Source organism: Cucumis sativus, chromosome 7, assembly GCF_000004075.3.
Source record: "Cucumis sativus cultivar 9930 chromosome 7, Cucumber_9930_V3, whole genome shotgun sequence".
Classification (NCBI taxonomy): domain Eukaryota; kingdom Viridiplantae; phylum Streptophyta; class Magnoliopsida; order Cucurbitales; family Cucurbitaceae; genus Cucumis; species Cucumis sativus.
The window spans coordinates 10,802,518-10,922,902 of NC_026661.2; the positions used below are offsets into that span (position 1 = coordinate 10,802,518).

At 33.1% G+C, this 120,385-nt stretch overlaps 7 protein-coding genes, 2 long non-coding RNA genes and 2 other non-coding genes across 19 annotated transcripts; 5 read left to right on the forward strand and 6 right to left on the reverse strand.

The window, feature by feature from the left end:
• The first annotated feature begins 4,665 nt into the window (after positions 1-4,665).
• LOC101204529 (CCR4-NOT transcription complex subunit 9) lies at positions 4,666-12,401 on the forward strand. 4 transcript variants are annotated; one of them, XM_011660687.2, is made up of 10 exons: positions 4,666-4,997; positions 5,611-5,682; positions 5,835-5,924; positions 6,045-6,087; positions 7,311-7,417; positions 8,472-8,567; positions 9,087-9,277; positions 9,353-9,422; positions 10,317-10,436; positions 12,148-12,401. In XM_011660687.2, the coding sequence occupies exons 1-9, from the start codon at positions 4,818-4,820 to the stop codon at positions 10,425-10,427; spliced, it is 960 nt and encodes a 319-aa protein (XP_011658989.1). In that variant the 5' UTR covers positions 4,666-4,817; the 3' UTR covers positions 10,428-10,436; positions 12,148-12,401. The 4 variants fall into 4 exon arrangements, with proteins under 4 accessions (XP_011658989.1, XP_011658988.1, XP_031744919.1 ...); XM_011660686.2 differs by lacking the exon at positions 12,148-12,401 and adding an exon at positions 11,105-11,659; XM_031889059.1 differs by lacking the exon at positions 12,148-12,401 and adding an exon at positions 10,903-11,095.
• An 8,451-nt stretch (positions 12,402-20,852) lies between these two features.
• Positions 20,853-24,803, forward strand: LOC101204771 (prohibitin-1, mitochondrial). Its single transcript, XM_004139746.3, has 6 exons — positions 20,853-21,008; positions 21,938-22,125; positions 22,297-22,413; positions 23,657-23,827; positions 24,001-24,213; positions 24,343-24,803. Exons 2-6 carry the CDS (start codon positions 21,949-21,951, stop codon positions 24,535-24,537), a joined length of 873 nt encoding a protein of 290 aa, XP_004139794.1. The 5' UTR covers positions 20,853-21,008; positions 21,938-21,948; the 3' UTR covers positions 24,538-24,803.
• A 27,927-nt stretch (positions 24,804-52,730) lies between these two features.
• LOC101205337 (GDP-L-galactose phosphorylase 1) lies at positions 52,731-55,812 on the forward strand. The gene is made up of 7 exons (XM_004139749.3): positions 52,731-53,552; positions 53,785-53,909; positions 53,987-54,046; positions 54,148-54,390; positions 54,480-54,665; positions 54,771-55,019; positions 55,107-55,812. Exons 1-7 carry the CDS (start codon positions 53,435-53,437, stop codon positions 55,461-55,463), a joined length of 1,338 nt encoding a protein of 445 aa, XP_004139797.1. The 5' UTR covers positions 52,731-53,434; the 3' UTR covers positions 55,464-55,812.
• A 6,268-nt stretch (positions 55,813-62,080) lies between these two features.
• LOC116405056 lies at positions 62,081-63,522 on the reverse strand. The gene is made up of 2 exons (XR_004218110.1): positions 63,367-63,522; positions 62,081-62,605 (listed from the first exon to the last, which is right to left on the reverse strand). It is a non-coding gene; the product is annotated as an uncharacterized LOC116405056 (long non-coding RNA).
• Positions 63,523-65,252: 1,730 nt separating this feature from the next.
• On the reverse strand, positions 65,253-66,487 carry LOC101206369 (ribosomal RNA small subunit methyltransferase NEP1-like). The gene is made up of 6 exons (XM_031889216.1): positions 66,449-66,487; positions 66,010-66,157; positions 65,798-65,908; positions 65,641-65,723; positions 65,465-65,522; positions 65,253-65,332 (listed from the first exon to the last, which is right to left on the reverse strand). The coding sequence occupies exons 1-6, from the start codon at positions 66,485-66,487 to the stop codon at positions 65,253-65,255; spliced, it is 519 nt and encodes a 172-aa protein (XP_031745076.1).
• Positions 66,488-70,991: 4,504 nt separating this feature from the next.
• Positions 70,992-71,706, forward strand: LOC105436253. The gene is made up of 3 exons (XM_011661439.1): positions 70,992-71,007; positions 71,097-71,403; positions 71,502-71,706. Exons 1-3 carry the CDS (start codon positions 70,992-70,994, stop codon positions 71,704-71,706), a joined length of 528 nt encoding a protein of 175 aa, XP_011659741.1.
• Positions 71,707-76,862: 5,156 nt separating this feature from the next.
• On the forward strand, positions 76,863-94,851 carry LOC101205573 (PHD finger protein EHD3). Of its 5 annotated transcripts, XM_031888754.1 has the most exons (9): positions 76,863-77,035; positions 77,277-77,322; positions 77,428-77,679; positions 81,329-81,547; positions 81,652-81,839; positions 81,912-81,984; positions 82,651-82,740; positions 82,920-82,964; positions 93,431-94,851. In XM_031888754.1, exons 3-9 carry the CDS (start codon positions 77,545-77,547, stop codon positions 94,331-94,333), a joined length of 1,653 nt encoding a protein of 550 aa, XP_031744614.1. In that variant the 5' UTR covers positions 76,863-77,035; positions 77,277-77,322; positions 77,428-77,544; the 3' UTR covers positions 94,334-94,851. The 5 variants fall into 5 exon arrangements, with proteins under 5 accessions (XP_031744614.1, XP_011658995.1, XP_004139798.1 ...); XM_011660693.2 differs by having other exon boundaries at positions 81,652-81,984; XM_004139750.3 differs by having other exon boundaries at positions 77,431-77,679; positions 81,652-81,984.
• A 2,325-nt stretch (positions 94,852-97,176) lies between these two features.
• Positions 97,177-97,261, reverse strand: LOC116405331. The gene has a single exon (XR_004218534.1). It is a non-coding gene; the product is annotated as a small nucleolar RNA Z159/U59 (small nucleolar RNA).
• A 236-nt stretch (positions 97,262-97,497) lies between these two features.
• LOC116405329 lies at positions 97,498-97,583 on the reverse strand. The gene has a single exon (XR_004218532.1). It is a non-coding gene; the product is annotated as a small nucleolar RNA Z159/U59 (small nucleolar RNA).
• A 2,391-nt stretch (positions 97,584-99,974) lies between these two features.
• LOC101205806 (protein POLLEN DEFECTIVE IN GUIDANCE 1) lies at positions 99,975-110,122 on the reverse strand. Of its 2 annotated transcripts, none has more exons than XM_011660695.2 (11): positions 109,128-110,122; positions 105,918-106,054; positions 105,467-105,570; positions 104,716-104,804; positions 103,929-104,002; positions 103,197-103,347; positions 102,948-103,115; positions 102,652-102,749; positions 102,436-102,558; positions 102,242-102,310; positions 99,975-100,610 (listed from the first exon to the last, which is right to left on the reverse strand). In XM_011660695.2, the coding sequence occupies exons 1-11, from the start codon at positions 109,816-109,818 to the stop codon at positions 100,404-100,406; spliced, it is 1,911 nt and encodes a 636-aa protein (XP_011658997.1). In that variant the 5' UTR covers positions 109,819-110,122; the 3' UTR covers positions 99,975-100,403. The 2 variants fall into 2 exon arrangements, with proteins under 2 accessions (XP_011658997.1, XP_004139799.1); XM_004139751.3 differs by having other exon boundaries at positions 105,918-106,069; positions 109,128-110,121.
• A 6,275-nt stretch (positions 110,123-116,397) lies between these two features.
• Positions 116,398-119,305, reverse strand: LOC116405225. The gene is made up of 4 exons (XR_004218387.1): positions 118,987-119,305; positions 117,127-117,200; positions 116,683-116,799; positions 116,398-116,584 (listed from the first exon to the last, which is right to left on the reverse strand). It is a non-coding gene; the product is annotated as an uncharacterized LOC116405225 (long non-coding RNA).
• Between the last annotated feature and the right edge of the window lie 1,080 nt (positions 119,306-120,385).

The following is a 120,385-nucleotide window of genomic DNA, read 5'->3' on the forward strand; positions in this document are numbered from 1 at the left end:
TTTAAACTTTTAGGTGAAGTGATCTCAAAATTTAATAAAAAAAGTTACATTACAATTAAAAATAAAAAAAATTATGGTCTTTTTCAAATTCAATTTATTTAGAAATGAATATTCTAAAATTAAAGTTGAAAATTAAGAGAATTTGTAATTATAAAGATTAGCCGAAAAAGCATCAACATTGGTAGAAATTAGTGGCGAATCCATAAATTTTATATAGGGGCACTATATAACAAACATGCTAAAAAAATATTAATTAGCTTTAAAAATTAATTAATTTAATATGTATTACAATTGTTCTCTATGAGTTTTCATGTTTTGAAATCGATCCATGATAAGTTTATTATCTAATTTATCCAATAAATCTTTCTCAATATAAGCTATAAGACAATCATTCATCCATTGATCTCTCATTCGATTTCGTAGTCGAGTTTTCACAATATTCATAGCAGAAAATGTTTTCTCTATATTAGCTGTTGAAACCGGTAAAATCAATGCCAATGTGAGCAACTGATAAACTAATGGGTAGACCTTATCTCTTTTCGTAACGACTATTTCACTGCAAGATCACCAATGTTTTTTAGTTCGACAAAGTTTGAACGCATGTCAATAATGTAATTTTGAAGTTGATCCTCAAGCGTAGAGAGTTCAATAGCTGACAAGTCTCTTGGATAAAACTGAGCAAGTCGACTAAGTTTTTTTACTACCGAATGCAGCAAATGAATTACTCGGATTCAAATGGCCACATAGAGAAGCAATTCAGTACTTGTTTCAATAGATCGATTATTCATATCTTGAAGTTCCATATCAATGACAGCATAGAAGACTTCAACACGATAATGATGCAAATTTGTGATTTTTGACCTTTTCGTCCTTGAAGTAAAAGCATAGCATCTATTTTAAGAACTTCAATATCATGACTATTGCATAAATTAGAAACTCTTTCAATAATAAATCCCAACCAGATTCTCTCATTGATTACAGTCCAACTTTGCAAAAGTTGACTAAATTCACTGCATTCACAATATTCTAATATTTTCTTTGAAAGACTTGAGACAAGTTATTTATTATTCCCAATATATTTTTCATGAGATGCATATTGAAAACAAAGTCAAATGACAATATTGAATTCATTAGAATTCGTGCTTCATTTTTTTTGTTATGAATTTGATCCATTGTGCACAATTGTCTCAAACACATCAACTACTGAAGAGAACATTGTAACTAAACTCGCTAAAGTGTTCTAATGTGATCTCCATCGAGTATCTTCTGATCTCTTAATTATTATTTCTTGATTTAATCCTCGTCCACTGGATATTTCACCATTATTTAAAGCTTAAAAAAATTTCATGCTATGTTTCTCTCATAGAATATCTCAACGTTTCACTGATACTCCAATGACATTCACTACATTTGTAGCAATAAAGAAAATACCGACAATTTCCACATGAATTTTTTTCATTATTTATTAGAGCTAATTGAAGTTGATGAGCAAATCAATGAATGTAAGAAACACATTCATTTTCTTTCAAAACAAGCACAATTGTCTCACCTTGCATATTACTTGCTCCATCAAATCTTTGTCCTCTCAAATTAGCAACACTTTACCCATGTTGAGAAAAAAAATCATCAATAGCTTCCTTAAGTGATAAGACACTTGTATTATTGACATGGATGATTCCAACAAATCGTTCAATCACATGACCTTCATCCACATATCGTAGTACAACTGACATTTGCTCCTTTGAAGATACATATTTAAATTCGTCTATCAAGGTAGAAAATTGTTTGTCACTCACATCTCTTATAACAACTATATTAACAATTTTTGTTGCGATGCAGTTCCTATATCTCTTTGAATATTAGGTGCAATCAATTTCAAATTATTTGGAGCATTTTTCAAAGTCACGGCTTCAATATTCTTATTATAGTTGCATAACCATCGCAATAATTCAAGAAAGTTACCTTGATTCTTCGAATCATCAGTCTCGTCATGTCCACAGATTGCAATATAAGTATTATGATTTATCACATAGATTGAAAAGTATTAAAACTAAATATATTAAGAAGAATTTGAACTTACTAGTGAAATGATGCAATATTTATATTTTAACGATGAAAGAAAAAAAATTATCTTGTATCATTTAATTCTTAAATAAAATAAAATAAATATATACATAAGTAACGTAAATATTGAATTTAAAAATTACATAAAAAAAAACAATACATTCCTTATGGAATATTTTTTAGAGAGTGAAAGTTTGTTAGATAGCTTATGAGTGTTGAGAAATAAGGTGGAGTTTTATCTTATATATGTTTTTTTTTTCTTCTTTTAAAAAATTATTCATTTATTATATGGAGAAACAAAACTATAATTTAAGGGCAAGAGATAGGATTCGAGCTCGAGAGGTTAAAGTTATAGAAGGGGAATAGCACCGGAAATTAAATTTACTCTTAAAAAAGCATTATTTAATATATATTGTATTTTCGAACTTCAAAATTAAGATTAAAATATAAAAACCGAAAATGTGAGTGTGGCCCTGGTCCCCTTGATAAATCCGTCCTTGCTAGAAATTGAAAAGAAAAGCGAATTCTTTTTTTATTTTTTAATTTTTTTTCTTTCAAAATATCAAAATTTGGTTGAAATGGAAAAGAATAAAAGTAATGTAAATATAAAAAAAATTAAAACTATTTAGTAGCAAAAGAAACTTAAGCCTATGTGGAAGAAATAGGATTTAATCCCTCATTTTTCCTTCTCAATTCAGTCCTTCCTCTTCCTCTTCCTCTTCCTCTTCCTCTTTCCCTATGCCTCTTTTATTTATTTATTTATTTTGTTTTTTAAAATAATCATTTTGTTATTTACCTCTCAGTCACATTCACTTCTTATTTTGTTGGTTAGAATACAGTAAACTAGAGTTGATTAATTTATTTTTATTATTTTGTTTCTTAAAATACTATTTTTAGTTTTTGAGAATTGAATTTTAGTTCTTTATCCCATGAATTTCCAAAGTTTAGCCTTCCCTAAATTTAAGACTCAGTCAAATTATAAGATTTCAAATAAATTGATATCTAATTGTATCGTTAATTTAATACACACCGTACCTATATATATACACACATATATGTACGTATGTATATGCATGCTTAGTCGGTTAATATATGATTTTACATTAATTTTGTTTGGTTTAGTTTAATTCAATGAATTTAGGGACGTTTGGGGTCAAAATTTTAGTCAATTGAGAACTTTTGATTCATAAAAATATCATAATTTTATTTGGAGAATTTAATCTATAAAATATTTGTGGGTTGTTATATTAGAAATAGATAATTAATTTGAAATAAATATAAATTAATCCAACGTAAATCCTATCATGGAATTAAATTAAGAATTGCTAAATATATATATATATATATATATATATTATATATATATATATATATATATATATATATATAATATATATATATATATATATATATATATGCATGGTTGAGTTGATTGTAGATTGAAAATTCAAACGGTTAAAAATAACAATAATTGTACTTGTATAGTATAACTTGCTTAAGTTAATTTAGGGCCATTTAGAACAAGAAATGGGAAAGTGTTTGATAATTGTTTCTATTTCTGGTTTCTTGAGAAAAAGAAACATAAATAGAAAATGTGTTTGATAATTGTTTCTTGTTTCTTGATTTTCTTTGAAATTATTTTATTTTATTCACATTTAATTCAATTAAATGTCCAACAAACAAACAAAAATATATGTCTAGATAGAAAGGTTTTCTTGTAATCTTATAGAGAATGAGATGAAGATTGAGATCTGAAGAATAGAGCTAACGAAGAGGAGGAGGATCGAAACCTATGGTAAAGAGAAAGACAAAAACTCACAGATAAAATACAAATCGGACAAAAACCCACAAATTCGACGAAAACCCACAGCGAAAAAACAATTCACCCAAAGAGGAAGAGAAAAACACATATCCAGCCAAGAGGAAGACAATATGAAGCGAAGAGGAAGACAATGAGAGACGAAGAGGAAGACAACGAAGATGATGAGAGGAAGAGGAAGATTATTTGGGAAAGACGATATAGATAAGAGGAAGAAAAATCAAATCACAATAGCAAAATGAAATAGAAAAAGAAATGAAAAGAAGGAAAAGGAAACCAATAAAAAGAATTGAAAAGAAAGAAAAGGAAACCAATAAAAAAAATTGAGAAAAAGAAAAAGAAATCAGTAAAAATGAACCGAGAAAAAAGAAAATGAAACTAACAAAACCATGAGAAAAAGAAAAAAGAAACGAATCGAAACAATTGAAAAAAAGAAAACCGAAAGAAATATTTTTTTTGCTCCCAATAGAAACGTTTCTATCATCCAGTTTCTTAAAAAATGATAACAGAAACAAAAAACATAAAACGAGAACGTTACCAAACAAGCTGTTATCGATCTAATAAATAATCTTTTCTAAAGATTATCATAATCGGTCGTTCACAAAAAAAACATTATCATAATCTTTTCTTTTCCATATTCCTTTTCTTATTTGAAAAGGGTGGTTAGAAAAATTCATTCAAAATTTGAGATTAAATTTAATGAGAAGTTTTGGGATTTTGTTAAAAATATTAAACCATGAGTTTAACTTTAGTCTTTAGATTTAGATTAATATCTTTATATTACAAAACTACATCTTAAAAACTCACATTCACTACGAAGGTTGCCTGTGAAAAAGTTCGAAAAGAAAAAAAGAAAAGAAAAAACCTTGCATACTGCCCTTCGCCGGCGTGAAATCGGAGGAGTATTGGACTCGAAGGTTTTCGACTATCGAAAATGGCGAATCTCCCCCAGTCCCTTTCCATGAATGCTGCGTTTGGAGGTCCTGGTCCATCCATCCCTGGTGCCACCGGAGCTCCACCGAACAAGGAGCGAAAAATGGCTTCTTCAGAGCAATTGGTGCTCGATCTCAGCAATCCCGATCTCCGGGAGAACGCTCTTCTTGAACTGTCGAAGGTAAGATTCCTTTAACGGAGGAGGAGGAGGAGAGTAGTTGGGGTTTGGTGTTGGCGTTGGTTTTCTTTTTTCTTTTTTCTTCTTCTTGTATTGGTGTGATGGTGGTGATAAATAGGGATTGCTGAGGAAACGAATACTGTTGGTGTTGGAGAATTTGTAGCTTTTGTTTGGAACGTGAGAAATTTATAACTTGGCTGCGGCCGAAAGAAGAAGAAAAATTCTTGCCCGTATTAGTGCTACTTTTGTAAATTATTCTGTATGGAGTTAACTGATATGTAGCGTAATGAAACTTAACCCAACCGGTTAAAAGAAAGAAATAGAAACTCCGATTATTTGATTTCAAGATAACGGACTAGTCTTCTTCTTTCTCTTTTGGCTTTAATTCTTGCTGCAAATTTTGTTGGTATCGAAGTACTAACAACGGTTGGATGGGAAATGAAACTACAAACTAAACAGTATGCTGTGTGTCTAGCGAAAAAAAAAGTTTTGGCTGACCCTTTGTTAGTGTTTGGGGAAGGTTTAGCCCATCATGTGGGATAGTTTTTTTTTTTATTATATGTGCGGTTAAACAAGTATAGTTGATGCTCTAATTTGTTTCTGTTTTTATTTTCAGAAGAGGGAGTTGTTTCAAGATTTGGCTCCATTGTTGTGGAACTCTTTTGGAACGATTGCTGCATTACTGCAAGTATGCTGCTTTACTTGTCAAACTTTCTATGAATCATCTAATCATTGACGTGATACAAAATCTTATGTTTATTTATTTATTTATTTCATTGGCCATATTTCATTCCCTAATGTTGTTACATTGTTTTTAATTATCCTTTTTGGCTCTAACAGGAGATTGTATCGATATATCCCGTTCTTTCACCCCCTAATCTAACCCCTGCGCAATCAAATAGAGTTTGCAATGCTCTTGCTCTTCTTCAGGTGCACTGTTAAACTTGTCACATAAGGGGAATCAAATTATAGATGGTTTTGTTGTCGCTAGTCACTCCTGGACATTTTTATCTGGAACTACAACTTATGCTCTCTGCATGTTTTTTGCAGTGTGTAGCCTCTCACTCAGATACAAGGATGTTGTTTCTCAATGGTAATGTTTTTCATCTTGTTTATGTTTGTACACTTTTGCTTAAGAATTCGTACATCCGATACATCTCCTCCATCACACGATCAGCATACAAAATAAAGTGTCCTTCAAAATCTTACACTAATCTGTGAGGAGGGAGGGACTAAGGGGGTAGGCCATGTGGATCCGGAGCAGTTTTAAAAAGGTTCTCCCCCATATACTGATGGAGAAGGGACATAATAGAAATATATCTTTTGCGTGAGTCACACTCACCTTGTATTGGTTGGAGATCTGATGAATTCTTCTTTTCAGGACCAAGGGATAGTGTTTGTTTGCTGGCTTGTTTTGTGATATCGTGGGGAATGTGGATTTAACGGAGTGGTAGGAATTTAAAGGGGTCGAGCGATATTCAAGGAGCTACGAGAAGGAGTGAGGTCTAATGCATCTTTAAAGTGTCTGATAATTGGAATTTTTTTTGTAATTATTAGCTTGGTTTCAATCTTTTTCACTGGAGAGATTTCCTGTGGTCTAGGTCTCCTTTTTTCTTTTAATTTATTTTTTAATGCTCTTGTGTATTCTTTCATGTGTCTCAAGAAAGCTTTCTAACTTCTGCATAAGCCATAATGTTGCTTCTCGGTTGAATATCTAGCAAAAGTATTAAGTACATATACATATATGACTTGGGTGCTTATTTTTCGTCGAGAATGTTTTAAAGCTCAAAGCAACAATAGTCTTCTGGGGCTTAAGCACATGGTGCCAAAAGAAAAAAAGTGGGAATTTTTCGTGAGGCGCACTACATATATAAGTACTATATTAAGAAGAGAAAACATAGTTGAAGGTGAAATACCAAAAAAAAAAAAAGGATACCCCTAAACACAAAATTTTATATTTAGACTTGGTAAATTTTATTTTTTAAGTTAATGAAGAAGGAAAACCCCCTGATTATTTCTATGTTTAAAAATAATGAAAAAGCCCTGAGGTGCAGGGTTTTGAGGCTGGGGGCTTCACAAAAGGGAAGCTCTAGAGGGGCGCTTTATTTTAGTGAGCCTCACCTTGTCAAGGACAGGCCCCACACCTGCCCCTTGAGCCTCGACGCTTGTGTACGGGAGGGCTTTTTAAAACCCTGGTCAGCGGTCATAGGAATTTTGTGATTTCCTTAAGACGATTGCATGCTCATAATATTTCCTAGTATTCTAATTAGTGTCATTTCCAAGAATTGACCAGCAACTAAATTTTATTCTTTGCAGCTCACATACCGCTGTATTTGTATCCTTTTCTTAACACAACTAGCAAGTCAAGACCCTTTGAGTACTTGCGCCTTACTAGCTTAGGTGTCATTGGTGCATTAGTGAAGGTATTTCACTTTAAAGCATAGGCTTTCTCTTCTTTGTTCGTTCTTATTTCTTTACGTGCACTCTCAATATTTTGATTCCACTTATAACTTTGATACAACAGTATGGAAGTACGATGTGGACTGGAAAATATGGCAGGCATTCAGAATAAAATGAAACTTCAATTGCATGAATTTCTGTAGCTTTTGCTTTTGATACCTTATAAATCATAAGATCTAAACCTTCTAAATGTGAAGTATGCTTTTTTTTGTTTGAGATAAAGTATTAAGTATGGTTTGTTATCGAGTGAAGCTCTTTTATTTAACTGAAGAAGCTATCAGATGAAGTAGCACCATTTAGGTTTTTTTTAAATTCATTTTGGTGCGTCAATCACATTCTTTTTGTAACTTTATCCCGTTCTTTAGAAAAAAGATAGTTTATGTGACTGCTTCAATATGTGCAAGTATATGCACCTTTGGTACTTTCTTGTAGTAATTTTATGGGAGGCGTTTTTGTTTTATTTTGTTCTTTTTCCTGGTGATATTTATATTCCTTTGATTATTAAAGATTCAAACTTTTTTTATAGTAATTATTGGTAGCTCTTATTTTGTGATGGCCAGGAAAGAAAAAAAGGAAGAAAGGGGAAAAAAAAAAAAAGAATGAAAACTGTGCACCAAGGTCTAGATAATTTAGTTTGGTATTTAAGCACTGATTTGTATTAGACTTTAGCTTAATCTGCTTGAATAAAACTACTTCCATATGGCAGGAAAAAAGACAATACTACGACATTAAACTTTTTTGGTCTTTAGACATGATATTCGTTGGTGCTTTATTGTTTAAATGAAAATTGCTAGTACTGAGATGGTAGTCTATGTATGCCTTCAGAAAATTGCTAAGTCTGTGCACCTAAATATTAGATTATACTCCATACCTTCCACTACATAATCTCAGGTACATACAGGCACTAGTAAGAGGTGGCCTTTTAATTTCACTGTTACATGGGGCGAAGGCTATGTTTCAATAAATCTTGTTGATTTTTTGAAAATGTGAGTTCTGTTTTCCTTCTTGTTTTACCAGGTAGATGATACAGAAGTAATAAGTTTTCTTCTGTCAACTGAAATAATTCCTCTATGCTTGCGTACCATGGAAATGGGAAGTGAGTTGTCAAAAACAGTTGAGTTTCCTGATGCTACTCCTATTTCTCTCTCTATATTTTTTTGTTCTATTTGTTTCTGCAATTTTACAATAGCACGTTTTGGGAGTTAACATCTATATTGTAATTGTCATGGCATGTTTTGATTGTTTTCTTAACGGGATGAAAATGAAGAAATGTCAACATTCCTCCTCCATTTCTTTTCCCGTTTTTATCAAAATCAAGGGATGGGGACTAACTCTCAATTAGTGGACTCTTTCTTGAACTCTGAACAACTGATCCTTTCCTTTCGAGAGAGTAGGAACATGCCCTCTTCTCCATTTGTTGGCCCCCAAAATTTGTACTTTTTAAAAAAAGATTTCCAAGACTTTTTCTCTCAACCTTTCCATGGTTCATACGTATGAAAATAGCAGTGAACAATTTATTGATACCTGTTTTCCATCTCTAATTCAGATGTTATTTTAGTGAACAAAGTATTAGAGAGTTTTGACTATGCGCTCGTTAACTAAACTACTATGGCCAACAATTTTATGCTGCAGGTTGCAACATTTATTGTGCAGAAGATTTTGCTGGATGATGTGGGGTTGGATTATATTTGTACTACAGCTGAGCGATTTTTCGCTGTTGGTCGGGTTCTGGGGAATATGGTAGCAGCTCTTGCTGAACAGCCCTCCTCTCGGCTATTGAAACACATAATTCGTTGTTATCTTCGATTGTCTGATAACCCAAAGTTGGTAAACGTAGATTTGCATCTCATTTGAGGTAATTAGCCTTTACTGCTTGTTTAACTTGTTTCATTGTTCAGGGCTTGTGATGCCTTGAGGAGCTGTCTTCCAGACATGTTGAGGGATGCTACTTTCAATAGCTGCCTTCGGGTAAGTGTCTTTTCTAAATGGACTGCGTTACTATTTGGTAGGGCTTCTGATGAGGAAAAATGTTTACGATTCATGGAATATTATCTAAGAGGGGAAGTTTGGCATGTCATTTAAGTTTTAGCATTGGCAGAAAAAAGTTTTCATTGTTTGGTTACAAAATTATTTATTATTATTAGTATTATTGTTGTTATTATTATTATTGCATAAGAAAGCATTTCATTGATAAATGAAATATCCAAGTACAAACAAAACCCTAGTTAGATGAACCAACATGACAAACCACAACAATAGATGAAAAGTGCGTACAATGAAATCAATGGGGTAGGGTGGATGAAAAAAATGACGATAAAGAAACAAAAAGATGTAAAAAGAATTGTTGTAGCAGCCCGCAACTATAAAGAGACCAAACAAATGATCAATCGAAGGAACATCAAACTGAAGCAGGACCCTCAATTGAATCAACATGCAAGCCAAAGTAACCACTGACGACCAGAAAATAACTGTGACAATAATGAGGAGAGAGAGCCAAAAGAGGATCGAAGAGCTAGTATCAAGCGGACAAAGAACCCTCCGAAGGATGATTAAACTTTTTTCTCATTAGAGATCTAGCACTCCTAGTTCCAGATGTCTCTGATACTCATCGTTTGTTGTTACATAATAAAACACGGTTTAATATTAAAAAAAGGTTCTGGAAAATTAGTGCTCCACTAAGAAAAATACTATTCTCACCATTTTCCCGAATTCATGTTCAGTTGGAGCTCCTACTTCCAGCTACTGCTTATAAGTATATATATATACATGTGTGTGTACATGTTTTGTTCTCAAAAAACTTCTCTGACTTATTTGCATTGTTTTTGGTTCCTTTCCAATTTTTTTTTCTTTTAATGTTGGCAGGAGGATCCAACCACTAGGAGGTGGCTGCAACAGTTGCTACACAATGTAGGAATGAGTAGGGTTCCAGCACTTCAGGCTGGAGCTGGATTTGATCACATGATGGTGAACTAAACCTGAATCGTATGTTTCAAATTTTCAGTATTTTTCATATAGTTTTAGAGTTTGCAGCGTTGCTAAAACATTTATTTTCTCAGCTGCATTTATTTATTTGTAAGCATGATTTGTTTTTGTAATTAGGGATGTTATCTGGAAAAAAGAAAGAAAGAAAGAAAATTCATTTAACTTGAACAATGTCGCTTCTAGTGAAAGAATTATACATGTTCATAGTTGCCAATAGAAATGCTTTTAGCTGTGTAACATAATAAGTCCTATCTATCAAATATTTTTTTCAATTAAGGGAAAAAAATCTGTTACTTAGACATATTTTAGAATGTCCATAAATTTATTTTTATTTGGTCCAAGATCTCAAACTATGACACTTTTAGTCCTCAAGTTTTAATTTCAATTTAGTCTTAAGGTTTTAAAATGTCAGAATTTTACTGTTGAGGTTTGAGAAGCTTTTCTTTTTTCAATTTTCAATTTACAGTTTGGTCCATAGGTTTCAATATTTACACACCTTTAGCCATTTTTCTGGAAGAAGATTGAATAGATAGAACGATAAAGCACAAACAAAGAAGGGAAGATCAGATTTGTTTGACACTTTTTATGTGATTTAGTTTCTGATATTTGATTGTCTTTTTCTTGTCGAGCAGAATTTCACTAAGTTACTGTTTTTGTTTTTGATGCAGCCAAGTCTTTGTAGTACTTTAGGAGATTTCTTTTATGATAGGTCTTAGCCATGAAACCTCCCTCGTATCAATTCAAGTGCGTGACTTACCAAACATCTTGAGAACATCAAGCATTTGTTCGAATCTTTGGTGGGTTCTAAGTAGCTCTTTGGTTTCCTACGACCCTCCGAATATTAGTTTTTCCATATTCGCCTCAACATTTGTTCCCTCTCAACAATCCATTCTCATAATCGTTGGGATTTGTCTCTTCTTACAATGCCAACTGAAGGAAATGGTAGAGACATGAATGGAATTTCAAAGACGAGATCGAACCCCCCACCTCGAGGAATAGATGTCATGAGATTCATTTCTCTTAACCAATGCATTCGTCGTGTATTTTTTAGTGTAATGAAAGCATAAATAGCTTTGATTGGAATAGGGTTCGTAGGTTTTTCTTTCCATTAGTTCACTTGGGTTGGGTAGAGTCTACCTGGTTGATCGTCCAACGACATGGTGGTTTCAGTGAATTGATGCCTATGAATTTTTTAAATCATTGAAATTCTCTTTCCATCAGTCTATCGTTAGAATTAGTCACTAAATTTATAGTTGAAGACTTGTTTTAAAATTTCTGAACCAAATTAAAACATTTCAATTTTTTCAAATAGGATGATATATTCTAATCTACATATCTAAGAAAGAAAACTACAGTTTTTAACATTTTTTTCCTTTTTTTTTATATTAGTCGTCCATAAAAATTGTCATGTTAATAGGACATACTACATAAGGTTTAGATTTATCATTCAAGTGCCCTGATTGTTTATATTTACCTGAATTTACCTAAATATAACACCTCATATGCAGATTGAGTCTCTCCCTCTTGCTCTCCTTTCTCACTGACACTTGCTCTCTTTTTTCGTTCTCGTTTAGACCACTTTTATTCCAACAAAAACTTAAATGTAATGATACCACTTCTTCACAAAAGCTACCGCCCTTTGGAAACAAACTCACATTTTGGTAAAAATTCACATACAATGCGGCAATGACCTCTCTCTAATTCTTTTTAGGTGAGTCTACAACAACCTCTTCGGTGAAAACATAGCTATTGGTGAAAGGAAGGAGATGAGGAAGAGGGAAAAAAGGGCCTTTGATGTTGATTGGTGATAATATAAGCTAAAAGCATAATTCTTAAGTTTCAAAAGATAAGGCAAAATTTCATGTTAATATGGACGAGAGATGTTGATCTTTTTTTCTTTCTTTCTTTCTTTTCTGAATGACCCTTTTTATTGAAACTTCAATGAAGATGTTAATCAAATAAGAATTTTACGTTTTTAGATGAGTACAAGTCTAATTAGTATTCATTCACATTATTTATTTTCATTGCTAATTTTTTAAGAAATTCACATCGCATGTAATTATTAGTTGATTTCTTGAGGTCTTCAAGTTTTGTTTTAGAAAAATTCCAATTTCATTGATCTGAATTAGTGTTACGATTCTTTCATCTCAATAGGCTTCCATTTTCGAGTTTGTCTCAAAAAAGAAACTTGTGGATGCAAAAAATCTCATTATGTGATTGGATTTGGAATTTTTTTCTTCTTTTTTTTCGAAATTTGTGAGTTCTTAAGATTCTTCAGTTGTCAATGAGTCTTATTGAAATTAGTAAATGCTAATGTTTGTGATATTTTCTATATTTAATTGAGAGGAATACATGGATAATGTATACATACACGACTGCCAAAAATTATATACGGAATCTAAACCATATTAAAACAACCTAAATAACGAAATAGCAATATCAAAATAACCTTGGTAACACTAACAATTAACAATATTAAATACAGTAACATATACCCTCTCAAATTCAAAGCAGTAGAGTAAGAGACCATCTTTAGTTTACAATGCAACTAATTGAAGCAAGTAGAGAAGAGTGCCTTGGTGTGATCAATGTTTGGTTGTTCGAAAGTAAATATAGATTGAAAATGAAGAGTGGAACTTTGGAGATGGTGGTGAATAAAGTGACACTCATTCTCAGACACCATTTTATGAGCAATTTGAATAGCATTACGACTATCACAACGAAGAATAGTAGTAGAGTCTTGGGAAAACTCATGTTTTGCATACAACCTCATAAGTAGCATCAATAGGGTACAATATTTGAACTCTGGGTTGGAACAAGAGACAATAGTTTGTTTCTTACTATGCAAGGAGATGAGAGAATCACTCAAACAAAAACAACGATGCCGCCAAGGTGATAGGAAAGTGGCAGATTAGCCACGTTACCGGCCGCTATTTCAATGACTTTTAAAGCTGAAATGAAGCTGGAAAAAAGGCAGAAAAACAGTGGCATCGAGAAGAACGAATGGGATAAGGCATTCACTCCATACCAACGAAAGAATTATGACAATGCCAAGCAAGTTCAAAGCTCAGATACATCAAAGGCGAAAGAAGACCAACCTTCCAAAACAAACCAAAGCACAAGAACTCAAAAACTCTCTAACAAGAAGAATGGTTCAACCAACTACCCAAGACCGAATTTAGGATTTTGCTACCGGTGCAATCAAAAGGGATACTTATCTAATCAATGCAAAAAATGGAAAACAATATATAGCATATGTTGAGAAAGAAGGGAGCCAAGACCACGAGGCGAAACCTAATTTCGAAGAAGAAATAAATGAGTTGGAACCGATTGAAGGGGAACAACTATCTTGTGTGATACAACAAATTCTCCTAACACCAAAAATGGGGACTCACCTTCAAAGACACTCATTATTTCGTACATGTTGCATAATTAACGGTAAAGTTTGTAATGTCATAATTGATAATAGGAGTAGCGAGAACATTGTCTCCTCAAAACTTGTTCAAGTGCTCAACCTCAAACTTGACCCACATCCACATCCATACAAAGTGAGTTGGATAAAAAAAAGTGGCGAAGCACATATAAGTTCAACTTGCACCATTCTTCTTTTTATTGGTAATTTTTATAAAGATCAAATTATTTGTAATGTTCTTAACATGGATGTTTGTCATGTATTATTAGGACGTCCTTGGCAATACGATCTACAAGCACTACATCAAGGAAGATAGAATACTTATGAATTCACTTGGATGGTAAAAAGTGACACTCTTACCTTCTACGAGCCCAACGAAAAGATTAGCTACCAAGAGCAAGAAAAAAGTCAAGAAGCAACTTTTTTTTCATACAAGAAAGTGGAAGAATCATTGATAAGAAGATAATGAGGTGTGAGGTTTGATAGTTAAAGATCTATCCTCAAGTCCATCCTTGCAAGAAGACAATCAAGACAATAGAAGATTGCTAGAAGAATTCCTTCAAGTGATGGAAAATCCAAATGACTTGCCTCCACTTTGGGATATCCAACACAATATCGATCTCATTCCGGGTTCTACTCTTTCAAATCTGCCTTATTATAAAGTGAACCCAAAAGAGTGAGATTCTTTAAGAACAAGTTAGTGAGCTCCTAGAAAAAGGATACATAAAACCAAGTTTGGGTTCTTGTGTCATTCTTGTCCTTTAAGCACCTAAAAAAGACGGTTCATGGAGGATGTGCGTGGATAGCTGCACCATCAACAAGATTACAATTAAATACCATTTCACCATGCCAGGAATGTTTGATCTCTTTGATCAACTTGGAGGAGCAAAATTTTTCTCTAAGATCGACTTAAAGAGCGGATATCATAAAATTTGAATCCGACCCGGAGATGAGTGGAAAACGACATTCAAGACCAATAGTGGCCTCTTTGAATGGTTGGTAATGCCATTCAAACTATCTAATGCACCTAGCACGTTCACGAGGTTAATGATTCTGGTTCTACGTCCTTACCTTAATAAATTCCTAGTAGTTTATTTTTATGACATTTTAGTATATAGCAACACTTATGATGAACACTTATCTCATTTGCATAAACTCTTTAAAATACTCCAAGAAAATAAGCTTAGCATTAATTTCAAAAAATGTTCTTTTTCTGTTAAAGAAATATACTTCCTAGGCTTTCTCATAAATGAGTTTGAAATTTTCGTAGATCCTAACCAGATAAAAGCAATAAAAGATTGGCCACAACCAAGAATAGTAAAAAAATTACAAAGTTTTCTTGGGCTTACTTCTTTCTATAGAAAAATTATTACAAATTTAATCACTATAGCATCTTCATTAACAAAATGTTTAAAGAAGCGAAAATTTGCTTGGACTAACTCTCAAACTTAAAGTTGTGTTCTTAAAAGATAAACTATCCAACACACCCCTACCAGATTTCACACAACCATTTGAAGTTGCTTTTGATGCACGTGGAAATGGAATAGGTGTAGTTTTATCCCAACACACTCACCCAATTGAGTACTTTAGTGAAAAGTTAAGTGAGGCAAGACAAAAATGGAGCACCTACAAACAAGAACTATACTCTTTGGTAAAAGCTTTAAAGGTTTGAAAACACTATCTCTTAGGACAAGAATTTATTCAATTCTTCGATAATTTATCCCTCGAGTATTTGCAAACACAAAAAAACATTAGTAGAATGCATGCTAGGTGGATTTCTTTTATTTAACGTTTTAACTTTGTGATAAAACATAGGGCTAGTACTAATGTAGTAGTGGATGCCCTTAGTAGGAAAGCCAACCTACTTACTATTCTAAAAACTCAAGTAGTTGCATTTGATTCTTTGCCTACTCTTTATAAAGACGACCCCGATTTTGGTCAAATTTGGTTTTTTTGTGTTGATCATGTCAATTGTGATGACTTTCATGTAACTAACGATTTTATTTTTAAGAATAATCTTCTTTGCATCCCTAGAACATCTCTTCGTGAAGCCTTAATTAAAGAGCTTCATAGCAATGGTCTTGCAGGACATTTCGGCATAGACAAAACTTACCAATTATTGAGTGATAGGTTTTATATGACTCAACTTCGCCGAGACGTTACAAAGACTCTTAAGCATTGTTTTACGTGCCAAACTGCCAAAGGATAGCAGTAGAATACCAAATTGTATACACCTTTACTTATTCTCAAAGGCATTTGGGAAGACTTGTCCATGAATTTTATTCTAGGCCTTCCAAAAACACAAAGGGGGAATGATTTGTTCTTGTTATAGTTGATCATTTTAGCAAAATGTCTCACTTCTTACCTTGTAGGAAAACATCGGATGTCATTTATATATTGCTATTTTTTTAAAAAGAAGTTGTACGTTTGCATGAAATTCCTAAGTCCATAGTTTTCAACCGTGATGTCAAGTTCCTAAGTCATATTTGGAAGACACTTTGGAAAAAACTCAGCACAACTCTCAAGTTTAGCACGACTAGTCACCCCAAATCGATGGACAAACCGAGGTTACTAACAGGAAGCTTGTCAACCTAATAAGGTGCATTGGAGGAGATAATTAGCCTAAGCAATGGGACCTTGTCCTAGCCCAAGCAAAATTTGCCTATAATTATATGAAAAACCGAACAACAAGGAAGTCACCATTTGAAATTGTGTATACTAAGTTACCTAAACTAACGGTTGATCTTACTAACGTACCTTCCAATGTTGATCTAAGCCCCAAAGTTGAAAATATGGCCAAAAGAATAACAAAGCTCCATAAAGACATAACCACCCAAATTGAGAAGATGAACCAAACATACAAAAGTCAAGCCGATAAACACCAAAGATTTAAAGAATTCAAAGAAGGAGATCTAGTAATGATACACCTTCGAAAGGTGAGACTACCAGCTGGAAAATACAGCAAACTACAACCAAAGAAGATAGGACGTTATCAAATAATCAAGAAATTTGGAGATAATGCGTTCAAGATTGATCTCCCTGATCACATACACGTCAACCCTAACTTCAATGTGGCTGATATATTCAAGTATTTCCCTCTCGACCAGCTACATCTTTCAACCTAAAACTCGAGGACGAGTTTGTTCTTCTTAAGGGGGAGACATTTGATGTACTATGCTGTTACCTAACTCATGACTACTAATATTTTATATTTTTTTCTAATATTTTAGAAGCTTTACAATTAGGCTATTGTAATTAGCTTACCGTTGGGTTTTAGTATAAAAGCCCCTAGTTTGTCATTTTGTTTTTTTAATAGAAAAATTTTCATAAGAAGATTTTAGTCTATTTACGTGTTTTCTGTCCAAGAACACAGACATACACCAAACACATCAATTAGTGTCATCAAATATGGTGCTAATTGGGCGAAATATGTTAAGTTTTTCCATTGCAAAATCAAACAACCCTAAAAAGAAAGGATAGTCCCGGTTCTTGGTTCATGATGGATCGAAATTTCAGCTGCAATTGGATCTTTGTTCATGGCAAGGAACGGTGTGTTGCCAAGTGCTCGAGATGACTCGGAGCAGATGACATCCTAAAAATGGGTAATTTTAAAGAACAATAAAAAGGAGACTACCAACTTTTTTACCGTGTGATTGGTCACCAAAATAAAGTAAATAATATTTTAATAAAAAGAAAAAAAATGGTATGCAAAAATTAGAGTTTAGTTTGGGAGTCATTTGTGTACGAGAAAGGTGTTACAGTTTGTAAAAATCTCACCATTTTTCTTTCTATGTTTGTTTCTTTTTTTTGTGGCTGTGTAAAAAGATTTATAGGGTTTCTTTACGTTCTTTTTATTTGTATGAAATTTTGTGTGTTTTTTTCCAAAACTCCAAATGATCATATTTACATACTAACAAATGTATCACGTATTAGAAACAAAATCAACCAAAAATAAAGTGAAGGAGATTTTATGTGATTTTTTGCCAATAATCAATTTGATTTTTTTTTAGAAATAAAAGATATGCTCCTTTAAATGGATATTTCAGTTATAAATGAATATTTAAAATCAAAGGGGATTCACAAGGCAAAGTTGAAAGATATAAAGTTCGTTTTATTGAAAAGAGTGTTATTCAAAATTGGAAGACATTGATTACAAAGAGACTTTTCTTCAGTTTCATCGAGACTACTTTAGGGTAATCATAACATTGTTAGCTCACTTTGATTTGGAGCTACACGAGATGGATGCAAAAACTGTGTTTTTGAATGAAAATATTGACGAAAAGATTTATATGGTGAAACTAGAAAGTTTTATGTCTCGTAATTCAAAATTTATTGTGTACAAATTGAAGAAATTCATCTATAGCCTCAAGCAAGCCTCTCGTCAATGGTATCACAAATTTTATGAAGTAAATACCTCATTTTGTTTTGAAGTGATTATAGTGGAAGATTGTATATATCACAAGTTTAGTGGGAGTAAAAGAATTTTGAGATGAAGGATCTTGGTGATGCTTCTTTTGCACTAGAAATTGAAATACTGTAGGATTGTTTAAAAGTATTTTGAGATTGTCACAAAAGAACTATATAGAAAAGATTTTGAGTAGGTTTGACATGAAAGATTGTGTACCAGAAGATATTTCTATCGCTCAAGATAATAAATTTCATTTAGGTTAGTGCTCGAAGACCATACTTGAGACTAAGGAGATGTATAAGGTTCCCTATGAATCGATTATTGGGAGCCATTAGTATGATCAAGTATGTATGCATCCAAATAGTGTGTTCATAATTATATGTCCATTTATCGAAGATCAAAATTTTTGGAGATCTTTTTGTATTTTGATTATGATTATGTTGGATGTTAATATGCTTTACGATCAACTTTAGGCTATATCTTCATGTTGGTTGGAGGAACTGTATCCTGAAAAAGCGTTAAACAAACACTTATGGTTTCTTTTATCATGGTTGCAAAGTTTATAGTATATCATGAGGTGTCCAATCATGAAATATGGTGCAATAGAAAGAGTTTAAAAGGGTCAATTTTTGATAGAACACGTAAGAAACAAACTCTATGGTGGAACATTTATTGGCTAAAGATTTACCACCTAAAGTTTTCCATAAGCATGTTGCTCATATGGGTTTCAGTTACTTTCCTGATTCCATGGTTCAATGGAAATTTGTTATTGAAGGTGTTCTTTGACGTTAATGTATTTATTTTCTATATAAAATAAAGTGATGGTTTATGATTTATTAGTTGAACTTGTTTTCATGCGTGTAGATTTTGCAAATGCGACTCAACATAAAGTTTTAAGAATGATATCACTAAAGACTTTGGACCAGCTGACAAGAGACATGATCTAGATCACTTTACATGTAGTTTTCATCCTTTGATCTATGTTACTGAATGTGTTGGAACTAGTGATCTAGGAAGGTTTAGTTACAAGTGTAATGACAAAAGTCACATTGATTCTGTGCTGATACAGAAGATAGACCAAATTGAACTAAATGAGACTCTATTATTGAAATAACTTGTTTATGCACACCTAATGTTTATGTTATTTTATAATATCAGATACACAGACATAGCTCAAGTGAAAGATTGTTAGATGTATTTAAACATTAATACGTATAATTAAACTATGAGATATGTATATGGATTAATAATTTAACACATTAGATTATTTATTAAAGTGGACCCTATACCATGTGATCTATTTAATTAAGACCCTTAGAATTTTTAATAGAGTATGAACCAAATAGGTAGAAGCTCATTCACACATTGATTAGGTTTAACGGAAACCTTAATTAAAATAGCATACAAAGAGACCATAAGGCTATGGTCCTTAATATACCCAAACAATAAGAAATCAATCTTTCTTGAATTGAGGCATTTAGAGTTTAGTTGAGGAAGACAATAGTCACCCACCCTATCATCAATCTTTCAACAATATTTATCTACTCTTAACAATTTGACCTGAATGATTCTATGGTTAATCTATTCAATTTAGATTAAAGTAATTACGCTAACATGTGCAACTTCCGAACCTTCATGCCACTATGTTGAGCAGCGCTGAGACACTCACCTCCAACCGATTTTGGTCCTTTTTCATTCATTTGATCTAGTTTCTTTTCTAAGGCTTCAAACTAATTCACTTTTAGTTTCATTTTCTCCCTTACGCTTGATTCTACTTTTTGACTACCCAACAATGATAAACTAAGCAATTAAACACGTTAAATATCATAACCATATCAAATTAAGCATAACTAGATAACACATTTCTAGTGTTATCAACTAAGATAAAAAAATATGTTTGAATTCAATACTTAAATTTAGATTATATAAATGAATAATTTGATAGATAATTATTTCATTCTACTAGAAATTTGAGTAATTTCCTTTTAAATTCACATTCTTCGTGTAAAAATATGAGCGAAAAATTTTACTATTTAATTAACTCTTTTTTATAAGAAAAACAAAACAGAAAAAAGAAAATTTGTACTGCTCAAAATTAAATGAGAAATTTTGCGAGGATTAGAAATGAAACGAGGAGCGAGGAGGAGGATAGAAAAGTCATCCCAACCTAACTTCAACTTGCAAACATATCTAATCGCACGTATTAAAGATCCAACGAAGTGAGTCATGTTGAGCCTTCTCACCATTATTATATATGAGGATATTTTCATAAGATAAATTTTTATCAAAGTTTTCAAATGTTAAATTACAAACTTGATTGATTTCTATAGTTTTGTTAAAGTTATAATTTAGTCCATATTATTTAATAAAACTCATTATTCTTACCATGTAAGAATATTTTTGTCAAGTTATAAGAACTATTAATGAGATTTTATGGAATTAAATTGTAACCTTTAAAACCAAAATCTAGAATTTAAATTTGTTTTAAAACTATAGGGATGAAATATGTATAATTTAGTACCTAAATTTGTAACTAAAACAAGATATTACCATTTCTTGAAGCTTATTTTCAGACATGGCATTGATTGGTAATAAAATGGGCCATTGATAGATAGGAAAGCCCAGAATTGAACACCTCCTTCAATGGGTTAGCCATATAAAACCCTAAACCCTTTCCATTTCTTCTTCTTCAACCCTTCAACTTCGTAAACCCTAAACCCTCGTTCGACGTCTGTGCATTCAAGATCTTGAGGTAAATTCTAAGTTTTCTGCTCATTTTTTCATGCTTATTCAATCCTATTTCTATACGTTGTGCTATGAAACTTTTCGAACAAGAATTTCATTTCTAATCTCTCTTAACGCTTACCCTCGCCCATTCTCCACTCTCACTTGATGCTCGGTCTGGTGGGTACAAGAATTGAGATCGCATGCAACGTTCTTCTTATGTAATCTTGTGCTTCCGGATGCGTGCATCTGTTTTTTTATGAAGTTTTCATTTCTCCTTCTGAATCTCGTGGACCGTAACTGGCATAGTATATGAGCATTTTATACTTTTGGTTTATTTGTTTTATTTCTGATTTTGATTGGAGTGTTCCAATGAAATGAGTTCTGTTCAGCAAGGATTTCTTTTTGAGTAATTGATGTTTTTTTCATAGCTCCTTTCATATGCGCTGCTTTTTGGTTGTCCAATTTTTTTGCAACATATTTTTGTTGGTAACCCGTCAAAATTGTGCGCATGTCTGCACCGAACTATTACTAAAATACGATCACTAGGGATTTTCCAATAGGTGCAATCATTTCTCACCAGACGAAGAAAATTTGGCCAAATTTAAACTAAAATGTCGGGAACAAGAGACTAAATTCAAACGTCTCCTCATCATTTTTCAGACAATTCATTTGCTAGTGTAGAGGCCATTAAATTGTTAGTTTATTTGAGCTAGACCTGCCTCTGTCTCGACATCAACTTTGCTGTAGATGAACTGAACATGTTTATAGTCTGGGAAAGCATTGATGGGAACTGTTGTGCTATTATTTAATCGATCTCAAACATTTCATTAACCCTTTCTGTTAGTTTATAAATGCACTTTACCACAGGAAGCTTCAGTGATGATTCTTGAATTGATTTTCCATCTTAATTCATTGGTGATTCTTTTAATAACGTTTCTTTTTTTGAAATCTCAGAATCTAGAAATATGAATTTGAACAATGTTAAGGTTCCGAAGTTGCCTGGTGGTGGTGCTGCTTCTGCTTTGTTGAAAATTGGGATTATTGGTGGGCTAGGGTTATATGCAGCTTCCAATAGTCTCTACAATGTTGAAGGAGGGCATCGGGCTATTGTGTTTAACCGTCTGGTTGGAATTAAAGATAAGGTTAAATGATGTGGTCCATTCTTGAAACGCTGTTATAATTCTATATCCATTGGTGATTTGGCTAGAAAATTTACTTGGTTCTTGGATGATATCAGCATATAAGTGCCTAAGCTTCGTGGTTGGTGTAAGCAATATAATTTGAACGAACTTTCTGCTTGTCATAACTTTCAGGTTTATCCTGAAGGAACACATCTCATAATCCCTTGGTTTGAGAGGCCAATCATATATGATGTCCGTGCACGACCAAATCTAGTGGAGAGTAGTTCTGGGAGCCGAGATCTCCAGATGGTATGTTATTTCTTTTATTTGAAGATACCAAACTTTTTTCTTTAATCTTTGATTTTATTCTTGTTGAATGTGGGCTTAGACCTGCTTAGATTACTTTCAATACTCAACGCCTGAGGGATTGCCACAAAACATGGCGTTCGTTTATGTTTTACATGTGGGCAGGCAGATTTTAGTGTTTTTTCATGGGGTAATACTGATGCACCGATCTTTGTGCATCCCTTCTCACCACATCAAAAAAATATTAAAATATTTCAAAGAAAGGAAAATGAAATTTTTGCCGTATGGCAAGTTATGATTGGACATTTTGGTAGAGTGCACAAAGATAGGTGCTTCTTGGGATGCATCTAAGTTGTGTTTTGTTGTACAACATTTGGAATCTTAATCTTAATGACTGGCTATTATCTGTATTTACATCCTTTTTTCAAAAGAATCCATGTAATCTCGATGGGTACTCAAGTCACAAGGGAAACACATACAGTACAGGTTAAATCTTCTACTTAGTTTCAACAGTTTCATTAAATTTATTCCAAGTATTTGGAGTGAGGGTGATGAATTTTATTGATAGTTTAAATTCTTAGTAATACTCTAAGAAGCATGAACACTTTAGTTGGCTAACGTGTCCGTTTTTGACACATGGATGTTCCATTATTGTTGGGCACATATTGTACATTAGTTAGTGGAATAGATGTATTAGATACCAGTCATACTTGTAGTTGTATACAGTCAAAGTAGCTACAACATTTGTTAGACATGCATTTAGCACTTGTTAAGTATGCTATTACTAGACACGAAAATGGCGAATATAATAAATTTTGAAATTGAAATACATCAAACTATTTTTTTAAGCATGTAATGTATGAACTCGTTGACTTTGAATTGTATATTTTTATAAGCGTGGCCTTGCCGTGATTGTATCCTAGATTTATAAAATTGATGTGTCGCAGGTCTGTTATCTTAGGTGACATCTTTTACTTTTTTCTTTTATAACACCTTGTTGTGATGGGGGTATCTTGTTTCTTCCTTACAGTATCAATTCTTATTATCAGCATCTTCTCATTTCTTATAAAAACAAATTTATGTACTGCTTAAATATCGAAAATTAAACTTGTTCTCTCTCCAAAATTATTGATTTGATGAATTCATTCAGTGGTACAGATGGTTTCTGTCATTAATTTTTGGTCTGTAGAAAATTCTTTTGGTGTTTCAATTATTCAATAATTATAGATATTTGTTTTGTGTGCAGGTTAAAATTGGTCTTCGAGTTCTCACACGTCCATTACCAAATGAGTTACCTACATTGTATAGAACACTCGGTGAAAATTATAATGAAAGGGTTCTGCCTTCAATCATTCATGAAACTCTAAAATCTGTAGTCGCTCAGTATAATGCCAGCCAACTTCTTACGCAACGAGAGGTAAAATGAGAACTGTTCTCCGTTATTTAGGTTCCAATGTATTTCTGCCTTGTTTATCACATTGATTCAATTTGTTTTCTGTTCATAGGCAAACTGAATATGATTCCCTCTGTTGTACTTCATGTAACTGCCTCTCTAGGATCGTCGTATGCTGATCTACTGTTAATTTTCAGGCTGTAAGTAGAGAAATCCGAAAGACTTTGACTGAGAGAGCAGCCCAGTTCAATATTGCTCTTGATGATGTGTCCATAACAAGTTTAACTTTTGGAAAGGAGTTTACAGCTGCAATCGAAGCCAAACAAGTGGCTGCCCAAGAAGCCGAAAGAGCCAAATTTGTTGTGGAGAAGGCTGAACAGGACAAGAGAAGTGCTATAATTAGAGCACAGGTGAGTTGGATGGGGGATGATACGTTGAAAGAAAGAATACTACTAACTTCGTTCTTGATGTTCTGTAAAATCATAATAATTTGTTTAATCAGTTGAAAATTTATGACTTTCTGTGATCATAATTACTAGGGAGAAGCCAAGAGTGGGCAGCTGATAGGGCAAGCTGTTGCCAATAACCCTGCATTTATGACATTGAGGAAGATTGAAGCAGCAAGAGAAATTGCACATACTATTGCAAACTCAGCGAACAAAGTGTTCCTGAATTCAGATGATCTGTTGCTGAACCTTCAAGAGATGAGTTTGGAGCCCAGTGGAAAGAAGTAAGATTATTTCAACTCTTCAAAACTTAGAAAAGCCATTTTGTCTGGTTTCTTTGATTAATTAGTGAATGTTGGGGCATTTACTTACGTGGAAGACTGGTTAGTGTTTGTAAACAAAAAATTGAATGGTTTACTATCCATCTCTTATCCAACAACTTGAACCTGAGCCTGAGCCTGAGCCTGAGCCTGGCTGCCAATTCTCATCTACTACCCGAGGAGATAGTTTTTTGCGTTATAATAATAATAATTTTAGTACATTCTTATATGCCATTTTAAATGATTAAATGTGTGGGCAGATGGAATGGTGATGAGAGTTGATTTTGAAGAAAATTTAGAGTGTTTGATACCATTCAACATAATTTTTGAAATGTATTTAAAACCTTTTTTTTTTTTTTTTTTTTTTTATAAAAATAAACTTTTGAAATGTATAACACGTTTTTCTTAATGCCATCGAAATGGGTCCTAAATTAGATAGAACGTACTCCTATTTACTCCTATGATATAAATAGACTTGTACAAAAAAGAGTAGTACTTGAATATTGTCAGACTGCAGTTATTTGTATGTATCCTCTTCTAATATAGTAGAAGGGGAAAAATAGAAAAATTGTGATGATTTTGCTCTCAAGTTTTGAATCTTGAAATCTTGCATTAAAAATCAATACAGGGTTTTAGAGATGAATATTTAACAATTAAAATTCATAATAAACTCTACCACAAAACTTGAAAATGATCGTTGAAAACGTTTCTATATCCATCTCTTATTATTCCTTTTAACATATTTCATTCCGATGAAATTATATCAAATAAAGTCGATGCATCAAAGTGAATATAATTACATATAAAAACTATTCCAAAGGTGTAACATGTTTATTTTCTAATTTGGTCAAATGTTTATTTATATAAGATTTGGACCTCCACATTTCCATTGACAAACTAAATCAAGTCATTTAGGTCTCTAGCCTTTTCTTAAAAAATGCAATGCAAAGCTTCCCACATATAAATATTAAATTTGAACAAATATTTTGGATAAGACATCAACTCTAAGTTTTCAAGGTTTTATTTTCCATTGTTAGTTATCAAAACATGCTGCTTTCACTATTATAAGACAGGCTCACAATTGCAAACATGAGATGATGGATGTCAATTCATAATTTAACAAATTGTCCTTAATTTGAAAGGAAATGGATATGTGTTATGAAACTATTTAGGATTGTTCGTGTGGAGGTGTCCAATATTCTAAGATTGAGAAAATCCATCATGTTTATCATTTTCTTGTTGGTTTGAACTCCATGTTTGATATAATGTGAGGTTGTAATGGGATAAATGCTTATACCTTCTCTTATGGAAGTGTGTTCTGAGTTGCATTAGAGAAAGACAAAGTCAATGTTATGAATCAAGACAAAGTCAATTCTACTACTTTCGCTACAAAATTATTTGGTTTTGATATTGACAAGAAAAATTGAAAACATATCTAATGCATGAACATTGCAAGAAATCTAGACATACAAAAGAACAATGCTGGAAGTTACATGGTAGACCATCAAATGACAGAAGATGTCCTTCAAATGCAAGTCAAACCCTAGTCGAGCTCTTATAAGTGAATTGACAAGTGCCCTCCAGTCACTACCTTAGGTGAATTGCCAATGTGACCTTGGTGTATCTTCTCTTGGGGTCGTTGGTCAATCAAGTATTTCTCAATCCTAAAGTCTCCTTAGCATAAATGATAAGAAAATCATATCTTCTAAATGCTAGGAATGAAAAGATTCAAATTGCAAATGAGTCTTTTGCTCATATTGCGGGTAAGGGTCATATTTGTCCTATTGATGGTTTAACTTTACAAAATGTCTTATGACGTACTATCTATTAGTAAGATAACTAGATATTTAAATTGTCAAGTTGTCTTTTCACTAGATAATGTTTTCTCTCAAAACTTGAGCTCGAGGAAAACGATTGGCACTGCTCGGCACAATAGAGGACTCTATTCCTTGACGATGATGGTCTCTCTAAGAACTGTTATAGGGCTAGTTTGTTTTCTTCTTATTTTTCAACTTTAGAAAAAGATTGTATGTTGTGGCATTTCTGCCCTGGCCATCCAAATTTTCAATATATTACATATTTATTTCCTAATTTATTTAATAAAGTTGATGCATCTTCTATGTTTTGTGATGTGTGCATTTTATAAAACAACATAGGGCTACCTTTTTGTCTCAACTTTATAAACCTTCTTAGCCCTTCTCTATTATTCATAGTGATGTTTGGGGTCCTTCGACTGCTACCATCTCTTCAATGAAACATTAGTTTGTGACCTTTATTGATGATCATATCCGTCTCACATGAGTTTTTCTTCTCGTTGATAAATTTGAGGTTTCATTGATATTTAAGCAATTTTACACTACCATTGGACTCAATTTAACACCAAAATTACTATTCTTCATAGTGATAATGATCATGAGTTTCTTAATAATGCCCTTCATGACTTTCTGTCTTCTAAAGGCATTGTCCACCAAAGTTTGTGTTCTTATAACCTCCAATAGAATGCAGTGGTTGCCATTATACCTATTGGGGAGGGAGGAATGCAATTCTCACTGCAACTTATGTTATTAATCGAACACCTTCCGGTGTCCTCCAACTCCAAACCCCTCTTGAATGTCTCAAGGAGCCATACCCTACCATGCCAACTTATTCTTTATGTCTCTCTTCGAGTTTTTGGGTACATTGTCATTGTTCATAGTCATGGTCCTAACCAAACCAAGTTTATCCTTCGTGCTCATAAATGTATCTTCGTTGGGTATACCTTCACTAGCGATGTTATAAATGCTTCCACCATTCTTCCAAATAATACTTCATCTCCATGGATTTAACATTCCTTAAGAATCAACTTTTCTTCCCCGTTAGTCCTCTTGAGTAGGAAAGTACAAGTGAAGAGGCTAACTACTTGATATCTTCTATCTCGAATGACCTTCCTAAACCCATTCTGAGTGTCCATGATGTTATTCTACCCTCTAAACAAGCCCTTTGGATAACTTACTATATAAAGAATCTTAGAAAGAAAATGGTGTTCCCTACTGCTCCATCGATTACAGTCCAAGGATTTGGACCAACATAAGATTGAGATACTACTGACCCTGATAAGACTAACTTGTGTGTTGAGGATGATATAGTTGATTTGGTTGAGAATGACAGGATTAATATGCTAGTTCTAGAGAATAACAAAGTGGCAAGAATTGATGAGACTTCAACAAAAACCCAAGAGGGCACGAATTTTCCTTTAGCTGAAAAAAGTAATCAAAATCCCATTACATACGAAGAATTAGACAAATCAAAGGATTATGATATCTTTCTTAACGTGCTCATTGCATTAAGAAAGGACACCGGGTCCTGCACCAAGTACACCACGTATAGCTTTCTAGCTTACAATAATTTTTCATCTGAGTTCGATGTGTTTACTGCTAGCCTTGATACAGTAACAATATCGAAAAACATACATATGACTATGAAAATTCCTACGTGGAAGGCTAGCGTCATGGAAGGAATTGGAGCTCTTGAAATTAATAATACGTGAGATCTTTGTGCTCTTCCTAAAGGGAATAAAACAAATGGGTGCAAGTGGGTGTTCACTCTAGAGTACACATCAGACTGAACTCTAAACAAGTATAGGCTAGTCTTGTAGCAAAAGAGTTTACTGAACTTATAAGATAAATTATTCTAAGATTTTATCCCCTGTAGTGAAGACATTAAACACAATCTGGATTTTTCTTTCAGTTACAGTTAATAAAGATTGATCTCTCCATAAACTTGATGTGAAAAATGCATTTCTGAATGGTGAATTAAAAGCGGAAGTTTATATAAGCCCTTCCCCCTGGTATGTAAATTTAAGAAGTCTTTGTGTGGTTTTATACAATTTCCAATAATGTGGTTTGATAGGTTTACTACATTTGTTAACTCCTAAGGTTTCACTCAGAAACACTCTTATCACATGTTGTTTACAAAAAGGTTAGTTTTCGAGAAAATTGTTATTCTAATTATGTATATAGATGATAATGTTTTGTAAAAAGATGATATGGTTGAGATCACCAAGCTGAAAAAGAAAATAGCTGACGAATTTGAGATTAAAGATCTAGGAAATCTAAAGTGTTTCCTTGGAATGGAGGTGGAAAAAACAAGGGAAAGATTCGACATGCTAAAAGAAACATGTATAACTGGATGTAGGCTCACAGACACTTTTATTGAATTTAATGCAAGACTTAGAGATTATGTTGGCAAAGTTCATATTGGTAAAGAGAGGTATGAAGGTCTAGTAGGATATTTGTCTCACACGAGACCATATATTTCCTATCTGTTAATGTTGTTAGTCAATTTATGCAAGCACTCTACGAAGAATCTAGGAAGTTATGAGTTGAATTCTGAGATATTTGAAAAGTACTCCCGATAAAGGTTTAAGGTTTGGAAAATTGATAGAAAATGCATTGAGGCTTATACGGAGTTTGATTGGGCATGATTATTATTGACAGAAAATCTACCTTTTGGTATTGCATCTTTGTGTGGGGTAACCTAGTTACTTGGAGAAGTAAGAAGCAAAGTATTACTTCTACAAGCAGTGCTGAAGTTGAATACAAAGCTATGAGTTTGGAAATATGTAAAGTAATCTGGTTGAAGAAAGTTTTATCTAATCTTCATTAAGATAGTGTTTTACCATGAAGTTCTATTGTGATAATAAAGCAGCTATAAGAGAGAGTGTTGGAAATAAAGAACTTTGTTGATTGTTTATAGCCTCGAGGGTATTTTTGTATTTTACTTTACCTTAAGTTCCTTTCCTTTTTTGTATTAGGACTTGCTAGAGCCTATAAATTAAGGTTGTTTCCTTTTGTAACTCTCATTGTGTGTGATAATAATAAAAAATGACTGTCTATCGTGGTTATTCTAGGGTTTTCTACGTAAACATGATGTTCTCTTTTTCTAGCTATCATTTAACATTTATCAATGATCTTAGAGGGGCATTTTTAAATATACTAAAATGAACCAAAATATATATAAAATATATAAGTGATATTATTAGAAATTGATAGAAATCTATTAGGATTTTTTTTTTAAAAAAAAATAGAATAAAACACAAAAGTACTTACATCGTATAGAACAATTTTGAAAAAGAAAAAAGCCGACAACGTGAAATAACAAAAATACCCTGTGATTAATAGGCCACACATGCATGCAAAAAGTTTCTTTTTAAACGATTATTGCATAACATAGTTTAAAAGACCGTTTAGATATTGGTACATGATTGTTTAGATCATTGTAAACGATCGTTCGAATGTATCACTTATCTATCTGGCATAGAAAATGACAGTTTATCACTGCCTATCTGAGATAGAAGACTGATCGTTTAGGTATTAGTATATGATCTTACACCAAATCTAAACAATCTTGGTACACGATTTTGTACCAAATCTAAATGATCTTGGTTCTTGTACCAAATCGTTTAGATATCGATACATGATCGTTTAGATCTATCTCTTATCCATCTAGGATAGATATTGATATATCTCTGTCTATTCGTGATAGATGATTGATGGTTTAGATTTTTGTACAAAATCGTGTAGTGAAGAAAAAAGAAGAAGATGAGAGATGAAGAAGAAGAAAAAATGAAGAAATCGCGAATAAAAAAAAGTGAAAATATGAAGAAAGATAAGTAATAATATGAAGAAGATGCATAAGAATTCAATACTCGTCTTGAAAAATTCAAAACCAATAAAGCGGAATTTATGAAAAAAGAATGTTGGCTTCATGAGTTTTTTTCTTTTTTTTGTTATACAAGCAGCAAATATTTTTGCATTTTGCTTTATATATTATGTAATCAAATTAACTAATCATTCAATACTTATCATTAATAGAATTCAAAATTTTGGTAAATATTTTCAAACAATTATGACATTTACATCATTTTTCTATTATATGTTTTTTTCTTAAAAAAAAAATATATTAATCTCATTTATGATTTATATACCAAAGAATATTATATGTTATATCACATTACCACCTAACCACAATCCCACCGAACCACATTCCCACGTCAATTTGAAAACTTGGAAGCGATAAAATAATATTCAAATCACACAATTTCTTCGATCTAAACTATTGAATTAATTTGAAGATGTGCTTCATTAATTTAAATTAAAACCCATATACTATATTGAATAAATTGAATAATAAAAAGAAAAGGATGATTTAGATATTAAATATAGAATGTATTTAATTAATTTGGTGATGATTATGAACTCCACGTCTCAAACTTCCCTCTATCAAAGGCAACACTACTTTCATTATTGCATCAAACACCACCAAAAAGACAATATAGAAGTAGAAAAAAGAATGAACTTTGCTAACACCATATGTATCCTCACTAGAATCACAACCAGCTTGAATCCATATTATTAAAATGGTAGAGATTTTGAGGAATGAATTTATACTTATATTAATTATATTGTAAAAAAGAAACCACATTATATAAAAATGAGCAACAAAACGCCACTAAATAATATAAATATAACAGGCATGTAAGTAACTTGTTTAAACAATCTTCAAATGCTTATTTGCTGTTAGTATCAGTAGATAACTGATCAGTTGTATTGTTAAAAGGATAGTCAATTTTCTATTACTATTGGAGCAGTTTTGTAGTTAAAACTTGATCTATAAATTACTTTGTATTATTCTCCATCAATCAGTAAGAAAACTTTTTCACTCTCTATGAAAGACTATTTACAAGGTATCAAAATTTTTCTTACTAACGTCCAAAGATCCTTTGTTCTTCTACTGTTGCTCCAAAATCTTTCTAAGATCTGCCGTACGTCGAATCTTCCAGCAAACATCAACCTCTGCAGTACTCTCCAATCTTTTGTACTCTCCAACATCTGCAATACAATATGCTTGAAATTTCTATAAACAAACTAGGATAGATTTGATTAATGCATAAACAAGACAATTTGCATAATATATGTTGTCTTATAAACCGAATGATATATACAATATATATTTACATTTTTCATTGCATTTGTAAATACATGGAAAAGTAAACGAGGGAATATACAAGGTATATTTACATTTTTCAATATATTCAACATATACTTACGATCTTAGGGGACGTTTGGGAGAAGGGTTGGGTTAAGGTTATGATGTTTTCTTACAACATGTTAAACCCACGACCATACATAGAATGGAATTCCATTATCATTCAGATTCGACTGTGGATTCTCTCGTACTCGCTAGGCACGTTCAAACCGACGTCACAAAGGTCTCCACACGTCCTCCTGTTGCCCTGTCTTTCCAAACACAAACGACAATTCATCGTAATAGGGGAACAACTTGTTGAGGAGGCCATTTGCTGCTGGATGAGTTTGCGTAAGAAAAAAAAACAAACATGAGTTAGTTACTACGTCAAGTTGAATAAAATCAATAACATTTATGTCACAGTTAAAACTTCTACATACCCTGATTCGATTCAATTGTCGAACAATTCCTTTTCAGCAACTATACATTTTGCATCATCGTTCCATTTGACTCCACTGCATGAGGTGTCCCGCATTTTGGCTATTGCTTGGAATGCTCGCTTCAACATCTTTATACCACAATCGATCACATTAGTAGCCTAGATATTGCAGCTCTGCAACTTCACAACCATCGTCTGGACCAACTATGCCAAATAACTTGGTTTGAACGTCCCATTGTCTGATTTCCATCCACTAGCAAACACTCCACGAGCGTGGCCTCCTCCTCCTTTATCCATACATGTTTCGGTGCGTTTGACGAATTTGTCATTCTGACAATTTACATGGCCCCAAACAAATTGTAACTAAATTATGTACAATGACAAAAGGAAGCACAAATGACAAAATTTGCACCGTGTATTATGTAAAAGGGATAGTTTTCTACGTTGATGCACGCGTACATGCAATATATAAGATAACAAATACGGTACTACAATACTATAAATTTTACTAATCTAAAGCGACAAAATGAGATATATTGATTACACAATTGCCATTAATTGAACATCTCCGCAGCTAGGTACACCCTCCACTGAGTCCGAGTTCTCAATGTAATGAATTTCATCAACTCCTATCATCGCATACACTGAGTCTCCCTTGTCCACATCGTCCAAAACATCGACATTTGTCATCTCCCGGTTTATGAGATTCTGTTACAGTCAACATGCCAAAATCGTATGTCACTGAACCTGCACAGAATAGTAGGACTTGTCGCTTAGTATTGCCAAATGACCCTTTAACAGACTGAATGCTCATTCAATAACATTCCATGTCGAGGAATATTTGATGTTGAAGTACTCTTTCGCATTCATTGGTGCATTTCCAGCTTCACGCCACTCTCGCAAGTGGTATCTTTGTCCTCTATATGGAGTAAGAAATCATTCCACGTTGGCGTACCCGATGTCGCATAGATAGTAAAATCATATCACAACAGCAACCGATTTAAGATAACTCCATATACAAATCACTTAGTTTTGATGCCGGAGAAGTACAAATACCACTTACCCTTCAGAACCTGCAGTCCATTGGGTCGTGAAATAGCATTGCGAAGTATACGGGAATCAGCTGCGGATCCTTCCCAACCAGCCAAGACGAATACGAAGTCACATTTCATGTCACAGAAGTCAAGGACGTTTGTGAAAATTTTTCTCTTACGTGTTCTATACCTAGGATGATTTAACACATACACATTCATCTTATGTAAGTTTTGTCCAATGCCCCAAGAAAATTATGCAGAATTGAACAAACTGCAGATAAGTACTATGACCTTGGGATACCTTTAAAGTACGGATTGCAAGAATAGTCGAATCTCGAAGCACCTCCATCGTGAATCGGTGCATGTGTTTGTTACCGACAGTGGTTTCTTCAGCAACTCACCGTGAAGTCATATCACAACTAACAACACAATGTTGAAATGATGGGAAACAGTCTCCCCCAACCGCACAAAGTCTCGCTGGATGACTCTATTCTTCATATCGTGCACCAATACATGCAGGAACATTGCGACCATCTCCTCCACATCGATGATTTCTGTCGACGTCAGACCATCACTTATCATTAGTAAATGACATAGAATGGCAAAAGTTCTTCTGTCCATTCTAGTACATTGACGACAAACGAGGTCGGAGGTGTGGATCATACGAAAGTACGCAAGTTGTCTAATTTGATGCATAGTGTCGTACGGTATATATGTGTCACTCACTTATTGTCCTTCATTAGTGCCTCCAAAATTAGGAGTAACTGACGTTGGATTACTATGAAGAAGGTTAGTATTGTTTGAATGTTTTCTGACATGTACTTTTCTAATTGTAATGCTATTACACCTTTAATGCACGTGTTAGAAAATAATAAAATATGTGTTTAAATTTAAAAAATGTTATGACTTTGTATCTCGGGTACACCCTATTGCAAATTGGGAATAAAGGCCTATACATGTCGAATAGGTACCAATCTTTGATTGGAAATTGTAATTGAGTAAAACAAACTTATGAGATTGATCAATCCATTTTTTTTAAACTGAAAACAGAGATCCGTACTCGTTATGCAACAAAAGTCGATAAAGTACCTTTTTTCCCCTTGAAATCGTTTTATAATGTGTTTAGGAAACTAAACCCTATATATATCTTTTTAAAATTATTGGTGTACTCTTTGTAAAGGGTATGTAATGTTTGTGACCAAAACTTTTTTTTAAATTCATGGTGTAGTGTTTCAAAATGGTTGCTAATATCTAGAAAAGTCCTTGTCATTTTTTTTAAATGCATGATCATGTGTTTTAAAAAGATTCATAATGTATGTGAAAATGAACCCGTATGTTATTAAAAAATCATGGTCCACTTGCTTTCAATTCCATACTACGTCGGATTGTTAAAATATTTTGAGTTCGTACATTTAATGAAATATCTGAGCACAAAATGGTTACAATCTAGTGATAGGCATTGTACTTCAAAATTGAACGTTGGCGGACTTGAACAAAAAGAAACGTATGAAAACGAAAGATAGAGTTCGTAGAAAAAAGTAAATGAAATAAGGAAATGAGTCGCCCGGGCAAAGAAAAATAACACTAAAAAGACTAGGGAAAAAATGTAAGCATTACGTCATGAACTTTGGATGAATGCTCGATGTTGAAATGAAAAAACAACACTTGTTCAAATAAATAAGAAAATGTCACTGTTTTATTTTAAAAAATATTGTGCCTCAGAGAATTTATGGGTAAAACGGGAAGTATGGAAACCCTAAAACTAGAGTTTTCAATACTTGGACATCAAACGTGAGTTAGAGTTATTATAACCCAAACCCACTGTGATTATATGGGGCCCAAACAACTCCCTTAGATTTTCAATTATGGATATTGAAAAAAAAAACAAAAATCAAGAAGGAAATATTGGTTCAAAATATTTTGCATTAAATTACTGTCAACGAAAATTAATAAAATTAATAAAATATTTTGGTTTAATTCTTGTGTTTTATGCATTAGATTTAACTACCCAATATCCCAACTATTTTTTTTCATAATATTTTATATTTGGCACACAATCTTATACAACCAAATAAGATTTTGAATTTTTTGTTAAAAAAAATTGATTTTTTTAAATTTGGTACATGATCTTGAACCAAGTAATAGTTTTAAAAAATTGCAGAACAAGAGAAAAAGACGATGGAAAGGAAGGGCATGGAAAGGAAGGGCATGGAAAGGAAGGGAAAACTGAAATATTTTAAAAATTGCAGAGAAGAGAGCAAGACGATGGAAAAAATAGTAGAAGAGAAAGAGAAGAAAAACGATGAAATGGGAGAGAAAACTTGAAATATTTAAAAAGTAAATATTTTTTCGGTTTGTTATATTTATGAATATTAATCGCCATGATATACATATTTTCAAATTTCAATTTTTGAGTAAATTTATTGGTAAAATAGATTTCATAAACCTATTTGTAAGGGGAAGAAACAATAACAACAAAAAATATATATAGGGGTGAGCATGGTAAACCAAAAAACGAAACCGAACAAACCAAAGTCGATCGGTCGAAGAAATGGCAGAGCCGGTTATAATCAATTTTTAAAATTTAAAAACGTCTAACGTATGGTCAGTTTGAATGGTAGGATCGGTCAGTATACAAAACATACGGAACCAAAAAAAATATTAGGGTCCTCCTTCAATGGTTGAATCGTTCCTTATTTAACCTATAATAAATTCCCTTCTATTGTTTGATTTGATTCTCTCTCTCTCGAAGCATCACATTAGTTTGATTCATTCTCTACTTCTCTCTCATTCAGTCAATTCATAGTTTAGAGAGAGAAACGAAAGCTTTTCACTGTTGGTTTCTTGTTTTGATCTTTTTTGCTTGTGGAGGATGTTGGGGAAGGTAGGGATATTGTTGTTTCTTTCGGATCTATGGATTAACGACTTTAATTTCATTTTAATTTGAATGATTTGTTGAAAATCATTATAATTTTGTTTTCATTAAGTTTTGAATGAGTACTTTGTTAAACGATCATATGAAAGTTAGTCGATCATGTAAGAAGTAAACAATTGTTTGAAGGTAGAAAGTTAAACGATCGTGAAGAGGGTAAACGATCATATAGAAAGTTAAATGATCGGGTAAGAGAGTGAACAATCATATAGAAAGCTAAGCGATCAAGTAAGAGGGTAAATGATTGTTTGAAGGTAGAAAGCTAAACGATCGCTAAATGATCATGTAAGAGGTTGAACGATCATATAGAAATTAAAGCAAATACAGATTTCATTTTGGTAGTACACTTTGATTTTTATGTTTTTATTTTACTGATTTTTGTAATAACTAACTTAAAAGTTAAAAGTATTGAAATTTGTAGAACTAAACTTTATACAAATATATTATTTTTTAAACAATACAGATATTGTCGACTTTTCTACCGAAATTAAAAGAGAATTTAAACTAAATTATGCAATTCTAATAAAAAAAAAACCAACAAAAAATGGTAAGAAGAATTTATAAAAATCATTCAACAAAGGAAATTTTAGTCCAACAAAAAAAACTACAATCTATTTATTTATTTGGTAGATATAGATTGATATTAATTTTAAAGAAGATTTAAAGATGAGTAATAATGTAATATGTTATTAAAATATAATAGAAAGAACCAATCGAAGATTGAAGGTGTTAAAGTGGAGTGAAGTTACAATGACACTCGAGGTCATTTTCATTTTTTTTAAAAATTTTAAATATTCAATTATTAAAAAAAGTGAAGAACCTGACCAAAAATCAATCGATCGACCACTCAAGCAGTCGGTCACTTTTGTTAGAAATGATCGTCGGAATCCGTTCGACCATTTCCATACCCAACTTGTGGTCGAAAACCATCTCCGACCGACTGGTGATCATTCTATATAAATATTTAAAGAACTCAAAGAAACAACAATAATATTAATATCAAACACAGTTGGAAAAATCAATTAATGTTGAAGTGAATCTTTCTTTTTCTTTTCCCTTTTCTTTACTTTTTAAAACAATGACTAATTTACGACTAAGTCGTCTCGATGAATTTTCTTCCACATATATATATATTAGTTTTGGAGATGTCCATTTCAATTTTTTTATATTAAAAGGGAAAAAAATGTTTTGAAAATTAGAAATTGAAATTTGGATGAAAATATAAAAAATTCATATAAATTTTGAATTTTTTTTTTAAAAAAATGTTAGAGAAAATAAAAAAGATCAAAATTTGAACAATAATTGTACCTCCCTTTTCTTCGTCCACAAATTTTATTTAATTTAATTTTTGGAAAAGTCTGTCACTATCATATAGTACATGAATATGCATGATTCCTTTTGGTAGATTCCAAATCTCTTTAACTTTTCTTTGAATATTTGTGTTTGATGACATATTTATTACAATTTATCACCCAATTGCATTATTTTAGTGGTGGTAGGTAATATTGGATAAGTTTTAAAAGGGGGAATTTAGATGGTGAGGTTTGTGGTTATTTGATTCTTCTCCTTTCAAAAGCTTTTAATTTAATTGGTTATTCATAAATTCAAAATATTTAAGAATAATATTTTATGCTCATTACACTAAAATCTAACCCTACAAATCAACGTAAATCTTTTCAACCAAATCATCTTTTCTTATAATTCATCGTTGAATCATCGAAATGAAACTCCCCAAACGTGTATCTTGTCAACATAAATAACAACTTTAAATTTTTTTAAGCTTTTTTTAACCAAACTTCTTATTGTCATGTTCCTTCTCATTCGAGGCATTACATTAGGGCTCTACTACTACAAAATTGGAATACAATAACGTTTGAAATAAAAAAAAAAAAGTGATATGGAAGAAGTAAGATATGTCGATAAATTTTTTTTAAAAAAAGCAAAATTTTGATGAAAAACAATACTACTTTTGGATTTGCATATTTCTTGGCACAATTTATGTGTTGTTAATTAACGACGACACCTACTCTTAGTATCATTAAAAAAAATTCATAAATGAAAAACCCTCATTCCAATTTTTTAGGCATTCCTTCGTATGAAAACATAAATCTCCATCAACCTCTCGAAAAAACGCTTGCAAATTCTCTATCCACCTCTATACCCTCCTCCGTCTGCCGTCATCTCGCACTGCCATCCTCCTCCGTCTGGTGTTTCTCGTTGTACCCTCTTTTGTTCAGTTTTTTTCACAGTGAACACTCCTTCGTCTGGTGCTTCTCGCGGTGAACGCTCCTCTATTTAGTGCTTCCTCTGTCCGATGCTTTGTCGTCTCATTTCCTCCTCTGTTCTGCCCTCTGTAAATGTTCGTTTGGTGCTCAATTGTGCTCCATCTGGTGTTGCGTCCTTCCCTCGTACCAATTTTAACAACTGCAAGTGTTTAGGGTTTTGGCTTTCATTGGTCTCTAATTAACATATTTTTTTAATTCAGTTATTTATTGATATGAATTTCGTCAACTAGGATCTATAGAGTTTGTTTCTCTATTTTCATTATTTTATAGATTTTTGGAGTTGTTTCTCCTTATTCCTTATTTGTAGATACTTGATTTTTCCTAGTGTGTGAAATAAAAACCAATTTCAAGAAAAAGTTAAACTCTCCCATCATCTTGAATAATACTATACAATAGTTTATGTGTTTGATGGATTAGTTAATTGGGTGTTGGATGAGAGGCAAAGGGAAAGTAGTGAATGGTCTATTTGATGTGGGGGTTGGGGTCCAAGAATGGATGCTACTCCTTGAATATGGGAACAAATTAAAAAGGGTTATACAATAATGTCACATGCACATCCATACTGAGTACACAATCTCACATGGATCTCCAAAAATAAAAAAGAAATGAAGCAAAAAAAGTTAAAAAAGAAGGCATAAGGTATCACCTCGAGAAGGGTGCATATCCACCATAATGTGGCCAACAATTATCTAGTCCCTTGAGAGTACTTTACATATACACTTAGGAGAATTATTAGATAGTTAGTCTATTTTATTTAGTTTATTAATTATTAATTTAGATTATTTAGTATTTAATTTTACACACTTCTCTAACACATATGCTAGTAAGTTTGTTTGATTGTTTTCTTCAAGTTCATCCTTTATCGTTAAACAAACTAGTAGGGGATTTCCTAAATTAAATTTGTATTTTTCATTATTTGATCGTCAATTGCATTTCAACAAAAACTTTATTGTTTGTTAAGGGGTATGAAATGAAAGTAGAGTAAAGATGTAAACAAATAGACTAAAAAATGTGCGTAAACATATAGGAATTATAAGGTTTTTATTATATTGTAGAGAGTGTGTGAATTATTTAAGAGAAGTGACAGAATTGGATATGTTTTGATGGTTCGAGCTACGTGTGAATGATGAGGAAAATAAGTTACATCATGAGAAAGAGAAATGAGGAGGATGGCGTAGTACAGTAGAAATTCTATGGCTACTTTTGCTAAAGTATATCACTATTCCCTTCACATAGTAAATAAGTTGTAATTTTGTTGGCGCATACAAAAGTAAATAAGTTGTGAATACTGTTCAATAGATAACCTAAGTATCTTGTGTGTTTAGTTAGAAGTTCTTGATTACCAATATAGTCGTCATTGTTTCTGCTACAAAACAAGTTTGGCTAAGGGTTAACTTTTAAGATACTGAATTCTGATATTGTCTAATGGACAAATTATGGATGGTGGAGAATCGGATGCCTAGGAAGTACGAAGGATTTGAGGGGTGAAATTGTCGAACCCCACCTCACATGCGTCTTAAGTTACCATGTAAGACGCGACATGACTTTGAGTACTCCTAACGCATTAAATACAAAAAATGTTAAGTTTTGAGATCTTTAAGCTTTGCTTAATCACCTAGCTTCTTAAACTTAACTTAGAAAACATCTTTTAGGCGATAAACAAACTCATTACTATAGAAGTAATCAAAACTTAAACTTTTATTACTCAAACATGCGATATACAATCTGCTTATAACACAACTCTTAAGAAAAATACAAAAGCAACACTTAAGCTTAAACTAAACGCCTCAACAACCCTTCTCGCCTAGCAAGCTTCTCACTATTTCCTTACTTGGCCTTAACCCCTGAAACCTGGTAGATAAAACTTAAAAACGTAAGTCAAAGGACCCTGTGAGATTTTAAGAAAAACCTTTTCAAGAAATACCTTGTAACATCTTTTGTTCACATCAAATCTCGAAGTAGAGCTATTGAACGAAATCTCGAAGTCATTTACTCTAAATACCTGAGCTTTGAACCAATCAATAAATGCTCGTGGTGTCTTTTAAACAGTTCAGAAAAGCTTTCCACCACGACGACGTATCAAAACCATATGTTTCCTAAAGTACAATTGTGAGTTTGTGAGTTAGCAAGGTGTAAATACTTAAAATATGTATACTGTCAAATGGATGTGTGAATTGATCAAGGTATAGAAATGCGTAGTTCTGGTACTCCGCTATTTCATCCACGTTGTTGAAGATGTACCAATGAAAAAGTCATTTCTATTCTTGTGATATACTTCATAAACGTGACGCTCCCAATGGTTATACCTACTAGACGAATACTTCAAACTCACCAATGACCTCATCTTCTTCAATGTTATCATCATTTCGATCATCTCTGGTGAATTGGGTCTCAATCTTCTTAAGATACCGTGAACAGAAAGTACTTGATTCGTTCATAAGATATTCTTATGCAATATATTTATCGTTATGGCATCGCATGTTTGCCAAACTTTCTTGCGATACAAACAAATCACTATAATTTTGGCACCAATTGAGAGTAACGCAATACCTTTTGCGGAATTTTCTTTCCTGATTTGCTAGAATTAATCTTGTATCGAGACTCACCACAAGTCAAACATTGTTGCAAGTCCTCGAACTCCTTTCAAAACAATATACAGTCATACTTACAAGCATGAATAGTCTTGTACCCTAGGCCCAAATCACGCAAATTTCGTTTGGCTTCATATAATGAACTTGGAATGTTAGTACCACACATTGGAAATGCACGTTTTATTAACTCTAACATCATATCGAAGAACTTGTTGCTCCAACCATTGAGAACATTCACGTGTATCATCTTAACCAAAAAGTTTAGTGACAAAAAGTTTAGCTCACAACTTGCTTGATTTAGTAACTCCTTAAATACGTTGTTTGTTCTATCTTCTTCTAAATCTAAACATTTCTTCATCTCTTTTAATTGTTGAATACCAGCTTATAAATTATGCAACGTATCCAACATTTCATTTTCTTCAGTAATTGGATTATTGTTTGTTCCTTCATCAACTATTAGGAGCTCTCCATGATACATTCAGTTTATATAGAAGATTATTCCAGTGGTTAATAGATGTCACCTAACACCCTCTAAGGAGTCACAATTTGAGTTCATACATTTCTTGCGTTGACACCTTATTTTTTCGTAATTATTTATGTGATGTTTTGTGACCTCTAAAAACTTAAAAAAAAACTTGTTATGTACACTCAACAAAAAAACCTAACCCTAATTTTCATCCAACTCTTGTCAATCTCGTTAAAAGACTTAACAAATAAATATTTTATATTAGTTTTATACATCTTCTCTCAAATATTCCAACTATTCAAACTTATTTTATGAATAATTTATGTCAAATCTCCCATTTTAGTTAGACTATTTAATATTTTTAAAAATTCAAGTGCAAATTGAATGTGAAATTCATATTCAACATCGAACTCGATAAAAAGACCATTCAATCTCAAATTTACTAAACTATAATGTATTCAAATTTAATCTAAACTCTAAACCATTGTTTAATATAATGTATTTCAAACTTAATCTAAACTCATGCATTTTCCTAAATTCATACATTATTTAAATTTTATATATTTTTTAATTAAAATAAAAAAATATACATATATATAACTAAACTATACATACATATACATATACATTAAACATACATATACATACACATTAAGTGCATATATATATACATACATACACCCTAAACTATACATATATATACATATACATTAAACATATATATACATACACATTAAACTAAAAATACATATACATACACTCTAAACATATACATATACATACACGTTAAACATACACGTTAAACATACGCATTAAACATATATATATACATACACATTAAATTATACCTACATATACATATACATTGAACATATATATACATTCACATTACATATACATACACCTAAAACAAAATTCAAAAAAAAAAAAAAAAAGAACCTAGAGGGTTTCGATGGCGACGATGGACGGTGGCGGTGGCAACGACAACAGAAACAGTGACAAAAATCTTCTTCTCTCCCTCTCGATCTTTCTTCCATGTGTTTACATTTGTGAATAGATTATGTATTAAAATAGACTCTACACTTTCCCCGACGTATTCGAAAATGTCAGGAGATAGTCAAGCTTTCAGATTACGATCTCTTCTTGAAAAGTGGAAATCATTTGGAAATGGTGAGCTATATAGCCCAATGAGTGACAATTTTTATAAAACATACATTTAAAATAAGCTGGAGCTTTTTCATAAATGATTCATAAAACATGACATAAAGCGTAGAATCTTTAAAACCTCTTCCAAAATAAACTTTTTTTTGTCTTTAGATAACTTTTTCTATCTTTCAATAGCTCTTTTGATTTCTGAAATAAATCTCTGCTTACTTATCTTGGTTAGTTCTATACCCTGAAAACTCGGTCACGATAGTAATTAGCTTGATCTACCATGTCTAGTAACTTAGTCATGACTATATCATGCTCGATCTCGGTCAATATAGCAGAACTCTCTTCATACTATCATACCTAAGTTTGGTGGTAGGTGCTAAGTTGTCAGCATAGCCCTATACTCTTGAAACTAAACTTTGTGCACATTTGACCATCGAGAACTTGGTATATAGAACAAACATGGTTTTCTTACTTAAAACCTTTTTCATCAAACTCATACTTTTGGAAGCATCTTTCTAGAACAGTAAACAATTCTATTTCAAAAACTTTAAGCATACTCATAAATAATTGCTTGCAAATCTTCATCAGTAAACTTATCAATGAGCATATACTTTGTCAAGACATTTCTAAACCCATGCTTTGGGAACACTTTCTAAATAAGTATACTTAAATACTTTTCACAAAGATACTTGTAAATCAAAGTATAATGATCAGTACAGTTCAATAATTATTTCAAAGCATACTTAAACAATAGCTTGTAAAATATATTTAGAAACTTCATTTAGAAATCATTTTGTCACTTACAAAAGGTAACTTAGATCATCGGCTTGTAAACTCGTTCAATCTCATCTGGGCCTAAAAAGGGAAAATAAATTCATTTAATCCACTTTGATTAAGAAAAACCAAAACTTTATTTACAACTTTCCAAAAATCACCAAAACAGCCCAAAACATCGAATTGAAGCTTGACGCCCTCTTGCTTTGGCTTCCACTCTTGCATGCAACTCAAATTCAACTCTTGCATGCAACTCAACTTCTCTCTTGTCTTCTCTCTACCTTTTCGTTGGAGTGAAATAGTGAGAAATGAAGGTATGCTGCCTTTAAAAACACCCTTTGCGTTCGAAAAATGCTAACCTTGTGCATTAGAAATTTTCGTAAAAATGTCCATCATGCGTCCATTAAGTGATCTCGACTAAGATTGGCCCGAGATCCATAGAGATTTACTCTTTTCTTGGTGGGACAAGTACCGAGATCATGCACGAGAACCCTAAATTTCCCTTTTTTTGTTTTCAGTCCCGATCGAACACAACTCCGAGATGGCCCGAGTTCTCTTTACCTTTCGCTTCGAGCTTTCAATCTCGATCAGACACAACTTCAAGATTGCCTGACTTCCCAACTTCTCAAGCTTTGTCTTTCATCTCAGTCGAACGAGCACCAAGATGGCTTTGAGATTTCACTTATGAACCCTTTTTGTTTTTCATCTTGGTTTGTCACAGCCTCGAGAGCACCGAGATTTTCTCTTTACCTTTTCTCTCGGATGAACAAGACTGAGTTTGAACACTTCTATCTCAAGATCAACCTTCAATGATCGCTTAACTTTCAATTTCTTAACACTTAGTCAAAATTTCCTCTTTTCCAAACTAAACATCAAACTCACCTTAGCAACCTTAACTTAATTTTTTTTCTTTCCAACAACCATAACATACTTAAAAAGACACTACTTGAGTTTTAATTTTCCATCTTAACTTTACTTACAATCTAACCTTTCAAACTCTTTAGAAGACCTAAGTTTCTTTAGGGTTTGAGAGTCGTCGAAGGGGAGTTCATATACCTGTGTTTGAGGATGTAATATTGCTTTGTCTTAGTTCATATATTTGTAGTTTTGGGGATGCATGGTTGAGTTCATATATCAATTACATCTTATGATATTTTTTGAATTCTTCATAATCTGTTTATGTGATTGCAATTTTCTTTTGATATTTTTTCAACGGTTCTACCAATTTTTCTTCGAATAAAATATGGATATATATATAGCCATTTTTTTAAAAGTTCATGTCTCTAAACTTTTTGTTTTTGGTAATGAACAACAATATCAATTAACCAACTACATTTTTTCTAGGAAAATATATTTAAATAAAATGGGAAACCAAGTAGAAATAAAACATTTTATTCCAAATCTTTCTTAATGAGTTTGTTGATCATATTCTTTCTATTGTTTCTCTATATATTTTATTTGTCATTAATTTTTTTAATGGGAGTTCCCCCTCATCTTAGTAGCCAATGCGGTATCACTACTTTTTCTTTAAACAATTCACTTTCAATTCCTCCAAATTTGAAGGACTATCAAAGAATAAATCTCCATTTTCATAATTTTTTTCCTAGAAAATTTTGTAGATAAGATAAATCTCTATTTTGTGACGTTTAATTTTGTTATTTGTTTTTTCTTAACCAAAATGCACCATTCTAATACACATATTTTTCCAAATTCATACAAAATACAATTATTTATATATATCAACTAACCCTATAACAAACTTTAAATAAGTTGAACATCCACAGAAAAATAAAGACCAAAATTGGTTCATAGAGTTAATTGCACAAAGTTGGTCATTAAAGCTTAAAATTGGTTGTCAAAGTTGATCATCGAAGTTGTCAACGAAGATGAATGTCAATGTTAATAATTGATCGTTGAAATTGGCTACTCAAAGTTGGTCGTCGGAGTTGTCATCAGAGTGATTGTTAAAGTCTAGAATTGGTCATTGGAGTTAATTGCCAAAGTTTACATTGGAGTGACTATTGGAGCCCAGAATTGGTCCTCGAAGTTGTCGTCAGAGTCCGAAGTTGGTCAAAAGAGTTAGGAGTGTGAAAATGACAATGAATGAAGCATTTGAAAAACATGATGCTCCGAGTTTAGGAGGAGAATATGAATTAACCAATATCATACTTGAATTAGAGGGATCCTTAAGGACGTGAAAGCAAAGTTAAAAAAGCTTAAAACAATTGAAAGCCAACAAGGTGCACATTTTTTTTCGATGACTCAATCATAGAAACTCCAAAATTAAGTGTGCTTAAGCTTGAAACAATTCTATGTTGGGTGATCTCCTGACCTCCTGAGAATCTTCGTAGGATGCATGTGAGTGAGAAAAAAACCATGTTGAAAGGGCTCATGGTGGTTTGTAGAGACAACTTTCACTCTAAGAAAGGATGAAAGTTGTCAAGCTATAGGGGATGCAGAGAAATGTTAGAGTCGTCGGTTTTTAAATCTCTAACCGACGAGGATGTTTTTTTAACTTTTTTGTTTTTGTTTTTTTTTTTTCGTCGACCTTTTAAAGTTTAAAGTATTTTTTAAACTTTTAAAACAAAATACAAAGTTCAGAGGGTATTTGGTATAATTTAGCATTTTAAACTAATTAATAATTAAAACCAAAATTGAACGTGAGTATTTAGTAAAAAAAAATCGAGGTTAAAAGTGTAAACTTCAAATTTAGGTACCAAAATAAAGCAAATTAACTAAAAACTCAAGGACTAAAAGTGTACCATTCATGAACTTAGAGACCAAATAAAAATTTGACCTAAACCCTAGTGGACAAAAGGCTTTTATCCCCAAAAAAAAAAAAAATTGAGACCAAATCGACCAAGAATGGTGAATTAAAAAAGACACTATCTTGAATGAACATATTAAAGATCTAACGTTAGAAAGATGAAGAAACCTCGTAATGTTTATCATTTACATAAACGAGAACAAAATCTCGTGTTTGTCTACCAAAGGAGATCTAGCTAGTTTGAAATGTCTCAAATTTAAGAGAGAGATATGAATGAACCAATATCACATCTTAATAAGAAAGGTTTGAAGATACAAAAGTACAGTTAAAAAGACTTAAAAAAACTGAAAGTTACTACCTATACTAACAATGTTTAATATCTTTTTCACCGCTTAATAATAAGAACTTTAGTAGTTAAGCATGCTTAGCTTGAAAAAATAATCCTATGTTTGGTGACTTTCTAGAAATTTTCGTAGGATACACGTGAGTGAGAACAAAGCATATCCTAAAACAACCTCATGTTGATTTACGGTGTTAGTAGAGTCGTCTTCACTCTTAGAAGCAATTCAAGATAAAAAATGTCGTTAAGTTGTAAGAAAAATTACGTACCAAATTTAGATTTCAAATCCTAGGCATGAGGTGTGAACATAGTTATTGAAAAGACCTAAATACTTATCAAACTGAATCATTTAAAAACTGTATAAGATGTAGACCTAAATCATTTCACATTGTATAGACATATTTTAAATTCCAATTATGGTTTTGTGTCCTTAGGAAAAAGTTTTACATGTTCATGAGAAAGAAGCTAAGCAATAATCACATTTTGACAATGGCCTTAAGGAAGAGAAGTTACAAAGAAACAGCTTGGCCTTTAACATTTGGCTTCTTGGACCATTACAGTGACATTTTGATTAACTTTTCCCTATAGAACAGAGACATGAGGTGTGAAATATGAGAGATATTTGCATACAAAAACGATGAAGAAAAGGATCGATTGATTTTCACAATTGTTAGAATTACTTGAGTTTGATATTATAATATAAATCCAAAATCTTCTATCCAACATACGTTTTGAATTACATTATATTATAGTCCAACAAAACAACCTTTCAAACCGTAATTAACTATAATTTATATAACATTTTACTACTAAAAAATGGTTATTTTTTTAATATTTACTGTAAATAAAATTGAGATGAAATATTAGTTTAATCTATTAGGTATTTGTATGGTCGTATACTAATATTATTTGTCTTTCTAAATGTTCACACCCAAATTGAGTTTGGTTTTAATGCATATGTACACTTTTTCAATACTAAAAATAACATATAAATCTTATTTTGGCCTTAATAGTTGACCTTTGGTTTTAAATTTTTTTATAATACTTGTAAAAGTCGGAGGATTGAATTTCTCATCTCTAGAGAATGAAGGGGTGATGTCAAGTATTGCTAAGCTAATCTCACTTTGATGATTTTGATATTAATATTATTTTATCTAAAACTTAGAATATGGTTAGTAGAGAATCGGAAAAGGTGAAATTCGAAAGCAAGATATTAAGTAAAACAACGATGCATTCTATGTCTATGAAAATATGTGTTCTGTGCAGCGGAATTCAGAAATTGAATTCTAATTCAAACCCTATGAAATTAGTTGTAATTACCTACTAAATATAAGATGAAAAAAAATTATTATTTATACTATTTATGAATGTGTTTTATTTTTAAAAGAAATTACATAATTATTGCTTTGTAATATTATATAATTTATAGAAAAATTAAAATTTTGGTCCTTCCTAATTTTGAATATTTAAAATGAAGGTCTCATAATTTATAATTAGAATTTACTTTTATAGTTGATAAAACCCTCTACACGAAATTATACCAAACTATAATAACTAAATTCTAAATCTTAAAATCATACTATATATATACACGAACTTATATGAAACCATAATAACTAATTATGAATCTTAAAATCATATAGATTACTTTTAACTTATTATTTAACCTAGTTTAATTTATAAAACATTACATAATACATCTTTTAATTAAAAAAATTGAATTGGATTTACAATATGATATTTAGTATATTTCTAAATGCTTTAATATAATTCTATATTTAAAATTTGTATAGAAAGAAGACAAAAAATAATTGTTATTTTCAAAATTCCCACTTTCAATCGTAGAATTCAAAAATCATATTTAGAAACAACTTCAATAAATTTGAAAACAATAGAAGATAACTAAATAAAATATTACAAGTAGAAAGGCATATAAATGAATGAGTAGTTTTCATAGTTAAAACTTATTTGTTTCTTCAGTAGGATCATTAGAGACTCTTACAACTAAGTTGACATATAAAGTTTGATTAAGTTAAATAAAAATCACAAGGTTGATTTCATTCAATTAATTAACAAACCAAACATCAAAGCATAAATGCAACTACAAAAATAACATTATTATTATGATATTAATAATTTGTTAGTACAATAATTATAAATATGAAACTTTCCACTTCAACACACACTCTTTAATAACATATCTTAATTGTTGTTGAACTAAATATAATTCGTTTTAGGATTAGTACTATTAAAAAGTATTTTTTTAACCCTTGAATTTTGAGGAGCTAGTAATTGTGTTAGTTCTAGGAAATTAGCAGTGGATGTTTGTATGGAACTGAGGGGACATTGACAATGGATGGATGAGAAAGAGTGAGAAAATGAACTTTCTTATCACTATTTTATATTAAAAAATTAAAATGTTTTCAAATAATTTAAAAAAAAAAAATACATACAAACATCTTTCAAACCAAAACCTCAAGACTAAAAATGATTTTTTCAATCCCTTATTATTATCATGCAATGGTGTGATAATGTTCTTTCTAAAAGAAAGTGGTAGGAAATTTTGCTATAAAAATGGTTCTCATTGTATTTTTGGTACAAGGATGAATAAGAGTTTTAACTCAATCATATAGAAATAGGTGGTTTCAAATTCTTCTACCCCAATTTGTTTTAAAAAATGGTAGATACAGTGTCTACCTAATTAAACATCATTTAGTTAAGTACAACGATGTTTGTTGCATAAAAAGTTGAAGAAGACGAAAAAATTGTATACGTAGACAAATAAATAATGAGCAACCAACTTGAGGGATTGGAGGATGAGATTTATGTTTTTGGGTAGGAAGGAGTAGGAATATGACTTGTGGGGACGTTGTTGGTCCTAGTTTAAGCATGAAAGAGATGAGTAATTAAGGAATAAACTGGCGTAGGGAGAATTCAATAATTATGTATCCTCGTGGGAAGCTTTTTATATATCTTTGCAATTTTAAAAATAATAATTAGGTATAATGATAATTGAATCAAACGGAGAAGTTGAAGAGATGGAGAAGTTATTTGGACACAACTCTAATTATGAATTTATTATTATTTAATGTTATCATGGTAGTTGAAAAAATATAAAATTAAGGTTAATTTATATAAATCTAATTAAGGATAAGTTATTAGAAAATCTTATAAAATCATAGTTTAAATTTTGGAGAAAATTTTGTAAATGATTTAAGAAAAAAAAAGTCGAAATTTAAATGAGAAGGATTTTAAAATATTGAAAATTTTAATGAGAAAGATTTATAAATTTTAAGCAGAAATCAAAAGGATACTTGATAAGAAAATTAGATGCGTAAAATCAGGATATAAAATATTATAACAAATTAAGTAAACATAGAATAGCATATTAAAATTTTAATAAAAACGTACTGATGATTGATCTTAGACTTTCAAATAATTAATTTTCTCACCTAAGAAATTCTAGAAAATCGGATTCTCAAATTTTCTAGTTTCTATCGACGAAAATTTTAATAGAAAAATATGCTCGATAAATAAGAATTACCAAAGATATAACTTAAAGAAGTTTTAAATGCCTGAAAAGAAATATTAAATTAAACGTCAATGCAATAATTAATTCAAAGACATCATATAAACAATCAATACCGTTTAAAGAAGCCTAAGGATAGATGAATGAATATTAAAAAAATTAACATTTTAGAGAAAAACTATTTAAGATATATCACTTCTCTTCTTTCTTATTCTTTTTCGCGCTATATTCATCTACGTTTTTAGATTTCTTCATTTCCTCTTTTAGATTTTTAAAAAATATTAACACTCAGTGTCCCTGTCACGAAAAGATTGTTTTTATTTTTCAAAATGAAAGGGTATTACTTGTCATTTTTTATTTTCTTTTCTTTTAAAACCTAACAACAAACAAATATTAACAACAATTTAAAATTTATTAAATGTAGCTGGACTAAATTTAGATAATTTAAACTCAAGAACAAAGATGGAAAGTAATCAAAAGAATAGAGACCAAAATGGTATTTGAACAAAAAAAAAAAAGGAAGACGACCGAAGCAAACAAATAAAGAAAATGGTTGGTCACATTAGGCAAAGAAAAAAAAATTAAAGGAGAATGAAAAAGACTATGAAACATATGAGTTTACCATTAAAACTTCATAACTAAAAAAAAAAAAGAAATTCACTGTGTGAAAAATTGTTACAATCAAACAAAATCACTTTCTATTTGGTTCCAATTACCAGAAACCCGCTCTAAAAACTTTTGCGTTGCTCTCACCCTTTAATTTTATCTCGAACTAGAGCCCAAAAAATAGAAAAGTTAACTAGAGTTGACAGTAAAGTTAGCTAGAGATAGGACACTCAAGTTTAAAATGTTTCTAACTAGGAGGATTTGAAACGTCAAACTGATACACTTTTTTTTTATAGTCTTTGGAGTTCCGTCACTTTCTGATTAACTTTTTCAATGTTCGACAATTACACTTTTAATATTTTGCCAAAACTCAACAAAGTCCACATTTACAAGATACTTGAAGAATCTATCATTTTTGCCACATCTATTGTATTCATTAACAATCACGATTCTCAACTCGAAGAATTAGGACTCGTGGTATCATAAAAAAGTAAACCACTTGAAACACCACCTTCCAAGATTTTTCTTTTTCGTCACATGTCGATAAACTTTGTTGAAATCGCTAACATAACTTCCATTCCATACTTTATACCAAACGATCGTGTAGTCATATCTAAAAAAAACTAATTATCAAAGATTGACTTCAAAATTGAAATGCATATGGATTAGACAAAGATTGGATTAGCTTTTTAACATAGAATTTAAGAAAATAACTAAGAGAAGAACAAAACTTTATATAAAGAAATAAAGGGAAAAAGAGGAACTTTCCTTCTACTTTGTGTCTCATCAAAATAAGATAAGAAAGGGTCCCTTTTGGTCTCAAAAGGAGGCTGTATAGGGGAATCAATATTTTAGTACTATCTTTGATTTTCTTCTTTGAATGCATCACTTTTGGGGTGGTTGTTGCTAAATGGTATATGTTTAATTAACTTCTTTCACAAATAAAGGAAAAAAAATGTTTGTATAGTGTTAAATGTTTTTCTATAAGAAAACAAAAGAAAGTGTGCTAACTTTTCTATTCAAAAATTTGCTTTTGTTCAAAATTAAACTTCTATAATTTAATTAAATAGAAGAATAAACGTATATCTTTTTTGTTTCTTCTTGATATGAATTCAAAAGTTTTTTATTTCTTTTAAAAAATACTTATAAATACTTTAATCCATGATCATGCTATCATATTCAATTTCTTGCTTTTATATTATATATTGTATGTTTTGCAACATTTGCTTTCTCTACTTGTAAGCCTACATTTTAGAAGTGCTTTTAAAACCAAGCTAAATAAAACCTAAAGAAAGTCGTTTTTATGTTTTGTCATTTGGCTAAGATTTCAAATTCATATAAAAGTATAAAAGACAAAATATATTTAGTTTTAGAAAGAAAAAAAATAGAAGAATATTCTTGGAATTATGTCTAATTTTTAAGTCTTTTTTCCAATTTTCAACGATTTTTGTCAAGTTCTTTTATATTTGTACATTATCTTAAACAACTAAATAACAGTTTGAAAAAAAATAGTAGGTATTTTATATTTGGTAAAAAGAATAGAAAAGAAAAATAAAAAATTGAAGAAGAACTAGGATGAAAAAGAAGGACAAAGGTAGAATATTTAAAAGAATAATCGACTTCGTGGAGTTTTTGATTTGGTTACCCAAACAGTAAATATTAAGGGTGTTTTGTTATATTTATAAAAAGAATCAAACATACATGTAAATTTATTAAAAAAAGCAAAGATATTGTGCATGCATGCATACTATATATGTACCTACCATTGAAAGCAATAGAAGATTCAAGCATATATTGAGATTTGTGCTAATAACATCTGATTTTGAAGCTATTTCATGGATAAACATGAACAAACAAGTGTAATCTTCAACATCCTTAACAAATATATTGAAAAATAAGGATGCTAGAAATGACATACTTTTTATGGATCTACCATTTCAACCCTAGAAGATTCGAAGTATTGGGATTCTTAAACAAAAACCCAAACAAATTGCCTTGTTTAGATAAAATGGAATTAGAATTAGGGGCCTTTGTAAATGAATAAACTTTGTTTGAAATTGTTATTGATTTTTTTCAAAATCTCCATTCTTGGTTAGTAAATGAGTGTGTCCTTAATTGAAAAAGATGAAGAAATGAAGGATGAATATGAAAGTTTTGAAAAGAATATGGACGAGATTGGAAAAGACCTAATTTTATAAATTAAGCAGAATCTAAAAAAAATGGGAGATGAAGAGAGGCCATTCATGTAATGTAATTGGCCGTACAGATTCATGGTTTAACAATAGCCACAACCACCGCCATTCTTCCACCACACGAATTTCTTCTCCTCCCAAATTCACTTATCCCTTTCTATATAATTGCTTCATTCCCCACCTTTCCATGTTCGTGCAGCCCATTCAATCCCCTCATTTTAACCCACTTCCTCTTTTTCTTTTTCTCCTTCCTCTTCCAGTTCCCTTTTCCCCATCTGGGTTCTCTTGATTTCTCTTAAAATCCAACAACCCATGTTCGACTTTGAGGAATTGGTGCGTTGGAATTGAGTTTTCGGAGAAGATTTTTCGTTTTTTATCACAACCCATCTACTCCAGGTAAGGGGTAAAACCCGGGTTCGTCAGGCTGTAGACATCACGGCTATACACGTAGTTTCCCGGTCGTTCTTTCATGTCAGGGCTGTACGACGGAAGGGTTGTATAACTCCGACAAACCCTTCGCCGCACGGCGGACGTGGTGCTTTGCCTTCCGAAGGTGGTAGTCCTTCTGATCTTCTTTTTCTCGCCGGCGGTGGTTTCTCTTGCTTCTTCTCTTCTTCGTATTAGCTTTCCGTTTGTGTTTTAGCTCTACCGGTTTAGGATTTGACATCAGCAAGTTTCTGTTTCGCGTTTATTTCTTTTGGGTGGGGGAGATTTTGGTGTTCGGTTTGGTTTGAATTAGAAGCAGACGATATGTTGAGGATTAAGCGTGTTCCTACCGTGGTTTCTAATTACCAAGAGGACGAGACAGAGAATGTCTCTCGCAGCACAGGGTGCGGCCGGAACTGTCTCAATAAGTGTTGCATTGAAGGTATTTGTTAGAATGGCTACATACTGATGACTCTTGATTAGCTGTTTCTCTTTGTTGAATTCTTGATTCTTTTTTGTTTTGTCTGAAATGCTTTCATTCCTAGTGGATATTGGATCTGTTTGGAGGTCTTATTGAACAACATGTTTGATGATGTTTGTGGATTGCTGATTTAATTTTTCTATCTTTTGATTATGGATGTTGTGAAAATTTGGGTTATTTCTTTTTGTTTTAGGAGCCAAGATTCCATTATATGCTTTCAAGAAGCTGAACAAGATATCTGGCTCAAAAGGCTTATGCTGCGAATATGAGAACAGTGTTCCTCCTGTTGCTTTTCTTGACTCGCTGCTTCTTGGCGAGGTATGTTCGATGATATGCTTTGGTTATCAACTATGCCTATCTTTCAATGTCTATAATGGATTTTCCTCTTGTTGTAGTGGGAGGACCGGATGCAGCGGGGGCTTTTTCGCTATGATGTCACTGCTTGTGAAACTAAGGTTATAATCTTGTAGTAACTTGTGAAACATATTTTCCCGGTAATGTAATCTGCTAACTGAATTTGTATGTAGTCTCAATATCTATGGTAAATATTTTGTAGGTGATTCCTGGAAAATATGGTTTCATTGCCCAGCTGAACGAGGGGCGTCACCTAAAGAAGAGGCCAACCGAGTTTCGAGTTGATAAGGTTCTCCAGCCCTTTGATGGTAACAAATTCAACTTCACCAAGGTTGGGCAAGAAGAGGTCCTCTTCCGGTTTGAAGCAAATGAAAATGGGAATACACAATTTATTCCAAATGACGCTATTGATCTTGAGAATTCTCCAAGCGTGGTTGCCATTAATGTGTGTTTTCGTACCTGTTTTTTATGTTTTGTAGATTAGTTGTTGTGGATGGATGTTAGTGTTGATATCATTTTTATGTGTATCAACAGGTCAGCCCTATTGAATATGGGCATGTGCTCTTGATCCCACGTATTCTCGATTGCTTGCCACAAAGGATCGATAGAGAAAGTTTTTTGCTTGCTCTTCACATGGCAACGGAGGCTGGAAATACATACTTCAGACTCGGGTACAACAGCTTGGGCGCATTTGCTACCATCAATCACCTTCACTTTCAGGTATCTATCCTTCTGATATGCATTTTGGATTAGAGAAAAGTGTGCTTGATGAAGCAAGTTTCGACATTAGAATCTGTGAATTGAAACAACTAAATAATGAGTCAGGCATATTACTTGGGGGTCCCTTTCCCTATTGAGAAGGCACCAACGAAGAAAATAATGACATTGAAAGATGGAGTGATCATCTCTGAGCTACTAAAATATCCTGTTCGAGGGCTCGTCTTCGAGGGTGGAAATACTCTGCAATCTCTATCCAACTCGGTGTCAGATGCCTGCATATGCCTTCAAGAAAACAACATTCCATACAATATCTTAATTGCTGATTGTGGGCAACGGATCTTTCTTCTCCCACAGGCAAGCTGAGTTTATCTGATTGTAACATTCACTCTTAATTTCTAGTATTATCGTTATAACACTGACTTTGCCAATCATAATGACCAGTGTTATGCTGAGAAACAAGCACTTGGGGAAGTGAGTGCGGAGCTACTCGACACCCAAGTCAACCCTGCTGTTTGGGAGATAAGTGGTCACATGGTGTTGAAGAGGAAGAAGGATTATGAAGAGGCGTCAGAGGAAAACGCATGGAGGCTACTTGCTGTGGTATCCCTATCAGAAGAGAGGTTTCAAGAAGTGTGTGCTCTCATCTTCGAAGTTATCGACACAGTTGATGCTGAAAATACTGAGGGTAGCTCGAGCATGCCTGAGGAGCATGATGATGGTTGTCTGAAGGAAGTGGAAGCTAGAAACAACACCACCCGCCCACTCCCAATGACTGGGACGAAGGAATGCTTAGTTTAGTTCTACAGTGACTACAAAGGTTCATGCTTAATATAAAAGCTTTTTAAGTATGCATGGTGGAAAATCTGTATGTGGAGTAGAAGTGGTGTTCTGAATAAGACTTCGGTTGGAAGTTTGGGTATGCTGTTTAGTTAGGACCCTATGTTTCATGTGTGCACTTTTATTATATCATGTGAAATAATAGTTTCTAAATGATGCCTTTGTACTTTTGATTCTATTGCTGTGTTCATCCGTAAGTTTAAGGGGACGTGTAGGGATGGAATTTGATCAACCACTTTTAGTTATTTTTACTTATGTATTAGTTTAAGTTAATTGGAGAAGTAATCGATTACCATCAAGTTATTTTTAATGTGTAGATAATGAAACAAAAAGATTATGGATGTAACTAGTGTTTGCTAGATGAATCACAATACTATAAGATCATTCATATATTTATTTGTTTTAGGGTTTCTTTTCTTTAATGTTTATAGTTTTTAATGCATTTAGGGTAGGTTTTAATCAAATTTGTAGTTTGAGAACCTTTTTAACAATGTAATTGAGATGGCACATGAAGGCTAATATAACATATGCATAAATGCATTTGTTACCTATCACTAATGGTCCTATAACCCATTATATGTGAGTTGGGTCAACTTATTCACACATCAATTAGTCTCATAGGATGATCCAACTAACCTTACAACATTTAGGTGTTCAAAAAACTCGTGAATTCATGGTGATTATCACTTCTAAAATTGAAAGGTCACAAATGTTTTAAGGTCACGGAATGTTTCTTCACCAATGTTGAATGATAAGAAGTAGGAGATGGAGGGTTCTTTTGATTTGGTTAAAAAAACACAAATTTCAATTTTGCATTTGGTCTTTTATTTTTGAAATTTTTATTTAAAGGGTCCAAACATAAAAGCAACTCTTTATGATTCTAACTTGTCACTGTTAATGTTGAAAAGACCTTTGTGTGGTAAAGTCTGTCAAATTACTTTCAAAGAAAACGACTATTCAACCAAAGCATGACCTAAGACATGACCTAATGTTATCTCTAGAAGGCATGATTTAAATCATTATTGTATGAACAATGAATTTCCACCAAAGTAAATAAATAAATAAAAATCATCCTATGTATATATTTAAAAAGTATTCTCTTTAATTTCAAATAACTTTTTAGATTAAGATTATGTTTTACTCGTTAAATTTAGTTAGTTGTATTTTGTAATCATACATTTATTGATATTGTTAGAGAGAATTATGAAAGTACCATACTTACAATAATCGTCATCGAGACTAAATAATCCTAGATGATAATGGTATAAAGAAACAAATTACGTTTATAAAATATTTAAATAAATATAATAAAAAAATCAATTAGATTTATGATTGTAACGACATAAAAAAGAAAATTTAGTATTTGAAAAATAAAAATGAAAATGAATCGAACCGAATCGATCGAACCGTGTTTTTGAGTTAAAAGTATTAAGTGATGTGATAAAAATGGAGAATTTTTGGTCAATGAATGATTTCTCTTGTACGTCATCTCATTATCATCGGAACTTAAATTTGACCCTCAACCTCAACTGTCCATTTAATTATAATTAATAATGAAAAACAAAAATATGCATTTTGATTTGGTTTGTGAAAATGAAAGTTATCAATCAATTCTTACCTTAATGCATAATGCTTAACTCATTATACTTCTATATATATATATATATACAAATTAATTAGGAATCTTTTTTAAAAAATATATAACAAAATGTCAAAATAAAAATTTTAAAAATGTTCAAGTCAAGACATAATAATCGGTCATGCGCTCGTGTGTAATTCTTCTTTTAAATGATCACGGTACATTATCGTGTAAGTAGTATCAACACCAGCCACATAGACGCATGTAATTCTTCTTCTAAACGATTATGATACGAGGTTGTGTAAGAAATTATATACAATTGCATAGTTCGTGATGCACAATTGTTAGTTCATGATAAACTATGGTTTTGAAAAAGATCTAGTAAACGATCCTGTAGATTGTGATACATGATTGTGTGTAGTTTATAGTACACGATCGTGTAGTTCATGATATCCGATCAAATAGTTCATAATAAACGATGGTTTTGAAAAGCCCTAGTAAACAATCGTGTAATTCATGATACTTGTGATAAACGATGGTTTTGAAAAGCTATGGTAAACAATCATGTAATTCATCTCTATCTATGACATATTGAACAAAAAGCAAGGTTGATGATTAATTGAAAACAAAGATAATAATAGCAAAAATATAATGAAAAATAATAATAATAATTTCATAACAACGGTCATGATTTAAAAAAATATAAAAAAATTGCATAAGAAAAAGAAAATAAAGAAATCAGAGCCACACAAAATTCAAAAACGACAAAGACAAATCTAAAATATTTATTAAAAAATGGTTTACTTCATGAGTTATACGAGTCGTAAATGTTTTGATATTTTGTTATATTTATGAAAATTAACCAATTAATTAATAATTAATAGATATTAATCCTAAATATGTGAAAAAGATAGTATTTTGGGTTGTAACATTCAAAACATGGAAAAAAAAACCATCTTCTCTGTCACATTTTTTTTAAAGTTGGTATTTAGTTCAGATTCTAAAGTGTTTAATTTTGTCCAAAAAAACTATTTTGAAAAAATGGTAGTGTTTGGCCAATTAAAATAATATATTTTTTAAAAAATTTATTTATAAAATAATCTATCGGAAGAAATCTTTAAAAATCAAACTCCTTGTAAAAAAGTTTTAAATTTTAAATTCATTTTTAAAAAATGTTTAAGAGGAAATGTATTATTGAATTCATTCTGTTCTTAATTCAATCCAAACGGATCTTTCATTTTTAGAATTTTAAGTGTACTTTTTTGTTATTCTATGATAAAATATTGGTCTTTTTGAATTTGTTTATTTTTAAATATATATCGAATAATTCGAATTAACATAAATAACAATTTGACTCATATAAATTTTAAAATAATCATTTTGTAATAAATCATAAATTAAGTTGGACACTATTATTATTGATAGACTTTAGTTGATATTTATCAATGTATCTAATAATCAAGTAAAGGAACGGATCGATTTAATGATAAAATTTAAATTTTGGTTAATTTTGTTATTTTCGAGAATTCTTCTTTTAAATTATAATTTAGATATATTTAAAATAGTTTTGGTATATTAACACGACAACTTATTTTTGACGTTCAAATTTGAAATTTATGAATCACTAATTGAATTGAATTGAAGCATGAACATCTATTTTAGTTGTTACACCAATCTTATGAGTCCTTCCAATTTGAGAGGGGAATAAAATTAATGGGTATCGCCATGTCATTAAATAATTGCAACAATGTCTCGATCAATTTTCAAACTTTAAAAATAGAACAAAGCGCGAAAATATTTACATCATATAGAATAATTTTAAGAATGAAAAAAGCGAGTAAGCCCACAACGTGAAATAACAAAAATACCTAGTGATTAATCGGTCACACGTGCATGAAAAATTGATTTTGTACCCAGTCTAAACAATCTCGTTGCAAGTTTAAACGATCTCATACCAAGTCTAAACGATCTTGTACTCAGTATAAACGATCTTGTACCCAATCTGAACGATCTTGTACTAAGTAAATGTTCAAATCGATCTCAATCATTAAGAAGTACAAACTGGTTGTTGGTCAGTCGATCGGTTGATTGGTTTAAGCCTTTGAAGTTGTTTAGTTTGAGAAGAATTCACCCAAGTGCTTCCTTGTCTTTAACAGATTACCTTCAATTCAGTCGATTTTGATAGGTTGATTTGGTTTCTTGATCTATCATGCTTACTCCGAAAATAAGGTATCTTCGGAAGGGAAAAAAAGTTTAATTATCCTTCTTTTGAATTTTGAAAATTTTGTAGAATATCTTTTTACACAAGTAACCTAAATACAAAAAAAAAAAAAAAAAAGTGTTAATTTCTCGAAGACTAAATTGAAGTTTGTTTCAGTGTGTTTTATTTTAAAGTTGTATTAAACGATTATATCTATATTTATTTATATAGGTTTCAGAAATATATATTTATAATTTGTTAATATCTTTTTTAGTTAGATTTTGAAAAAATGTATTTTTAATAACTTTTCAAAAATATGTATTTTTAATAAGATTTCAAAATATCTATATTTATCTTACTCGTTTTTATTATTTTCATGTTGTATTAAAATTTTTAGACTATATCTTATTTGTTTAACACATGATTTGTATGTTAATTAAATTTTATGTCATACATCTTTTAGCATTTTAAAAAGTTGTGTATGTTAAACAACTAAAAGACAACAGTAGAACTGTGACCAATAAGTTTTTTGTTATGACTTTACAACGAGTTAAGACTATTTTTTACGGTACATGGATCGAAACTTTCACGTACCACGATTATCGCGTTGTTGAGGTTTATGTTCTGTTTGCATCTTTGTTTCAACAATTTGTTGAATGTATTCAAGGTAAACTTTTTTTGTCATCCAACCTATCTGTATTTCGTTTGACAGTTTACTGAGATTGCCTCAACAATTTGAAACTCTATAGTATGACGTTTCAGCTTTTTCATATGCAAGCCTACTAGAGATGAAAAAGTTCAAAATGTACTCTAAGGGAGGCATAGTAGTTGAATCCCCACCCAAGTCTTGTCGCGCTCTTTGCAATCTAAGCTTTTCGTTGCAATTGACAGTCTTTCAATGTTTGATTTAACAACAATTTCAATAAATTTATTTCTCTTTGACGTTTTCTAAAATATTTTTCAAGAACGTGATGAGAGGTTGAATCATATCGTGAGTTTGTTCGTGGATTTCGATCGGTTGACTTGTTGACTGAGTCAAACAAGTGCCGCACAATCGCTCGTCTTGAGTTTGAAAGGTTGCGATTGTAACAAGTGGAATCAGAGCCAAATTAGTTAGTTGATAGTTAAAGACAGACAGATATCAATTGTGAAACATACAAACAAAGCCCATAATGAACGATTAGTAGAACTCGAAGAACATATGCTTTACTTGGTGGAAGTTCCTAATTCCATATGTTTCTTAGAAAAGTTGCTCGAGGAAATTTCCAAGAAAGTCTGTAACGAGTCAACTTTTTGAACTAAGCTGAGGTCATTACTTTAATACAAGGACACTCCTTTAAAACATAAAAGCTCGTAAAAATCTATTAAAAATCAAATAGACATCAAAGAATCTTTATTCGGGCCCTATTTTAAACAAATAAAATTTCAAAAGCATCGTTTATAAATTACTTAGAACCAAACTATATTCTAAACATGAAGCTCATTTTAAATCCTCAAAACTGGAAAACAGTAAAAACATTAAGTGGAAGCAATTTTGAACGAAAGTTTTCCCCATCGCGATCACGTGTCCTTTTTGTCCCTCGTCGGTCTACCTCTCGTATTACCTTTACCTGAAAAAAATTAAACATGAAAGGGGTAAGTATAATTATACCCAATAAGAGACCCACTACTGGTCTTGCTAGGGATAAAAACTGTTAACTTTCTAATGGGAGTTACCCTGCATTATAACAATCTCGTGAACCCGTAGGATGCATATATCAGTCTAGTGCTCTCGAAGGATGCACTCATCAGTCTAGTGCTCCCGAAGGATGCACAACAAGTGGTGATCCTATGGCACACCTGCAAGACACACTATCCCATAGATAAAGCTAACAATTTCTCTTCAATCATTCTAACAATTCATAACAATCACATCAAATCACAATTAAAACTATCGACATTTCTCCTTTACTACATATCATTAGTAAAAAACAAACACTAGTACACATCACAGTTCAGTCAACCATACTAAACATCGGTCATCATATTTATATCTACTTATCAGTCAATCCCCATCTCAGTTCTATTAAACATCTTAAACAGTCAACTCCAAATGCAGTCCAAGCTACCATCATCATATAATCATTTTAGTCCAACACATATACAATCAATTTACTCATATCAGTACATAAATCATTCATTAGCATAACGGTTTCCTTGAATAGATAAACTTATACATAAGCATCATCCACCTCAGTTCAGTCAATTCAGTCAATTCAGTCAACAATACACTACCTATACTTTAACATAACAATCAACCATCCTCAAATTCAGTGAGTTCAACATTCTCAATTCAGTATAATCCATCAAGGTAAAATTATTTTTGACAGAAAAAAATGTCAAATTATTTGAATTCGTGGCATTTTATAACTATCGTCAATATTGCAACAATGACATTTAATTTTATAAAAACTGTCATAATATTTACATATTCTTGATAGAAAAAAATGTCATATTATACGAATTCGTGACATTTTATAACCGTCATCAATATGCAAAAGGATGACAGATAATTGCTCTAATATGCATGGGTTAATGACAGTTATTTGTTGTCATAAAATATTAAATAATGACAGTTATTTTCTGTCATAAAACACTTATTGTGACAATTTTTTAAAACTGTCATAGATAGTCTTTCCTTTACAGGCAATTCTATGACTGTAAAAAACTGTCATGGATTTTATTTATGGCAAAAATAACTGTCGTCGTAGACCATTTTTCTTGCAGTGACAATTTTCTTGGTATTAAAAACACATTTCATTACTAGTAAGTTAGTCAAACATATTGAATATGAAAAGCAACCGAAATTTTGGGGAATGGAAGAAGAAATGCATTGCTCTTAATAAAATAACCTTTGGCCTCTTGGCCATGAGGTACATCTTATAAAACAATACAATAAAAATACAAAATGAAATACAGAAGAAGGTGTTACGCCTCAAAATATGATTTCTCATCCTCTTTGGCTCTGATTTTTTGCCTATGCGGTGAGAGGAAAGATGGATGGGATGAACTCTCTCTCTCTTGTGTTCTAAACTCTCAACTAAAACTCAGGAAAGGGAGAAGATGGGCGAGGAGTGATGTTGACATAACATCCCACGCATAATTAATGTTCTGAAAAGTTGTATCAATGTTGCGCAGACGTCCTTTTATCTGACTTTCGCGCCAACCAAATTTGTCTGTTAGTGCCTCATATTCCCTAGCTTGCTTGCTTGTCGCAACATTGGTTGAACTTGTCTCCTCGTGTAAACATTAAATCATCAAGCTTCACTTCTTTTGCCTAAAATCCTGCAATAAAAGCATTAAAACGCAATAAAACAGGGATGGGGTTCTTTTGTATAATGTTATTCATAGATTAATCAAATCGCCTATTTTTTTTCCTTGTGTTCTTCTTTTCTCATGCGATTAGACTTCATTATTTTACATAAAAAGATATAAACTTGTATTTCTACAAGTTATCACGCGTGTATGGCCAATTTATTGTGTGTTGATCGAGGTAGTTTTATATTGAAGACTTTTTTTGTTTTCAAAATTGTTCTATAGGATGTAAATATATTTCCACCATTAAACCCTTAAACAAATTAGAGGTCAAGCAAGTAGCGTGAATAGCTTCTTTACGAATGAGGCGTGAATAGCTTCTTCACGAATGAGGATTGTCCCTGGTCTTCTACCTCAACCAACTGCTACACCAATTCCTCAAGGATGTCCATATATATATATGAGTGAAAACCCTAAGATTGAACTTAAAAACCTTAAAAAAATTCCAGTTCTTTGCTTCCTATCATACTCCACTACCCTACTCAATGACCATTGCAACTTCAGTTTTGATGCTCACAAGATCTCACAACCCCTAGTTTTCCTTGACATTCGCTTCACTTTTCTTTCTTTTCTTGACGTGCTTCTTAGGGATATTGGCATTTTGATTTCAAGTGATGTTTAGCAAATCTGATAACACAAAAGAGATTCTTCATCTTGTTCCTTTCAATATAGAACATGTAGTAATTTTTGTTGCTAGTATCCTTATTGTAAGAAAGGGAGAGAGAACATACCTATAATTATCAATAATCACTTCCCTCTATCCTTCAATCAAAGCAACTCAATAGCAAGAATAAACAAAATATCAATAGAAAAATCAAAAGTACTAAAATTCACTTGGAAAATGCATAGACAAACAAAAAGACCCTACACACCATCAAAGTTTAAAATCTCACATTTCATTTTTCATTATCTTTTTCTCAAAGCTTCAGCCCATAGCCATGACATCTCCCTTGGCCTTGATTTCCTAATTCGAACGAACAAATATCAATCAAAAATCAACCAAATGTTTCACTGAGGCATTTCATCAAACACATTGTAAGCTACCCAAATGCATCATTGAGGCATTTCATCAAACACATTGTAAGCTACCAAAATGTTTCATCACATAGCCAACCATAAAGAAAAAATGTAGATTCAAATTAGAAAAATGATTGTAAACAACAATATTGAATAGGATGGTAGATAAAACAAACACATATCTCATATAAAAGCAAAACTATGGTTGAAGGAGAGAAAGAGAGGGATTTCGCGCGTTGTTGACCGAAAGTCTAGTCTTATCCGGCGTACGTGAGAGAGGGAGAGAGATGGTTAGCAGAAGGGAGGACAAATCGAAGAGGGGCGACGTGTGGATCTTCCACATAGAAGAAGAAGAAGAGAAGAAGAAGAGGAGGAGGAGGTAGAGAAAGAGTTTTGGAGATGTTTTATTTTAATAAATAAATTATTTAATGTTTTTAGAATTAGGAAATAAAAAAGGAAAAAATCTGATTTTAATAAATTTTTTATTTAAAATAAATTAAATAAAATATTGTTTGTATCTTTTATGACACCAAATAATCACGGAAAGTAAAATCCAAAAAATTCCGTCTTTTCCCGCCAAAAACGCGGTTTTTTAGCTTTTGTGACAGTTTTTTCTTTTCTCCTTTCAATTTGGGATGTATACAACTGTCATAGTAGACCACTTTTCTACTAGTGTAACCAAAGAGTATCAAATATGCAAACCATTTGCTCAAACTAAAATAATAATACAAAACATTTACTCCCAGCCAAAATTAAAAATTATTTTAACTCATGTGTTTGCTAAACTCAAAATAAATAAATAAATGGAAAAAACAAAACATAAGACAATATTTATCCCTTAAATACTTTGAATTTGTATCTCTCTTAAAAAAAACGTACTACTTCATTCTTGTCGAAACTATATTAGAAGAGTCGTCTTTTCAGTGCTTGAGTTTATACCATGAGATAGTGTATTTTTAAATGTTTTTATCTTTATTTTATATAATTTTACAATAAAAAATTCAAAATTTAGATACAATAAAAGCATCAAATTGTTAACATAACTCAAAATCAAAATTCAAGTCTCAATCAAATTTAAAACATAAGATATGATATGATTTTAATGGCTAACAACACCTGCCTTAAGAGTAAGAACTGTGGGTGAGAAAACTCGAACCGAACTGAAGAACCAAACCGGACCGATTCAAATGATGAGTACGATTTTAAAGTAAGAGAACACAACTAGAGACCAATCTTAAAAGATAGAAGCATAAAAATGGAAGCCCAACTAGAAACCAACATCAAACCTAAAATGTAGAAGCCAACTTGAGTATAACTCACAAGTTAAAAGCAAATATTATCAACCAATAAAATAAATTACATGTTTGAATTCTCTAACCCCGAGTAAATTGATGATACAATTTTTTTCTGAAAATAAAATGAAACTGAGCATTGAAATGGAAATTTGACTAGTACAAGTATACAAAAATGATCCATAAACTAATACGACAAGAACCAACCTAAATATACATGAATAAACGATAACTATACAATTAGAGGCATTCCCTAATTGATGATGTTGCATAGCTTAGTATGGGCGGCTATACAAGGATGTGAGAAGTCACCAGATTCCATATTTCGTACCCAAGCTCTCGTATATCATGCGTAGACAAACTCTAGCGCTTAAGTGATATCCAGAAACTGCATGCAAACCAGTGAAAACAATCAGTGTTTGAAGATCATTTTCAACAAATTTAAACTACTTTTGTTATTTTTGTTATAGGCTAATTTAAAGGGATAAACAATCATCTAAAGAACTTACAAAAGGCTAACCTGATATCAATTCATCTATGTTTTCATTGTCAATTTTGCCATGAGCCATTGCTCCAATCTGAATACATAATAATCATTTAGTTTTCTCTCCAAATGATGAGAATGGAAAGAGTGCTTGATAGTTGATGCATAATATGAGAAATTGGAGAGTTTTACGGTGTCTGATGAGTAATTACCACAAATACTAGATTGACGTCGTTGCTAAACGTTTTGAGGTAATCTCGTGGTTCAACAACTTTTTTGGAACTTGAGGAAAGACCTGGATTATTGTCATTATTCAAGGTTACAAAAACTTCTATAAATTAATCAATCTTTCAAAATATATTAGCTCACCGATCTTCAAGCAATTGACAGGTAAGTATTGGATCACAGGATTTTTTACCACTTGCAATAGTTTTCCACAGTTGCCTTTGGCTTTAGTGCTAAGCTTTTGCAACAATTGAGCTACAATAATCATATGTAAGAAATTTAAATAGAAGCATCATAAGAACTAGTTTCATTCACGTAACTAGCTACTAGTATTCTGCTAAGCAAGAACAACTAACACACCATATCACAAAACAGCTCGTCCAATGATTCTGGTATTCGAGTACGAGGGTCAACTTTGATGAGAATTCCTTCATCAGTTCTTATGAATACTGCCTGAACTAATCCAGCCATACGAATTCGAGAATACATGATATGGACAAGAGCCTGTCATAAGAAAAATTAAAGATTATATTTTGTTCAAAAGAGAACATCACAAAACTACGAAGTGTTTGCTTAGGATAGTTCTATTAAAGGTCAAAGGAAAACATGATTCAATAATAGATTGTGAAACTTTGAGGAAAAGTTTTAGATTAGGTGGAAAGATGGAATTTCAGAATTCATAAAAAACCAAGTCCATTCTGTTGGTTTTTTTTCAACATTACTATTCTAAAGTGTGGTATCAATATTAGAGGATTTTCATCTTTTGCTCTTTTGAAGATAATTTTTTATACTCACCCCATGAACTATATCAGGTCTATACTTGTATGGATCCATTCTCTTCCGCCGCAAGAAGTCAGCATGTTTTTCTTGATTCAAAATGTGATAGTTCTCAAGAAACATGCACATAACAATAACAGAAAAACAAACACCATTAGTTCCGAGCAGAAGAACAATTGATTTTAATCTATAAATTCTAGCTAAGATTAAAGGTCAAACTTAAAAAAGAAAAAGAATTGAACAAAAAAAAGCTAATGCACGTACGTATACACAGTGTCTCTAGATTACACGTTCAGATTTGAAAGCATGGAGACAGAAAAAATGGGTATTGACAACGTATATATACTTGTATATGGACCCACATTCATGTATGAAGACGATAGATAATCTCTTAATCATAATATCGCTACAAGGATAATGGGTATTGACAATGCGGTAGTGCGTCAGAAAAAATGAAAAAAAAAACCCCATAAGCCAGAACGTCGAAAGTAAGACGTCAAGAGAACTTTGGTCGATGCGCTAAAGGAACGACGTCGGACGTGTATTATCCTCAACGTCGTTGATGCTGACGTGAAGATTACGTCGACAATGGGGTAAGCCAGACATCACCTCCTCACGTCGGACAATTATGTCGCATCGGGAAAAGGTTACCTCGATGTCATGGAAAAAACTTTGAGGGAAAACCCTTACATCGGCGTATTATATGCTTTAAGATGAATTTTTATATATTTTTTAAATTATTTTATTATTATATTATTATTTTTTTTTATTGTGAGTAATACGTTTCGAATCCACTTCAAAATGCAACCATTAAAATTGATAACAAATTATTATAATAAAAATTTATAACTTATATAATAAAAGTTATAATTACGAAATTTGATTGGTTGATGCCAGGTAGTAGATTATCGTTTGGTTGATGTCAGGTAGTAGATTATTGTTTGCATGTCTAAGTTGTCGAGTTGTTGTGGAAAATCGTTTCCAATGTCCATATTTGAAGAAGTATCAACAGATCACCAATTTTACGAACATCTCACTTCGATGCTTTGCATAAAAATTTAATTTCTCTTCAAATCTAAAAGTCTCATCTTTATGATTTTTTTTATAGTTATATATATATCTAATTTTTAAACTTGGCTTAATATTAGAGTCTCGTTCTAGTATTTTATATGTTTTTTATCCACAAGAACATACAAGTGCGAGTTGAGTTAAACTCTTGTTGGCAAAAACTAAATTTTTTTCCAACTATAATACATCTCAAACTACAATATTTAAATAACTAAATATTTCTTTTCTCTCATCGATGTAATTTGTTGGTTAAAAAATATTTTAATTTTCGATTAATTTTTTTATTACATGTCTTTATTAATAATTAAAATAATACATCATATTTTTAATAATTATAAATTTACATAAATTTTCATACAATTATAAATTTAGAAAATAACGAAATTGGTGAGAGAATGAAACATCTTGGATTTAGCCCAAGACAAAGGAGAGAGAAAACAAAATATTTTAAAATTATTAAAAACTACAATATTATAATTAATATTTTTAAAAGTATAATAAATCTCTAAATATTTTTTTTCATTTACAATAACCTTGAACTACTTGTTGACTCTCAATAATATAGTTGTCTTTCTAAGCTTTAAATACTTCATGAAACTTCATAGTTAGTTTCACCATATATATAATTTTTGAAGCAAAAACGACCCCTACAACAAAATGCAAAAATGAAAGGGGTTCTAAACATCCCCAAATCAGAAGGTACTCTACAAACAAAAGGATAAAAAAATATCACAAAAAAATTTGAAAGAATTCAAGAATCAAATCTAAATCGAAGCTTGAGTACTACAGTGAAAGAATCCACTTTCCAACTACAATGTAAGACATTTCAAGTTTCCCTAGCAATTAGAATTGGCTGGGAAATGGTTCATCCCCAGTAAGCACCCTTACACATGGGAAGAATGAATTTTGTAACAAGAACTAGTTAATACATCTACCAATCATGTTCCAAAACAAATATCTACGCTGCTATACTTGATGTGATAATGGATGATCAGTAGATTTTGTCTCAGCTAGGTGGTATGAGTTGATATTACTATTATATAATCATTTCAAAAGCCGAGCTGTGTTGTGCAAAATCATGTACTGTAAACTTAAAGAAGGAAAAAAAAGTAACAAAGTTAGAAGAATATAGAGATAGCATTTTAAGAACCATTGGAATCTACAGCTAAATGGGTGTAGTGTAGGGGGGAGGTCATAACAATTTAAAGCCAATCTCATAGAATCCAAACCAACGCAGAACTTCAGCATTTGGGATCGACCTTAACCATAATATGATCAGTACATATATCAGTACATATATATATCAGTACCTTTAACTTTTAATCAACTACATGAGTAGAAATACAAATATTGTAACTAAAATTTAGGGCAGCTCATTTTCCTTTATTTCTTTAGAATTTAATTGTTGGATGATAATATATATAGGAAGTATATTATGTTATACCTATTAATCTTAGTATTTTCAGGAAAACCATCAAACAAAGAGTGTAAATTTGATCTAACAACAATAATAAGTTATAAAAGAAAAAAAATAAGTATAATAATAATAACAATATTAAGTTTTTTTTAATATAATAACAATAAAAAAATTTCTATTCCTCGTTCTTTCTCCTTATGTTTTAGAGGAAAAAAGTGTTCAATAGTTGGGATTTAAAAAAGTAATGATAATGAAATAACGATAAATAAAAAACGAACATTTTCCTTATATCTCATTATTTCTCCCTATTTCTTAGAGAGAAGAAAAAAAAAATAATGATTCAAATCCCAAAGAAAATTAACGGTTGTATGTGGTACAGATCCTTGGAAGTAAATTCCTACCAAATGCAACCTCTAGCTAAGTTTTATTTCATTGTGGGATTAGGTTGATTTGGATAAAAAGAAAAAAAAACAAATAAAGAAGTAACGAATCGAAATAAGTAAAAAAACCACCTTTTGTAGAGATTTTCTTCAAAGAATTTTTTTCCTGGTAGAGATTCTCTCTAAATAATTTTTTTCCTCTCCTAGAGTCTCTCAAGAATTTTCTTCTTTTGAATACTTTCTCTAAAGAAAATTTATTTTATGAAGAATTTGGTGTTTGAATAAATCCACATAAATGATTAAGCGATAAGAAGAGAAAAAGTCTTCGCGTAAGTTAACAAGTGAAAGTTTTGAGTGTTAGAATAGGAGTTTTGGGTGGTCTTCGCGAGAAGAACTATGTGTTTCGCGAAAAAGTCTGCAAGAAAGCCTTGGAGTTTAAGTTCGCGATAAGAGTTCTATGCAAGTAAAAGTTGGTTAGTTCACGTGGAAGGTTTCTTATAGTAAAAATATAACCATGAGATAAGGTTATTTGCGAGAAATGTTAAGTGGTTGAAGTTATTCGCGATTTGGGCTGGGCAAAAAGTAAGGTCTGGAGATGAAATTGTTAAATCTGATTTGACAAAGGTTAACGTGTAAGATTAAGAATTTAAGCATGAATATGTTGAATATTAAATTTACACGTGTGAAGTTTTATCCAGGTAAGCTAAGAACACTTTATGCACGACTAAGTTAGTTTAAGGGCTCTATAAATAAGAAGATTTGGTAACTAAGGAGGGGATGATGAGAGTTTTGTTGAAATGTTGAAGTGCTACTGGTTTAGCCACACGAAAAGATGCTTGCGAGAAGAAGAATAATAACTTCTTTAGTAAAGTTTGGTGAGTGTTTTTCTCTCAAATGAATTTATGTTAAATTTTTTTATTATGATTTCTCTTTACTGATTTGAAAGATTAATTCAAATTAGAATGTTTCAAAGAGATTTCTATTAAAAGTTATGTTTTCAAGCATAATTTATAATGTTAAAGTTTGATTTAAATACTATGTTTCTTTGAGATGATGCTAACTTTTATGTGTACATAAAGAGTCAAGGCCACCATAGTGTGTACGGGTTACATGATTATAAGAAGTTGACTTATGTGTTAAAAGGAGCGTATAAGGCTTAGCAGTCTTAGCAACAAGGACGAATTTGTATGTTCTTGGATGTTATTAATACAGTAGTCTAAACGCAAGGTAATGAGACCAAGCGTAGAGAATGATTTGAGATCCTTGGCAAAATAAAATGATTTTTTAAGCATAAAGAAAGATTGATGCGATATGATATTTTGGCGGATAGGCTCCATGTGTGGCTTCCTTCTTTTTTTAGTGGTAATCAGTTTGCCTTTATTCCTAGGAGAAGTATTATTCATAATATACTTCTTTGTCAAGAGCTAGTTGGGAGTTATCATACTAACTCTGGTAAGCCTCGGTATACTATGAAAGTTGATCTTAAAAAATCTTATGATTCTGTTAACTAGGACTTTCTTTTTGGCTTGTTAACGATTATTGGCACCCCCTTGAGGTTTGTGAGTTGGCTTAGAGCTTGTGTTACATCCCCGATGTTCTCCATTATGATTAATGGCTCTTTGGAGGGGTTTTTTTCTATGGGAGGAAAGGTTTGCGACAGGGTGATCCTTTATCTCCTTTCATTTTTGTGATGGTTATGGAGGTTCTCTCTTGTATGTTGAATTGGCCTCCTCAGAGTTTCCAGTTTCACCAACATTGTGAGAATGTACTTTCACACATGATCTTACGATATTTTGTACAGCTCATGAGTCCCCTCTGAGTTTTATCAACAAGACTCTTTGGAAGTTTGGTGAGCTTTCAGAGTTGTTTGCAAATCTTGGAAAAAGTTCTATTTTTGTTGCAGGGGTTAATAGTGAGGAAGCTTCCCGTTTAGCTGCCAAATTGGGTTTTGTCCTTGGGCATCTGGTTCATTATCTTAGGCTTGCTTTACTTCATGGGCGGTTACGACCTGCTGATTGTGCTCCTCTTATTCAACGGATTATAAGCCAAATTTGTTCTTGGTTTGCTAGATATTATAGTTTGCTAGTAGACTTCAGCTTATTCGTTCTGTGCTTCGTAGTCTTTAGGTTTACTGAGCTAGTGTGTTTGTGCTGCCTGTGAGTGTGCATTATGAGATCTATAAAATCCTAAGGTCTTATCTTTGAAGAGGTAAGGAGGAAGGTAGAGGAGGTGCTAAGGTGGCGTGGGCTGAGGTGTGTCTTCCTTTTGAGGAGGGTGGGCTTGCTATCCGTGATGGGCCTTCTTGGAATATTGCGAGTATGATGAAGATTTTTTGGTTGCTTCTGGCGAATTTGGTTTCTCTGTGGGTTGCTTGGGTGAAGGCTTATATTCTTAAGGGGAGGTCGTTGTAGGCGGTCAATGCTGAGATTGGTCGGTCTTGGTGTCTTCAGGCTATCTTGCATAAGTGAGATAATCTGAAAGAGCATGTTAGGATGAAGGTGGAGGATGGTAGGGCGTTGTAGAGTGTGGTTGGATCTATGGTTGCAGGCTGATCATATCCTTCAATAGTTTGGTTTATAATGTGGCGAGTCCACAGGAGGCTAGGCTCGCTGAGTTCATTGGTTTGGAAGGGGAATGGAGGTGGCTGCATGTTTCTATGGAATTCTTTAATTTATAGGATAAAGTTTAGTGTGTAGTCCGTGTTGTAGTGTTGGGATAGGTGAGTTTGGGTTCCTGGTCGTCATGATGATTTTTTTTATTGTTAGTGCATGGGATACTATTCGTCCTCGTAGTGTTAGGGTTTGTTGGTCGGGTTTACTGTGGGGTAAGAGAATGTTCCCAAGCATCCCTTTTGCACTTGGTTGGCCATTAGAGACAAATTGGATACTTGAGATAGGTTAATTCGGTGGGATAGGTCGATTCTTTTGTCTTACATTCTTTGTGGGGGGATGGGGGAGGTTGTGAGTCTTGTGATCATTTGTTTTTTTTCATGTCCTTTTGGGTGTGAAATTTGGTTTAGAGTCCTTTAGGTTATGACTTCCTCTCACAGAATTGGGTATTGAGGGGTTGAGTTGTCTTGCATTTGTCATCGGGGTATTGGAAAGGGTTTGAGGAGGAAGTTGTGGCGTGTTCTCTGGTGTGCTACGATTTACTTTATCTGGAAGGAGTACAATTATCGTCTTTATGGTGGTTAGACTCGTGAGCCCATTGCTGTTTTAGCTCATTCGATCTTGTATCCATGCTCATGTTACTTCTTGGTGTGAATGCTCAGGATCTTATTTAGCTTGTTTTCTTTTTTTTTCGTCTTTCCTCTCTCTACTTGTCCCCGGGCTGTGGGGTTGTTTATTCCTTCTATTTGGTTCCTTTCTCTGTTTTGTGGGGTTGTTTTGCCATTTTTGTACTTTTGTTGGTTTTAATTTTGTTGCTTTTGTTGTTGTTCTTAATTTTGTTGCTTTTGTTGTTGTTCTTTCTTTTGGTTCTTTGATTTCTTCCTCTGTGTGTGAGTGTTACGTTCTCCACTCTTGTGCCTTGGCCTTATTGTTATATAATAATATTACCTTTTAATATATATATATATATAAAGAACTAAAACTTACTTGCACCTTGAGACTCATGCACAAGGGAATAAATTATGGCAAGATGGAAGATTGGACGGACTAACTTGTATGCAAGAGAAAGGTGAAAGAAGGTCTACACATTATTAGACAATTAAGCAATGCGAGACCCTCGATGCGATATAACTTGCATAATCAGTCCATGATTAAGGTGACCTTCTCTCGAACTGTTTAGACGTCACACTTGCTCACCTTTCGGGATGCAAATGACTACGCTTGATTATGCGAGATGTATCTAGAAGATTTCACTTATAACACTTATAAAATTTATCGTTTAAGGACAGCAAACTCTCAACGTCTAATGTTCACACTTGTTTGTCATTTGGGATACAAATGTTGGAAGTTATCTCGCTAAGGTGGAGTTTTTGCCAAACTCTTCCTTGTACGCATTAGCCTTATTCTTACTACTTGCTCTCTCAGGTAGTTGGCGATTGACACTGGCCAAGCGATGAATATAGCTCAAATAATTATAATACGATAATACTTATAAGATAGACTCCTTATCGGGAACTTATCACAACCCTAATTACTAATAACACATTGACAGATGAGAAATCAAAAAATGATGGATTGAAAAGATATAAACATGTAGTATATGTATAAAGAATGTAGGCCTTTGGCCAGTGTACAATATGAACAACATATATTACACAAAAATGCAAAAATAAGAAAGAAGAATGGAAAAATATTACAAGTCAGAGGAAAACGAGGGATGGACTCTTTTCCTCTCAAACTCTCAACTCTCACTTTACAATATGATTGGAGAAGATGAAAAAATGTTGTATACACGGTGGTAAGGCTAGTCCTTGCCATCATCTCTCTAGGTTTTGGCCTATATAAGGATCTTCACCTATTGGAGCGCCTTCACCCATTCGGGCGCCTTCACCTATTCAGGCGTCTTCTTTTCTTAATGAAGGAGAAGACTTTATATAGGAAACTTTTGGGCGGAAAACTTCTATTCCTCTTAGATTGTCAATGCTGACTTCGATCCTGTAAGGTCACATCACTCAACTACCATTCTTGTCCTCTAGTGAGCCTTCCTCGTGTGATAACGTGGTTCCTCGCATGGAGACGTTAATCACCAAATGTGTTTCCATCGCATAGTTCTTTCGTGGAATGTTTTTCGCGGTTCATTATCTTGCATTTATACATGTCGGTCGTGTAAAATAGGCATGATACTTATGTAAAGTGTATTTCTAATACTTGTGTATTTACAACGTAAGTTACACGTTCTGATCATCTTCTTATGTGTTTTGACCTCATTATGCCTATAAAAGAAGTTGTAATAACGGGCATTTATACACGTTATCACAGCTCTTGCGCAAGATGTTTTCTTTTCTTCACTAGTTTCTTCCTTTTTATTCATCTTGCGTTTAGACATGAAAGCCACGTAAAACATGCATAATACTTATGTAAGATGTATTTATAAATATTTATGTATTTACAATGTAATTTACACGTTCCAAGCATCTTCTTATGCGTTTTGACCTTATTATTGTAATTAAAGAGGTAATAACGATTATTTATACACGTTATCACACATGACAACTTAAAGTCCTTTCCAGACTTAAAAGCGAAATGGACATCTCTATTAGAAATAATCGATACGGGTACTCCATGCAGCTTCACTATCTCAGTCATGTACAACCGTATCCACTTATTGGTAGTATAAGTGGATTTCCATTGGATGAAGTGTGCTGACTTCGTGAGTTTGTCAACAACCCAAATCACGGTATAACCCTTTAGGGTCCTAAGCAACCTTGTACTGAAGTCCATAGACACATTCTCACACTTCCACTCTAGCACACTCAAAGGTTGCAACAAACCTGCTGGTTTCTGTCTTGGTGCCATCACCTGCTGGCAAACCAAACATTTACTAATAAAGTGTGTCACTTCTCTCTTCATATTTCGCTACTAGTAAACTTATTCCATATCCTGATACATCTTTGTACTACCTGGATGAATAGAAAATGGAAAGCTATGAGCCTCAGTCAATAACTCTGTCTTAACTACACTGTTTGCTGGCACACATAATCGTCTCTCAAACATAAGTCCTTCATTAAAGATATGAAGGACTCCTTAACTTGCCCTACTTGTGTTAAGCGGCGCTTCTCAACCAAATATTCGCTAGCTTTACACCATCTTCTTTAACTAGAGGTGTTCTAGGGAAGGGGTGTGACAATTTGTCTAATTGCGTACAAGTTTTCCTTTATCATGTCCAATTGCAAGCATCAATAAATGTTTTCTAGGTAAGTTAGGGTCGAACACAGGGTCTTAGTGGTTTCTCAAAACCAATGTAATGTTATGTCTTTTGCGATGAACTATACAATATAAGGGCATGCACACTATGCGACTAAATTAACTATGCCTATTATGTACATGTAAGTGGAATGCATTGAGTGTGCTGGAATGTGGGTGAGTATGAATATGGTTGAACTAATAATTACTTAGCACATTCTTTATGAAAATGGTGAAGGAATGTTCGTTTAAGCAAGACAATTATGAACTAAAAAGACTTAAGACTTTCTTAAAATGATAATAAGCATCACACTTAACTTCTTTTTAAGACAAGCAACTTCTCACACACATTCACATCTCTAGATACATATGTTGAAGTTAAAGTCTATCTTTTATCTAAGTAAATACAAATAATGTGTTCATGTTTCAACCTTTAGTTAAGACAAACTACCACTCAACGCCTTAATGTCACAAGCATTCCCATCTTTAGATAGGTATGATAAGGTCCAAAACAAATACTTAAAACTTTATTTTTAAAGCCAACTCTTTACTTATTTAACGTGATCTAAGTCACTTGCTATCTTGAGTAGTTGACTGTTAATACTTAACTCAATCTCTTGATTGGATTAAGTGTTGAATATAGCACAAATTAAACAAGATGAATGTATTATTCATATGCACTCTTTGAAGAAACCTCTTATCTTTTTACTTCATTTTAAAACTTTAATAACTCATAATATAGATAGTATAGAGATGAAAGATGGATCATGAAGAGTGTTTATATTGATCCTATGACAAATTTTTACTCTTTTGACTGTTGAGTTCAAAATACAAATATAAATGAAACCAAAATACAAGTGAATAAAAAGGAAGTTACATCGAGCTACAAGGTGCAATCTCTTACATTCTTTGGCACCAATGTAGTATTTTCTAAGTGATATTATGTGCATGGAATAGATAGACTTCATCTCCATTTTCAGAAGATAAACTAAGCGCTCACCTAAAATTTCAATGAAACCAAAGAGGAAGGGGATGGAGCGACAAAGTGGCAAAGCTTCAATAACTTAAGAAAAGTTTCTTTAATCTAAGATCTGTGTATAACATTGAGCTCTTGTGGGCGCTATTTATAGATGTTAAATTGACATACCCCCAACATCTTCGTCTAATTTTGTCTAACACCAAGCTTAAATTTCATGCTTTGCCATGTCACTCATCACATCACAAATCCATTGGATCTGGCATAATCTAAACTTTGGTGTCTACCAACTTGCCGATTGGACGTTTACTAACCACAGTTGTCGTCTTGTGGTTTCATCTCATTGTTTGTTCATTCCGTGGTCTTTTGGTTCGTCGCTTGATGTGTTGACCAAATGAAAGTATTGATTCACCGCTTTTCTTCATATTTTCTTTGACGTTTCTGATCTCTTCTTTAATCATAATCGTGCGTTGAAAACATTAAAACTCATAATAAACAAACATTGTAATGTTTTGTACACTTGTGTTGGCATAGTAAAATTTTCATATAAATTCATCACATTTCAATGCCTTAGATCTGAATTTAGGTTAATTGGTTAACTTGTACTTTTACAAGTTATGATGTGGTGTATAGTTTTTCTTGTGTAGATCATAAGCAACCAGCATATCCGAACCGCTTAAAACGGTCTGATCCGAAGAATAAACCGCGTCGTCGGCACAAAAGGGCTGAAAAAACTCAGATTTTTTTTGGAAAAAATGGGACCAATTTAGACCGCTGGTGTAGAAAAAAAAAGAAAAGAAAAGAAAAAGAAAAAGAAAAGAAACCTTCTTCTACTGCCCTCCCGCCTCTTGGATTTTGGAGTTTCCATTCCAGTTGCATTTTCTCTACACCACATTTTCTTTCTTTGCTCAAGTATGTCTCTCTCTCTCTCTCTCTCTCTCTCTCTCTTAATCTCTTGTTTCTCTTCATTCTGTTTATTCTCTTTTAAATTCATTTTTCTTTGATATCTGTTTGGTTCCTGAGAAAACTGTGCTGGGAAACGAAGAAGCATCGAGTGTTTTCGATTTCTGTAGCTCATTATTCAGCATTTTGTTTAGGAACTACTGGATTAGTTTAAGTTAACTGTTTATTTGTTTAATACGTTGAACTCAAGGTATTTTCAGACACCGGTAGTTGAAGAGAGGATTTTACTGCCAGTGGTATGTATATTTTTGGTTTTTTTTTTTTTATAAAAAAATAATTTTTCTTATCAAATGGAACATATGTCTCCAAGTGAACTAACTGTGCTTTTCGGTTCCTATCAGTAGTTTTGCGAAGCTTGGGTGTGTGGATTTGACGGGAATTTGCAGAATCTAGTAACACATGCCACCATCGGAACCCTAATTATATCCGGAATTTAGGGTTTTTATCGTGCCGCGCAGATGGTTATTGAAGATGGGAAAAGCAATGGCGATGGCTTTCGAACTTACAAGAGGCGGAAGCAGACTAGGTTGACTTCTGGGAGTGAATGCGATGAAGATATAAAGACTCACGTTGAAGCTGCTGGTCAACTTGTGGTTCGGGTTTCTCTCTCTCCATTTCAATTAATTATGTGCACCTATTCCGCTCCAAATTAGTTTTTCCTTGTGTTTCTTTCTACTTTTTTTTTGGATTTAAACTTGGCCTCGTACTTGTACTAAATAGACTGTAAGTTCTATGAGATGTAGCTAAACATGAAACCTGTTAAATTTTTAGAAGTATCAAGGAGAAGTCAGAACTTGAAATTTTGGGTTCTGCACACAGAATTTAACCTTTGAACTTTATAAAACTTAAGGACGTCTGCATCTACTTTAAGTGCATTTGTTCTCAAGGTATGAGGGTGGTTAGGGAAAGCTGTTCATCCACTTTCAAATTTTTCATTGTCATACTACCTCATACTAGGTATAGAACTGTTAGAAACCAGGGTAGTTATGAGATGTCTTTGTTCCACATTGGATATAATGGGCTGACCAGCGTGGTACTTAAGTGGCTTGGCTCTCCCACCCCAATAGCTGACTTTTGGGATGTGGTTTTCCAAGGTGCTTAAGTACCTAACAATGGTATTAAAGTTGATTGTTGACGTTTCAGAGTGGAACCGTCGAAGTGTTCTGACTGGGCATGGTTCCGAGTGAAGGACCACTGGAGTAGCCAATGGGACGTCGACTTTCCGTGGATGGGATATTGTTAGGAACCAAGGTAGTTATGGTATGATATTTGCCCACATTGGTTGGAATGTGATGACCAATGTGGTACTTAAGTGACTTTTTCTTCCATCCCAATAGCTTTTGGGGTGTGGTTCTCCAAGGTGCTTAAGTACCTAACAAAATATTGTCGGATGGTAGGATACTTGGAATGTAGAGTTGCTGAAACCATATTCAATGTGATGAAATCCTTCAAGATTTACAACATTCTTTTCCTTTAGGAATTTGTAAGAAAAAATTAATGCGTTAATTGTTTTTTGAGTGGAATGAGTGGTTTAGTTGTCATATAGTTTTCAAGTATACTAGGGATTGTACATGTGTTGAGCCCTTGCCCTTGCGTTTTGGTAGGACTTTGGTGGATTTTTTTATCCAATTCCTTATTATAATTTGTATTTTATATATGTGTTTTGTTAGATGGTATATAATTAAATTCACCTTCACCCACTAGCTTAAGCTTTTGGGTTTATTGGTCAATAAAAATGATATCAGAGCAGGTGGTCCAGATTGGTCCTATGCTCAAGCCCCTATATTGTTGTTTCATCTACATTTAATATTGATTTCCACTTGTTGGACATTCTTCGTATTTCAAGTTCACAAGTGAGGGTGAGTGTTAGATGATATATAATTAAATTTACCTTTACCCACTTGCTTAAGCTTTAGGGTTTTTTTTTTTTTTTTTTTTGTGGTGATTTAAGATATATATATATATATTCCAAAATAGAAAATAAAAATAAAGAAACTGTATGTTCAACAATAAAATACAGTTGTGATGAGTTAAGCACTAATTATTTGTTTCTAATTGCAATTTACGAAGTGATTATGGAAATTGAATTTTGAGACAGGATCATGTTGTTTGCCAATAGAATAGGCATGTCAAGATTTTTGTGGTTTTTTCTTTAGAATTTTATTTTGCTGAAATTCTTCCGCAAGTTTCTTTCTTCAGATTTTCCAACAAAGTGAAAAGTTCACATATGTGACGGTTGACACATGGATTTTCTTTTGTAACATTTGATAAATAATTTCTCATAGGTTTTCTTTTTTCTTATGTGATTGTGCATTTCTTTCTTTTGGAAAGGATACTGAAACTTTTCATGAAATAAATGAAAAGAGACTAATGCTCAATAAATGAGATAGAAGAAGCTAAAAGCAAAAAGAGAAGAAAACATCAAACCTTAGACTTAGAGGAAGTGAAAGTTGATTCAGTTCCTCAAAGTCCTAAAAGACAGCAAAGGGTTGCCTTCAATAATTTGTAATTCAGAGCACTGAGACCTTATTATCTTTGTTGAAAGAAAACTTTGTCTTGAACATCCTGCAACTACTTCTTGAAATAAGACTTCAAAATTCTGAGTTTCGAGAAAAGGACAAAACCCGGCCGACCCCTCAAAATATCATTGAAAGAAAGAAAAATCAGTCGATGACTTCTAGTCTCTCTTTCAAAGACCCATCATATAAAAATAAAATTGCCATCAATGCACCAAGAAACATCTTAGTAGAAAGAATGTACCCTCCTTTTGACTTATGTGATTGTATTTTATCACCTGGTATTTTTGAGATGATTAACATTTCTTTCATGTTTGTTTGAAAAGCTAAGGTTCTATTTAGTATCTCATCAAGAGGCAATTTTGTTTTCTAACTCATAAACATTGAGTAAAATGGATTCATTGAACCTTGTTTGGTGGATTTATTTTTGAAGATGATATTTGAACTCTATGACTTAGAGAATAGAGATATTGAGAACATTATTTTCATATTTCTAGTATTGTCCGCCACCAAATCTGGTACTAAAAAATAGAGTGAACATGGAATACAACTGTCTTCCATTACGTCTCTTATTTTCAATACCTATCTCAGCCTTGGGACTAAGATCAAGTGTAGTATGTTCTTATTAGTTTAAATCCCTTTATTTTCAAATTTATGTTGTTTTGGTCCCTAACCAAATGCCCCATAGGTTAGGTAGAAGTTCCATTTTTTTCTTCCTTGATGGTGTTTGGGAAAGTTATTTCATTTATTGCATTCTAAGGAGAAAGCTTGCAACGGTGCTTCCAACTACCACAGTGTTATTTGTGAAGACGTGGCTAAGGATGTATTCTCTTCCATTATTTGGAGCCTAGTTCTTTTAAAGCTTTGATGCTTATTGGGTGCATGCTAAGACCAAATTATTTCAATCTTGATGTTATTAGATACTTATGTTTAGGGTGGGATAGGAACATTGTTTAGATAGGAGTTCAGACATGCTTGACAAAGAAATAGGAACCTAATTTTACTTTAATTGACTGGCACATTATTATAGGAAATGAGGACCTTGTCAAACTGAAGGACATAAAAATAGAGTATTTTTTATTTATATATCTATAAGAAGATTTAAACATGGTTATCTATTCATTTATCTATGACAGTGATTTTCTTAATGAGATTATCTGTTTGTCTTTATTGCACCTAATTTCTAAACACTTCACTGCTGCTGTTAGAATTCAAAAGCATTACAGTTTTTTGTTGTTTGAAGTTTTGGTTTTGGTTTTGGGCCCACTTTGTTTTGATATGGGAGACTTTGCATGCCTCTATATTTGCTTCAGGGACGTCAAGAACTTTCCTTTATTAGATTTCCATTTGGAGGGTTGAACTAAAGACGTTAATCTTTCTTAAACATCCCAAATTTTTGCTCATGGGTTTCCTCCTTGGGGCCATTGTGCAGTTTATTACATATTCTTTATGGGTTCACAATTTGAGGACAGAAGAGAAGTTATTTCCTTTGTGATATTTTTCTTATTTTATGGGAACTTGGGAAGTTCGATTGAAGATAAATAGATCAGGTTTTGTACAGTTATTGTAATCATAAAAATAAAGGAAAGAACCATCTGCTTTACATAGATTCATCTGATGCAATGGACTAAAAACATAATTTTTCTCTATATGCATGTATGTTTAGATGCTTTGGTATATGGTGTGTTGGTTTTCTCTCTTCTCAGTGTACTTCCGTTTGTGGCAGACTGTTGAAGAAACTTTACACACGCTAAGAGGCATTGACTCATGTGAGCATGCCCATTCTCCAATGGTTAATTTAGATGAGTCCCCTGAGGACCTCTGGAGATCTGTTTGGTTACAGCAAATATGCCAGTCATCAGGTGTCATTGGAGGAAATGTACTAATGTGTGTCCAGGATGGCCTTGCTTCTCATTCAGGAACTAATGACCGCTCAAGATTTAAGGTTAGCTCCAAAAATGTTTTCAAGTAGATCTTGTGATGTGATTTTCTTTTCTTTTGGTTCAGTTTTTAAATCACTCTTGGTCACCTCCTGTAATTGTTGTGCAGAAATTTGATGCTCAAGATGCAAACAGCAATAATGACCATGCACATACTGTATCAGTGTCTAGCATAGTTCAGATGGCATCTCATAGAGAAAATGGTGATATATCAAATGGATCATTAGAAAATTCAAACAGATGTACTGTTAACGAGAGTTGCCGGCGAGCTTTCCGTAGTATTATCGATTCACAGAAGTTCGTCTCATTGTGTAAGCTTCTATCTGAAAATTTCCGCGGAATCAAGGCTGATAATGTTTTTGACTTTAGTCTTGTAAACTCGAGGATCAAAGAAGGGGCTTATGAAAATTCATCTACGCTCTTCCTCTCTGACATACAACAGGCAATGTTTGATTATCTTGCTTCACTTTTTATTATTACTTTATTTTACATTTTTGATGAATTTCTTGTGGAACTTTTTATCAATCACAATTGCTTATAAAATGAATAAATATTATTTTCTAATGCGAATCAACTTAATGTTTTTCTTCTCTCATTTTCCCATTTTTTCATGTGTAATGCCTGCTTTTTTTCCCTATTCCTGTCAGTCCCTAATATCTACTTCAGCAGACAATCAAGCATACTGTTTCCTTCTTCCTGTATTTTATTTGTTCATATTGAAAAAGCTTGCGTAAAGTTTCTTTTTGGAGATGATGGTGGTGCTATGGGGTGTCACATAGTTGAGATGTCTGGATGCACCTCTTGATCTATAGCTTTATGCTTGTTGTTTTCAATTGTACTTTGAGCATTAGTTTCATTTCATTATCTTAATGAAGAGGCTTATATAAAATTGTTTGTTTTCCTTATTGCACTTTTCTTTCTTCAGTATTCTCTTAGATTGTGTCTGGATTGTTTGTTCAAAATATGCTATTCCCATTTCCCAATTTCTAAACTTACGGAAGTTTGTATAGTATTTGTTGGTGTTGGAATTGTATTTTCAACTATAGCTGTACTCCATTACTTGTCTTGATTTGGCATTATATAACGGTTAATGTTTAATTTTCTGTAGATATGGAGAAAGTTTCAAGCAATTGGCACTGAACTGGTATCACTGGCAGAAAGCCTCTCAGACTTTTCCAGAACTACCTATCGAGAAAAGGTGAAAACAAGTTTCTTCAGCTGTTAATATAATGCTATATGGATTGTAGACTATGTTTTAATCATCTCTATCCTATTTTCTCCCAAGAAATGCTGAGTGGTCTGGTCTGCAATCTATTGTGTTTCTATTAGTTTTCAACCCTTTCATCTTGGATTTTCTTATTGCTTTGAACCTTGCAGGTGGGAGTTTCAGGGCGCAACGTATTTGAAGATGGAAAACACGAGGTAAAAGAGCTTGTATTATGTCGTTTTTTATATTATCCTATTAAAAGTTTGATAAAAAAATATTAACTATGTTGCTTTATACCAGTATGTGAGAAAAGGAGGATTAAAAGGTATCGACACCACATAGTCGGGTGTTGTTTAATTAGACCGTATTTAAATGTCATTTAGTTATATAACTTTTTCTATTTAAATTAAGTTCTTCTGTAATTGTAGGTCAAATTAGACAATTTGTACATTGCCGAATTCTCCTTGGTTAGCTTCATCCTTAATAGTCACAACTGTCATTTACCACTTTTTTCAATTGTTCCGGTTCCACTATGTGACACCTCATTTGGGTATTGGGATCTTGGTCTATAGATCTCTACCTTTTTTTTTTTTTTTTATATATATCCGTAAGTGTTCAAGCCAACTTACATCCACTAATCTCACGAGACAACCTGCCTGTCCCTATAACATTTGAGTCTTATAGATCTCTATCATTTGGGTATTGGGATCTTGGCTCTATAGATCTCTACCTTTTTTTTTATATATCTGTAAGTGTTCAAGCCAACTTAAATCCACTAATCTCACGAGACAACCGGCCTGGCCCTACAACATTTGGGTCTTATAGATCTCTATCTTTTGAGTTATGAACTTCATCTATTTAGTGTTGTTTCATGCATGTAGGCTCTTTCATGCTCTTTCATGTTTTTCCTTTAAAGGGAAAGAAGCCTCTTTTATTAAAAAAAAAAAGAGATTTTTAAGCTCGTAGTGTGAAAGAGAGTTATACACTGAGCAAAATAATCTAACGACTAGATATCCAATATAATAAATATTGTTCTTGGTTAGAAGCATTCTTTTGATGTACAATATGTCTATCTGCCAAATGCCTAAACTAGTGGCATGATGTTTTATAATTATTATTATTATTATTATTATCAGGGCAAATTGCAAAAACCACCTCTGGAGTATGATAGTAGTTCATTTATACCCTTAAACTTTCAAAATTAAACATTGAACCTTCAAACTTACCCAAATTTTAAAATTGAATTTTCAAACTTGGATAATTTTATAAATTGTACTGATTATATAAGTTTTAGAATTCAATTTTTATCATTTATGAGCCCTAACTTTTATAATTATTTTAAGCTTGAGGGTTCAATTTTAATTCTCTTGTATGTTTAGAGGCCTAACTGTTATTACTGATAGTTTGTGGGTGTGATTGCAACTACCACTAGATTGTGGGGGTGGTTTTTGCAATTTTCTCTTATTATTATTATTATTATTATTTTATAAGAAATTGAGCATATATGAAAGGTTGAGGGGGATGAGTTCCCCTCCAGGAAGGCCAAAGTGCTACAAAAGGAGGCTCAAATTGATGTTATGTTAGATAGAAAAGTTAAGGCTTTTTGTTGGAATGCTACTAGAAAGGAAAGTTGGCTAATATATCTAACAAACAGGCCATTACAATACTTGATAATAATGCATGGAAAACAAATGAGACTATCCTTGTTAGGCAGAACTAATAAGACAAAAGTGACAACAAAAGCTAGATAGAAATCATCCAGCACCACCCCATAATTATGTTGAAGAAATAAAAGCACTCCAATTCAAGTTGAACTATGAGATGCTGTAACTATCAAACTCCTTAGAGAGAATGCACCATGATGAAGCATTTCTGTGAGCAACCTTATAATGATCTAGCCATTCAATAGATTTGTCATGAAATACCCTTTAATTACTTTAAAAACCATAATTCCACTGATAGAGCTTTAACCGTGTTCCACCAGATTATCCACGAGGTCTTATTAAGATAAGGACCTCCTAAAACCTGTCTTATAGTTTCTCTACAATCCTCATTAAAAACCCAAAACATATTAAAAACTGAGAACTTTTCTCAATACTTCGTTAAATACAAGCATAGGAAAAAAAGATGAATCGGGTCTTCTCCATGATGAAGACAAAACAGGCAAATAGAGGGAGAAATGCAGCTTGATGGCAATTTGTGTTGTAATACTGAAGACACATTCAAATGGCCAATCATCTAAATCCAAACAAGAATGTTGACTCTTCTTGGGTTATTAGTTTTTCCCAAGGCCATGTGCACTTTATCCAAAGGAGAAGATGGGGAAAGATGAGTTGTGAGAAACTTTACTGAGAATCTTCCATTACTCTCTAGAGATGAAATTCTTTTTGTCTAGTACCTCAAAAATTCATTTTACCAATCAAAACCTGAAATTCTATAATCTCCTGATCTTTTAATAATCGACGAAAGTTGATAGCCCAAGAGTTCAGCTCGAAGTCTCAATGCTTTGCTATTGATCCTTTTGGAAGTAGGGCAATGTTGAGTCTAGGAAACTTAATATTAAATGGAATCTCATCCTTCCAAGTGTTTATCCAAAATGCAACCCGTCTTCCGTTTCCCAATTTGAATTTAGCTAAGGCTTCCACTTTCAGCCAAGCTCGGGAGATGCTAACCCAAGGACTTCTGAACTCTTTCCATCTTTTCCATTTGTGTGCCAATTAAACATATCCTTACCATAGATACTCCTGACCACCTTATGCCACAAAGAATGCTCTTCCTCGAAATACCGCCACCCCCATTTGGCAAGAAGAGTTGGGTTCTTTGCTTTGAAACCTCCAAGCCCAAGTCCACCCTCAATAATAGATTTATTAACTATTTCCCACTTAACAAGGTGGTTGATCTTACTACCATTATGACCTTCCCAGAAAAAATTCTTAGAATTCTTTCTAGTTCATGTGACTCCTTTGGGCATTAAGAAGGATGATATAAAATAAGTAGGAACACTGTATAATACTGACTTACATAATGTGGCTTGTCATCCTCTGAAAAGTTTGAATCTTTTCCATTTGTCAAGTTTAGCATGGACCTTGTCGACGGTTGCCAAAAAGAAGTTTTTTTGGATAACTTCCCAATGGTAAGCCCAAGTAAATAAAAGGCAGGTGTTCAACCTTACATTTCAAGCTTACAGCCGTGGTAACTACATCTTCCAAATTAATGTCACATAATACTGATTTATCCCAATTAACCTTCTGACACCATTTGTAAAATTCTCTGACCTGAGCACCATTCGTTAAATTCTACAACTTCCTTTAACTTTGTGAGCATGGGGCTGTCATACGTACAAAATAAAAGTGTGTCATCTTTGAACTGATGAATGGAAACATGAATTTTTTCTTTACCAACAACAAATCCTTCTTAGAGCCCATTCTGATGAAGTCTATCTACTAGTGCTCCCAAAACTTCACTCACAGGGAGGAAAAGAAATGGGGATAAGGGATCTCCTTGCTGAATACCCACAGAAGCCAAAACTCTCCCTCTCGGCCTTCCATTGATGAAGATGGAATATCTTGGGTTCTTCACACAACCCATTATCTGCCCAATCCATTTATGCTCACACTGTTTGCTTCACAAGGTTTTTTCTAAGAAGTCCCAATCAACTAAAATTGAATGCTTTCTCAAGGTCTAGTTTAAGCATCCACCCTTTCTTCTTTTTAGCCTTATACTCCTTCACCACCTCTTTAGCAATAAGGATTGGATCCAAAATTTGTCTTCCCTTCTAAGAATGAACTCTGAGTCAGTGATAATGGATGGCATTACCTTCTTGAATTTCTCTGTTAAACCCTTGGCAATTACCTTGAAGACAAGGTAATTAAGCTGATGAACTCTGGGTCTATAATCCTTCACTGCAACTGCTACTTCCTTTTATTGAATTAAACAAATGAAGTTCTCTTGGATGCATGCATTCAACATCCCATACTTATAGAACTCTTCAAAAAGAGATAAAAAGTTTGCCTTCAAGAGTCCCAAAATTTCAATAGGAACTCAGCTGTAAATCTGTTTGGGCCTCGGGCTTTACTTTTACCAAGCATCTTGATAGCTGCCTTGATCTCCAATTCCGAAAATTCAATGGTAGGTGTTTCAAGCTCGGGCTTTTGGTGTAAAAATTTTCATTAAATTTCAGAATTAAGCCTTCAATTTCTCTAAATAATTTGGTTGACACACCCTGTTCATTGATTAAGTTCTTCCTTTTTCTTGTCGCCAAGAATCTAAAGAAAAAGCTCATGTTGGTTCAAATAATTTAAGTCTCTTAAAAAAATGTGAAAACTGTAGTATGAAATTTAGGAGAAAGCAAATAGCAAACTAATAACAAAGTTAATAATAATTAGGACCCATTTATCAGTCAGTTGGTTCGAATATAATTTTGGTTGCTGGACGTGAGGAAGGTTCTTGAGTGCCAATGGGAAGAGAAAAACTTGGCATTCTAGAAAGTTTCTAGTAGCATGAAAATATGGATACTTCTTCCGTTCACTACCTGCTACAGTAGTATCACTTGGAAAATGATGGGAGGTCTACCAACAATAAAGAATTATTTATAAAAGTAAAACTATAGTGTAAATAATGAATTGAAATGGCAGTTGATGAAGCACTCTGTTTGGGAAGGAAGACACTTGACAAGGAGTTGAAAAAATGGCTAGTACTAACCATGAAGTTGAGGGCTACTGTTCATAGTTAAAGGGTGGAATGTTCAGTGTGGAATTCAGAAGGTAACTTAAGGGCTCATAACAAATTTGTCCACACTTTATGGCGTTAAGGTCACCATGAGCAAATATAGGCCACTCCCTTCTGAATGGATTTTGGGTGAGGGTAAAGATACTTCTGGAAAGTACTGGAAAAGTATCACAGGACTTTCTTTTCACTTTTTGCCCATTACTTGGTAGGGGATGGGAGGGATTCTTTTTTGCTTGGAGGATAAGTTGGGGATAGACTCCTCTGCTCTTTGTTTCCTTGTTTAGTCCATTTACTTTTGATGAGAAATCATTTCGTGGTTGACATTATGTCTCATGCTATGACCTCTCCTTCACCCTTTTTAGAGTTCATCATCCTTTTTTCGATAGGGAAATAATCCATATCTAATAAAAGAGGTTTGTTTCCCTTTAAAAAAATCTGGAAAGAACCCATATTGTTGCTATTTTTTTTATTAGAAACTTTTTGTTGTATTCAAGGGACAATGGATATTCATATTTTTAGACCGGCTGATGATTTTATTTTAATTTAAAAATCATTATTGGTCCCCTAAACTTTTAAAAGTAACGATTTAGTTCCTGAACTTTTTACATGGTATCAATGAAGTCCTTCCGTTAAAACTTCTGTTAAATTAGTAACAGAACTGTCCCATAATGTCATGTGGTAAAAAATAAAGTTTAATCTTCTTATGAGTTGCAGACTAAAGAAGAGGGAGAATTTTGGTATGTTCACTTTTCTTCGTCCTTCCCTTCTAAGTTTCCAACTTCAATCATGCTTTCAATTCTGATCAGGTTCCCACTTGCCATGCTCTCTCCCTCCCGATTCAAGAAACTTGCCAAACCCAAAGCCCCGATTTCTTCAATCACTCATAAGTAATCCACTTTTGTCTTGCTTCACTTAGTAGCTTCTCACTAAAGAACTAAATTAGGTGAATTTGTTGAGATAGGACCACTCCTATGCCATAACCACAAGCATCAACTGCTACTTCAAAAGGTTGAGAGAAATCCGGTAGAGCAAGAACGGGTGTGAGACAATCTATCTTTCGAAAGAGCAAAACTTTATTTTTGGGAGTTAGTCCATAAAAATTCTCTGTTTTAGACACTCAGTTGGAATTGAGGCTCTAGTACTTATTTTTTTAATGAACTTCCTGTAAAAGGATGCAAGACTACTGAAGCTTTGTAATTCTTTTACCATTGTAGGTTGAGGCCAATTTTGGATTGCCTTCATCTTGCTTGGGGGTATCAATATTTCAAATTCATTGAAAACATATCCTAAAAAATTTGTTTCTTTAACTAAGAATGAACACTTCTTTCGATTGATGCTAAGTTGGTTATCCTGAAGTGTTTTAAATAAAATATGCAAATGTGATAGGTATTCATCATACGAAGAGTAACATATCGTCAAAGTAGACTTTTAAGAGCTTATTAAGGTAATAATGCAAAACCGGTTTTGAGTCATCAAACTCAAAATAGCATTGGGTGCGTTGGAAAGATTGAAGGGCATCACCAACCATTAATAGAGGCCCTCATTAATCTTAAATGTCGTCTTCCACTCATCTCCTGGTCAGATCCTTATTTGATGGCAACCGCTTTTCAAATCAATCTTAGTGAAAATCTTTGCTCCTCGTTGATCAAAGAGGTCGGAATTTTTAGGAATGGGAAACTGGTATTTTTTGGTAATTTTATTTATGGTAAGACTATCCACGCACATTCTTCTTGTTCTGTTTTTTTGGAAGCTAGAACAGAACGACTCAAGGACATAAGCAAGGCCTAATATGTCCTATTTGTAGAAGGTCATTGATTTGTTCTTGAAGGATCTCATATTCTTTTGAGCTCATTTTGTAATGAAGGATTTCAATGATATGTTGGATTTCCCTTAATAACGGCAAGTTGGCGGGTGTCTCCAAGACTTGCTGAAATTCTTCCAATGATTTTTTAATTTCATTCTCTTCTTACAAAGTAGGTGTTTGCACTTGGTCTTTCACTACTAAGGCCCATACTTCTTTATATTCTTTTTCAATAAGCTGTCCACATTTTTTAACACAAAATAGTTGGTTTTCAAATGTTTCTCATCTTTGGATTCCAATTTGTCTAAAAGGCTTGTTGACGGTAGGAGCTTCACCTTTTGATCCATCCACTTGAATTCATAGAAGAACTGGAAAGTCGTATTGCCATGGACATCCTAAAAAAAAAAAATGATAAATGTCCATATCCAGAATATCACAAAAAAATTGATCTTTATAAAAATTACCAATAGAGGGGAATTGTGCAAGTGGAACTTATCTGTGCTTCACCACCCTTGTTGATCCAACTTACTCTATAGGTATGAGGCTGTGGATCTAATTTGAGATTGTGAGTTTGCACAAGTTTTGATGACATTATATTCTCGGTAGTTCCACTATCAATAGGGACATTGCAAATTTTTATCAATAATTGTACAGTGAGTCCGGGAAAGTGAGTGTCTTTGTGGATGAATTTATGTTTTTGGAGTGAGTAGAAGCCTTTGAACAACACAAGAAAGTTGGTCACCCTTGTCCGGTTTTAACTCATTGATATCTTCTACGAAATTTTGCGCAATTTCTTTTTCTTGGTTTCCTCACCTTCAACACATGCTATTGTTTTTATTTTGGGACATTCATTGAACAAATACCTTTTTGGCCGCAACAGTAACACATGGCAAAATTCAGTCTTTGATAGGGGTTGGATCCTCTATTTTAAAAATTTCTTGGTTTCTTAAACTTTGGTTTGTTTTTTGTGGTTGATCCTCCTCAGACCATGTTGAATTGGAGCTTTGACCTTGTTTGCTATCATAATTCTTTCATTGGTAAGAGGTAAAAGATTTGTCCCACGTATGCGTCTTGGAGCTACTTCCCTTATATCTCTTATCCAACTTGATTTCGGATTTGTAAGCCATTGAGATGGGTGCTCAAAGTGTGCTAATGAGTTGAGATCCATTTGCTCTTGAATGTCATCTTTCAATCCGCCTACAAATCATGCAATTTGATAATTTTCATTTTCATTAGTTCGTGCAAGAGGAATTTCTCTGTGTAATTGGCCACACTTCTATTTCCTTGTTCGCACTTTTGAAATGGTTGGTAAAGAATCTGTTCAAAATCGATCAACATCAATCGTTTTTTCATCATCTTCACCATTCGTGGACGACTCTTGATTGGATTCTTGCCCATTTAATGTCGGTTGATTTGAATTTGATCCCATCAGGTCGAAGCGTTAGATTTCAATTTTCATGCTACTAATTTTACTTTTTTTGTCATTGAGGGTCTTCAGACCCTATAAGAAATTTTCAACACTTTTGACCCAATCAAGAAAAGCTTCTACATCAAGTTTATCATTGAATGTTGGTATGTCCACTTTCATTTTGAAGTTGTGATGATCTATTCCCCTGTTTCGGGTAATTCTGTTCTGAAATCGGTTTCTTACTTCTTGGTTCCTTCGAAGTTGTCGTTCGTCAAGTGGGTGTCGTTAGAAACGTTCGTATCAAAGGTGGCGTTGGATTCTGAGTCAGCTTTGTTGGGTTCTTGCAATCGGAGAGGTCTAAACAAATTTTAACTTTCCTCGGTCGATTTTGAGTCATTTTTGTCATTTCTTGGTTCTTGTATGCGCTTGTTGCCGACTTGCTTGCGACCTCCTCTTGTCAGTGGGGTAAAATGTTAACCCATACTTCCAATTGACGAGCAATACATTCTACGGTGAGTTGTAGATTCGCTACTTAGGTGTTGATCTCCTCCACAGTTTCTTTGACGGCCAAACAATCGAACAATTGAAGTTTGAGGTGAGAGGCTTTATGGGTCTTCTGGTTGAATCTCCTTGTTCTTTCCTTTGTTTGAGTTAGTGGCATTTCTCCCAGCCATGAGCCCCTATGTCAAAGGTTGCTCTGATACCAATTATGATGGATCTCAAATCCTGTAAATTTGTTTCTTTTAAAAAATTACTTCTATTTTGAATGAATTGAAAAGGAGGGAGAAGATGCCTTTTTTATAGCCTAATTCCATAGGTTTTTTTTAAAAAGGAAACGAGTCTCACTATTATCAATATTGAAAAATAGAGAGACAAAAACTCGATGTACATGAGGGTTATACAAAGAGCAACGGAAGAAGGAGGATCAGCAGGGCACTCGGGCATCTCAACTAGGTTGATACCCCCTAGCGCCTTTATCATATCCAAGAAGCAAAAATAAAAACCCTTATACTAGGCTCTCCTATTTTCAATACAAGATCAACAAAAAACCACAAATACAAGGCCTAACATAATAATAATAATAATATGTCCATACAAAACATAAAAATAAAGGCAGCAGGCTGAGAACAAATGAAGAATAATTGTCGATTAATCAGAAAACTGGTTGAAGCAGAGGGCTAATTTGGAAGACATAATGTTCGAGGACTTCAAAGTGGGGAAGCTATAAAGGCTGGCCAATTTAACAAAATTTCCTGCAAAAAGTATTCATGAAAAGATTTGGATAATGAACACCATGAGGATGCATTCAAACAAGCACAGAATCATAACGTTCCATCCAAGTTGATGGTTTATCTTGGAAAACCCTTTGATTTCTTTCAAACCAAACCTCAACTAAGAGAGCTTTTACGCCTTTACAGTGTTTACTGCTTTTACCCACAACAGTTCAGCTGTCTTCTTCAAGGCTGGACTGGCAAGGATTTGAGACACATTGTCCTTAAAATCTTGATTAAACACCCAACAAATATTAAAGGTTTGGAGAAGGTGGAACCAGCCTTTAGATGCAAATACACAGTCAATTAAAAGGTAGTGGATATTTTCCAGATTATCAACACAAAGGGGGCAAATGTGAGGTGAAAGAGCATGGGAGGGAAGCTTTCTTTGAAGTACTGATGCACAATTTAAGTTTCTGAACAGCACAATCCATATGGAGATGTTTACCCTTCTTGGATTGTTAGATTGCCAATGCCTTTTGTACAGAGAAATATCTATCGGAGAAGATGTAGAAAGATGCTTAACCAAAGATTTTACCGAGAAGGAACCTGAGGTTTCATGGGACCAAAACCTTCAACCCGAAATGGAGGATGGCTGTGAGGAAGAAATCTAATTTAACAAGGATGGGAAGTCTAATATTTCCTCACCATTAAGCAGTCTTCTGAAATAAATGGACCAAGAGCTGGTAGAAGAGTCCCAATGATCAAAATTTGACCCATTTGGAATGAGTGCAATCCTAACCGGTCTTGGAAATTTACACTCCAAGGTAATTCTGTCCAACCAAGGGTGCTTCCAAAATAGTATTCTGCTGCCACCACCTAATTTAAAGAGGGCCAATGAATCAAATTTGCATCATTGCCTTGAAAATTGTACATGTCACATATCTGTGCCCGTGCCATGTTTGAGATACAGATATTCAGATAATGATATTTATTATAATTTACTGCATTGCCTGGTTGACTTCTTTTCTCTTGTAGGTTTCTTTCTCACTCTATAGGTTTTGTACAGTAGAAGGTTCTGATTTTTTGCATCTTGAATCTCTTTTTTATATTCTGTTTGAAGGGCCTGGAAAGTTTAGGCAACATGAAAATTTCTTCTACCCTGAAAGGTATTTCCCAACAAGTACTAAAATATAAGAATAAGGCAACTGTAACGCAAATATGCACAGTATATCAGAGTTTAGTGGATAGTGCCCATCTCAAAGATAGACAGTTCGATTCAGGTTGACCTAAAAAATTTCAGCCTTTCAGGTGTATATCCCAATTGGATAACAATGTGGCACGATTAGGAATGCATCTAAAGTCTAAACCATGTTCTAGTTATGATTTCATATTTTTTATCCCATTTGCATTAATTTGTCGAAATGGTTTGTAACATCAACAAAGCTAAATTATTAATTGTCTTCTCATGCCTCTGTTGAGTTGGATTTTTAATATGATTTGTTTTTTTCTGTTGATTTCTTGTCCACCTAGGACTCTATTTGGGATTCACCCTCTCATGCTAAAGCAGAACATACGGATGGTTATGGAGCGTATAAAATTTGTGCCTGCAGAAGTTGTGGAGAGAAAGCAGAAGGAATTGATTGTCTGGTTTGTGACTCATGCGAGGAAATTTACCATATATCCTGCATCAAACCTCCCGTCAAAGAGATTCCTCTTAAGAGTTGGTACTGTGCTACTTGCATTGCAAGTGGATTTAGTTTGCGTCATGACAACTGTGTAGTGTGTGACAGGTTGAATACACCCACGACGCTAGCCAATGGAGTTGATGGAATTCTGGAAACAAGTGAACACAATCATTTTGATGGGGACGAGAATCCGAAGTATTGTATGGATGATGGTACTGAACAACTGAAGGACGGAAAAGATTTGGGCCCTTGCAAAATTTGTGGAAATGAAGTAGAAGGTGATGAGAAATATATAATATGCAGCCACCTGTTCTGCCCTCATAAATGCTATCACACCAGGTGCTTGACTAAAAAGCAGTTAAAATCTTACGATGCATGCTGGTATTGCCCTTCTTGTCTTTGCAGAGCATGCCTCATAAATCAAGACGATGACAAGATTGTTTTATGTGATGGCTGTGATCACGGATTCCACATTTATTGTATGAGACCCCCACTTGCTGCAATTCCTAAAGGAAAATGGTTTTGTAGCAAATGTGCAGCTGGAATCCAGGCAATACGCAGTGTAAAAATGGCATATGAGAATTTTGAAAACAAGCAAAGTAAGAGAGGTAAAGATACATGTGGAAATTCGGGCAAGAAACGGATCAATGGAGGTGATGAGGAATCAGATATAGGAAGGGGGGGAATGGATATGCTTCTCACTGCAGCCAAGACTCTAAATTATGAAGAGGGTCTGGCTAACCTTTGATATAAATATTTGATTCGACAGATGGTCTGAAGCACCAAAATTCCATGCAACTGATTACACATTTTAATTCTCATAGAATTTTGTTTCATTATGTTTTCCTGGACGTAAATTACGTTAGGTTTTGGACACTTAGATATGCTGACTTTTCAAAATTTGTTACTTGGAATGATGTAGGGCTGTGTAAAAGAAACCTGGCACATCTTAAAATGAAGAATCTGAAAAACCAGGATGCTGTTTGAGTCCAAGGAGAACCAGGTGATAATCAACCTTGTATTGTTTTACTCATTTTGTACCATGAAGTATATAATCTTCGGGGATCAATGTCTGATGTTTCGACTCTGTTGTAAAATCCGTTTAACACAGTGACAATCAAAGGAAATGATGCCTTTTTGTACGTATTCTTAGGCATTCTTTATTTCTTAATTAGCATTTGATATTTTAGATATATGTTTATTTTATCATTTTTTGTAATGTATGTTACATTTTGAGATTCTATATCTATTGTTGAATTCCTTCAACATATTTTGTGCCTACATACATTTACCGTTTACTTTCCAAGTAGTTTCTACTTCACAGGTTTTTTGTTCACATTTTAAAGATCAACTTTGAAACTCATCGGATCATGCTATACCTTGGAAAAAGCAGATATTTAATATTACTGTCAAAACAGGTTTTCCACAGCTATCTAGTTGTTAAGTGAAATTCAGAAACGACAAGGTAAAATGATTTAAGTTAGGCTCTGGTTAGCATTGATGGATATGAGAAAAGTGTGACATAAACATTGATCTTAATCTATCTATCATGAAATTGCTTTGGGAATGTGTTCGAGGTGTTAAACTCTTGATAGTATATATGTATACTAGGAAGGGCAATAGTGTAAATTCCCGCCTTAAGAAGCCTGTGTGAGAGAGATCATGACAATTTATGCGTAACTTGAGATTATCATTGTTTTGGTCAAAGTGATGGGGTAAATAATATTCCTTCAATGTTATTGACTACTGAATGCGAGGGAAGAAGTTTCAAAACTCCTATTAATGACCTCTACTGGATGTCATCACAATCTCAAGCCCAATGCGGTTTGTTAAGTAGAAGAGGTCAGTTTGGTTTAGATTGCCTCAAAATGGGTTGGGTATATATTTCAATTGAGGGTGTTGGAGACAAAAATTAGGTTGTAAGTTGTTCGACCCCATTCTTTGACCTTTCAACATTATGATTCAAGAAATTCACCGAAAGAAATGTATTTAAATTTGGAGTTTGAAGACAAAAATTCACCAAGAAATTCGTTACACAGCAGGCAAATAGGAATTATGTGGAAAACAATTTATTCACATTCATCGTGCTCAATTTAAACTGATTTCACAAGAAGACCAATTATTTTAAGGGAAGAAAACATACATGGAACCTAAAGAAGATAAAGCAAAATCATTTTTCATCACTTTGAGCTACTACTACCCATGCTGCTTTTTTACATTAACAATTAACAGGTCATGAGTGAGATTTATATAAATAACACAATTTTGTATATTCAAATATAGTAGTACTTGTGTAATTCGAATAGTTGTGGGATCTCAAGTTATTGGAACACATATATAATTAATATAATCACAGTTTTTCTCATCCATTCTAGGACTGTTAAATGAGTTTTTATTTCAAATAATTCAAAATACATATATAACAACTAAACTAATCTATACTACGGTTAAAGATGTAAATCAAAATCAAACTATAATTCGCATCTCATACAAACAATTTCACCACATCAAACTTTCAACAAAACCCAAATTTAAATTTTGACGTGAAAATCAAAACTCGTGAAGCTTAATTATAGAATTTAATTTTCAATTTCTTCTCAGGTTCACCACTCTTGACATCCCCACAAGACACCTTCAAATTTGTTATAATTTGTCACCACTCCCCACCTACCTTTCTCATGAAAGAGAAAAAAAAACACTCTACTGTGCATCCTTCCATTATTCCATGCATATCCACCTAATAATTGCTCTATATTGTTCTTAAGATTATTTGATCTATGAATCCATCTATATGTTATTTGATTGGAGTGGAATTCGACTTATAAATGACAAAATTGTCATTGACAATCTAAAATAAACAATAAAAAATTCTCCATGACTGTAGACTTGTGAGTGGAAGTATGATATTATATCCTGAGCTTCTATTGTGCTTGTAGCAGATCATAAAATTTAGACAAAAAAAGCTACAAAGATCGATTAATAAAATAGACATCAGAATGGGTAAAATATCTTTCAGTTCTAGTTTGATTTGAGTTAATGTTTAATCTATGAGAATTTAGAGGTAACTTTTAGCTTGATCACCAAGGGCTTGTTCGATAAAATAGTTCTAATCTCCAATTGAAGGAAGATATAGAATAAAAGAGTAACAATTTAATTAAATGAAAGGTTGATTTTATATGGTTTTGTTCGCTGGATTTCTTCTCCTTACTCCTCACTCTTTGCCGTCCTCCTTCCTTTTCAGAGAGCTCTGTCCGTATACATTGTATCATTGCAGATTCTAATTAGTTCGATCGCAATGGTAAAATGTGAGTTGCTTACTTGGCACTAATGGCACCAATGGCACGGCAACAAATCTTTAACCAAGATAAGAGCAATTTGAATTCTTTCATCAAGTGGTCGATGGGTCAAACTGTAATGTTATTGATACAAATGTTTTGATGGACCTTCCTCATAAGAAGCAGAAAAGTGAAAAATCTCTCACAATTAAGGAAAAATATGATTCAAATGAAGTTGTGAATAGCGAGGCAGACATTGTAGAAAAAAGATGTGAAAATTTAAACAATCTTCACGAGAGAATATGAAAACAATATTAACCCTTCAGTTCAGGTCTCCAATGATTTTCAGCATTCATAGCCTCAGGAGAACGAAAGTTATTGTGTTCATCATCATCAGGGTCAATCTATTAGATTTTAACATATTCAAAAAAAGAAAACAAAACAAAGAACAGGAGAGAGATCTTCGAAAGTTAAAAAAATAAGATTGAAAGAGAAAATCATAAACTTAACACTGACATTAATTTTTTTAAAAAAAAAAAGGTAAGGCAACTAAAAGTTATCAAAATCAAGACAGATGGACCCTAATAAATCAACCAAAAGTTACCAAAATCAATAACTTTTCTTTTTAACAGTTACAGCCTCTTCAGTTCAGGTCTCCAAATTGTTTCCGCATGGAGAATCTCGGAAGAACGAAAGTTAAATATTTTGATCATCCTTAGAGGCAGAGTAACAAAATGACGGAAGAGTACAAATTCAAATCCAAAATTCATCATCAAACTGAAGAACAGTGAGAAATTGAAGACAACAGAAACCCACAATCATGGATTACAATAAACGAAAAGATGAATTAAAACAGATAGAAATCAGATAACATCTCCAACAATGAAATATGTAGCACAGAGGCAGAAGCCCGTGCAACAGATCTGAGACTTCTGGCTTTGAAGTGGAAGATCCAAGGGGAATTTATAGAGGCAAAGTATAGTAACGCAATATTGTGGAGCCGCAAAAACCCTAGCGCCCGAATTGGGGTTTTATTGGAAGGAAGGAAGGAAGGAAGCAAGCCCACCATTATCCGGTGGGCTCTTAATGAGCCTCACTCTCGCAGTTGGCCCAAATTTATTTGACAAAGAAAAAAAGAAGAAAATTTCACAAATTTTCTAAGACCTAAATTATATTTATTTTCTTAATTAGTTTTTAGAATATTTTATTACTAATTATATATAATTTTTAAAATTAAAATTAAATTATTTTCTTATTTGTATTATACTCAATTTATTTAAAATGATAACTTTCTTATTTGGCCTATTAATGATAATCTTTCTCACCATGTCTATCACGAGTTCAATTGTTCACCTTCCTCAACTCACCATGCACTGCCAAAGCACCATAATGTAAATAGTTAGCATAGAAAATATATCGTTCATATGTTATACTGATTATACCGCATGATTAAGCTGTCCAATAAGATAAATTAAATGCTTAAATTCCCTATATTCAACCGTGGATTTACCAAGAAACCTCTCTTTGCTTACACTTGGACAATAGAAAGGAAAACTTGCACGATAACGCACATCTTTAGCGATTTAGCAACACATGAATATGAGTGCATCTTTTAACGCATAACTCTATTTAGTCACTTAACTGTCACTCAATTAGAGCCCATCATGTTAAATCTACGATCATATTCCACATTTAAATTTGAATACACACGCGAACAAGCAAATATACAACATCAGAGAGCGATCTAAATTAAGTGTTAAAAAATAGAGGAAATATTGTATCATAGTTTAAGCGGACATTGTTCAACTATATGGACCAAAGAAAAGCTCTAAATTCAATTTCAAGAAATAACAAACATATTAAGTAACCAAGTTCCCAACTTAAAGGTTGTGTCCACCCTAAATCGACATTGAGAAACACCAAGAAATTTAAGTCATTAAGGTTTTGTCTGATAACAATTTTAATTTTAATCACATAGTTTTTCAATCTCTATGCTCATTTGCATGCAATATTTTAATTACGGTTTTCACCTTGGTTAGAGAAACACTAAAAGTTATCGGTCAATACTATTATTTTTCCCTTCTTCAAAGCTATTAATTTTCAGCTTTCAACATATAGGTTTCATGTTCTTTTCTTTGATGTTCTCAAGTTTAGCCGACAGAAATTTCAGGTTCTTTTAAGTTATAATTTGAGATATAATTTCACTCTCAGTACAACTTAGTATGATCAGAAATCCCAAGTTTTTATCCAAAAACACCATAAAACAAGTCAAATCCAACTACAATCATCAAGTATAATAATAATAAAAAAAAACAAGGAAAACATATCATGTTTTCAGTATTCTCTATAGTACTAGAAGAGATTTGAATATAAAACAACTCAAATTCATAAAGTTAACAAGACCCAAAATACAACTTAAGAAGGCAAAAGAAACAAACCCCAAATCCAAGACCAAATCCTAGTACCAATCCCTAAAACGTTGAAAACAAATTCAAATATTCACCCAAATCCCAAATCCCAAATTCCAAAAATACTGATAATTGATAATTGGAAGAATAAGAAGGAAAAAAAGTGGAATATATATCTAACAACAATGTCTAAATGACCCATTGATGATTGGAAAGTTCAAAAGGACAATTAAAAATCATTAAAAAGCACAAATTAAAGATGTACAAAAGGACCCTAAAGCCAGAAATAGAGAATGGGCAACAGAAAATGACGAGGGGCAGATAACGATGAAGAACCCAACAAAAGGGAAAGAGAGTTTACCGAAGAAGAAGGCAAAAACTCAACCACAAGTGCTTCAACAGAGAACGTTGAGAGCTTCAATGGAGAACGACGATGGAGCAACAGAGACAGAGCGATAACAAATGATAATAAATCAATATGGTTTGGTCTGGTTTTTTACCCTCATAATTTTATATTATAACTTTGCCAAATTAATTGTTAAGGCTCAGCTTAAAAAGTTCGAAAATGTAGACTCATCATATCAATGCAAAATTTCTCATCAGCTCTCCAAGTGTACTTTGTACAAATATTCTAATATCAAATATATTATTCAATCACCAAATTTTCAAAATTTATAATTTTTCTCCTAACCAATAGGGGAAAGCATATGTGAAGATCTTTTCTACTATTTTTATTATTGTTATTATTTAATAATACAATTTCTTTGTGTGAACCATATCGTGTGTAACTCATGATTGCTAATTCCTAAAGCCAAAACCTCTATAAAGATGGTGGTAAATAGCAAAGTTAGATTGGAAAGTTCATTTTTCTTTTCTCCTTTGTATTCACATTTTGCATTTCAATACTAAAAAATATAATGGCAACCCAAAAACCTGTGGCAAAAAGGCCTCTCTCTTTACAGCCTCGTTGACGAACGAAAGAAGGTAAGTTACAGAACGGGGCAAGTTTGCAGCTTTGACCCACAGCATGAGCAAGGTCAGTTGTCCTCTCGGCATTGCATGTCATGGCGACCACTTGAAGCAGCAATGTCATTTGATCATAATGTTGTGCCACGCTTAATACACATCCTTCTGATTAGTCAGTGTGTAGATGATGCTTCTTCTTTTGGCATCGGTCGATATACCAAGTTGCATATTTCTGCAGACTTAAGCCAACCAAAATCTTGAGGCTCACGAGCATCACATAGGTCACACCCAAGAGGAGTGGAACCGAGACAAACCTCCATGGGAGGGGATTGAAAGGAAGAAGGGCAGCATAAACCGGAGTCAGCACACGAATGACCTACATTGAATTTACAACAATACTTCTTACATCAATTTTTATATAATATTTTTAACTTAACTACCAAAAATGTTCACTAATCCGCAAGTAAAGTTATATTTTGGGTATTCAGAAGGTCTTATTGGATAAATGTTGCCGAATATTTAGTTCACACAAAATAGCAGCAAGGATGCATTCAAAAAACTAAACTGAAGCTACAAAAATATCATAATCTGCAGGAAAAGATCCCTTTTGAACAATTCAAGAGATCTGTTGCTTAAATGTTCTTGAATCTGTAAATTGTATATAGTGGTGTCAAACATTTGGGTTGGCAACCCGAATAACCCGAATTTAGTTTCCAACCCAACCCAACCAAACCCGTAAAATATGAGTTGGGTTGGGTTGAATCTTATTTATTTATTTATTTATTTTACCGTTTCTACTTTCTAATGGCGGTAAAGATCAAAATAGTGAGAAGAGAGTGAAGGAATGCGGCACAAATGATACTCCATGTGTGAAGGCGAAGGAGAAGAGGAAGACCTAAATTTTAAAGTTTTATTTTATTAAATAAATAATATATATATATTATATTAATTCAGGTTGGGTTTGGTTGAGCTGGATTTTTCAACCCTCCAACCCGAGACCCAATCAAATTAAAAAAAATCCAGCTTTTTTAACCCTAACCCATATAATATGGGTTGGGTAGTCTGGATGTCGGGTTCAACCCATATTCTTACACCCCAATTTTAAATCTAAATACGGGGAGTTGGCCCACCGACTTCTAAGTTGATTTTTAAACAACTCAATTTCAATGGTGTTAGTAAACACCGTTGAAGTTTGCACATTTATCTAGTTATTCAACCTTTCCCCTCTTTATTTTGCACATTTATGAAAGATCTCCATCTTACAACTTTACCCAAAATACCTTAATAACTCCAACATATTAACTCCAAACTTCATAACTCAACCCACACCCCCTTAATGTGGTGCATATCATGGGCAAGAGACTCCTTTCTCAGAACAGATTTAAGGTCCATAGAAGCATATTTCCTACACTAATGATCAAGGTTTGTCTAAGGGAATTAGATTAAGTTCATAATTGGAGGCTTCTACTTTATTACGGTGTCTTTTTTTAACTCCTCGCCACCTAGCGTTCTTTTTTTGGACCTCTCTGGTGCGAAAGGAAGGGACGAATCTTCAATGCTAAGCACTCATCAAGCATATTTCCTACACTAATGATCAAGGTTTGTCTAAGGGAATTAGATTAAGTTCATAATTGGAGGCTTCTACTTTATTACGGTGTCTTTTTTTAACTCCTCGCCACCTAGCGTTCTTTTTTTGGACCTCTCTGGTGCGAAAGGAAGGGACGAATCTTCAATGCTAAGCACTCATCTTTTGACACTTTTAGGGATTAGGTTTTATTTAATGCCCTCTTCTCATGTAAATATACTCACCTTATCAAATATAATATAACCTTTCTTCTTTAATTTACAATTGGAGTTGATTTTAGTAATCCGCCATTGGTGGTCATTTCATTCTTCAATGAATTTCTTGTTTCTTTTCTTCAAAGACAGACTTTTTAATCATCAATGAAGAAGTAATTTTTCCATTTAGAGAAAGATATCTATAAATTAGAAAACAAGCATCCATACCACACATGCTGGCGCAACGGGAATAAATGTCAAATTTTTCTTTGCATCTTCACCTTGCATATTTAGAGCCTAAGGATGGATGCAACAACAATTATTAGAAAAAAGGGTTAGAATCAGATTGTGCATATAGAAGATAAAATTGACAGATTCATTAACGAATAAAGGAAAAAAAGCAAAATGAGAAAGTCATGAACCTGTTTGCAAAGATCTTCAAGAAACTCTGAGTATGCAATAGGCTTTATGTCGTTAAATTTCGCTAAGAATGAGTGCTTAATGATATCGATGAGCATTTCACAGATGAAAACCATGAGAGCGTTCTACAGCCATCAAATAAAAATTATTAGAAAAGAAATTCTACATATTAATTTTCGTAACAAAATGTTTCAAGTAAAGATGTCGAGAGAACTTACATAGAGAAAATTCCCAAACCAAGGACCCTCCGCCTCCAAAATGTTTTGAGCCAAAACAAACAAGAGAAATGCCAAAATGTGGAATCTTTCGATTGAATCTATCAAAATCAACAGCATCAATAGTGCAGGTTATATTTAGGATGCTAGTGTTATGTTTCAATTCTCCTTCAAAGTTTTATTACTTAAAAATCTTAATTGGTAGGATTTGGTTGAAGGTTTAGATTATTTTGGTTGACTAGTGCTCATTTTCTTTTAAAACTCCTGATTGTCATTGTGCAACAAAGAAGCTGACATACCAAAATAAACCAAATTGTGGATATTTCCTTTGCTATAACGCTTAAACACATTGCTTTTGATCTCTGCAAAGTTGTTAGACACCAGCAAAGCAAGCAAGGCGTTGTTATGGGCCACAATACAGGTTGACAAGGTAATTGCCTGAGCTAATAATATAAAAGAATGAATAAGTACGAATAGTCAAGGAGCCAAAGGAGAACCACAATATCTATAACAATGAGAAGGATTCCATTATTCAAAGAGAAGGATATTTGAAGCAGCCACAGCTAAAACTTGATCAGAAATGAATCTTCCGATCCAGAAGCCCATATTCTCAGGTGGACAATTTGCAAGTCCCTCTGCCGAATTAAATAAAGTTTGCAACACATCTCCACCAAAACTTTGAAAAAGTTTATCAAATATCTGAAACAGGGAACAAGGATTAAAAATATTACTATTCTTAAACAATGAACTTTTATATTAATCAATAGTGTACAGAAGCACCATACTACAGGAAATCATCCCAGAGATACAAAGTAATAGAATTTTGACAAATATAGATCAAATTGCAAAAGAATTCAACCTTTTTGCTCAATCATCAAACTAAAACTACAAGTATACTAATTCGATGGTGTACAATCTATAAAAAACTCTTGTAACTAGCCTCCTTATCATTCTTTTAACAAGTATACTAATTCCCTCACCCCTTTTGTACAAAAGTGGTAAGGGAATCCGAACCAGACCTTTTGGTTACTAAAACATCTATAACCTCCTTATAAATTGTGTGTGATTGGGAGGCTCTTACTGGGAGAGATTCTCTCCACCCCGTCTTTCTAATGTTCTTTGCATATTGTGAAATATAGTTGTTTTTCATCAAACATCTATCTCTTAATATTGAGAACATAAAGAAAAAAGTTCCATAAAAATAAAGATCAATGCATTTAAAATCTATCAATTTGAACACAAGATTAGGAGTTGGATTATTCTACACCTGATTGACTAACCTCGAGTACATTGTAAACAACATATAGTTTAATTGTTCCTTGACCACGAATCATGTGATAAATTAAGCTGATATCTGAAAAAGGTTTACAATATAAAATAAATATTAGATTCTTTCTCATTAAAATAAATATTAGCAAATTCTTCACAGTTGCGGAACAAAGTTATACCCATCTAGCTCATAGACACAATTTCTTGCAAAGAAACAATGTGGTGCACTACTATCACATGCCAAAAATGGATGCTGAAGAGATTCTCAGATGTACTAACATCTTAGAAGGAGAAAAAAACCCTATGAATTTCTATGGCAAACATACAGAAAAAGGGAGATAATGAGCAAAGGAGGTTCTCGGTCCCATCAAAAACAAAGATAAAAGGAAGAAGTTCAAAGAGGCTTCACACTGAAACACAAGGCTTCTGTTTGGAGTGTTGGCAACAACAAATTTCAGCCAAGTTATGAACGGATCAAATATAATTTTCTTTTGAAATAAAAATTGCAATAAACTAAAAATTGGGATTAGCATACATGATGTAACTGCAAGTAACACTTTATAAACACAACACAATTGATAAACTTTGGAAGCACTCAAGAGCATTAAATGTATTCAATCTAAAAGTATATTTAATCAAATGTGCCTCTAATTTTTATGTCTGAAATTGTTCCATATTAGTGTCCCAATCTACATAACACTGATTTTTCGAAATGACACTGTGCACTGTGTTTATTTTGCACTTCCTCAGATGTGCCACTAGTCAAAGAAAACTAGAATCTGAAGACATATGCCTTACCTGTCCATTCTAAGAGAGCAACACCGCATGCCATTATTAAAAAACAACCAAAATCAGATAACTCTGCTGAAGAAGGTCTTTCAAACTTCCTGTTATGAAAGTGACTACGTTAACTTTTTAAACAGCATTAATTACCTTAAGATAAAAGAAATTCTACAGGCAGGGAGCTAATCAAAGTATCTTGTTCGAGAACATGATGCATATACAAGTGAGAGATATCAAGCAAAAGCTCAGCAGGGTCACAAATTATAGGCTTCAAACATCTTCAACATTATTTCAGAACAGATTAAACAAGTAATAGAGCACAACAAATACCTTTTTCACACACCAAAAAGCAATCAACATGTAAACTTTTTGAAGTTAAAATCAATACACAAAGTGAAATGAAAGGTGTGATCTTTCTCTAAATATTAGCATGAATTGTTTACTCGCTCACTACCAAGAGTAGGCTTTCTAGGTACACAGAGCCAAAACTTCTAATGGTATGAACATGATTATAGTAGGAACACAATAAGATAGGACCTCCTCCACCCTGCTCCTGCCATCTATTATGAAAGAAGAATTGCTTTTGAGCAAGAATCAGTCTTTGGTCATCCAAATATCTTATAACAAACTTAATCATTGTTATCTACCAGTGCATAGTTGCACTTAAGGCAAGATTCCTGAATGACTTGACTTTTCAAAGGCACATGCAGAATCTGCAGTTTCATATCAACTTCATCAAGAAAGGATGTTGAGGCCGATAACTAACCTTGTAACAACAAGCCTCCAAAGAGTTATCATAATCCGTGTTGGCATAACGGTTAACAATGAAAGAAATGAATCAAGGCAGACAAAGAAGCCGACATCTATGAGCTGCAACAAGTTCAAATTTAGGAATAACCATTGGGAACATAACTGTTCAAACTGAAAACTCTTGCCCTCAAACCCCCGGCCCTACACCCTTAAAGAAATGGATAGGGATAATTTTTTCCTTTTAAAGATATGAGTAAGCTTAAATTTATTTATCAACAGGGTATAAACCAACTCACAGTTACAAAACAGCACAATATTGACAATACTTGTCGCGGACATAACTGTCAAGTAATTGGTTTGATCAAAATCATAAAAGAAGCAAGTCCCAATAGAACTAAGACCACACTCATATACTAAAAAGTTTGCAGCTCTCTAATTGGTAATTATGAAAGGAGAACCAAGGCTACCAATTCACATCTCCAAGGTAAGCGGAAGATAGTATCATAAACTCTTTCTCGTTCTTTCTCATTGCCAAAAGTGGTAGTGATCCGTAATGAATTTCCACTAAACATTTCCTCCATGTAGCATTTGAATGGTGACTTATCTGCAGAAAACATATCTGGAGCAAAGGATTAGTAATAAGAAGAGAGCAATAGATGATATAAATTGGGCAACATTGGAACTAGTTAGAATCTGCTTGGATCTACTTTAACCCCCATTTACTTTATGTGAAAAAGAATAAGAGAGAACGAGATGAAAATCAATAATAACAATAATAATCAATTGTGAAATGAGTATAAAATTTCTTATATTTTATTTATTATAATTTTGCCAAAGTTCATTTTTTGGTCCCTTAGGGAGCGTTTGGGCGAAGAGTGACTTATAATAGTATGAGGATTATAATAGTCTGCGTTTGGGCTGCAGACTATTATCTCAGCTTTTATCGACGTTGCTTCCTTTTGTGGTGGCTGCTATTGGAATTTCCCCTTTGGCTTGGTCTTCTACTTTTACTTGGTAAATATTGAGAGTTTAGTGAGAGAGGGGGTGTGAGGAAGAGGAGAGAGGAGGGTGAGAACAAGTATTATCATAATACTTGGGCCAAAAATGGAGTGGGCCATCTAATCCTACGGACAAATGGCCCCCTAACTTTTTCAAGTTCATTTGGTCACTAAGTCTTAAAATTTTAAAATTTCAACCGTCTTTTCATAAATAGGTCTTAATGGTCCTAATAGCTATCAATATTTTCCTGTTTCACGCAGTAATAAAAGAACTGACAAGAGGTTTTTTAACCAAATTTCATATTTTTATTGCTTGTCTGGCCAAAAATTACAAATCAACTAAATTGAACACAAAATTGTTGAGAGCATACCTCATCTAGTTATGGAATCGTTTCTTCAATCAAGAAGTCAAAGGTTCAAATTCTCACCCCATGTTACACTAAAAAATACTAAACTATAAATAAAAAAAGATATTAATCAAATAAAATATTAAACACCACAAGTGCAACCCAAATAAGACCACAACCCTAGAGATAATAAAAGAGAAATTTCAACAGTTACTTCCATGGGCATTTAATAAACTTTAGGGGAGTGTTGGGGCAAGAAGCGGAATAGTGAGCTTTAAGGAGTTATAAAGTCTAGGAAGTTGTGAACTTCTAGAACACACAAGATAAGGAGTTGACAGTTAAAATTCATGTTTTTTATTAGTGAGACCCACAAACTCCTTCGGCTAAAGAGGGGTGAATTTCACAACTCCTACTTCTAAACTCTTGGCTAAACACACCCCTAGAAAATTGATACTTGACTACCACCTGTTCAAGCAAATCATTCATTCCTCATATGCACTGCATTTTTAATAGCAATTTATCCAAACGGAAGCATCTTTTTGGATGAAAACCACACTTTCATTGAGAAAAGAAAAAAGATGAAAGTATGGTCTTCTTGATTGTCACCAAATTCCGTACCAATCATTATAGAAGCATTTTTTTCTAAATGAAGTGAACTACTTTTATTGAGAAAAAAATGAAAGAACATAAAGGCATACAAAAAACAAGCCTACAAAAACCCAAGAGAAAAATAGGGTCCAATTAAGTATAATGTTCCTTACATAAGCTGGCTAGACACTCACAAATATTAAAAATATATATAATAATAAGTACAATATTGCTTAAAGAGTAATTACAAAGGGTCTTCCAAACTGAAGTACAAAGAGAAACATGAAATGTCACCGAGAACCAAACTTCACTAGGTTCCCTCTCCACACCTCTAAACACTTTGTTGTTCCTCTCCCCTAAAGAACCCACAACAAAACACACACGCCACGCAAAAAACCACAAGAAATGGACTGTCTCTGAAAGGCGGATGGAGGAGCAATTCCCCCAACCATCAAATACACAAGATCAAATGCCTCAAATAAACAATCCTAAACAGACTTCGCAAACTGACAGCTTTAGAGAATGTGATCCAGGTCTTTCTTTGCCTTCCAACAAAAAATACAACAAAATGAACCCATTAACAAGGACATCCTTCTTGAAAGCTTATCCAAATTGACCAATCATTATAGAAGCACAACCAAATCATCACAATGGAGTCTTCCCACCCATTTTTTTAATATTATCTTCGTACAAAAGAACACCCCTATGTCATCTTATCCACATCAACAAAGGATGAGCATTGATCAGACCAACTAATTGATGAGTTTGCATAGAAATGCCAGATGAATTGCTATGGAAGCTCCTAATCATCCCAACTCCACTTTCACAAGAACTCGTAACTCTCCTCTCCACATTGTTTCCTAGGACAAATACCCTCACAAAACACCCTCCTTTGAGTGAAAGTTCTTTGTGCCCAACAGTTTCCATTCTCCACTTCTCCTTATCTACAGGCTTTTAAGTTCTATGGAGGCTGGTACTAAATCCAACAACATATCATCCAACTAAACAACTATTACAGGAGAATACAAACAACAGATAATCTTAACCTTCCTTCTCAACTACTCTCTTATACACAAGGAAATTTCTTTTGCATCAAATCTACCGTGAACAGTGAACACCTTCTGCACCATACCATACAATACTTAATACTGACTTCCTTATTTAGTATAGTCTGATATTGTTAAGAAATATGGAAAAAGGAAAAAGGAAAAAGGAAAAAGGGACTGGCTATCTTGGTTCTACTAATGTAAAAATGAATGACTGGCATGCTCATTTAAACAACATACATATGAATTGGAAGGGATACGCTCTCCCTCTTCCAGGAAATTATATCATACCAAAATGAATTGGCACTGAATCTCCAATTTGCAATAATTTGTACATGATACTATTTGGTAAGCTCTGGCCTACAGAGTTAGAAAAGATTCAGATGTACACCATAATGGAAGGGAACGGTCAGAATTATTTTCTAAAACAATTTTCTGTTTTTGCAAAGCATGAAACACAAGCAGAGTAACTTTTGGTTGATTTAGTTTAAATGCGAACGTGAGACTCTCCACTGTCATCCTCTCTGTTGATGGAAAATTTGTTCCATAACGAAAAGACCAAAATTTGCAGTCAAATATGTTCCCATATCGAAAGTAAATCAAACTACTCCAACAATAGACCACGTCCTGACTATCTCAAGGGAAAGTGGTAAGAGAATTCAACAAAAAACCATAATTAATAAGGAAAGTTCACTTACAATTAGGGTCCTCAGCCATGAGCCGTTTCCAGTCCAACGACCCTGCGGTCTCCAATCTTGGCACCACATTTCCATTCGGCTCACTTTTTTGTTTCACTACAGAGTTTGCTTCCACGCAAGTTTCCACATTCTTATCATCGCCAAACCTTGATGATGCATCATCTCCATTCACAGTCCTTTGCCTCAACTCACCGAAGCTAAACCGATCATTGCGAAGATTTTGACAATCCACCTCTGATCCTTGCGTCAAAATCGATATGCTCCCTCTACTCTCATCGGGAACAGTCAACTCCTGATAAAACACAGTCCCAGTAGAACAGCTACGGTAATTCAGTTCAAATTCCAATCGATTCGTACAAGTACCATCTCTATTCACGGAGTGTCGCCCCAAGTCTTCGGGCTTGTCGACGACGGAATTAGAGATCATGCATTTTTCAGCGATCGGGTCCTCAGGAATAGAGCAATTTGAAGGTGCCGTTGTGGTCGCCGCCGCCTTGTTCTTCTTCGAACCCCGATGCCGCCTCTTTCTTCGATTGGGCTTCTCAATCGAATGTTGCGCCCCGGAATCTTCGATCCCATTTGAAACTGGATCGGAGTTTGATCCTAAAATTAAGGATCTGTCTTCTTCAGAGGAACCGCTTCCACGAAGCACATCGAAAGACAGCTTTCTACCGCCGGATCTCAACTCCATGACTGATCAATAAAATCGAGAATCAAGGTGTAATTCTAGACTTGTTTCACGCATCCCTGTGAGGAAGTGTGATTGTTTTGATCATGTAAATGGATACCGGGATTAGAAATCTAGGAAATGGAATCCAGAACAAGGACGAAACTTCGATTCGAATTCAAGAATCATCAAAGGAGACCTAAAGGGCGACACGGACTAATCAATTTCAGCCAATGGAGAACGATGGACAACATTCTCCAGCCCAATTGAATTGAAGATGTAATTACAAGAAAAAATATGATCCTCAACCAGAAACGGAAATTGCCCAAAATAACCTCATAAGTTTTCACGTTATATAAAGGAAAATTTTGAGAAGAAAAGAAGCACACTTTTTGGTTTTAGGTTAATAACTTGTAATTTTAGTTTTTTCGGTTAATTTCGATCGATCTTAGTTGAAACCGACATCGAGATTGTGTGTTTTTGTTTTTAAAATCCAAAATAAAGGATATCTCCAAATGACCAAAATGCCCTTGGAAGCTAAACTCCAACCCTTGTGCTCATTTCAACTAAGACTAAATGAGTTTGCTCCCAAAATCAAAGACATTTCTCGGATTTTTGCTCCCCAAAATTTCAAGAAGTCATCCTTGAACTAAAGTTTCTTAAGGTGAATTACTTTGAATGGTTCCATAGTTTAGAGTTGGATTTTAGGTTATGCTTATTGTGTTTTCTGTGAAATCTAAGGCGAATGGAAAACTTGTAGTTGGTTTTCTATTGTTGTTGAATGTAGAACTAAATTTTAAGTTAATGCAGGTGAGTTTCGTTCGATGAATCTCAACAATTTCATCAATCTAGACTTGTGTAGATCAGGAATCTTGGTCGAGATCGATGAAATTGCCTTAAGATTCGTTGAAGGAGTCCTGAAATTTGTTGTGTTTTGCATGCATTTTGTGAGGGTAATTTCAAGGACGATTTTGCTCGAGATTGGGTTGAGATACATCACAAAATGTATGTAAAACTCTTATCTCATGGCATCCAGGTGCAATGTTGTCTGAGTTCAACTGACAATTCATATTGTTCTCGGTTGAGATTGTCTCGAGTTTTAGAATAGGTTACTAATTGTGCTTTGTTAAATGTGTTTTCTGTTTTACAGATGCCTCTTGTCACCAAGATCAACTCTAAAGACTTCTTCTTAGCTAACTTGACATGTTGTTCGCACTTAGCGAATACCATGTGAAACATAAAAAGTAAGCTAACACCTAAGCAAATACACATGTTTAGGAAAACCCTATTCGATCATTTCCTAAATGTTAAGTTGGTGTTTAATGAACCTCCTTTCAACTACATCCTATTGAGAGAGGTAGATGATGAATGAGACGACTTAATCAATTTTAAATTACTTGGTCAAAAGTTCTCCTTTTTGGGCGGAAGGATTTTCTTATCATCACGAAATTGAGGTTTAGGCTGAGATGTCCTATTCAGTTTGATGAGGAAAAAGCCTTGAGGTTAAGGCGGTTGTACCTAGGTGATAGGTTCAATATGAATGGGTTGAAATTGGACAAAGAGTACCTAACCCTTAATTTTGAGAGTGACAAGGATGTTGTGAAGATGTCACTATTTTATTTCATCAAATTACTCATGATGGGGAGGGAGTGGAGGCAACACATGGACTAGACCATGTTAGGCCTTATAGGCGACTTGGAGAACATCGTGAGCTATGACTGGGGTGAGTTGATATGAGTCAAGACCCTGGGTAGCTTGAATGGGGCACTGAGGGGAAATGTTGTTTTGCATAAGAAGAAGTCCCCAGACTCCTATAGCCTATATGGCTTCCCCTTCCCCTTTGCTTTCAAGTTATTAACCCAATTCTATACTTATTATGTTTTTTTTATTTACAATAGTGATATGTTTTGTGCTTATTGTTCTTTTCTTAACATTGTTGTTGCATTTTTTAGGTTTGGGTGTATGAGATAATGTCATCCATAAGTGAGCGGGTGGCTAATAGGGCTTCACATGATGTGATACCACGCATCATGCAATGGAGTTGCACTTACTCACTTGGGTTAAAGGTGATTGAGTCACATGTCTTTGGGTCCCAAATGGGTTGTCTTGGTTTCTTTTGTTCTTCCACCTTCACTTTAGGGTTTAAGGTTTAATAACTAATAATTAATGGTTTATGTTTCAAATTCAGATATGTATGCAAGCAATTGAGCCAACACATGAAGAGCTTGCATACCTAGATACGGGTCTTGATATCCCTTCTACAGAAGGCTACAAAGATAACCTCGATGCTCCTCTTCGAGACGATGATGCTCCATCATTCAATCCTCATGCATAGCATCAATTTCCACTTTCCGCCCAACCTTACAAGGATAACCCAATGCCTTTGCTATGGACACTGGTGGCCCTTCAACATATACAGAGCTTGAGGCAAAAGCTAGTGCGAACCACTTTGACTCCAAACAGGACGACATTAAGTTCAAGTTGGATTGGATGCACTTCAGATTGGACAGCATAGAGTCCTCCTTTATGACCAACTTGGTCATAAAGGAGTTGTTTATGGCCTGTCTTAGTTGCAGTATGTTGTGTTTGCATTCTTTTTGTTTTCATTTTAATTAAGCAGTACATGAATGTTTAATTGATCGGTTCATGATCGTCTATATTTGACATAATTTTTATTTATTTTTAGAGTGTGTCTCATAATCCTTACTTAACATACAGAGACACCATCAATGGAAACGATCATGAGGAAAGAGGTGGTGAGGATAGAGCTATACACGAGGACCCCGACGTTGATGTGGTTGTTCAGCGGTAGATCCATCAGTAGACCCCAATGGAAACGACCATTAAGCTGGCAAAGATTCGATTGATCCAACAGTAGACCAATTAGTAGATTCGATTGAAGATGTCATGGTCCGGCCAATAGTCCACATGGATTGTAGTCTAGTTGAAGATGTTGTGTCAATTCTTCCAATTCTACCATATGATGAACAATAATTTATAGAACCTCATTTCAACATATAAACCCTCACCAAGAAAACCCTGATGGAACCGTCACTAAATAAGGACGGGGCGTTGGGGTTGATGCCCTAACTCTCGTAGTCTTGTAGTTTGTAATTGTATTAGACAAGCATTTTATTTATCTAATAAAATAAAGTGTTTTATTTTATTTGACACTTAGTTGCATTAGCTCATAAAACTAATAAACGAACATCCAAGGTTATCTTCTATAACCTAAACATGTATATTGAGACATACAAGTGGATCGTGTTTAAGTGATAACCTAAATTGTCTGTAGTAGATGGATAAGGGTGTCACTACGAATACAACATGCTTTGTAGTTGTTACCATTGTTCTAAAGTGCTACAAATGATTTGATCTTAATCATTCATGTCGAGATATTAGCGGGAAGTTATTCTATACAAAGAGTTTGTATAAGACCGAACCATGAAATGAATAGTCTCTCTTATTAACACTGTTTCTAGTTGAGACCACATTTCACCAGGATGACCATATGTGACTTGACCTGAATCCTGAGTGAATTGTGAACTCCTGCCTATAAAGGCAGTCATTTGATTTACATGGGTGAGAGTGGTCTATGTCGCCGACTCAATATACCTACCATTTTGGAGATTCATCTTATTAGAAAGTTGGGAACATAGCTACACAAGAGGGAATTCACTCATTCTCTATAGATAGAGTAAGTAAATAAATTGCTCTCTTAAAGGCTGATTCCATGGCTTGAACAATGTGGCGTTACACCCTATTTTGGCCCAAGAGGAGTTCAGTTATAATGGGACAATAACTTATTGTTCTTAGAGGAATCAATGGTACTTAAGGAGTTATATGTAACTACAAAGGAAAAAATGGTAATTTTTGGTCTAGATGTACTTACGAGCAATTTGTGAAGGGTCATTACAATATTGATTGGTTATATCTAATGGACACAAGAATATATCTACAGTAAGAAGAGTGCAACTGTTAGTCTTTAGTAGATTGACTGATAGTTAATGAATGAAGATTAATTTAATTAAAGAGTTTAATTGATTAATCTCATATCATTGAAACTTCAATATATAGGCTCATAAGGTCTCCTTGTTAGCTCAGTAAGAATAAATGAAAATCAAATTTATTTTGGTTTAATTTGAATTGTTCAAATTGATTAAAGGAAATAAATTGTATATGATACAATTTATGTAATGTATTTGATATATTATAATCTAAACTTTTTATGAGAGAAGTTAATATTTGAGTATGATTCAAATAATAATAATAATATGAATAAGATTCATAAATAAACTATATGTTAAATTAATATGGATTCGATTCATATTAAAACTATAAGTCATATGAGAGATCTAAACCATTGGTTTTATTATATATGATATAATATGGTTTAAATTTATTTTATGAAAGTGGGAGGAGAAGATTCTAAATGCTGGACGGTTCCTTCAACCATTGGACCAGAGGAGAAAGCTAAAAGCTGAGAAGGAAGGGGTTGAGGCTAAATATCTATTGTGAGTGAAAAAATGAATTATATATTTTGTTTGTGATTGATACATTGTTTTACAAGTATTATTGAAAGTGATAAATATGATTTATAAACATTTTCGATGATTGGTTACTCTTCTGAGAATGATCAAATATGTTTTATATATTGGGTTGCAGTGAGTGATATGATTCGTTTTATAAACACTTCTATATTTAAAAGCAAGTTATAAATATTCTTCAGTGAACGATTAAATGTTTTCTATGAATGAATATGAGTATTCTTCTGAAGATGATAAAACTCGATTTATAACGGTTGTAAATGGCAAATCAGTTTCAAGTATGATTTTTAAACTATTGTCCATGCTCCTCGTTTTGGAAAAGAGGCATTTTATAAAAATGATTTTGTGAGTATTCTTTTCTCTGTGATTGTGTTTATGAGATGCCTTACTAATATGTGCTAAGAGTAAGCAGTGCATCATTGCTTTCTTATTGTATTTGTATGGTTGTGGAATATGATATATTTGTAAGATGAGACGTTAGTTGAGTGTGACTCTGAGGTCTGAGAATGATTGAACTTGACGAGATGCTGGTGAAAATCTCAGGTAACTCACATGATATCGGTGAGAGTGAATTCTAGGTCTAGGTGAGAGGAGAATCTTAGGTCTCAGAATTGAGGTTGTTATGAAATGAATCTAGCGTATGACGTTGTAGCACCAGTTGTACAAAGCCTAAGCAAGATGATGATGAGGGGCTGGTTGAGTATAATTCCTAGGTTTGAGAATGATTGAATGTGGTGGGACACTGATTGAAATCCCAGGTAACTTGTGTGATACTAGTGAGTGTGAATCTTAGGTCTAGGCAAGGGGAGAATCCCAGATCTTAAGTTGAGCTTGTTGTGGAATGATTCCAGCGTATGACATTGTAGTGCTCGGTGTGTGATTGTTGAATTGTTGTGGATGATGCAATGTGTATTATTTATTGTGGTTTGACACAACGTACTTTATCTGTTGTGACTTGACATTATTAATTGTGTTTTCTATGCGTCTTTCCCAAAAGATTTTCTTAAAACTCGTCACTCACAAAGTCGATTTGGCTTATATTTTAAGTGTTCCCCACCTCAGGTTGTCCGGCGTCGAGGTCATGCAAAGGTTGGTTTTGAGGCGTAGTAGCCTAGTTAAAGAGGGAAGACAGAGTTACTCTATAGTCTTATATGACGTGCTAGTCATGACATCTCATCATACGTTTAAGGAGTCAATTGGTAAGGTTACCACTTCTTAACGCCTAAACCTCAGTTAAGCAGGAAAAAAAGAGAAAAAGAGTCGAAGAGAAAAGGAAAGGAAGCCCTGAAGATTGTCTTCTAACTTGAGGGTGTTGGGTGAACGAGGTAAAGAAGGAAATGAGATCTTCGTACCTCTAAGTTCCTCGCCTCAAGGAAGCAATTGAAGTGGCGAAGAAGGGAGAGGAAGATCTCGAAACATGTTACTACAAGAAAAATGGTTTATGACGACAGTTATTTTTTGTCGCGAAAAAATCTGTGACAGTTATTTACAGTCATAGTATCGCATGTCGTGGAAAGTCCTTCTATAACAGTTCCAAAAAACTGTCACGATATGTGTTTTCATGACAAAAAATAAATGTCATTAATTAGTATTTTATGACAACAAATAACTGTTACCATTTACACATTTATGACAGTTACAAAAATGTCACAAATTCTTATGTTATATGACATTTTTTACTGTCAAGAATATTTCAATCGTGACAGTTTTTTTGTAAAATTTAATTGTCATTGATTTGATATTGACGACAGTTAGGAAAATGTCACGAATTAATATATTACGACATTTTTTTCTTGTCATGGATAGATCAATGCGACAGTTTTTATAAAATTTAATTGTCATTGTTTCGATATTGACGACAGAAAAAAAAAGTTACGAATTTGTATTGTGATATTTTTTTCTTGTTATGTATTCCTCAATTCCTTTTTTTCTTGCCGCTTAACCATTACACTCATAACTTCAATAACAATAATACATCACACCCATATGAAAACAATAAGTCAACACTTTAATATATATATGCATAATGATACACTTTGTAGTATTCATACACCGATTGACTAATAACCATTTGTTTAGTTCAAATGTAGTTTCCATAGAAAAACAATATACATTGACATTGAAAGCAAGAAGTATAAAATCAATACATTGAAAGCAAGAGTTTGCTACCAACCATACAAAAGATGTTATATCAATCAATTGCTCCAAATTGGCTTCAATGCTCCAAATGAATTCTTCCAAACCTAGTAAGAAAACAAAACCTCATTTAGAGTATGATTCAAGAACATTACCTATAAGAAGGTTCTACTTAAAGCTATTTAAAGTGATTAAGGAACATTACCATTGATGTAAGATTGAAAAAAAATATATTGAGATTATAGAAGAATAACTAGACTGCCCAAACTTCTATGATAATATTTTCAGCCCCCGTCCCAACCCTTCATAAAAATGTGTAAAACTGCATAAAAATAAACAGAATGAGATGGTTAGTGAAACTTCCATATATCGTCTAATTAGCTATGCACTTCCTATTAAGCGATGAAACAAAATTGTAACTAGACATAAGAAATAAACAGAGTGCTTCTCATCTGCAGGTTGAACTGCAAGACTATCACTTCCATCCTTTTCCTTTAGGAGGATACAAGATAAAAAAAGAAAGCATAAACACTATTCTTATTGATGTATATCATAAAGCAAAATTATATGCATAAAAGAACCAGCCAAATTACTGAAGTTCGTAAATTTAAATGTATGAACAGATAAACGTATGAACAGATAAACTTACTTTTTCCATGTACCACTTCGCAAATCCACCGTATAAACTACGACATACAATGGGCTAAAGTAATTTCTACCAATCTGGACAACATATACGAAGGAAATAAAGTTAAGGCAATTTCCAATAATGAAAAATGTAATACCTATAAATAAAAGCACTAACACATAAGCACTAAGCACTAATACAAATGGAAAAGATAAATAATAAATCAAAACATTGCAAACAGAATTTTTTCTCCACAGTCATTGAATCACAAAGGTGAAAAAATGGATTAATAAATAGAAAAAAGGTAAAGATACGGAAGTGAAACTGCAATTATAAGCAAGTACATAAACACCTCCCCCTGTCTTGCAAGTTTAAAATAACTCCAAATGGGAGATATCCGAAAACCAGTTTACCATTAAAACCAGTTTACCATTATAAGCAAGTTGCAAACAATGATGAGAATCCAAAAAATGCTTGGGACCATCAACAGTAATGGAATAAGAGGTTTTCATTGTCATAGATCCAAAAAAGTTAGCTCAAAAGTGACACATACCAAAAGATTGACTTGAATATATCTTCCAAGGGTGTGGTAGTTCTTGGCGAGAAATCATTTTGAACAAAAACAATCAAATAAAGTAAAAAAGAGAGGAAAAATAATTCTTATCGATAATTAAATTTACAATCTAAGGACAACTATTAGTAACTAGAAACAAGTAAGCCCAAAACCAAAACTAAAAATTACATACAAAAACAAGCAAATTACCCGAAAGGAATTAAACTAAAAAAACTGAATATCAATAAGCTTTAGAAAGAACTCAAAAGGCAATATGCACCTTGGCTTTTCTCCCAAGAAACCCTTTTATTCTTAAAAAAACATCTGATTTCTTTCAAACCAAATACTCTAGACCACGTCAATTTAAAAAACGAACGAACAAAGAAACAAACAGAACTTTATCTGTAACAACTGAATTTATCCCTTCATGATGAACAAAAAATGGTTGAGCACTGATTCGAGAACAACATGCAAGTTCTTAAGGAATAACAAAAAAATGGAAAATGTAGACGTCACTTTCTTCTACTTTACAAGAAAAACTTTCTTCACCATGCATTATCTACCTAGTGTAACTTGGAACTATTCCATACACCAACAAATCTGCTTTAACATCATCTTGAGTTTTAAGTACTGCATTGTTACATCTCTTGCATGGACAAAATATATGATTTGATATTGTATGCATAAACTCAAAATCTAAAAAACTTCTAACTCCATTTTTGTATTCTTCCAATACTCGAGTTCTAATTGGCATCCAGCTTCTATCCCTGTTATCCAATAACACCTATAGAATAATTAGATAGATGATAGAATTTAGAAAGCACCTAAGACTTCAAACATCCAAGTTATATCCTTGTTGATGGATCTAGATAAATTTAACTATTTATGATGGCAACTCTAGGTTTGTCAACATAGGCCAATGGATCGAGATGGAGGGGCATTTTTGTATAAGCAAAGCTTAAACCTAATATAAATAATATTCACCACACCAAAATTATGATAGGATTAAACTCATGGTCTATGAAATAAATATGTTGCAAGTGGGTTAAGGAACACAATTAAGTATGATTGTATTAATAATTCTATTAAGTTTCTGCTTTCATTTCTTTGAATTTATGCTAATGGTTTGATTCTATGTTACTAGAGCATGGAGTCTGATAAACAAAATGATTAAGTATTGAATAGATACAATGTGGAAACAAAAACAGAAATAAGAAACCATCAAAATGACACAATTTAAGGAATCATAAACCCAACAAATAACCAACCCAAAAAATTAGTACATTTCAATAGATCAAATGCTAAAAGTAGCTTTATACTACTCTAACCTTCTTCAAATGCTATCAAGGAAAGAGCATGAGCAAGGAACAAAACAACTTCTTCGTTGATGCCCTAAACATAAGTTCCCTACAAATAAAATTAAATTTATATTTCATTATATCAGTAGAGAAAGAAAACCACCCAATCAACAAAAAGAAAAAAAAAACAATCAAAGCGTATAAATAAAAATCTCTACATCTCATGAGCTTAAGAAAAAGTATCAAGAAAATTATGAGCAGAAAATTAGAAGGAAATCAATATCAATGCAGCCCTAAACAACATCCCTGCAAAAGTTGAATGAAAGAAATTTTTGTTTAATACTTATTCTATTTTCTTGTTTCTAAATATGTTTAGTCAAAACTCAAAAATCACCATGATTTTTCTAGTAATTAAAGGGAGTTTCTCAAAACAAAGCTAGAAAAAGCAACAACTTCCATGTAAATTTGAAAGGGAGGGAGGAGATATTCTATTATCTAGTGAAAGCATAGGAATCAAGATATTCTACATACACGTGGTCAGTATAAATGGGTGTAAAAGGAGTATAACCCTCAAACTTAATTCTTTGTACTTCTTACTATCATTATATTATATTACATTATGAAAAAGTATTGGGTTTTACTTTTGTTCTTTGTGTTTCTTAACCTTACTTAAATTGATGGTTTATCAAAGCTTCCTATAAATCAAGATAAGTTCACTAGCAACATAAAGAGTTTATTTCTTGCACATAGTGAAAACGTTCATAACTTTTTTTAATCTTCAATCACTAGTAAATCAAGAGTAACCAAATTACAACAATTTAGTAATGAGTTAGATAACAAGTACTTGTGTTCAAGTTTATATATATATAGTTTGTTTATGCTATAACTATCATGCAATTACGATACATCTCCATAGCAACCATAAACAAAAGATCAATAGAAAAATCAAAAGTACTCATATTCACTTGGAAAATGCATAGACAAACAAAAAAACCCTACACATCATCAAAGTTTAAAATCTCATTTTTCATTCTTTTTTTCTCAAAGCTTCAGCTCATAGCCATGAAATCTCCCTTGGCCTTGATTTCCTAATTCGAACGAACAAAAATCAATTAAAAATCAACCAAATGCTTCATTGAGGCATTTCATCAAACACATTATAAACTATCAAAATGCTTCATCATATAGCCAACCATAAAGAAAAAATGTAGATTCACATTAGAAAAATGGTCGTAAACAACAATATTGTATAAGATGGTAGACAAAACAAACACATATTTCCTATAAAAGCAAAACTATGAGGGATGTTTTTTATAAAAAGAACCATTAATATATCACGTTTTGGGTAAAATGAAACCATTTGAAGTTAATATATTGTACAAATACAAACAATAGAAATAATGGTTGATATTCACTGGTGAGTTTAGCG

What these genes read in the sequence shown, in the direction of transcription:
- LOC101206369 (XM_031889216.1), bottom strand. Translation starts at nt 66,487, where the DNA reads ATGGATCCATACAAGTATAGACCTGATATAGTTCATGGG. An exon ending in GACCTGATATAGTTCATGGG is followed by an intron (nt 66,158 to 66,448) that starts GTGAGTATAAAA and finishes TTCTTATGACAG; the next exon opens with GCTCTTGTCCATATCATGTA. An exon ending in GCTGTTTTGTGATATGGTGT is followed by an intron (nt 65,909 to 66,009) that starts GTTAGTTGTTCT and finishes TGATTATTGTAG; the next exon opens with CTCAATTGTTGCAAAAGCTT.
- LOC101205337 (XM_004139749.3), top strand. Translation starts at nt 53,435, where the DNA reads ATGTTGAGGATTAAGCGTGTTCCTACCGTGGTTTCTAATTACCAAGAG. An exon ending in CAATAAGTGTTGCATTGAAG is followed by an intron (nt 53,553 to 53,784) that starts GTATTTGTTAGA and finishes TTTTTGTTTTAG; the next exon opens with GAGCCAAGATTCCATTATAT. An exon ending in GGATCTTTCTTCTCCCACAG is followed by an intron (nt 55,020 to 55,106) that starts GCAAGCTGAGTT and finishes CATAATGACCAG; the next exon opens with TGTTATGCTGAGAAACAAGC.
- LOC105436253 (XM_011661439.1), top strand. An exon ending in GACTTCAGCTTATTCGTTCT is followed by an intron (nt 71,404 to 71,501) that starts GTGCTTCGTAGT and finishes TTATCTTTGAAG; the next exon opens with AGGTAAGGAGGAAGGTAGAG.
- LOC101205806 (XM_004139751.3), bottom strand. Translation starts at nt 109,818, where the DNA reads ATGGAGTTGAGATCCGGCGGTAGAAAGCTGTCTTTCGATGTGCTTCGT. An exon ending in GGTTTGGGAATTTTCTCTAT is followed by an intron (nt 102,559 to 102,651) that starts GTAAGTTCTCTC and finishes TGATGGCTGTAG; the next exon opens with AACGCTCTCATGGTTTTCAT. An exon ending in TTGAAGATCTTTGCAAACAG is followed by an intron (nt 102,311 to 102,435) that starts GTTCATGACTTT and finishes ATCCATCCTTAG; the next exon opens with GCTCTAAATATGCAAGGTGA.
- LOC101205573 (XM_011660693.2), top strand. Translation starts at nt 77,545, where the DNA reads ATGGTTATTGAAGATGGGAAAAGCAATGGCGATGGCTTTCGAACTTAC. An exon ending in TCCTCTCTGACATACAACAG is followed by an intron (nt 81,985 to 82,650) that starts GCAATGTTTGAT and finishes AATTTTCTGTAG; the next exon opens with ATATGGAGAAAGTTTCAAGC. An exon ending in TTGAAGATGGAAAACACGAG is followed by an intron (nt 82,965 to 93,430) that starts GTAAAAGAGCTT and finishes TTGTCCACCTAG; the next exon opens with GACTCTATTTGGGATTCACC.
- LOC101204771 (XM_004139746.3), top strand. Translation starts at nt 21,949, where the DNA reads ATGAATTTGAACAATGTTAAGGTTCCGAAGTTGCCTGGTGGTGGTGCT. An exon ending in AACTTCTTACGCAACGAGAG is followed by an intron (nt 23,828 to 24,000) that starts GTAAAATGAGAA and finishes GTTAATTTTCAG; the next exon opens with GCTGTAAGTAGAGAAATCCG. An exon ending in GTGCTATAATTAGAGCACAG is followed by an intron (nt 24,214 to 24,342) that starts GTGAGTTGGATG and finishes CATAATTACTAG; the next exon opens with GGAGAAGCCAAGAGTGGGCA.
- LOC101204529 (XM_011660687.2), top strand. Translation starts at nt 4,818, where the DNA reads ATGGCGAATCTCCCCCAGTCCCTTTCCATGAATGCTGCGTTTGGAGGT. An exon ending in CTCTTCTTGAACTGTCGAAG is followed by an intron (nt 4,998 to 5,610) that starts GTAAGATTCCTT and finishes TTTTATTTTCAG; the next exon opens with AAGAGGGAGTTGTTTCAAGA. An exon ending in AAGGATGTTGTTTCTCAATG is followed by an intron (nt 6,088 to 7,310) that starts GTAATGTTTTTC and finishes TATTCTTTGCAG; the next exon opens with CTCACATACCGCTGTATTTG.